The 121,349-nt window shown below is 42.2% G+C and overlaps 2 protein-coding genes and 3 long non-coding RNA genes across 9 annotated transcripts; 3 read left to right on the forward strand and 2 right to left on the reverse strand.

Annotated features, from left to right (window-relative positions):
• Positions 1 to 374: 374 nt before the first annotated feature.
• Positions 375 to 78,315, reverse strand: C5 (complement C5). The gene is made up of 41 exons (XM_034495334.2): positions 78,167 to 78,315; positions 74,356 to 74,548; positions 67,749 to 67,911; positions 65,064 to 65,134; positions 64,447 to 64,538; positions 62,521 to 62,603; positions 59,065 to 59,155; positions 58,588 to 58,702; positions 58,045 to 58,171; positions 56,673 to 56,788; positions 56,386 to 56,571; positions 54,958 to 55,161; positions 53,251 to 53,460; positions 52,980 to 53,129; positions 51,597 to 51,729; positions 49,401 to 49,472; positions 47,929 to 48,126; positions 46,384 to 46,474; positions 44,568 to 44,641; positions 43,830 to 43,969; positions 40,259 to 40,486; positions 38,891 to 38,951; positions 35,991 to 36,080; positions 34,555 to 34,767; positions 34,054 to 34,129; positions 30,731 to 30,890; positions 29,096 to 29,191; positions 27,125 to 27,296; positions 23,790 to 23,995; positions 19,501 to 19,653; positions 16,200 to 16,262; positions 14,995 to 15,076; positions 13,937 to 13,985; positions 8,895 to 8,997; positions 8,497 to 8,571; positions 8,288 to 8,393; positions 7,116 to 7,199; positions 6,391 to 6,480; positions 3,243 to 3,326; positions 1,728 to 1,866; positions 375 to 753 (listed from the first exon to the last, which is right to left on the reverse strand). Exons 1-41 carry the CDS (start codon positions 78,244 to 78,246, stop codon positions 615 to 617), a joined length of 5,058 nt encoding a protein of 1,685 aa, XP_034351225.1. The 5' UTR covers positions 78,247 to 78,315; the 3' UTR covers positions 375 to 614.
• Positions 37,100 to 56,568, forward strand: LOC143441280 (uncharacterized). Of its 4 annotated transcripts, XR_013108540.1 has the most exons (4): positions 37,210 to 37,455; positions 43,808 to 43,992; positions 52,235 to 53,746; positions 55,247 to 56,568. It is a non-coding gene; the product is annotated as an uncharacterized LOC143441280 (long non-coding RNA). The 4 variants fall into 4 exon arrangements; XR_013108538.1 differs by lacking the exon at positions 55,247 to 56,568 and having other exon boundaries at positions 37,162 to 37,455; positions 52,235 to 55,154; XR_013108539.1 differs by lacking the exons at positions 37,210 to 37,455; positions 55,247 to 56,568 and adding an exon at positions 40,375 to 40,512 and having other exon boundaries at positions 52,235 to 55,154.
• On the forward strand, positions 58,727 to 67,735 carry LOC117703603 (uncharacterized). The gene is made up of 3 exons (XR_004606181.2): positions 58,727 to 59,246; positions 65,978 to 66,311; positions 66,895 to 67,735. It is a non-coding gene; the product is annotated as an uncharacterized LOC117703603 (long non-coding RNA).
• A 1,664-nt stretch (positions 78,316 to 79,979) lies between the features above and the next one.
• On the forward strand, positions 79,980 to 84,950 carry LOC143441281 (uncharacterized). The gene is made up of 2 exons (XR_013108542.1): positions 79,980 to 80,106; positions 80,994 to 84,950. It is a non-coding gene; the product is annotated as an uncharacterized LOC143441281 (long non-coding RNA).
• A 13,308-nt stretch (positions 84,951 to 98,258) lies between these two features.
• LOC117704326 (complement C5-like) lies at positions 98,259 to 117,407 on the reverse strand. Of its 2 annotated transcripts, none has more exons than XM_034496433.2 (10): positions 117,254 to 117,407; positions 114,259 to 114,451; positions 110,380 to 110,542; positions 105,554 to 105,624; positions 105,142 to 105,233; positions 102,648 to 102,730; positions 102,341 to 102,403; positions 101,950 to 102,009; positions 101,414 to 101,602; positions 98,259 to 98,825 (listed from the first exon to the last, which is right to left on the reverse strand). In XM_034496433.2, the coding sequence occupies exons 1-10, from the start codon at positions 117,340 to 117,342 to the stop codon at positions 98,818 to 98,820; spliced, it is 1,011 nt and encodes a 336-aa protein (XP_034352324.2). In that variant the 5' UTR covers positions 117,343 to 117,407; the 3' UTR covers positions 98,259 to 98,817. The 2 variants fall into 2 exon arrangements, with proteins under 2 accessions (XP_034352324.2, XP_034352323.2); XM_034496432.2 differs by having other exon boundaries at positions 114,259 to 114,454.
• Positions 117,408 to 121,349: the final 3,942 nt, after the last annotated feature.

Raw genomic sequence — 121,349 nt, forward strand, 5'->3', positions numbered from 1 at the left:
GGACAGGAGAGGGAGAGGCAGCTGGAGAGCAGAAGGCTTTCCTGTCAGGGGCACAGAGAAAGGAGGAGAGGGAAGCAACTCCCCGGCCTGCTCAGGAGGCCAGGGCACTGGGGGTGACCTTCCAAGGTCAAGGTTCTATACTGACACATCCCTCTCAGCCCTCAGGTGTGCCTGAAGCTGTGCCAGCATAAAATAACACCATTTCCAATATAGTTAAGTGCAAAGTCAAGCTTTTATGGCCTTTTCTGTCCTTGGTATTTTTCTTTCAAGCAAGGCCATGTTTTTTTTTTGTTTGTTTGTTTTTTGTTTTAATAAGGTGCTACATTTCAGTGGGTCTCTTCTTCCGGCCCCAACAAACACCCCTGACTGCTACCTTTTACAGACTTGTTCCAGTTTATTGGTGCTGATGTCCAATAGCCTTGGGGGACCTGTCTTCATCTCCCCACAAGGCTATAGCATTTCACAAAGTTGTAATTCTTCGCTTGTGTTTTACTATAAAGAAAGTGTATCAGATTCTAGGATAGGTTTCCAACCAAGTGAGCCTGGCTCCTAGGAGAAGGAGAAATGCCACAGACAGCAGTACTCGGGAAGGCTAGCTATGCAGTAGAACTTCCTCAGGCATTTTCACAGCCGTTTAAAAAGATGTCTTCAGCAAACTGGTCCAAATTAGCTACAAATGCTTGGCAGGATGCACACGTTGTATCTGTGGGCCAATATTCAATCCAGGTAGAGGAATCCAGAGGGTATATATACCTAGCAAGACAAAATGGAAACAGTGTTGGTATTGGTAATGGTGCAGAAGTGTTCCATACTTAATGATAATGTGTGTGTGTGTGTGTGTGTGTGTGTGTGTGTGTGTGTGTGTGTATGTGTGTGCGTGCGCACGCACACACACACACACAGAAGCCAGAGGTCAACCTTGGGTGCTTTTTCTCATGCACTATCGACAATTTTATTTTATTTTTCTTTGAGACAAAGCCTCTTACTGGCCTAGAACTTGCCAGCAGGTGAGGCCGCCTGACGTGCAAGCCCCAGGGATCCACCTGTCTGTCTCTCCAGTGCTGAGATTACAAGTATGCACCACTAATCCTGTTTGTTTGTTTTTAAAGACTAATTATTTATTATTTGTTTAATGTGTGTGGCTCTTTTGTCTGCCCGTATGTTTGTGTACCACACAGGATGCCTGGTGCCTGTGGAGCCCAGAAGAGAGCATACAATCCCCTGGAATTGGAGTTCCAGGTTATTGTAAGGCACCATATGGGCACTGGGATTTGAACCTGGAGCCTCTGGAAGAACAGCCTGTGCTTTCAATCACAAAACCATTTTCCAGACCCACGTGCCTGCTTTTGTTTTTTGCTTTGCTGTAGGTTCTGGTCAGTGACATCAGTTCTTCACGCATGCAGAACAAGCACTTTACTGACGAAGCTGTCATCTCAGCTCACGAGGCCAGCTCTTTACAGATAATAAGGTGCATATTTAAACATATTTACAATTAGAACTTTTTGCATATGAAGGAGCAGGCTGGCAGCCAGAGGATATGGACATGTATTCTCAATTCCCCATCAGGCTCTTGGGTGGTTGATCCCTCAGTCAAGGCTTTAGGTACAGTGATGGTGGCCAACAATACTCCTAATGATTTATTTATTGGTTGAAATTAAGGTACCAGTGGAGCGCAAATGTGTTAAAGGACAGTCAACCCAGAGAGGAGATCAACGCTGGTGACTTACTTGAAACTGAAATTGTGTTTGATCTGCAGAGCCTCTTTACCCATGATTAAATACTGCTTCCCTTTCAACAGGTTGGCGTTGGTACAGCTCATCTTTTTAATGAAGGTGACCTCAGAGTCTCTCTCAGCAGCGGCTTCCCCTGAGACACAAACAAGGCAGCTTATCAGAGTCACATTAGTCTTAGTCATGACCTCTCTCGAGCTGCTCTGATCCTCAGAGAGGTGAATATTGCTTGAAGATGTTCTAGTCCTGTGGTTGACTGAGACTCGGGAGCCAGACTGTCTGGGTTAAAGCCCAGCAGTGCTGGTTCCCACTGTGTGGCTCTGGGCACTGATTTACACTCCCTGAGGTAAGGCCTTGGCCTGTCATCTGAACACTGACTCGGTGTTAAAGCAGAACTTCTAGGGAGGCTGAATGGGCTATACCACAGGAAAAGTGCCGAGAGCAAAGTAAGAGCCAGGGCCACTGTTCAATGACGGTGCATTGCCCATCTCTATGTGTTACGTACCTAATTAACGAAGTCTTTGTAGCTGGCAGTTGTCAGCTTTCTAGAAAGGCACATGGTGCGAAGGGATCGCAAACTTAAGGGAAGATACCTTTGGGATTCCTAAGAGGCTCAGAAATAGTCATGACTTGATACTTCTGCCCAGAATGCAGTCTTCCCCATGAAGCCTGTTGGGTTTCACATGTGTTTAAGCCTACCTTCATGTCTCAGAGTATCAGCTAAGCCCTCCTTGTTCACTTCCATTGTAATAGTAACAGAGACTGAATCTGGGGTCTTCAACAGGTTAGGTAAGCATTCTAGCACTGAGATCTATCCACCCCTGACTCCTTTTATACCTTTATATATCAATCTAATGTCCCCCTCTCTCCCCTCCCTTCTCCTTTCCCCCTCTGGCTCTCTCCAAGAACAAAGTGTTTTCTGACTTGAAATTCTGACTTGAAAGAAGATGGATATCAATAAAAACGCATTATGATTCAGACTTACAATCCCATCTATTGGAGAATTCATAGTCACTGAAATGAGAGATTGGTTGTTTGAAAGATATCAATGGGGCAATAAGCTTAAGTTATTTAATAAATCACTTACTCCATTTTAAATGTGTTTTAAGGGCCAGCAAGATGGCTCATCAGGGGAAGGTACTTGGTTCCTCCAAGCAGAATGACCTGAGCTCAATGCCCAGGTGCCGAATGGCAGAAGGAGAAAGCCAACTTCTGCAAGTTGCCCTCTGACCTCCCCCATGCATACCATAGATAATTGCATATGCACACACGAATAAATGTGATTTAAAAGGTTACTTTAAGTAACTTAAAGCGAAATGCTGAAAGCGAAAGGTGGTTATGGCTTTTGCTAACATGCAGAGCATTGGATGAAGTCTGTGATAAGAGGATTCAATGAGAGATGGAGGCTTCACGAAGGTGAGACCTCTGCTCCTGTAGTCATCTCCTTTGTGTCTGATACAACGCCTGGTTCATAGGGTGCACTAAGTGTTGAAGAGAAGGAGAAGCTCTCACCTGTTTTGTAAATATCCAGAAGAGTCGCAGTGTACTTGACAAAAATGTTTTCTTCAGTGGCTGATGTGATCTTGACCTTATAAGCTGGTGAAAACAAACCAGGATGAAACAAACACAACCAATGCCACCCCCAGTAGAAGCGGGGCTTGCCATCGGGTGAGGAACGAGCATGGCAGCTGTCAAGGGTGCCCTGAAGTAGCTCTCATTCATTCCTCAGCCAAATCGATAGATTAAAAAAAATGATGACAAATTCAAAGGAAAGAAATAAAAGAATCCAAAGTCCGTTCTGACATCAGTAATTGTACTGAGAAGATGCTGTAGAGAGCAATGATACCAACACCAGGACCAGGGTCACTTAAGTTATTTAATAAATATCTTCCTGTTCCTTATGTACCTCATGGCCTTGAGCAAACATTTAATGTCCTTGATGTGATTAGATACATTGACCAAGGCAACTCAGCAGAAAGAACAGCCTATGGCTTCAGAGAGTTAGGGCTCATGACACAGCTCAAGATGGCAGAACTGCTGACAGCTTATATCTTGACCCTCCAGGTGGAGGCAGACAGAGCAAGGAGGTGGGGGGAGGGGAGGGGAGGGAGAGAGAGAGACAGAGAGAGAGAGAGAGAGAGAGAGAGAGAGAGAGAGAGAGAGAGAGAGAATGAGAATAGCTTGGACTTTTGAGATCCCCAGTGACATATCTCCATCTCAAACAGGTCTACCAACAGCGGATCAAGTATTTGAGCCTATGGAGTCTGGTCTCATTCAAGATCACACAAGGACTTAACTCTCTCAGGACCTTGAGACAGCCCACCGCTGCACATGGAAACGTAGATCTGAGCTCCGGACAATGAGAAGTAAGAAGAGCCTCAAGCACAGAGAGCAACTCTACAGACAGCCACAAAATCAGTCAGTTGTCTTCTGTGCTTTCAGAAGAAATCTAAAGTAGTGACCTTGTTTCTCCTCCCCTGCTCTGCTGCCTCTGCTCTCCCCACTGTAAGAACACTCGGCTGAAATCTTAACACTCTGTGGCTTCTCTCTCCCTGTCTCTCTCTGTCTATCTCTTTATTTATTTTTAAATTATGTGTATTTTAAATTTAAAATTTTTTATTTTATCTAAAACTTTTAAATTATTTTAAATTATATTTTTAAATTATCTGTGTGTCTGTGCTGGGTTTGTGTTAGGGTCTAGGTAAAATATTAAGACCTAGATGGGGTGTGTGTGTGTGTGTGAAGAGATGGCTCAGCAGTTAAGAGCACTGACTGCTCTTCCCAGAGGTCCTGAGTTCAATTCCCAGCAACCACATGGTGGCTCACAACCATCTGTAATGGGATCTGATGCCCTCTTCTGGTGTGTCTGACAGCTACAGTGTACTCATATAAATAAAATAAACAAATCTTTTTTAAAAAGAGACCTAGATGGAATGTTAAGGCCTAGGTTACCTGGCTGGCCTGCTGTTTCCGGCTGTTACTGCTATTATAAAGAAACTTTCTCATATGCTGTTTCTGTTGTTATGAGGAGACTTTCTCACGACAAAGTTAATTATACATCCTGTTATGTTCCATGTCCTCTAAAACCAATCACGATAGAAGTCAGTAAAACTGCTTTGCAGAGTTACCCACAATAAGCCTGGATCTGAACCAACCATATAGTAGCACTCCCTGCATCTGTGTGCAGGCTTTTATGGTATTTGCTTGTTTGTTTGTTTGTTTGTTTGTTTGTTTTGTTTTTCAAGACAGGATTTCTCTGTGTAGCCCTGGCTGTCTTGGAACTCACTCTGTACACCAGGCTAGCCTCGAACTCAGAAATCCGCCTGCCTCTGCCTCCCAAGTGCTGGGATTAAAGGCGTGTGCCACCACTGCCCGGCAGTATTTGCTTTTATAACCTTCTCCTGGGATGGACCCCAACATAGGAGAGACTCCTGCATTTATTTAGAATAAGACTTCTATACTGAGTAGGGGTCAAGTCAAGTTTAAGTTCTCAAGACTTCCCTAGAAACTGAGATCCTACTTGGCAGAAAGAGACACGTATGTGGGTGACAGACATCCTGATTGACAAGTTAAGAAAGCAGTGTTAGACTAGTCCCATCCTGGTGGACCAGACATGAATCTTAAACAAGGCAAGACCCCTGACACAGCTGAATACCCCAACCAATGGGAGCAGGATATGTGTACAACAAAGACCTGTTCCTAAGGAAGTTCCTATCCCTAAATAGTGATTGGTGGGATAACTTGGCACAGATGTTTGTAGAGTTAAGGCTTAAAAAGCCATCTAGGAGCTTGACTTAAGGTCATGGTTCAGCTCCTGAGCCTGGAACATGGCCCTGATCAATCAGTCAGTCTTGGAATGTGGTGGTCAATAATCCATCCTTATTTGACTGAGATTGGTGTTTGTGTGCTTTGTGCAGTGATTCTCAGACTCCAATAGTTTGTGCACACGAAGGGAATGCACATGGAGGCCAGAGGCTGGATCTGTGGAGATGGAATTACAGGCAGTTGTGAGCTGCTTGACATGGGTGCTGGGAACTGAACTCTGTAGGGACGATCTCTTGTGTACTATGTGGAAACATCACTTGTCAATAAAAATCTGATGGCTTAGAGCAAAAGGCAGGAGGTAGAAGTTGGGAGTTCCTGTAGAGAGATTGGAACTCTGGGAGATAGTCAGAGGTGGGTGATTTATCCCAGGCGCTGAGGAAATTGGACTAATGAAATGGAGGAGAGGTTAACTAGTCATGTAGAAGACAGGCTAGTTTAAATAGGTTACAGAAGTTACCAGCTAGTCAGGGAATGAGCCAAAGCTTATGGTCTAGGCATTTATTCACAAATAAATAAACCTCCAAGTTGTTATTCGGGAACTAAGGTGTTCGTGGAAAACCAGAGGTTAGAAAACTGAGCTCCTATAGAAGAACATTACACATGAGTAACCACTGAGCCATCCCTTAAGTCCCAATTTCTGTGGTTTTTCAAAAGCTTTCTTGGAATAAGTGTAGTACCTTTATTCAAACAAGGGACCCGAAGGAACGTGATACTCACATAGTGCCACAGACGTGATACTCACATAGTGCCACAGTGTACAGTGTCTCATCTCTCTAACTGAACATGCACTGATGACATCGTATTTAAAAGGGCTCTGGTGAACATCTACACTCACCATATGCAATCTCTGGTTTACAGGCTGTTTCTTTCCTGGTGTCTGCAGAGATGTCCAGGTCCAGTTCTGCCTGCAGTTGCCCACAGTCAGCTAGATCATGTGGAGAAGGGTGAGAGTTAGCTTAGTCTACTGATGCAGGCATTCTCTGTGGGAGTGAGCCCCAAGACAATCTGGGATCATTCATACAAACGTCATACTCTTAAGACCTGTCCCTTTTCTTCTCTTAGATGAAATGAAACATTGTAAAACAAAAGTGAAACCAGCTGACCAAAGTCTTGAACATGGACTTATGATTACGTTTGTTCCACAGCCAGCACTTCAGAAATGCATAGCCTTCCCTTAAAGGAAGGGAGTGGGGAGTAACTTTCCGTTTTCGGAGTCTAATGGAACATAAAATGATTCCCCAGAATTAAAAGAGAGAGGAAAAGACTTGGTGGCCAAGCCCCGCCTCTGTTCTCTTTGGCTATTGTTCTTTGCCAAAAAAAAAAAAAAAAAAAAAAAAAAGTAGAAAAAAGTAAAAAGGAAGCACATTGTGTCCCCTGAACCCCCCACAAACGTGTCTGAGTGGTCTTCCACGGTTCTTGAACAGTGTCCCGGGTGTTTGGGAGCTGTAAGGAATTGTTACTTTTCGGTCAGCTTCAATTATGCATCGACTTGAGAGAAAGGACTGTTTGACCAAACAGAAGACCTTCAGACAGGCAAAGGCAGACTGATCAGGCGCTTACCTTCCACACATTTGCAAGCAGCTCCTTCGCAGACTCTCTGAAGCCTGGTGTCAGAAGTGCTATAAAACATGGTGCACTGCTTATCTGTGAGGATGCAGATATGGTTACAGGAAGTGGCTGAGTTGAAACACAGTATTTATTGGCCATTGAGTCTCTTACAAGGGGCCTCAGAGATGGTCAATCTCTGTTTTTTAAAAGGGCTCCAGGCCCAAAGAGGTTAAATTATGAATTAAGTTTCTAAAGAAGACCCCCCTCCCCCACACACATACTTTGTTATTTTGCTCTGTGCTCAAAATTTTACTGTTCCATAGTCATTTCTTAGAATGAAAGTATTTTATGCTCCAAAGAATGAGAATAATTAAAGTATATCACTCCAGGGTCTTAGAAGGAATTGCAATTATTCAGGCTTGATGAGCTCTCTCTCTCTCTCTGGCATACACACGTGAAAGACATGTGTGATAGATACACACACACACACACGTATGTATGTATGTATGTATGTATGTATGTATGTATGTATATGAAGAGGGATTAGCTGTGTTTTATGTGATTTCAGAGGATAAAACTAGGGTCAGCATTTGCTGCATTTAAGGATTTTCTAACAAGCAGAACTGCCCAGAGTGGATAGAAAGCTGTGTGTGATCCCTCACCATCTCAGAAGGAGCTGAACTGAGTTTACATGTAGATGCTACACTACATAACAGGGTCATGAACATGAACACATTTCAGGGCTGGTGGAAATGTCATAAAACCATGTAATTTCAGTGCATGCTGGCAACTGTTGATTTGTGCCAACTGTGAGAATACAGAAAGGGTGGGTCTTTCTGGGAGGATGAAAAAAATAGGAACAGTTAATCAGGCTCCTCTAGAGAGGAGAGAGTCAAGGGACACAGGCAGTGACTACCACAAAGGAACTTGAGACAAAGCATTTTAACGTTGAGGGTGACATAGTCCGGTTATGTAAAAAGGAAGAAGCTCAAATGTGAACTGACTGGCTCCATTACAAAGTTGCTTGAACACAGAGCTTAAAAATGAGTGTATAGGTTGGCCTTTCTGAATTACGCACTAAGAAATGCAGTCTGTAAGACCATTGGCTTCCTTGCATTTCTAAGTTATAGGAAGATGGCAGCAGGGTCTTCTGGGGAACTGTAGAGTAGATCGGAGCCAGTTACCTGGTCTGTGATACTCATACACCGTGAAGGTAGCAGGATTCAGAAACCCAACTCGGAAAAGTTCAAATATCCGGAACCGGACACAAAGGAAATCTCTGGAGGGAATCTGTTTGACAAAGCCAAGGTTTTAAGGGAGGTGTGGGGAAGAGGTATTCGCAATGCTTCGGCCTGTGTAGACACAGTGCAAGGTGCCAGGAGGTGGAGCTTACCGAATTCAGTTGCAGAATAACATGGCCATCTTTGATCTGGTAATCAGTTAGGAGTTGATCCACTCCTTCCACAAGCTGAGGAAGAAAGGGGAGGGAAGTTTGAATTTACTTTTCAAATCTTTGTGTTTAATTACACTTCCTTGTTGACAGAATATTAAGTCACACCATAGCCCACTACTCTGAGCGGAAGGACGATTCCTTTCTGGCCGGAGCGCGTCACTGCACATGCTCCTGCTTCATTTTCATGAATCAAATTACAGTTACATATTTGTTTTAGAAAGAATATTTTGGGTGGTTGTATGACAGTGAGATAGTGAAGTAAAAGACTAGAAGTTTGCCCATAAAACAACATAGGAAAGAAACCCAAGCAGTCACAACATCTCAAAGAGAGCACTTGCAGCACGTAAGTCTTCTTGGTTTGCTCCGATTCCTGTAGGCAGCGATATATCCATTACTGCATGGGAGGACCCGGAGGCTGACTCCTCCTTGCTGGGCTTGTAGCTAAAATAAATCAGAGACTGATTAATAATCCAGAGGTGATTAAATAAATAATAAGATTCTTTAAGAAAAGGCCCTGTTACTTAGCAGCCTTTCTTTACATATATATATATATATATATATATATATATATATATATATATATATATTTTTTTTTTTTTTTTTTGAGACAAGGTCTCATTATGTAGCCATTGGCTGTCCTGAAGCTACCTACCTATGTAGACCAGGCTGGCCTCCAACTCACCGAGCTCTCCCTGCCTCTGCCTCCCTAAGTGCTGGGATTAAAGGCGTGCGCCACTACACCTATTATCGGCTTTTAGCATTTACATTTGGTTCTCTGTATTTAGGCATATGGGTCAGATCCTGAGAGCTTTCGAGCTGCAGAAGATCTTGGCGCTTTCTATCCTAATGCTTTCCTTGCGGGGCAATCCCAGCACACTGCCCATCTGGAGCAGAGAAATCATCCGCTCCACGACAACAGATGAAGAAACTGGAGCCAGAGTTCGGCACTCAGTCGGGGTTATACAGTTGGTTCATGAAGAGCAGTGTATGAATCCAGGTTTCTTGAGTTTTATTCTAGGTTTTTTTGTTTTGTTTTGTTTTGTTTTTTTGTTTGTTTGGTTTTTTTTTTTTTTTGGTGGGTTTTTGAGATAGGGTTTCTCTGTGTAGCCCTGGCTGTCTTGGAGCTCACTCTGTACACCAGGCTAGCTTCGAACTCAGAAATCCGCCTGCCTCTGTCCCCCAAGTGCTGAGATTAAAGGCGTGCGCCACCACTGCCCGGCCTTATTCTAGTTTTTCTAACAGACTACTTCCAAGGCAAAATATTAGTTGTATATCAGAAAGAGACAAGAAACCCTAACACTAGCCCTAATCCCAGGAATAGATCAGAACAAAACACATCACCACCATGTCAGCAGTTCCTTCCTGCATATGTCAGATTGTGCTTGGTTATATTTTGTCTTTCCTTTACTCTTGTCTGTTTTTTAAGTTCTTGGGCATGGGTACCCCATAGGAAAAAAAATATAAGGCTCTAAAGACCTTTGTCTAGGAATTTGGCTAGTTTGAGGTTAAGAAGAAGCAAAGTGGGTAAAATAGAAATTCATATTCACTCATGTTCTCTCCACCCCCACCCCTGCCCAGGAAGAGGATCAGTCAATCTGGGTCATGTACAGTCTCACTGTGCAATTTCCACAAATCATTTTCTTATTTTTGAGAAGTATGAACAAGTGTTTTAAACCATCTGTATGACTCTTGGGCTTGGGGGGCAAATGTTCAGTGCTACCAGCAGGCTGAGCCAGAGAACTGAGGAGAAAGGGGACTGGGGTGGAGGAGGGAGAGAGCCAGTGACACAAGGTGATCCTGGGTCCCAGCCTCACTGCAGGAGAGCAGGATGAAGAGGTAGTTCACAATTGATTTAGCCCTAAGGAACCATCTTGGGAAGCCGGTGATTAGGGAGCAGAAGTGTGAAGATGTATCTTTTCCTCAGCCTCCCCATGCAGAGCACATAAAACAGCGCTTGTTAGGAATTTTAAAAGTCTCATTTACCACAATAAGTAAAGTCACTAAAAAAATCCCTGATTCATAAAAATCTAACTCCATCCCTACCAAAGGAGCCATTTAGAAGGGATGTCTCAGCATTCCCTTAACTGGGAAGAGGGAAGCAGGGGTTTCTGGCTCACAGATGCAAATACTACTTCTGCAGGATGCAAGAGGACTTGAGGGTGGAGAGTATCTGTGAAAAGGTCAGTGGAGCTTGATGACTGGTTGCCATGGGGACTGTTTCAATCATGGAACAGAAATCCTTCCTTCAAGAAGCCCTTTGCCTGCTGCCAAATTCAGCAATCTTCCCCAGAGGCATTTTGTTGTAGAAATGAAATCCTTCCAGCCCCCTCTGCTTTTCTTGAGTCTAACAAGAGGTTGAAAAGAAAGAGAGAAAGAAAGAAAGAAAGAAAGAAAGAAAGAAAGAAAGAAAGAAAGAAAAGAAAGGAAAGAAAAGAAAGAAAAAGAAAGAAAGAAAGCAAGCAAGCTACACGAAAGAGACCTCTGAACATGGGGCTGTTCTGGCAATTTTTTAATCAGGAGAGAATATTTGAAGGCAAAGAATGTCTTTAATGAATAAGGGCTGCTTAGTTACTTTGGAATCTACCCAACCTAACTCCAGTGTTACAGAGCCAAAAGCAACTTCTACCTGCCTTTTTTGTCCCTAATCCATAAAATAATAAATAGATAAATAAATAAATAAATAAATAATAAAGCAAAACCCCAAAACCAAGGCAAACCCCAAAAGACATGCCACATAGTCTCCTTTCTTGTGTTGTGGCATTAGGTGTCTTGTCAAGAATGTCACAGGAATGACTTTTGAAAGCACCTTTTTGTTTACAACAGGGTTGGGGACAATCAAAACTGGCAGAAACTCAGAAGTCAGACAGTCCAACATGCTTTATAGGAAAGGTCCGGAGAACGAATTGCTCTGCTCTGCTGAGGATTATTTGAGTGGTTTCCCCCACTGGGGGCTACCCTCAAGTGTACCACCCCTTATCCCAGAGTGCTTCTCCAGCCAGCCCCAGATGTCTTCTTGTCAGGTCTTGTGTACTGATTCTAGCTTTCCCCAGATGCTTGTTCAGACTACATTGTGACTCATGTTATAGGTTTCTTTTTTTAAAAATTGGATATTATATTTACATTTCAGATTTTATCCCCTTACCTCATCCGCATTCCTCCCATGACCCATGAACCTCCTATCCCATCCTCCCTTCTCCTGCTTCTATGAGGATGTGCCCCCACCTACCCCCATTTCAAAGAGAGCCATGGCATTCCCTGTCTCTGGCACCTGAGAGGAGGAATGGCAGTTAGCTAGAAGAAAGCTGCTGGGAGGTGACCTTGGGGAAGGGACATTGGGGTGAGAAAGGTTTGAGAAGAAACAAAAGGTAAAACTGCCAAGGGCAGAAGTAAAGAAGCTGGAAAGAAGAAAGGGAAGGAGGAAGTTAGGAGAGAAGGAAGGAGGAAGGCTGGGAGGGAGGAGGGGGAAGGGAAGGAAGGAGGAAGGAAAGAAGTTAAGAAGGAATAGGGAGGGGGAGGAAGAAGAAAGGGAGGGTGGAAGGAGGTTAAGAAGGAGGGAGGGAGAGAGGGTGGGAGGGAGGAAGAAGGCATTAAGGAGGGAAGGAGGGCTTCCTGCCAGGCAATGAAGCCTAGGTGGTAGCAAAAGGCAGACAAGTGAGAGAGGCTGGGGCCAGAGACATGGCTGAGAATATTTCTTGGGACTAATAGTCTTACAGTACAAGGACTGAGAGAGGTGGATTAGATACTGAATGGAATGGGCACCAGAGGCCTTGCCTCTGCCTCTAATGGAGACTGTGGCAGGTCACATCACCTCCTCGGCTGTCAGCTCTTTTATTTCTAAAACAAAGGAATTCCTACATCATCATCAAAGTCCCTCCACTTAGAATCTAGTACGAGTTTTGTACCAATTTCAAGGTCCACATTAGGCATTTTGGCACCATATATGATTATGGGTATGTAAACCAACGAACTATGATTTGGGTTTTGCCTGTTACTGATAATATGAAGACTCGGGGAGACAGGACATGGCAGGTGGCTCTGGAAGGCAATGGAAACATGAAACATGTGTTCTAGCCCTGGCTTCGCTGCCAACAGTTTACTCACTAAGCCCAGAAGAGTGTGTGTTTTAAAACCAGGGCACACTTTACAGACACACTAGGAAGGAGGCCATGGCAAGCAGACTTACTGACTCCCAAGATGCTCACATCCTACCTAATCTCTTGACCTGTGATGATGCTGTGCAGGGCTTTATACATGTGACTTGATTCAGGATTGATGTGTGTGTTGCTCTGTGTGTGTGTGCACTTTGTGTGTCTGTGGTGTGTGTGTGTGGTATGCATGTATATGTGTGCTTTGTGTGTGTGTATGATGTGCAGTGTGTGTGTGTGTGTCTGTGGTGTATGCTCTGTGTATGTGTGAGTGTATGTGTGTGTGTATGCACTCCCGTGTGTGTGTGTGTGTGTGTGTGTGTGTGTGTGTGTGTGTGTGTGTGTGTGTTGTGTGTTATTTGGAGGCATTCACTGGACTCACAAGACACTTTATAAAGGGAAAATGAAGGAGAGCAGAGATGGCGTAAGGATGACAAGGATCTAATTCAGAGTGAGCCAAGATGCCGCCTAGCAGCAGTAGGCAACTAACAGAGTAACCAGTTTAGGGGTTTGCATTTAGCCAGCAGATAGTTTGACATCAACAGTTCAATGCTAGCAGCATCAGGTGGGGCCTGAGCTTTGGGTGTTTCTGTGATTTCTGACCTGAGTGTGCAACCTGAGCTGAGAGCAGTCCGCTGTTAAGGACCACGGTTTTGCTGGTGAATGAGATATTTTCCCCCCTGAGGACATGATCCTTGTGTGAGAAACCTTCTTTATTTTTTTTCCTAATGATTATATCAGATATCTACCATTCTGAAAGATCATCAAAGGTTATTATACTACTTGAATCAGAAGAAGACAAAAACAAAAAACAAACAAACAAACAACAGGAAAGATGACTTAGGAGCAACACTGGAACTGCCTTCTAGAGTAAGCAGCTATTTAAGAATTCCTGCTGTATTCTACACTTAAAGACAAACAACTGGCCAGGTGGTGGTGGCACACAACTTTAATCCCAGCACTCAGGAGGCAGAGGCAGGTGGATATCTGAGTTCGAGGCCAGCCTGGTCTAGAGTGAGTTCCAGGACAACCAGGGCTACACAGAGAAACCCTGTCTTTAAAAAAACCAACAAAACAAAACAAAACAACACCCCCCCAAACCAACCACCGCCACCACCAACAAAAATGAACAATTGGATACTCTTGGATATGTCCAAAGGCTCAAATTGAAGGTACTGCAGCAAAAGCAAGACCTCAGAACCTCCACCTACTCCATGTTCTGGAACTGGGCTCACCTGGCACACGCTACTATGCGCTTCTGTCCAGAGTCACCGTATCTGGATGCTGGCAGACAGAGAAACACACAAACTCATTACAAGGTAGGAAGTAAATCAATCTTTCTTTCTTTCTTTCTTTCTTTCTTTCTTTCTTTCTTTCTTTCTTTCTTTCTAGTTGTTTTAGAGCATGCTCTGATAGAATTGTTAATGAGAAAGTCTCTAAACACACTTAAACATGATTTGTGATCTGAAAGTTGGCATTTGTGGACATTTTAAAGCTACAGACCATGGCAGGATGTCTCCATTGCTGGAGGAGTGCTCTTCTCTCAAATATCTCACCCCCTGAGGAGGTAAGGAAGTGTGGGCAATGTTTTTGAGGAATCTGCAAAGAGGATGGAGGAGAGAGTTGCATCTGCTAGTATAGACGTTTCCCAAAGGAGCAGGCCGGAGTTACTGATGAGGAAGGTATCAGGGGGCATTGGAGCAGAGGTCAGAGGAGGAGGGCAGGAGTGTGCAGGTGAACTCGGCTTTGGACATGGAAGTGCAACCGATTAGCGGAAGCATGGGAAGGCTGTATGCTTAAGGAAAGGTGGGGAGAGCACATTTTAAAAACAACCATAAGTACTAGAGAAACAGCGAGGACAAAGTGAGTGGGAGATGAATGAGGTTATAAAGAAACCTGGGGGAGAAGGAGCTTTCTTGAAATAGAATCCTTACACAATGTAAGAGCAAGCCAAAGTAAAAGCAACCCTGAGCCGGACAACCTGTTACATTCTGTGCAACCTGCTACATTCTTTAAAAGCACCAATTACAAAATAGCAGTACCAAATGCATTCAGTTTAGCTGCTTCATCATTTGATATTCGTTTGTAATGGTAATTTAAATGGTATGTAAAAGCATTACATCTATTGTAATAAAATGGCTGTAATGTTTACTTGGATGCTAGCCTACTTAATAACTAGATGAAACTTTGTGGGGTTTTTTTTTTTTTTTCACCAAATTTCCTAATTAGGGATACTCTCTACTTGACATTTTTAATGTGTAGCTAAAACACTGTACACGTTAAGCTGTCTTACCGTCAACATCTTGGGTATCAATTTTCAAGTAAAAGTTGCAAAATTCCTCAGTGACACTAGTTTTGTGAACCACAGTTTTTACCTGTGTGGGGACACAGAAACAAGAAGAGTCCATGTAAAATGGGAAAATGGAAAGGCCGTGGATAGGACTCTGGCTGAGACGGGAGGGCCGGGGGCTTTGGTGCCTAGCACAAACAGCGTATGTGTGTGGGTCAGTGACTCCACATTTCAAACAAACACAAAGAACCACAAAAACCCAAATGATGACTCTTGGCCAAGCACAGGCTAGCTCCTCAGGCTATAACACCCTACTCCACAGGTTAGCTCCCTGAGCTAACACACCTCACACCTCACTATGCAGGCTAGCTCCCCAGGCCTGCAGAGTCACTTCTTACTCTAGTCTCAGCTAGCCTACGAAGAGCTGACACCTCTACACACTTTCAAGGCAAAGAAGTCCCTGTAAACGTTTGGATGAGCAGGGTACCATCAGAAATAGATACCCTGACAGCAGCCAGAATGGAGGAAAACCAGACAAGCCACGTTCCTCCGAGCCAGCTCATAGATGAGAAAGGTGGAAACATAACCAGAAGCGTCAACGTGATTTCTGCTCAGAGTGTGTAACTCTAAGCTGTGTGGACACACAAAGAACATAGAACATCAACCCCCAAAGACACCGAGTAAGTAAATGAGACAATTATGTGATAAACCATACAACACACGTGCCATGTGCCTCATAAATGCACACACACATCCGTAAAATTTACAGATCTCATACTGTGTAACAATGTCTATATTTTCTAAAATGCTTTATGTGTATATACATCTTTGTTAGGCAACTTTTTCATTGTGCAAACATCATAGAATATAGTTATACAAACTACAATAGTATGGCCTCACTAGCTGTTGTAGTTTTCCGTGACTGTAACATAGGTAGCTATTTGTTGGCAGAAATGTCACAGTGCCGGGTGTGATATAAGCAAAATATAAAAATTCCCACAAATTATGGAAGGTATGCATACAAGGACCACCAGTTATTATCTAAAATAAACTATGAGAAATCTTAAGACATCAAAAAATTAGACAAATGAATCCTACTTTAGTCATGGTGATCCAAGACATAGTTCTGTGACTTTGAATACAGCAAAGTATTTTTTTTTCATGTTACTTAGACACACAGCTTTCCTCGACACCAGTCAAATACTCACATGTACTGTGGCCAAGCCACTGCTGTAGCCTGTGGTGACGATGAGGTCGTCATTGAGGGGTACCTGGAGGGATGGATAGAGAAACCATGCTTTCATTCTTCATTTGATAGAGCGAAGAAAAGAGTTGGGGTGGCAGGGGCCTGCCAGCCTCCTCTCTTGGTTCTTGTGAAATTAAATGGCTGACATTGAAGATCTGCACACAGCAGGCTTTAAGAGATGCCATGACCTCCTACCCCTGCTTTAACTAGATGTTCATTAATTTTACAGACACACACACACACACACACACACATATTCATTGTGAGACTAGATATTTATTTCCCTTTCAAAGTGAAAAAATTTCTTTTGGAGTCTAGTGCAAGACTCAGCATCTCATGTGTCAGTGGAGACTCTTTTCACAAGCGCTGAGATGCAACATGCAAGGCTCTGAAGTGGCCACAGTGTGTGCCTGGTCCTCTGCTATCTCCTGTTTGCACCTTCTTCCATTTTATTTTATTTTATTTTATTTTATTTTATTTTATTTTATTTTATCTTAGTATGTGAGTGCACCATAACTCTCCCCAGGCACACCAGAAGAGGGCATCGGATCCCATTACAAATGGTTATGAGCCATCATGTGGTTGCTGGGAATTGAACTCAGAAAGAACAGTCAGTGCTCTTAATCACTGAGCCATCTCTCCAGGCCTCTCTCCCACTTCTTGATGGTACATCTTCCCTGATTCTGACTGGCTTGTGCTTACTTAAACCCCACCCAGATGCCCCACCCCAAGCCCCTGGAACTCTACCCCAAGCCTCTGGCCACCCCACTTAATTCTACTGAAATCTGTGTTTGCTGTTCTTCTTCCCCCTGCCTGAGAGAAAAGTGAAGACACAGATTCAGCTAAACAGCCGTCCTCCCTAGAGGTGCTCCACCACCCACATGTTCAGTAGTTCAGGGACATTGCAGAAGGGATGACTTTGATCAAGGCTGACTCAGTCCCCATTCCCTCCACACTTGCTTTGTCCACTTCTCTTTGCCTGGCACATTGGTGCAAAGGGGCTAGGTGCACACTCAAGTTAGCCAGTCATTCCTTCAAATTTTATTAAACCCAGGGAAACAGATCACCTTCCCTATTCTCCCTGACAGGACACAGCAGCGTTTACACGGGGAATGAGTGCTTCCAGAAGCCTAATGAGAAAAGCTTGAAGTGAGTCTAGGAAATGCTGTGCATTGTACCCCATCTCTGCCCCCCTCCATCTCACAGTCACTGTGCTTAGAAACAAACATTAGAGACCAGACTGCATTTCGACTAGAGTGCCCATGTCTATTATTTAACTACCTAACACATTGCTTCATGTGGCACATTTTAGGAAAAGCCTTGGCAGTGAATTCCAAGCTAGACAACAGCAGTCCAGGTTTCACATGAAAGCGTCTACATGGAGGTTGTGCTATTTTAAGATGGCAAAATGCCCCTCACATCATTATTCCTGAAGAGAGAAGTAATTCCGCCTACTCGAAGGAGGATGTGATAGCTCCTTTAATTGCCAGCATGACATCACTCGTATCACCCAGAAAGAGCATCTCAGTGAGAGACTACATTGGCCTATATTGGGTTGGCCAATGTCTGTAGAGCAGAGCCTTAATTAGGTTAATTAATACAGGAAGACCCGCCCACTGTAGGCAGCACCATTCTGTGGATGCTGGCCTGAGAAAACTAGAGCAAGCGTACCATTCCCACACTCGCTGGACTGTGGACACGAGTAGCTGCTTAGAGCTCCAGCCTCCTTGATTTCCACCCCCCAAACCTCCGCAATGATGGGCAGTATCCCAGAACTGTGAGTTAAACCTCTTTTCTCATATGTTGTTTTTGTTGGGTATTTTATCACAGCACCGGACACGAAAATAGAATGTAGCCCTACTATGCTGCTCAGACTTAGAGCTTCCCATTAGAGCTTAGATTCATAAGATATGTCTCTGGTGATTTCTAAATGTTCCCTTGGACATGAGACATATTCCCAACTAGAGGCCACAGCATGCCACAGAGAGAGAGAGAGAGAGAGAGAGAGAGAGAGAGAGAGAGAGAGAGAGAGAGAGAGAGAGAGAGAGAATATGACTGGTACAGATTGGAAAAGCCATGCCCTAGACTTGAGAGATGGCTCAGTGGTCAAGAGCACTGGCTGCTCTTCCAGAGGACATGGGTTCAATTCCCAGGACCCACGTGGCAGCTCATAACTGCCTGTAACTCCAGTTTCAGAGGGTCTGATATCTTCACACAACTATACATGCAGACAAAGCACCATTTGCACATTAAATAATAACAAATAAATTATTTAAAAGAAAAGGCCATGCTTGATGTCTAGAGCCCTGTTGTCAGAACTGATTTATTTCAAAAGAAGTTAGAAATCAGATCTGTACTTAAAATGTTGGATCATTAGTCATTGGCATAGATTTTTGTCTATGGCCATGTCCTTACTATTGTTATAATATTATTATATTATTATTTTGCTACGAGCCACTGGTTTATGATTTTGGCTTAAGTTTTATTTCTCATATCTACTTTGACAAGCATGGATCTGTAGGGCACGCGGTCAGTGAGGACTATTCCCATTTGCTTATATAGTAAATGCACTAAATTCACACACAATAACTAGAAAAGTGTGCATTAGATTGTTGGCTGTAGACTGTCAGTAACAACAACAACAATAATATAGAATATATTTTGCCTAATGTATCTTTTTCTTTGGGAAACCTTCATAACCCATTAGAGTTTTCCCTTTAAAAAATAACCTAGCTTTGGAAAAAGACATGGAGCAAGGAGTCTAGAGATCCGGAACTAGCTGCAGTCCACGCTAGCTGCAGTCTGAGTGCCAGACCAAGGGTGAAAGGGACCAGCAGCGGGTGCCTGAACATGTGCTTCATGTCTCTGCAGTGGTACTTTTGTGTGTGCTGTTACGTATGATGATAGTTCTTTACCTGGCTACCCTACCCCTTTCTTATTCTTCCAGATATAGCCTATACACATGGACATAGCAACCCCTCCCCTACACAGAACATGTCAGCCAGGATCAGGAGGCCCCCTCTGCACCTCCACAGAGGGGTTTCAGAACTCTTGGTTATTTAGATGAGTGTCCCTCCGGAGTTCTTTGTAATTTACTCTTGAATCACCAGTGATGACGATCTAATAGGATCCCTGATTGGGAGTCAGGAGGGACTTAACACTTGTTTAAACAGTGAATAAAGGCCCACGTACTGTAACGATGGCAGGGATGACTTAAACAGTCTCATCTGTTAGCAAAATATTATGAAAATGTCTTCACTTACCTCCACTGGCCTCCCGAGGAAATTCTTCTCTGTCACCTTATACTGGTAGAAATCACCCTTGTGTTTGTAGGAGACATTGATATCCATATCCAAGTGAAGTTGTTTAACCAGGAGTGAATATTCTGTCAGGCCCTCGATGGCATTAGTCGTATCCTAGCAATAATTCACAAGGCACGAAAGCACATTTGGTTTATGTATTCATGCTCACTTACAAATAGACCCATCCTCCCTTTGAGAATGGGATTCTGATACAATGACTTGAACTTGAAATGCTTTTACCTCAGCCTCCCAAACGCTTATGTGCACCCAGCTCTGTAACCATCTCTTCCTGGGAGATGGTAGGCAGCACTGTCTGGAGATGAAACCCTAGCTGACCAGGTGAAGCAGATTGAGGGGCAATTGGGGAGGGATAAGGAAGGTCACTCTCCTTCACAGGAAGGACATTGTTTTTAGCAGGAACAGGAAGAAAGTATGACCTCAGGTCTGGGTTCACTATGTACTCAGTACACATATCCCCAGGAGAGTCACTCTGAAAATTGCCTCTGATTTTGTTAGATTATCTCTTTCTCACACTGTCGTTTCATCTTAATCACCCCACAGCGAGGCTCAAAACTATCTCTTCCTGATAGTTTTAATGTTCATTTCCTGCCCCTCAATTTAGAATACTGTCATTTACAGTTCCTTGAGAGCACACAGGTGCCCACAGCTTCCTTGGTGTGTGCGGTAGTTGACTGTGTCCTTCAAAGTTCACGTGTTGGAAACTTAATGTCCAATGTGGCAATGTTGGGGGGTGGATGGTATCTAACAGGAGGAGTGAGGGTCCTAGTGGCACCCTCACAAGTAGGTAAATGTCATCATCGTTATAAAAGAATGAATCTGTCCCTCCTCTCTCCTCTTCCTTCCCCTCTCTCTCCTTTCTCTCTGTTCTTCTTTCTCCTCTTTCTTCTTCTCCTTATCCTTCCTGGGATGACACAGCAAAGATGGTTTTGTCAGTTATGGCCCCTCAATCTTGGTCTCTCCACCCTTGAGAAACATGAGCTAATACATTTCTATTAATTATAAATTACTCAGCGGGAACATGGAGGTGGATATTCATGTGTCTCCACCAGTCAAAGGTAGTTGATATATCTAGGTTGGGTATTGGGTTACACTTCTGATTATATGGGCATCTTGTAATTGAGCATTACCAAACTTATAAAGCCTTTGATTAACATTTAAAAAATTGCATAAAAGCAAAAGGGAGAAGGGAGCATGGGATAGGGGTTTTCTAGGGAGGAGAAATGGGGAAAAGGGATGGCATCTGAAATGTAAATAAAACATCCAATAAAAAAAGAAAATGAAAAAAAACTTTAAAAAATGAGTTAAAACCTACTCCAACACTTATCATCTGTCATGTTCAGTGCATCTGGTCTTATTTTGAGGCCTTTGATCTATTTGGAGTTGAGTTTTGTGTAGTGTGATAAGTATGGCTCTATCTGTATTCTTCTGTATGAGGACATTAAATTTTACCATTATCATTTGTTTAAGATACCATGTTTCTCTCCCTTGTGTATTTCTTACTTAATAAAAAAATCAGGTATCTATTTGGATATAAAAAAATTACTCAGCTGTGTTATTTCACTACAACCATGACTGAGACCGTGTCCATTATATTGAGTAAGAACACATGGTTGCTCTTCAAACAGTATCTGAGAAAGGAATACTTGAACAAGCTGTATCATTCTGGATCTTCCTCATCCTCTTCTATAATATGAGTAACTGTGACTAGATATTAAATGTCTGGACAATCCCGTGTCTACAGCGGCAATGCTGATCAGCGAGCACATGTAAGCCTGGCTGTCTCCACATTAAGATTCATTACACAATCACTAAATTAATCTAGAGAAACCCCTGTACTTCTGACACAGACACACACTCATTATCTAAACATCTAGAGGGCACAGACGCCAACATCAGAGCTCCACTTGAAATACAGATGCACAGTCATGAACCACTTCAAGACAGAACATGCTCTGAAAATGGATTGCTGGGCAGTTTCACAATTGTGTAAGCATCACTGAGTGTGTTCACACAAACCTGGGTAGTACAAGTCAATCACCAACAAGAGACACAGTGACCGTGGTGCCTGAGTGTGTCGCTTGTGAAACATGCATGTATTAATGTGGTTCCCTTTTAGAAGCAGAGTGAATGTATTCCCAATAAGGACAAGTTATGGTGTAGGGATGGGGATGCATTTGGAAGTAGAACATGTCCTTAGTAGCTGAGAGCTCCTGTGTTCAATCCAAAGAAACCCCAAATAAGCACACAAGCTCGTAATGTAGTTGACTGTCATTCTTAACCAAGCATCTGTATGTAGTTTTAGGTGTCACATGTGTATGGGATTGGTAGGGCAGTAAGTTTGCTCACATCAGCACCAGTACAAACATGTAATGTGTTATATACATCATCAAGATAGCCACAGGCAGTACATTGAGCTCCATAGAGACAGCGCCGGGGCAAGCGAGAGCCGGACGGGCGCTGGGCGACTCTGTGCCTCTTGGAGGAAAACCAACTAAACATGGGCAAAGGAGATCCTAAGAAGCCGAGAGGCAAAATGTCCTCACATGCATTCTTTGTGCAAACCTGCCAGGAGGAGCACAAGAAGAAGCAACGGATGCTTCTGTCAACTTCTCAGAGTTCTCCAAGAAGTGCTCAGAGAGGTGGAAGACCATGTCTGCTAAAGAAAAGGGGAAATTTGAAGATATTGCAAAGGCTGACAAGGCTCGGTATAAAAGAGAAATGAAAACCTACATCCCTCCCAAAGAGGAGATCAAAAAGTTCAAGGACCCCAATGTACCCAAGAGGCTTCCTTAGGCCTTCTTCCTGTTCTGTTCTGAGTACTGCCCAAAAATCAAAGGCGAGCATCCTGGCTCATCCATGGGTGATGTTGCAAAGAAGCTAGGAGAGATGTGAAACAACACCGCCGCAGATGACAAGGAGCCCTGAGAGAAGAAGGCTGCCGAGCTGAAGGAGAAGTGTGAGAAGGATATCGCTGCCTACAGAGGTGAAGGAAAACCTGATGCAGCAAAAAGGGGGATGGTCAAGGCTGAAAAGAGCAAGAAAAAGAAGGAAGAGGAAAATAAGGAGGAGGATAAAGAGGATGAGGAAGAGGAGGAAGAGGAGGAAGACAAAGATGATGAAGAAGAAGATGATGAATAAGTTGGTTCTAGCGCAGTTTTTTTTCTTGTCTATAAAGCGTTTACCCCCCCTGTACACAACTCACTCCTTTTAAAGAAAAATTGAAATGTAAGGCTGTGTAAGATTTGTTTTTAAACTGTACAGTGTCTTTTTTTGTATAGTTAACACACTACCGAATGTGTCTTTAGATAGCCCTGTCCTGGTGGTATTTTCAATAGCCACTAACCTTGCCTGGTACAGTCTGGGGGTTGTAAATTGGCATGGAAATTTAAAGCAGGTTTTTGTTGGTGCACAGCACAAATTAGTTATATATGGGGACAGTAGTTTGGTTTTTGTTTTTCTTTTCTTTTGGTTTTATTTTTGGTCCCCCCCCCCCATCTTCAGTTGTCTCTGATGCAGCTTATACAAAGATAATTGTTGTTCTGTTAACTGAATACCACTCTGTAATTACAAAAAAAATTGCAGCTGTTTTGTTGACATTCTGAATGCTTCTAAGTAAATACAATTTTTTTTTATTTAAAAAAAAAAAAAGATAGCCACAGATCTAGCAGTCAGCAATAGGAAGTTTTTAGCTCTGTTATAATTTTATGAGTTATCATATTTGTGGTCACTGTTACGTAATGCATGACTGTGCATTATCCAACTGCATAACAGTGGTCACAACATAAAATGTATTTGATAGGTAGATAACTATAGTGTTTGTCATGCAGGAGAGGAATCATCAGTATCTTTGTTTCCATGGCAGCCACTACTCACTAAACAGGATGTGATGCAATCACTGATAACCTACCAGCCTTCCATGGTCTTTAAAGACAGTGAAAGACGCACACTGGGTATAGACTCAGGAGACGCGGGTGCTGACGCAGATCCTTGAATAAGCCTCCTTAGGCCCATGCCCTCTTCTGAATAATGAAGTTACCAATGCAGATAACCTCCAGGGTCCTATGATTCTAGACTTGATTTGTATCTACGGCAGCTCATTTGTTAGAAAGAATCATGGAGGCCAGAAAGAGTGTGAAAGGTGTAATGTGGGAAACAAGAACATGGATCAGGCTAAGAACATGCTAAGGACACACTAAAGACACGCCAAGGACACACTAAGGACATGTTACCTGGGTGGAATAAAAGCCGCCTCCATATCTCTGCTCTTCAGATAGCCACTTGATGATTGGGTTGACATAATTCATTTCCTTCAGGTTCAGGCTGGTGAGCAAAGCATAGGCTGTGGTTTCTACCATACCTGCCGTGCCACTGTTGGGCACAGAGCTGTCTGGATGCTGGGGAGTGTCTCTCCAGTAACGGTAAATGGGCGGATCACCTGAGGTCAACACAGGACATTCCTCAGTACAAGTAAAGGCGAGAACTCAGTGCAATCCTAGCACATTGTGACTGCTCTCTCTCTTCCATAAGGTTCTCTTCTTTGTAAGAACTTTATCAAGGTAGCCAAGAAAAGTCAAGAACCCATAATACAGTGCCCTTCATCCCCATTGTAGAAGAATGGCCACAAATGCCAGGGAGTACATCCAGTCTCACAGTGGAGCGGCAAGCCTGATCAGCTGGGACTTAGCAGACCAGCTATCTGGGTCTATCCTCTGTCCTCTCCTATTAACTGATTTGATCAATTCGGGAAATTCATCAGTTCTGTGGAACTCAGTCTCTTCGTACTGTACATAGATAACATTCACTTCCATTTGGTGAAAGTCGCAAGAGATACGCAGGGGAAAGGATTTATAGGCCAGCAAACACCATCTGCAGATGAAGGATTATCATTATTCACATCGGTAGAACAAACTTGACATAATATCTTTTTCCTTGGAGGAAAAAATATCATAGCCTAGAGTGTGTGAGGTGACACCCAAATCGTCAGTATGCCTTCTCTTTTCCGGACAGAAAACACCCACATTTTCCTATGTGTAGCGGCTCCTATGTGTAGCATCTCCCATAACATAGATCCTAACTTACCTTTGCTTCTTCTCCAGTGACATGAAGGAATCACTGCAAAGCTTTCTTGGAATACTTTTTTTTAATAGTAAGGTAAGATTTTTTTGGAAGGTTAATCTAATTTTGGGGTGTCTTTTTACAATTAAGCGTTGCATGATTTACATGACTCTGAACAAAATATTTTTTTTATCCTGCTCATACTCAGATTTACCATACTTAAAATGAAAGGTTTATTTAGGTTTTAAATATTATTTGAATTATTCAGTTCCTCCCTAGCTTTTAAAGTGTATGATTTTATAATGCAGCTTACAATTCCCCAAGACATTTTTGTGCTATTTCCAAAGCATCAAAGAAGTGGTTTCGAGGTGTTAAAACTTAGACATGTTTAAAATGATAACAAAGGTGACATTTTGTAGACAGTCATAAACCTCACATAAAACTTGTTTAATGTTTAAAAAACTCAGACTGGGACAAGGCTCAGAACTGCCAGCCATGCCGATGGCTACTACTGCCTCCTAGTGACACATAAGTCAGGCCACACACTCCTTGGCTCAGTGGCTTAAGTTAGAACCTGCTGTGCCTGAGACAGGCAGCCCTGCCCTGGAGGACACGGTTTGGGAAGTGGGGCAGCACAGGCCAATCCCAGCTGCAGTTCATCTGCTTGCATGGACACGGCTGTCGCTCATGCTGGTTTGTTCTCACTGAACCGGTGTTGGATAGAAAGAGCTTGGGTCATAAGGATAGATAAGTGGATGCTTTTCTGGGGGTATAGGTTAGTTACTCTAGTTCAGTCCTCTCTTCTGTCTCCTCAATGTGTCTACTTGTCTTCCCATCATGAAGGCTTCACCAGATGCTGGGCTGTGTGCTCAGACTCCCAGAGCCACTGGTTAAAAGGGATCTCTTTCCTTTGCCTGTTTCTGGTACTCCATTGTAACAACAGAACATGTGCTAAGACAGGTGCTTTAACCATTGCACAACTGTTTGCATAACCCTGGAGACCCTGTACTGACCCCTAATGTCCTTCCTCCCCTGCCTTCCATCACTCTCTCACCTCTCCTTCCTGGCTCTTACTTCCTGCTCTTCTTCTCACTGCTCGGTACACCACTGGCCTCCGTGCTGCTACTGAAGCACCAAGAATGCAAAGGCCACAGGACATTTGCACATGCTATTTCTCTACCAGAAATGGTCTTCTCTATAGCCTTGGGCCTTGCTTCCTCCGCATTCATATTTACATTCAAATACAGTTATATGCTGCACAATGATATTTTGGCCAATGTCATACCACATGTGATGTTATTTACCCCATGACTATAGTACTTAGATTCATGTCAGTATACTCTGTGATGGAATGGGAAACCATTTCTCTGAATACACTGAGTGACTCTCTGCTCTCTACCATGTTCTTGTGACTTACTGTTGGGAACAACCTTGCTTATACATTAATGCCTAAATCAGCCATAGGCCTAAGTCAGCCATACATGCTTACTGACAGTAAGTCTTGGCCTTTGTGGGAAATTACTAACCCTAGAACAGATAGCTATAGATCTTGTAGACAGGTAGCCCTGGTGGGAAAGTATTAGCCTAGATCAGAACAAATGAATGATAGATCTTATGGACAGGTACATGGTGACCTGTTCCTCCCTGCTTCTTCTGGAAACTCTTCACCCAGCCAATATCCTGTTCCTGAGAACACCTGTACTTTCCAGAAACAAAGAAGACCCTATGTCATCCCCCTCCCCATATCCTGCTTCTATGTGTATATAATCCCCCCCCCCAGGAAAAATTAAAATTTGACAGCTTGATCAGACTTCCAGACAGGCTGTGGTTCTTTGTGTGCCTTTGTCCCCCATTCTCTCTTTCAGGTGGTCCCCCCATCCCAGTTCACCGCCCCGCAGACTGGGGCAACTTACACTTAGTTGCATGATTTAAACTTTATTGTATGTGTATGTAAGTGGGTGCACTTGTGTATGACATGCTTGTGGAAGTCAGGGGACCACTTGCAGGAGCCCATTCTCCCCTCCCACCAGTCTTGGTGATTGAACTCAGGTTGTCAGGCTGGGCAGCAGCAAGCCCCTTTACGTACTGAGCCATCTTGTTGGCCCTGAATGTTTTGTTTCTTTTTGTTTTGTCTTGTCTGAAACTCTCGATCCCCCTGCCTCAGTTTCTCAAATGCTGGGATTACAGGAGTGCACTACCACATCCATCCAACTTAGATTTACTCAGCTCTGGTTGTATTTGTTGATTTGTCCCTTGAGTGTGGAACAGTGCCCAGACTCAGGAAGAATCCATCGGATGCTTAATACCTCTGTGTTGAATGAATGAATAAGCATTTCCTGAGTGAATAATGACTTGAGTAACAAGATTCATCACCCTGTGGCGTGATGGATAGTTCCATGTGGGCAAGGATGGCATCTTCCTCTGCTTTCATTGCAACCCACTTCCCAGGAGTGCAGACCCCCGGTGCTCAGTCAGCGCCTGCTGAGCACCTGTGTGCAGCAAGCCCTACCTTTAACCAAAGCTTCCCTCTTCAGGGCTGATACAATTGAACGAAACTTCGGGTGGGTTCTGTCTCCTAGGGAAAGAGCATAGGCTACAATGGCCAATGTGAAGGTGCTCTTGGATGGCAGGGTGTTTTCCAGGAGGAAGGAGTCAGCTTTATCTAGTGCTGTGCTGATTTTCTGGAAGCAAGAGCAGAAGATAATTACCTTTCCTTTCCCAACATCAGCCTGTAAACTGATGAGAGCAACTCTAAGGTTGCTGGCATATGGCTGGGTGGGGGAGTAGGGGAGGTGGGGAGGTGGGAGCGGGGAAGTGGGGGGGGTATGAAGGTGTTGGAGACCTTTGAATACAATCAACAAAGCAAATCTTTTAGAGAGAAGGTGTAAAAACTATCAGAAGAAACCACGGGGGTGTCCAGTTTGGCCTATGCATTGTCATTGAGTTCCCATTTCTATTGAGAAGTCCCTTGAATTTTGGATTCATCACTGGCCCAGTCCCTGGGGAGAAGCACCAGGACAGACAGGATTTTCTTCCTGTGTCAGCAGAGCTGAGACAGTTTTGTGCTCAAAGGGATTATAAACAAACAGAACAGAACCAGAACTGCTGGAGCTCTCTAGCCCTGGAAATGGCCTAGGAAGAGCTCCTGTCATGTCCTGAGGTTGCCAGAGAGCTACTGTGGATGAGGGGCCAGTAAAAACCTGCTAGCATCCTGCCTGGTTCCTCTCCCAGATCAACCTGTGTGTCCTATGGGCATGAGTGTCAACCAGCATCTACCTGCTGGGACCTGGTTCCTGCTGATTACTTCCTTGTAAGTGTGAACACCGGTGCTTACGGATCGACCCAAACAGAATGCCTTTGTTTTTGTGGCTCTCACTCAGCAGATCTCACTGGGAACTGAAGTTTCAGCTCAGTTGTGTAGCCTAATTTACAGGACATGTCTGGTTGACTTTGTCTTTGCAGGCAGGCGTCCTTAACCTCAATGCAGGTCTCTAGCTCTTTCCGAAAATGGCTGTTGTCTATGATAACCTTCAGAAGCTTTTACAGCCTTGTTCTTTACAACATGGACTCCCACGGGACCTGGAGCTTCCTGATAGGCTATTCTAGTTGCCCATCGAGTCTCAGAGATCCTCCCGTCTCTGTCTTCCAAGGGCTTGGCATATAGGTGTGGTGAGGATCTAAGCTCAGATCCTCATGCCTAAAGGCAAGCACTTTACTGATCTTCCATCTTCCACCTCTGGAAGCTTCTATGATGGTGGAAGAAGGCAGATTTCTCTTAACTTCCCCAGCTTCCAAGCAAACAAAAGAGTATGGACCCCCAAAAGTAAAACTAATTGGATGTCAGAAAGTCTCTGCACTGCTGAAGGCAGCGGCAAGGTTTAACAGAGACAAGATCAAAGATGAGAGTGGGAACCCAGGGGCTGGAGAGACAGCTAAGCATGCTAGAGAACTGGCTGCCCTTGCTGCGGGAGACCTGAGTTCGAGTTGGGTTCCTAGCATTAATAGGTGGCTCACAGCTACCTACAACTCCAGTTCCAGGGGACCTGGTGCCCTCTTCTGGCCTCTAAGGTGGACAAGCACATGTGTATACACACACACACACACACACACACACACACACACACACACACACACGCACAAAGATAGAATTTAAAATTTAAAGAGAGGGGAGCTAGACACACTGAATCATTCTCCCATCACAGTTCCAGGTAACTATCCCAGCTCTACAATTCAGTGATCAGTAACAATGAGCCACTGGGGGTCTCCTACTTACAGTGTCAGCTCTGTCAACTCATCATGAGTCTACAGGTTAGACTATGTGCTAGAATCTATCCCAGATAGGAAACCCTTTGATTCTGGTCTTAAGGTTATTTCCAGTAATGTGCAAAGCAGTTGGAAATGAGGTGTACTCTGGTGAGCCCTACACGCCCCAAGTTTGTGATGGGCTAAGCCAGGCTAGGGAAAGCAAGCTAGTACTTACCATCAGGGGGCATATGTCCATAGCCTTTCTAATTCCAATCACAGAAAAGGCTGTAAGATACAAAGTGTTCTCTTGGGCTTCAACAGGCAAAGTACCCTAGAACAAATGGAGTTTTAAAAGAAGTAAATGATCTTGTTCAAACTCTTTGGGGGCTGTCTCCGTGTCTCTACATCATGCATTGCAGCCGGATGCTTACTGTGGCCCAAGAACCCTGGGGTTCTGTCATGCCTGTCTTAGTCCGACTCCCCATCTTCACCTGTCAGCTCCATCTCAAGATTCTTCCCCACATTCAAACTTCCTTCTCCTTCAAGATCCTATTAAAATGCCGCATCTGCTCTGAGGCTCCACCTAGGCCTTTCAGGGTGATGCAAGGCCAGGCTTACAAGACTTCCAGCGGAACTGTTCTACCTCTCCAGACTTACCTTATGCACTCACAGTCTACTACTCTTGGCCGTAGTTCTTTGAATAATAAATTTCACTCCCTCCTTTCTCCTTTCTCCTTTCTCCTTTCTCCTTTCTCCTTTCTCCTTTCTCCTTTCTCCTTTCTCCCTTCACTTTTCTTTTTCCATTTCTCCCCTCTCCGCCACTCTGGAACTAAACTTCCCAGGCATAACAGATATATGGAAAGTGTTCCACGTTACTAGTAATCAGAGAAACTCAAACTAGAAGCACAAGGAGTCACCAACACATGCTTTTGCCATGGGTATGGCAGAAAGATAAAATGTGAATGCTGCCACGGGTGTGGAGGAAAGAGGACTGCACCAGTTGCTGAGAAATTAGCACAGCCACTATAGAACATGGTACTGAGGTCTCCAAAAAGTTAAAAACAAAACTACTGGTATACCAGCTCTACTCCAGAAGGGTATATACCCAGGGAGGGAACACACATTTCAGTCTACTGCAGCACTGTTCATAATCGCAAGATCTGGGACACACATACACCACACACATTTTAAAACAGGTTTTATGTCATAAGCAAGAGCTGTTTTGGTTAAAAGGACAAATGAGTTAACTTTGAAGAAAGATTCAGAAAGGCGGTTGACTCAGGGGCCTGTTTCTGCCCCTCCTACATTTCCTAGGTATCACATGTGCAACAATGTAGACTTGATCCCCTGCTGTCATTGAAGGGCTTTCCTTTCACTAACAAGTATAACATACTTGAAAAGCCTTTATGTCTGATTTATATTCTAATTGTCATCCTGGAAAGAGAGTCTCAACAATGCATTGTTTAGATCAGATTGGACCTTGGGCATCTTTGTGGGTAATTGTTGTCGAGAAGATAAGCCCCCTGTGGGCAGCATCATTCCCTAGGTTGGGGTGCTGGACTATAGGAGAGTGGTTACAGTGAGCTGAGCACCTCAGAGCAGGCATTCATCCTCTCTTCATGGTCTGACTAGCTTGGTTCCTGTTGCCATGACTACCTGGGTACAATGGACTGTAGCCTGCACCTGTGAGCTGAGGTAAGCCCTTCCTCACCGAACTTGCTATTGTCAGGGCATTTTATCACAGTGACACAGTGAAGCTAGGACAGACAATTGTATACTCCCCCCTTCCTTAACCTTCTATAATAAGATGGGAATAAAATGAGAGGCTTTAAATCAAACTAATGTTAATTTATATATCGGATTTCCTCACCTGTAATTTTATTGGCAGGTATTGGGAATTTTCCTTGAAAGATCCGTTTTGCAGCTGACACTTCTCAATCAACCATAATATAGAGTTACAAATTGAGTTTTCGTCCTGTTTCACATACTTTGCTACCTGTCCAAGCACTCTCAGGGCAAAAGCTGTCAGCCTTCAAGACAAAACCACACAAAGTTTATATAACCGAGTCTCTCCCGGCTTTCCAGTGACAGAGTAGTTTATTTGAAGACTTTATTCAGACATACAATTCTAGAGTAAGTGATCATTTTTTACAAGGTGACAAGGGAAGATTTGAAAAATCTTCAAAACATTTAGTCAACAAATATAAACAGCACACCTTTGCTTAGCTTGTGACACTGTCAGCTAGCACTCAAGCTGAAAATGGATTTCTGGTTAAAAAGAAGCCATGTTACATACAGTTAAAGGTTACAGGGGGAAGGGGGAAGCAAACAATCTTGAGTCAAAGTACTGATCCATAAAAGCAAAATGCACAAGAGGGAAATCGCTGGCATCTGAGACCCGGCTGCTTTCCACAACCTCTCTTCCTGTTAAGCTCTGCTGTGGACTCAGAACCCCCACCTGACAAGAAGTGTTACTAATCTCACCTACTTAAACAGAAAGTGACTCCTGCCCACCAACAGCCACACCAAACTAACACAAGGACAGAATTCGTGACCTCTCTAGTTGCCCAAGACCCCACTCTTGGAAGCCCTCTCATGTCCTTTGGGTTTTTTTGACTGTCCTTTCTCCTGATTTAAAAACTTTGCTTTAGCCAGGTGCGGTGGTGCATGCCTTTAATCCAGTACATAAGGCAGAGGCAGGCAGATCTCTTGTGAGTTCAAGGCCAGCCTGGTCTACAAAGCGAGTTTCAGGACAACCAGAGTGGAGTGGTTATATAGAGATACCCCGTCTTGAAAAAAAAAAATGGTTTTAACTTGTATTTTAAAAATGCACCTTAAAGAAAAAGTTTCAGGAGCAAGACTTTTCAAAAATCTCAAAGCACAAAAGAATAATTAAACAACAACAACAAGAAGAAAACTCTCTCCTCCCTGAGTCCCCTTCCATCTCTCAACAGGCATCTACTGCTTCCAAGAGCCAGCCAGCAAATGCAAACTGCTCATCCATGGCGGCTGCATTGTTAGCTAGCACACAAACTAGCGTGCTTCCAAATGGCAAGTGGACGTCTAGAAGCTTCTTGTCCACCTATCAGTTCCACTGTATTGAAATATCAAGCCGGGCGGTGGTGGCGCACGCCTTTAGTCCCAGCCCTTGGGAGGCAGAGGCAGGTGGATTTGTGAGTTTGAGGCCAGCCTGGTCTACAGGGTGAGTTCCAGGACAGCCAGGACTAACAGAGAAACCCTGTCTCAAAAACAAACAAACAAACAAAAATATCAGTATAATATTTACATTTTCCTGTCCTTGGGGCTTTTCTCACTAATATCTTTTTTATTATTTACTTTAATAATATTTTTTTTTTTTTTTTACTGTTTTTGTGTTTTACTTTGAGGCAGGGTCTTGCTGTGTAGTCCTGGGTGCCCTGTGAGCTGAGGCTGGGCACAAATCTAAAGGGAAGGGTATCAAAAACCAGCTGATGATTCTGACTTAATGAAAGACAGAGGGTTCAGTGAGGGACCGGAAAGTATGTCTGAGAAAAGAAGTAATGGCTTTGGGTTGCATCGTATCTGGTGCTGTTTGTATCCAGACACTCAAAAATGTGAATCTGCGGCCAGAAGAGAAGTCAGGTCTCGAGTTGTTCATTAGAGACATTGGTCAGAGAGCCATTTACTTAGAAGTGATGGAGGTCCTGGGCAAAGATAAGATTGTTCAAGAGAGATTACAAGAAAGGATGACATTTTCAAAAACATCTAAAATTTACTACTGTACCTTGCTGGGAATGGTGGTACATATGCACAATACTAACACTCTGGAGCCAGAGGCAGGAGGATTGCTGCAATTCAGGCTCGATCTAAATAGTAAGTTTCAGACCAGCCAGGGTTACATAAAAACACTCTGCCAAAACATTCTAAATTTTTCAGACTGTAAGCGTATTTTATGCAATAGGGCCCATGAAGTACTGGGCACACATCAAGTCCTGTTTTATCTCTCCCTCTTTGTTGGACATGGCTTTGTGTTGCAGCCCAGCTTTGAACTTACACTCCTCTTCCCTCTTCCTCTCAGGTGCTGGGATTGTAAGATTGCAACACTGTGCCCAGCTATTGGTCTCATTTTTGTTTGTTAAAACTAAGTATCTTCCAAAAGGAGAAATTAAAAACCCAATAAAATAAAGTAAGTACAATTAAGAATCCCGTTAAAGCAAGAGAACATGTTCTGAAAACAGGCTGCTGTGTACACACTTGACTCCTTCAGACTGTCTTTTCCTTAAATTATAAGGATTACAGAAACTATCGCTTGCTGAATGAGGTTTATGAAGATACGAGGTCCTAGGAACTCATGAAGCTGCCCACACACTGCAAGCATCCTGTAGGGACACAGAGAGAGGAAGGAGGAAGCGCTGGGTGCAGTGGGGTGTGGTTTTATACAGAACAAGACAGCAGAGACCATCTTAAGAAGGTAATTTTCAGTAAGCCCTTGAAGGAAATAAGGCATCCAGTTTTGCCTGGGAGGAGCATGGCAGATAGAGGGAGGAGTCAGTGCAGAGGCCCTGAGTGGGGAGCACGTACTATCCCGTGAGTTAGAGGAGCAATGAGGGACCAAAGGGCTCCAGTGGAGCATAGAGCAAGGTGCACAGTGAGGGAGAAATAAGGAAATGTTGGTTCTCGCCCTAGATGGAAAGACAAGCATCTGAATGGCTCTGAGCCCTGAGGCCACTGGGGCTTCTGTGCTCGGTGTCAGTGTGGGAGATCAAGTCTGGAGTCAGAAGAATGAGAACAGAGAAAGCTGGCTCAAACCAGGGTAATGTGCAGAAGCTGGGGAAAGGCAGTCAAGTCCAGAATCTACCTGAAGGTGCATCCACACCCCTTGCCTAAAACAGATGTGGTTGTGTGTGTGTGTGTGTGTGTGTGTGTGTGTGTGTGTGTGTGTGTGTAAGAGAGAGGGGGGAGGTGTGTGGAAGGACTGGGGTGTCAGAACAAATGAAAGAGCTTCTCTATGAAAGTCATTCACTCATTCAGTCAATCATTTAGTGTGTGCATATATGACAAGAGAACAATTTGTGGAAGTCAGTTCTCTCCTTATACCATGTGGGTGTTGGTGATGGAATTCAGGCTGCTCGGCTTGGCAGCAGGGGCCTTTGCCCACTGGGCATCTCCAGGAATGGATCAACTACTGTATGAAAATAGAAGTCCGTTACTCACCAGGTACTAGCGTCTGCCCCCTTCCACATGCTGTAGGAGTAGTCAGCGTTTCTGTAGGACAAGACACTCACCATCCCTGAGAGGAACCAGAACAAAGGAAGACAGTCCATCACTTCACGGGCATGCTGGATCAGCCACGGGCTGGTGAACCCTTGGTGGTGTGAGCAGCAAGCATGGGCTCTGTGGCCAACACTGGACTTCTCACAGGAACTGTGTGAATTACTTGAGTTGGGAATCAAATAGAACATTCTGCCCCCATTCAGAGAGATGGAAGAGCTCCGTAGAGTCTGCCCTTGTTTCTCATCCAAGCATCTTATTAAGTTAAGCCAAAATGCCTCAGAAAGAGAACATGCCATGGTTTTTTTCTTGCTAAAATTCTTTTATAAGTAATTATATATATGTGTACATATATATATGTACATATATTTCTTAACATATTATATTCAATAAGATATTTGCTTAAAATTCTGAAAATGATGTATAAAATAGTATTTTTTTTACCTTCTTTTATTTTTTTCTGCAGGCTCTGTTTTCTACTTAATGTGTCAGGATGAAAAACATTCCAATGGTTTCCTGCTTCCAGGTAGTGGAAGACGTAGAACACAGGGACTATGCTCATGAGCTCTGCCTCAGCGCTGCCCCTGGGGAGGTGGGTCAGGATGTCAATGCCTTCTTTACTCAGAACCGTGGACAAGAATTCCCCTATAAGCAGTCCTGAAACAAAAAGAGACCCAAGTGGACACAACCACTCGCTATCCGCTCCCAACGGTGTATTCTGAAGCAGAAATGACCAATGTCTCTTCCCTTTTTAAATATAAGCAGTTTACCTGTGTCCCAGGATTCAGGAGAGAAAGCTGAATTTGGTTAGGAACATAAAGTCTGGGTGGTAGGTAAGGTAATGTGGTAGACAGATGGCGGCATGATTAGGTGCTGACATCATAACCCATACTGACCAATCCTCAGGTGAAGCAGGTCAAAAGAGCCCGAACGGAGAGGGCACTAAGCCCTCAATCTATAGAGCTATTCTGTGCAACCTTGGGCGAGCCAATTTCTTAAAGGTCTAACATCAAGATCGCACGTGATCAAAAAGGCCCTGACTAGTTCTGACACTCTGTGATTCTGACATTGGATCCAAGATGAAATGCAGCCAGGACATTCTGTCCTGTTGGTGATGTGTTACCTCTTGGCAAGGGCTGAAGCCCCTGGGTAATCCCTTCATCTGCTGCAACCTAATCCACACAGGTGGTGGTGTTAGAAGGCATGCTTTTCTGGGGGTGTGGGGGAGCCATTTACCCTATGACATTTTACTCTTCTACCTTTAGTGGTGTGAGGGTGACCCACCAAGACAGCAGCTGTAAAACCAGGGAACAACCATCACCAGGCACTCCGGAGGCCGCACAGTCTTTAGTGGAGGCAGGACTGGCTGCCGAGACCATGGGAAGTTAAGTGTGAAGCAGCTGCACCCCATTCTAGAGAAGTCACTGGGCTAACAACTGGTACCCTATCCTCACAGGATAATTTCCAAGTACATTAAGGGAAAGGAGTTAGAAAAGTAATCAAGTGTTTGAAGACAAGGGAAATGGAAGGCAGAGTTCTGTCAGAAGCCAACCTATGTGTGGAGATGGAGAAAAATAGTAATCAAGAATATGTTTGATTTTGGTTTGAAGTGCAAAGTGAAAAAGGAATGCAGTTTATTTTTCTATCTGTTTTTGAGACAGGCTTACTTAGACTGACTTCATCTCACTATGTAGTCCTGGACAACCTTCAATTTCTGATCTCCCTGCTTTTCCTGCTTGCATCTCCCATGGCTGGGATTACTGGCGGGCACCACTGTACCCAGGGCTGGGATTACCAGTGGGCACCACTGTATCAAGCCCTTCATGCATGCGAGGCTGCCACTCTACCAACTGGCCCGTAAATTGGATTTGTTAATTTACCTTTTACACTCAAAATCCTTTGGACGTTGGTTTTGGGGACCAAATCTAATGGTATCCTGTATGGGAATTCCTTTCGTCTGTTAACAATACCTGTAATAATAACAATAATAACAATAACAATAATAACAACAACAACAATAATACAAAGGTTAGATTTGCCCAGAGTTCTTTTTTAATTTAATTTAATTATTTTACTTATTCAGTTTACATTCTGCTCACTGTCCCCTCCCAGTCACCCCCTCCCCAATCTTTCCCCCATTCCCCTCTCCCTTCCTCTTCTGAGTGAATGGGAGCCCCCTGGGTATTCCCTAACTCTGACATTCCCAGAATTCTTAACAGAAAAAAACTATTTTTAGACTATATGTCTACTAACAAATAATTTTCACAATAAAGCACATTAATGCCATTAAAGTCTTAAAAATAGAAAAATAGTCAAGGATTTTTAACCAAACCCTAAGCTTGTAAAATTTCCTTAAACAAAACACTAAATTTGGCGTAAGATTCCTGGTCTTTATAAGGCATGAGAGAAATGACTTATACATCAATGTTATCCACTAGGAAGAGGTAGCATGCCCCAAATCACTGACATGTAATCTCTGGGTTGTCTGACCATCAGCCCCATCGGGAAGCATGACCAAACAGTCTTCCTATCCCCCCTCTCCCCAGTCTGACTTAAGCAGTCTTCTGTATGCATACAGCTCCACAGCTTCAGAATGCTGGTGTCAGAGAATTTTAGATTACAGCCGCTCCCTATTTTATGTCATAACTAGTACTATTTTAGTGGTTAACACAGACACTCAGAACCATTCCAAGTGCTAAGAGAAACTGACTGTGAATGCTAGTGGTGGGCCATGTGTATGAACCCCCGACTCCTAGGCTCAGGGAACATCCTGGAAGATGGAGCATAAAGAATATAAGACGGGGAAGAACTCTGTGAACTATCTTCTGGCTGTGATGTGACTGCTGTGTTCATGAGCCCACAGCAGCTGTGCTTATGTGCTCAGGGTCAAGCCTCAAAAGGTCCTGCAGGGATGAGGGAGGGGGCCCTGAGGTCAGTTATGTAACAGTTTCCTCTAAGATTGAAACATTCCATCCTGCAGGAAGCTCCTTAAACAGAAAGGTAAACAACTCAAAAGTAGCTCCAGGAAGTTCCAGGAAGACCAGATTCATTGAGTCCCTCCCTCCCAGGCTAAGTGAGAAAAACTTCAGCCTTTCAGACAAGTCAAGCTGCAAAGACCAGCTGCCTGGGAGAAGCAGAAACCAGCCAGGCTTCCTGGAAGAGGTTTAGATCAGCTGAAGTAACGGGAAATCACACCCTCCAGCTTGCTGAGCTGCCTACAGGCTGTGCAGTGTGCTCCAGGCTCCCAGCTTTTGTGAACAGCCACTTACACTGAGGTGACCTTTGGTGATGCATCTGTCTGTGAATCATGCCTGCTTCTGTAAGTAACCTGTCACCCATATTCTGGTAAGTAAACCCTGTATAACTCCTTGGTTCACCAAGTTGAACTTTGATGGTATTCTGACTTTGGTCTGTCGGGGGTTCCCTATGGTGGATGAGGATATGTGTGCTGAGTCGTCCCAGGGAAAGTATTGTCACACAACAGACTCTGTCCCTCCCTGAGGAAGCTATTGGCAATGGATAGCTATCAAAGAAGGGAGAGTCAGCTTTACTTAGGGGGGTAGACACTGGTAAGTTGCTGATACCCTGGTGGGTGATCTCATATCCATGAATATATGAGCGATACTAATTGGACCCAGTGGGCTAATTTTAAAAAAAAAAAAAACATAATGAAGTAAATAAATAAAAATATTTGAAAGAGGACATGAAATTGGGAAGGAAATAAGCTAGAAGTTGGGGTGGGTAGTGAAGATTAGCTATGATCAAGATTGTATTCGTGTATGAAACATTTAAAGAATAAATAAAAACATTGTTAAAATATCCTACTACCCCCAAAACATGATACTATTTGTCACTGTACTGACTGAGTCCCTGGTAAGAGGAAGATGCTATACATAAGTTCTGAGATCCCATGGATGAGCTGTGTGGTTTTGGCAAAGATACAAGAACATTCCTCAAGCAGCATCTTCGTTATTTAACCCTGAAGAGACTGTAAAAATGAGTCAGTGAAGGTGTTTAGGAAGTTTGAACTGAGGATGACAGGGCCTGGAGTTTAAGGAGCCTGGCTATTGCATGTGCTGCAAAGCAGGGCACAGAGTTTCTGTGTTGCATTTACTCCTTAGTTACAGATAGGTAACAATGTTTCCCAAGGATTTTTTTGAGGGTAAAAATAAAGCAGACAAAGAAGCTGAGCACAGTGATCTTGTAACAATTTAACAAGGGCTGTAGTAGTCTGGCTGGCTGGCTGAAAACAGTTAGCCCAGCCCATTCTAACGTTCAGAAACAGCCCGTTCTTAGCCCAGGATTCAGTTTCCAATGTGTGAACAGCTCTTGCTTTGAGAAAAGCAAGAGAAAAGCTCTTGAGAAGATTCACAGCGTATCAACTGAAGAGACAGAGCAGTCGAAAGGACTTTCTGAGTGACTATTTCTGTGGTGTCTATAACGGTGCCTTTTAGTTCCAGAATAACTGGTTTTCAGGTGTTCTTTAGACAGAGCCTTTTATAATTAAACACCCTGTCACTGTTGTTCTGAGTAGACTCTATTGAGTGCTGGAGATGAGTTGTATTGCAATGTGTTCCCATTGTAATGCCCACTCAGTATTGTTAATGCTTGGCCTCACTCACACAGATCCCAGCAGCAGCAAGGGCAGAGCTTTAAGAAACGGACATCGCTGACTCTATACACTGAGCATTCTGAAAAGTGGCGTTTTGTTACATTAAAGTTACATTTTAATTCTGTGGCTGGAAGTTGACACATAAAAGTTGAAATCATTTTTTCCTACCATAAATTCCCTTAGGGTCCAGAGTCACACCAGCGTAGCTCTCCCTTTTGACTCCTTCTGGCTAAAGAGAAACCAGAAAACATTCTGTTAAGGTCATGATTACATTTATAAGACATGAATTTCCTTGGATTAAGTTTCTCCAGTCCACTTTGCCAGTTAAAAAATAAAAAATAAAAAAAAAAAAAACCCCTACATCTCTGAAAAGGCAAATTTGATACAAATACTTCAGTGGATACATGCAATGAGAAGATTCTGGCTATTTGAATATTGATCAGAGTGAATGCTTAAATAGCTGTTCTTATAGGTCAGGTTATTGGTCTGAATGCTTTGTATGTATTAACTCATTCAGCTTTCACAAACCTCTGGGAGATAGGTGCTACAATAACAGAGGAGGAAACCAACGAGGAGATCAGTAATTTATCCCATGAAATGCTGCCAGGAAGCTCAGAGCCAGGACTGAAAGCGTAGAAACCTGCTTCATTTCCTAGTGTGAATCAGACATATGGAGGAATGGGCACGGCACAAAAGAATCGGCCCAGATTTGGCACAGATTTTCTTTTCAATAGGGACTCAGTAAATGGCTCATGGTGGCTTCAAACTTGCCTCAGCCTCCTGAGTAGTTGGGGTTACAGACATAAGTCACTGTGCTGGCTGAGTACGCCTTTGCTGAAGCTAATGGCATAACCCCAAACAACCCAGAGAATGGAGGCTTCGGACGACCTAAGAGGTCACTAACTGGCCGAACTAGCTGTGGAATACTTGGCAGGAACAATATTTCATGTTAAATTAGAAAACCATAATTGTGGGATTTTAATGTCAGGAGAACACTCAGAAAATGGTGGGGCCAACAATAATTAATGTGTTTGTTTTTTTCCCCCTTTGGCCTGCTTATTACCTACTTATAAAGTGGGAAATCCACAAGGCGAGGTCTTTAAATGTCTGTTACTTCATTATCTTCAGTATTTAGCCTGACATCTTGCACATAGATTTCAAGATAAACTTTCTGATAGGGTGGCAGGGGTGACCCAGAAGGTGCCTATCAAATAGCAAAACTTGGGAATCTTGAAGTTTGGGCTTTATTGGTGATTTTCTTTTCCTTTGTGGCTTTTGGTATTTTTATTTTCTGCAGTAATCAGATATCACTTTTCTATTTAATAATCTTATGCATAATTTCAGATTAATGTATAAATTGCAAGAAAGCACCACACATGTGTGCGAGCTTCCTTGGGCTTCCTCAAAGGTTACCATGTTCTGTTTATGCAGTCCATTTCTCTTCCTTGCTCCTGGCCCCAAACATAATTATTGGCCCAAATTGTTGATAGCATTTTCCCCAGAAACAAATTTTTAAAAGAACCATATTTTTCTTACCACTACCCGTAATGTCTTTACTAAGATTTCTCTCCCAAATGAAGTCTCTAGTGAGAAGTTTATGGAGTGAAGGCCAATTTCCAGAGGAAGCAGGTCGAAGGTCACCAAGTGACTGGAGGAGCCCTCTATTCTCTGGCGCACACATCTGGAGGACCTGGAGGTCTGATGGCTAGCAGCTGAGCCTCCTGAAGTGCAGATCCCCTCCACAGCAGACATTTTAACACAGAACTGAAATATAACAGGAGAAGAACTGTGTAAGAACAGCTCATCATTTGAGCCACATTTGATGAAAGAAGAATGTATGTGTGTATATGTGTATGTATGTCTGTCTGTATGTATGTGTATATGTGTGTATGTGTATATGTATGTATGTGTATATGTGTGTATGTGTGTATGTATGTATGTGTATATGTGTATATGTATGTATGTGTATATGTGTGTATGTGTGTATGTATGTATGTGTATATGTGTGTGTATGTATGTATGTGTATATGTGTGTATGTATTTATGTATGTGTGTATGTATGTACATTCACCCCGAATTATGCAGGTATGGACACAAACTCTCCCCTGGTTCTTAGCAATGTCAAAGTAACCCCTCTGGTTCTAAAGCCTGGTAGAAGGCTCATTTCAGATATCCTACAGGTACATATAAACTGATGTGGGTCATAGCGATGTCACAGAGTATCTGAAAACTCTGCACTACCTTAGAATGGTCATACCTTCCTCAGGGTGCTGCCCACTGGATTATGTCACAGCTGCCAGCATTCTTTGTTCGTGCTACTATGATGTGGTTGATTGTTCTCTCTCCGTTCTGCATTTTGGGTAACAGGAGCCTTGGGTTTAGCTGTTTGGTGTCTAACCTGTGCCTTTCTTTACCTCAGCCTTTGACTTATAATAAATGGTAGAGTGATAAATGATTGGAAACTCTGTATGTGGCTCATTCAAAGGCTTACCTAATGTATACTCAACCGAAGTCCCTAATTTTATTAACTCCCCACTTGTGCCCCGTTCTATTATAAAACTAGAGAGATGTAGATTTAAACTTGGGGGTCCTCCTCATTTGAACTGTGTTATGAAAACAGATTGTGTGAGCTCTCTCATCTTCTGGTAACTATTCATTGATTTCTGGCTCAAAGAGTGAATATATTTTCATCTTCAGTTGGATGAAATGATACAGTCAAGAGCTATGCTCAAAGAATAACATCTATAAAATCCAGAATGGAGCCGATAAAGCACAGGATATGCAGACATTCAATAGCTAGTCTAGAGAGAGTTTCCCCAAATGTAAAATGCCTTCTGCCCACTGGCCAAATTTTGGGATCAATGCCAATCATGATGGATATAGAAGGAGATGCAGGAGACAATGAACCAAGGATCCCCCAGTGCTGTGGATGTGGAACAAGGGAAGGAAGACACAGAATAGTCACTTGATAGCATTCAACAGAAGTTCATTATAAAAACCTATAACAGCTGGGCATGGTGTCATAGGCTTTGATGCCAGCACTTAAGAGGCTGGCCCAGAAAGACTGTAACTTTGAGACTAGTCTGGGCTGTACAGGAAGTTCCAGGCTAACCTCAGCTGTGTGGTGAGAGCCTGTCTCGAACAATAACAAAACAACCAAACTAAACCCCAAAGCCCTAATCCAAGCAATAATAACCACAGTAAGTCTTTGAAGTAAGCTGAAATTAGGAAAGAACTTCTGAAACCGATGGAGCAATATGGAGAAAAAGCCAAAACTTAGTTCACGGACTTCCATGAACATCAACACAGACCCCAGCTGTGGTTAGGATCACAGACCCACACATGTCCCTTGGAGGCTGCATGGACCCGAACATCAACATGGCTTCAGATGGCAGCACAGACTGTTGACATCTGCTTGGCCTTTAGTGGTAACATGGGCTACAGACATAGTCATAGTAGGACCCCAGACCTGGACATGGCCCTCGGTAGCAGAATGGACTTGGATGTCACCATGGTCTCAGGTAGCAGACCAGACCAAGACATCCATGGGGCCTTCAGTGGTAACTTGGGCCAGGGATGTAAACATGGCTCTCAGCTACTGTAGGACCGTGGGCACCGGACAGTGGACCACAGATAGCAAAGTGGCTTCCAGGGGCAGCACGGACCATAGAGGCCTTTGGAGGAAGTCCAGTAGCAAAAATGAACGGTTCTTCATCTTAGATATCTTGTCATTGTTTAGAGCCATGGTGCTTGGTCATGTGCCTGTGCAGCATACTTGGGGACTGAGTCTGAATGTAAGCTCCAGGCTGCTGTCATCCTTCCTCAGCAACGACATGTCCCTCCCACTCTGTTCCACCTCAGGCTTCTCTCACATCTGTCAACACCCGCCTCATCCCTAGTTCCGCCTCTCCATGACTCACTGCACTCCTCTCTCTTTCCTCCTCTCCATTGAGTATCTGTCCACCGTAGTGGCACTGGAAATGGTAACGCATCCCCCTGTTTCTTCTACAGTCACCTTAGCAACGGGTTCCGAGAAAACGCCTTTCTTGTTTGCCACAGTCTGCTCAGGTAGCTTCCATTTAATCTATAAAGCCTGCCTTCTCCAAAAAAAAAAGGGTTATGTTGCTAGTTAGATCCCACTATACACATTTAAATGATGTATCAGTCTCAGTTCAACGACTGATGTAATTTTTAAATATTTAAAAGTGTTTAAAAAGTTGCAGATTGGCATCTTTAAAAAACTTAAAATGAAACATTCTGGAAGCTAATTTGAAAGTGTACTAATGGAAAACACAGTTTCTTTGAAATGTATGCATGTGTGTGTGTGTATGTATGTATGTATGTATGTATGTATGTATGTATACAAAACTTGGTGAAGAATCACTGAAATACTCAGTCCTAAGAATAAAATTAGAAATTTAAAAATATAGTTAGATTTGTGAACTGGGTTGGGTTCCTGCCTAACATCTTGTGACTGTGATAAAACCTGTCAGCCTATTATATAATTAGCTGTAGGGTGCTCTACAAAGAAAAGACAAATGGTGAGGTTCCCTTGGTAGGAGTTCATCACTGTCCAGACCATGGGGTGGGGGAAGTTGATGAGGGTTGATGTAGTTTTAGGTAGTATGGCTAAACGATGACTCGTGAGTGCTAGCTTGTATAGAGAGGAGAGTAAAAGCGTCAACAGACTGGAGGATGATGGGAAGGGTTGAGCCCATCAGTGGGTTGGGGGTTTCTTTGTTCAGACTTGCTGTGGGGGTATTAACAATGGTGAGTTAGGAAAATGGGAAGGAGGCTGTGGCTGAGAGTGGAGAGTGGGAGTCCGAGGACTGAGCAAGTGGAGCACACGAGCGTCCCTCTTCCTCTGAACATTCACAGCAACATCTTTACCTATAGCATGTTGTCCTTCAGACTGACATCACATGATCCTTAGCCTGTTCCTTTCTCCTGTCTGTTCCCCTTCATGTACCAAAGTGTACTGCCAAGACAACACGCAATGGTGCATGCATGAGCACATGTGCTCGTGTGTGTGTGTGTGTGTGTGTGTGTGTGGTTATTCTGCTGACATTTCTCTCTTTATTCTAGTATACCACAAAGCACTACTCACTATTGTCCCAGAGGTCATATAATTGTAAACGGTTCCTTTCAATTGGATCTGTTCCCCTCGTACAACAGAATACGGTATGTTCATCTCCAGGAAGACATCTTTGAACACCTTTGCCTTGATTACATCAGCAACACATATGCCTTCAGCCCAAAGGGAAAGCAAGGTAGGATCATGTTAGAGAATTCTTGTCACATTTTGTTGGTACCAATATGTCACATTGGCTTTCTTAAAAAAAAAATATTTAATTTGCTTGCCAAATATCTAATTCTATTTAAAACATGAGAATGCTTATTAACTCGAATACTAAATCTTTAAAGATATTTATTGTTGGCTCCATTTAATGAGTATAAAATTTTGATTGTGAAACCAAGATTTCGTAAACAACAAAAATATTAAACAAATGAAAGTAATCTAGTAGTTATTTATAAAGTATCTGCGTTAGTCACTTCTTGGGAATGTCAGCCCAAGGGAGAAAACAGAGTTGTTTCTGTCTCTCCTCAAGCTCCACTCACTGTCAAAAGTGAAAGAAAGTATGAATTTCATTGCAGCTATATAGTTGAAACTATATAGCAGAAGAAACTCAGTAGCTTCAAAGATGTAGGCACATTGGAGTCTTATGAAAAGGAAAAATTAAAACTTTGCCTCATATCCTGGGTGAATTAAATGTACAGTAACAAAGAACTACATCTTGCCGGATCAAATCCTGCTCAAGTGAGCATGTGACTTACGGTTTCTTACCATTGTCTGAAATGCCAATGCCTTGAATTTCCCAGGTTGTTAGTGAGTCAGGCAGTGCGACCTGAAGCTGGTTTCTGGAAGTTCAGACATTGATATTTGTGATGGTTAATATCACCAACCTGACAGGATCTAGACCACTCACAAGACAAACCATTAGCTGTACCCATGGAGGGTTTTCTTGGTTAGGTTTAGCCTCTGGATATGCCTGGAAACTATTTTCTTGATTGGATCAACTGAGGAGAAAAGATTCTCCTTAAATGTGGGCAGTACCATTCCCTAGACTTGGGTTCTTGCATAAAGAGGAGAGGCTACCTCAACAGGAGCATTTGTTATATTGGCTTCCTAATTGTTGATGTCTCAAGCTCCTGCTACCAAGACTTCCCGACAGGAATCGCCTAAATCTTAGAACTGTGAGCCACAGAACTGTGAGCCACAACAAACCCATCCTCCCTTAAGTTGCTTTTACCAGGTATTTCATCACAGAAACAGGAAGAGAAAAAAAAAACAATATTCAACTACAGTGAAACATTAGAGTTGCTAGTAAGGAAAAAAGCCTATCCAGACAAATATATTTAACATCTGCCTACCCATCTCAGGTTTGCAGACATTGTACCTGTGGCGTGAACATTGAAGGTGAAAAGGATACCTTTGAACTGTTGCCCTGTCAGAGCATAGAACATGAAGAAAGATACATTCCCTATTGTTATGTGTCAAAGTATGGGAGTAAAATAGTGAATTGTAACATTGCTTGTAACAAATCAGTATAACTAGAACCTTCTGGCTGTGGCTGAGCCTGTGTGTTTATTGTAGCTATGGCTTACTGATTCTTTATCAGGAATAATATTAATAATGCATCAAGTACACAGTGTTTGTAAGCTGTGGCCCTGCCATCCACTGGTTTCCTGTCTAGTGGAAGAAAGTTATAAAAATGAGTTGCATGTTAGTGTAACCACTGTATGATGATAGCATTGAAAGAGTCTCTTTAACCCATTTGAATCTGTGTCTCTGCAAGCAGGATTCTAAGCAGGTCCTGGATATGAAATAGCTATCTGAAGTCAGGTTTTGCTTTGGAGGTATTGACTTTTTTTTTTTTTTTTTTTTTTTTTTTTTTTTTTTTTTTTTTTTTTTTTTTTTTTAATGAAGAAGACAGGTAAGGAGATGGGCCACTGTAATACCACGTGATTCCTGCAACAGAGGTGATCAATCCAGCCATGTTCTGGTGCACAACAGCACTGGGATGTTTTACTAAAAGTGCTGAACTAGAAGCAATGTTGGATGGAGTGCTCAATGATGTGGAAAAAGGATTTCCAGTGGGAAGGGCAAGGAGGCACACAGGGAGAGCACTGTGGGCTCATCACTAGTGTGGAGCTGGCCTGAGAATGATGAGGTGGGGCTCTGTGTTTTCAGCATTGCTTCTGATACCTGATACAGGGAGACTTCCCATTAAAATTACAACCCTAACCGAGAGTTTAACAAAATACAACTCTGTTTTTGTTTTACCTGTTTGATTTATATACGGATACCTTTTGGCTGAAACTAGTTGTCCAATATGCTGTTTAGCACATAGCTGTGTGCAGAAAATGCATATTAAAGATACATTAAATAGAGTAATAGCCTTCTTCATTAATAATCAATGTTGCCCTGGACTCAACACTCACACAAAAGCACACTAAGCAAAATTAAAACACAAAACAGAATTTACCCCAATGGTGGCATTATCTTAACTATAGGAGAAATAGTAATGTCCAGATTTTTGGCAATAATACCTATTTTTGGTAACTTTCCACATGCTTTTCCAGAGAAACATCACAGATACCTTTTGGGAACACGATGAACTTCCCATAGCCAGCTCTCTGGAAAGTAGCTTCGGATGTCTGCCTTCATCACTGGTAACAGGGTCTTTATGTCTAAGAAAACATATTTAGTTATGGAAAACAATATTAGTTCTGCTTGCGGGTGAATTTTTAAGTAAAACCATTCATCTATGACCTGCATGTCTTCCAAAAGGGTCAGCAAGGCATTGGTTGATGGTTTTAAAACTGAGCTTTAGACCTTAGCGTGCTCCTGTACTGATGAAACAGCAAAGGAATACCTGGATATTTGTTTCCTGTTGAATGTTTTGTCTTTCTGAGATTTTACAAAACATCAGTGAGTCTATAAAATTATTTATAATTTTGTGATTTTGACAGTTGGGTTTATATCAGAAAACATGGAAGTTTTCTGTGATTTCTGGCTTGTTAATTTCTATTTCCATTCATTAAGGTGGATGAATCTCTGTTCCATCCAGGATGTACTAACAGGGACGGTGAATTTACCACTGAGTCTCAGAAACCTAAAAACTAGATACACTGTGGGAAACATTAGCAGCATGGGGCTACATCCCTGAGGAAAGCAAGCTGGCTCTGACCTGCCTCAACTCCCAGCCAGGGCCATTTATAAGCCAAGGCAGGCAGGGAGCCACACCCAGCCCTGAAGGCTGATGGCTGCACAGATCAGACTGTGGGGAGGCCATGCTATCTACAATGGGGAATAGACTCAGAAGGGAAGAAGGACCATCGAGGGTGGGTACCATGTAGCTAAAGTCAACTGGAAGATGCCAGTTGAAAAACTGGGCAGTGAAAAAAATATGTACTAAATTATTCATCAGAATTACACTTGGAGAAGCAAAAACTGGGAAGCAACTTAGTGTACATGGTTATGGCAAAATGATCCCTAATAGCATGGGTTTTTAAAACTGCAATACCATTTATGTCTGTAGAAAGTATCCATTGAGATAGACAACACTTAAGATACACCGCTCAAGAAAACGAAGTAGAAAAGGGGAGATACCATTTTGCTTTTGCTTCTTTTCCTAAAAATATGCATGAATGAAGGTCCTAAAAGCGTTGAACACATAGAAAGTTTTATAGATTCTAAAAATCACATTGTTGGCTGAAACTGAAATAAGCCTTCCAGTCACAAGTAAACTTAACATTTTGCTCAATTTAGAAGTCTTTTGCAGTATTTGGTCAGTGTAAACTCAAACTTCATTTTTCAATGGCTGTAATGTAACAGAGCCATAGAACTGTAGAGTTCAAACATATAACATGGTTATCCAAGCAAAGGTTCCTGTTTGAGGCTCACAGGATAAACCATCACTCAAGGTTTGGCTTCAGAGTTACACCAGATCTGGATCCAAACTTGACTGGGCACTGTTACCATTCCAAATCCCCAAGAATAACGGAAATATCTGGTTACAAATGAGATCTCTTTTCCTCTTCTAGTTTTTAACTGAAGCACCAAAGCTACCTTTCTTAGGAGCATTAATTTACACAGAATCTCCCACATCAGATAGAATTCTGGTAGGAAAACTCGTACTTACGGATCCTTCCCAACTGTACAGGTTTATGGTTGCTTTCTTTTCGGATCTTGTTCGCAATAGTACAACACTCGTTGAAGGCCCTGATGCAGTGTGGGCCTATGGTAACCCGGGCAACTCGCTGCTCACAGGTCTCGTAGTTGTTTTCTCGGGCTCCATCATAACAGCATTTCTTTGGCACACGGTGTTTGTATTTAGCAGCTGAAATGGTGGCAACGTGAGAACCTTTATCATGCGCATCTGGGGCATCTCAGATTTAGAACTTTCAAGGGATATTTGGTCCCTAGCATCAGATAACCCCCTCACTTGGCGGCCCCAGCGGGCCAACTGAGCAGCCTTTCCCTGGAATTTCTCCAAAAGCAGGGATAATGTGTCCTTAGCAGGTAGTCCGTTCCAACTCACGCTGAATGGTTGAAGGGCCCCCAGCAGCTAAGCAAAATACTAACTTTCAAAAGACTTCAACCCCTTTTGAGTAAAATAAATTCATAAAGTAATATTCAGGATACTTTGACATATTTGAAGATGGCTTTAGCTATTATACAATAACCGGATATCCTACTTTTTCTAATATTTTTCTGACATGGTTTATAGACTTTCAGTAAGGGTATCATCCTGTTTTCTAGGTACTAGTAACAGCAACAAAATCGATGAACAACTTGTCTAGATGACCCTTCTTAGTTCATATTCTTTACATGTTAACATGAGAATAAATAGTAAGTAAAATTAAAATTTATTACAAAAAGATGATTAACTATCTTATTACCATTTAAATAATTTCCATTAGCTGTATTTTATAAAGAATAATCTAAGTCAGAGGTTCTCAACTTTCCAAATGCTGTGACCCTTTTAATACAGTTTGCTGTGGTGGCCCCCCAACCATAGTTATTTTGGTTGCTACTCCATAGCTCTGATTCTGCTATTGTTATGAATTATAATGTAATATCTGTGTTTTCCAATGGTAGTCAGTGTGAAAGGATTATTTGACCCCCAAAGGGGTCTTGACCCACAGGTTGAGAAAGCTGATCTAAGTGCTGTTAACTGTTACATATATAAAAGAAATAGGTTTCTTGTTAATCATGGACTTTGCCAGAACAAAGTCAAAGAACATGATTTAAATCATTAGGTCTGTAGAAACACTTGTGATGAACAACAGTCATTACTTCTTAGGTTTTAGAGATAGAAACGCTTTCTTTTTACTCCAAGAAGGGAACTGAACCCAGGGCCTGTGTGTTCTGGGTGAGCTCTTCACTGAACTGTATCTCAGGCGGAATGATACAAACAGAAAAGGCAAGATTGTGGCCAGTGAAATCCCAGCTTTGTTTGGACTAAATTTCCTGAAAGGGGTGACCTAGACTTCCACACATCTCTGATTTTACCTATTCTTCTGGAACTGGGGGGAGGCGCTACAGTGTTTCGTTTCTACAGCTTTCGATATGATCACAATGTCTTAGGGTCACATGGAACCTCGCGCCTACCTTGTTCCTCTATTTTCTGCTGTAGGAGCTGCAGGTCTCTCTTCGGCCTGAGAATTTCTTTACATGATTCCTCTGTTTAGAAAAAAGACAGAGTCTTAGAACATAGGGCAAGGGACATAAAAATCTGAAAAAAAAAAAAAAAAAAAAAAAAGAAAGAAAGAAAGAAAGAAAGAAAGAAAGAAAGAAAGAAAGAAAAGAAAGAAGTTTCATGAAAAGTAAGTGTTTGAAACAACCCCAGTGTGGGTTTGACAAGCCCGCGCTGAGGCTGATTTGGATTCAGCTTTGCTGCAGGGTCTGCGCTAGCTTCTCTGCACACATGCCGTGGTTGTTTAGCTTGGGATTTTGTGGGACTCCTGACAGAACAAGAGGGGGGTGTCTCTGACTCTTTCGCCTGCTCTTGGGATCCTTTTTCTCCTACTGGGTTACCTCATGTGATATGACTAGCCTTGCTATGAGGGTTTGCGGCTCGTCTCATTGCATTTTCTTATGTCGTGTTCAGTCAATATCATCAGGAGGCCTGCTTTTTTCTGAAGGAAAATGGAGGAGGAGTGGATCCGGGGGAGAGAGGAGGCAGTGGGAATCTAGGAGAGGTGGAGGGAGGGGAAGCTGCAGTTGGGATGTATTGTAGGAGAGAAGAATAAATAAAAAGAAAAAAACCGGATTAGGTTCCATGTGTCACACCTTTGAATGTGACGCCTGGTTGGTTTTATGATCTTGGTTTTGAGTATGGCTGCTTTTTGGGTTCACTGATTACAATGAGAGCTACCTACACATTTAGAGGGAGCAAAATTTTTGTTGAGTTACCTTTTGCTTTTCTAATTTTGTCAAACATTTATTTACGTGTGTGTGTGTGTGTGTGTGTGTGTGTACTCACATCCAAGTGTACATGTACATATGGTGGCCAGAGGGCAACTTGCAGCAGATGCTTCTCCTTCTACAATGTGGGCTGCAAAGGTCGTTAGGTTTTACAAATACCTGTGCCCACTCTGTCACTCTGTCACCTCCCTGGCCTCTATTTCTCTTATCTGTTCTTTGAGTTACAGTATTATAAATATGAGGATGGTTATCATGATATCAAGTAGAATTGTGAACATTTTAAAACAACAGAAAGAAGGCCATTGCCATGTGACATCTGCTCTGAAGCAGCTCAGGGCACCAGAGGTGAGACAAGACATAAATGTGTAAGGATGTGTGATAATGTGACTTACTGGTTACAATGAACCATAGGATTTTAGTACTCAGAGGTAAACTGGATTGTCCAACCTACGGGTCTTTATGCCTGCACTAGAAGCAAATCTAGTTTCTATAAAATCTTCCACGATAATGGCAGAGCCATGATTAATTCTGTATAGAGACCATACCTCATAGAAGAGGTACATTTTTTTGAGACAGTGGCCTCTGTGTTTTCCAGGCTGGCCTCAAACTCAATCCTCGTGCCTCAGCCTCCTAGAGTGGTTGGGGTTTGCAGATGTGCACCACTGTACCTGCATTGGAGGCAATTCTTATTCTAGCTTGCACAGGCTTATAAGGGGAACCCAGTATCCATGGACAGAGGTCCAGAGGTATAAAATAACATAGCACCACCCAAGAACAAGGAAGGGCATTGTGAAAAATGGCCAGGAAGAAGACCATGGAAGGTGTTGAGTACTACTCTAAAGACATATCTTATCTTGAGAGCCAACAGAAAACCTTAAAAAAATTTTGTGTGTGGACAGTGTGTGTACATGCTAGTATGTGTGAAGTTGCATGTGACAGCCAAAGGTGCCAGGTGTTCAATTACTCTCCACTTTATTTGATATCTATGGATGTTTTGCCTTCATGTGTCTACGTGAACTGTGTGCATGCATGGTGCCTGTTGAAGCCAGAAGCAGACATCAGATCCCATAGAACCAAGGCTGTGAGCCATGTGGATGCTGGGAATTGAACCTAGTTCTCTGGAAACGCAACAGGTGCTCTTATCCATCTCTCCATCTCTCCAGCCCCTCCCTCCACCTTACTTGGTCTCACTTACATGGTCTCACTGAACCTGGAGCTCTCTGGCTGGCTCTAGGGATCTGCTTGTCTCCTCCTTACTGTATGTGTGTGCACAATGAAACGTCTTAAGGAGATTTAGAGAGCCATTGACAGTCTTTGGAAGTGGGATAGGAATGAGGCCTGGGAGGTGCACGACAGTAATGAAAATGCTGAATGCCTTACCGTGGTATTGGGAGTCGTCTGCATTTGCATTGGTGAGGAAGGTGAGCCCAGCTAAATGGAATACATCTGCACTGTCACGGCCGCCGCCTGCCCCACAGCCCAGGTCACTCTTATCATCTAAAGCTTGAAACACCTGTCCAAAAAGGAGAAGCACTGAGTTTATTCCTCCAAAGGACTAAAGGAATTAGTCGTCACAGCGTGTCAACAAAATTGTGAAATACATGGGCATTCATACATCTAATGCCCAAAGACCACCCTTCCTAACCTCATTTCTTCATATGTGTGTATATGCACACACCTTTCTATTTAAAATCAGCCAAGAATGAAACCTTAAGCAAATAGCATTGATGAGGAGAATCTTAGAAATTGTCCCAGAGTATATACTATACAGAGTACATGATTATATATGTTATATATAATATGATGCATACATATACTATATAACATATATGTATGTATAAATGTGATAAAAGATAAAGGAATGAGCTAACAGACAACATTAATTTTCATTTTATGGAAAAGCTCTAGATTCTACATGGGAAGGCACTGTAAGTGGTTTATTTTGGCTTTAATTTTGACTCAAAAAATATCCTTCTCTAAATGTTTTTAACTTCATGGTTTCTTCTGTCTCTCCAAAGAAACTCAAGCCTGGAAATAACAGCTGACTGTCTTGGAAATAGATGGGAACATATGGACTCTGGCCATTTCCAAATTCTTTTTTTTCTAAATTCAGACTCCAGTGATAATTCAAACAAACGCAGTGATTTCCTCTCCGGGTTCCTTGTGCTACTTTTGTAACTCCCACCACCCCTGACCCAGATCCTCCGTCTCCCTCTGCAGCTCCCGTAGTTCCGTCTGCTTATGATGCATGTGTCTACACTTGGAAGAGCCAAAAATGACGGCTGACCTGTGCTTTAGGGACAGAAGAAACTCTCTATTCAATGTACTGTAGAAAAGGCAGCCAGGGTCCCTGTGGTGGTTTGTATATGTTCAGCCTGGGGACTGGCACTGTTAAGAGGTATGGCCTTGTTGGAGTAGGCGTATCACTGTGGGCGTGGGCTTTAAGACCCTCCTCCTAGCTGCCTGGAAGCCAGTATTCTGTTAGCAGCCTTCAGATGAAGACGTAGAACTCTCAGCTCCTCCTGCATCATGCCTGCCTGGATGCTGCCATGCTCCCACTTTGATGATACTGGACTGAACCTCTGAACCTGTAAGCCAGCCCCAACTAAATGTTGTCCTTATAAGAGTTGCCTTGGTCATGGTGTCTGTTCACAGCTATAAAACCCTAAGACAGCCCCCTTACTTCCTCCCTCACATCCTGCTCCAGCAGCCATACTTGGTGAAGCTACCCCACCCCATGGTCACCATGAAAATGCACTTAACTCTTTGCATGGCCCTTTTGGCTTTTCCCCGGACTCCATACACAGCTCTGTCCACCGCGGATAGTGCCACCCACGAGTCTGCTTCAGTCACCATGTCAAGGGACACAGTTTGGCCTGGAGAATACACGTCTTCATCTGGAGACAGGTGGACCTACAAGGTCATTCAAAAAAGGAAAGATCGCTTGTGTGCAACAAAACCAATCCAAGGCCATTGCTTTGGCTCACCTCCTCCAGCCACGAGACAATTGCACTGTGCGATAGACCTGTCTCACCTGGAGCTGGTTGCCACACTTCTCCTCAATGTTTATCCAGACTGCGTCAGCCACTAGTTCTGCTCTCTGCTCCCCTGTGACTATGTAATAGACCAGGAGTCTCGCTGAAGGAACCATGTTCTGTGTCACTGGAATGTTTATATTTTGATAAGATGAATAGAGAAGTTTCTCTTTTGTGCCGTACTGTACAATTTTGCCTTTGGATAAAATCTGGAATCAAACAGCAGCAACAACAGTCAGCAAAACGGAAATGGAGCCTGTTTGCTGGGGCACCATTTGGAACTGGAGCACCAATTACATTGAAAAGGGGGAAATTAGCCTATGTTTCTACTGTGTGCGGGGTGCTACTCATTTACTAAAATTCTTGAATTTTCCCAACATGCCAGCAAGACAGGCATATTTATCTTCACCAAAGAAACTGATACTCAGGCAGGTACAGCTCTTGGCACAAACTGGGGAGGGCCAGAATTCAAGTCCAGAGTCCACATACGAGCAGGTATGCAGCAACAGCAGCTGCAGCTGCCAGTCATCCTAACACTCAGGAAACAGGAGCAGGATCCCCAGGGGCAAGCTGGGTAGCAAGATTAGCTGATCACTAGGTTCTGGATTCACGGAGGGACACTGCCCCAATAAATAAAGGAGAATGGCCAAAGAAGGCACTGGTGTTAGCTTCAGGCTTCCACATGTGTAGGCACATACATATGTACCTATGTACATGCTCTCATGTACACGTGAACTCACACACCAGCATGCATAACACACACATACAAAGAAAGAAGGACACCGAGGCTCAGGAGCTATCTATAAGTGTCATTCTGATTTTAATCCAAAACCACATAATAGAAAATTAAGACAACTATATTTCAAACTAAACCTTTTTGAAATCTTAAGCTTACCAAAATGTCCACTGAATTGTTAACTTAAAAAAAAATTCAACAGATGAGTAAGTAGATCATAGTAGATTATCCTCAGCTGGAGATTAGCTTTAAAGTCCTGGATTAGATTCTAAATGGGGCGCTTAGAGCTAAAAAGAAATAACATGAAACCAGAATGTCTTCAAGGTCCTTTGATTCGTCCCTAGATAGCAGGACTGAGTTCAGTGTCAGTGGCCTAGAAACAGCTCCCCTAATTCTTTAATAGTTTAATGGTTTTATGGTTCTTGTGTTTCACTGTCTCCTAAACAACTTTGAAAAAGTCACCGCCTATTTGCCCAGGGGCACTAGAATAATTCATTCCACCTCCTTGGCAACTGTTAGGCACTTTTTGAATTCTCCCAGCATGCTTAGCTGATGAATCTCTTGGGCTAGAAACAGAATGATATTTCATTCTTACCAGCCACGGGGTCCCCTGTTATGTCATTGAAATATACACAATTGAATTAGGTGTTGATAAGTAACCGTTGGCTGTGAGATAGACTGAGATGACACATGGGATGGACTGGCTTGGGTGGAATCATTGGATGGGAAACCAGGAGTCCCCAGTTCAAGTCACAGCCTTCCCTTTCTCATCTCCGAGGAGGTGTTGTCTTGTAACCTCTCATTCCCCCTGAAATCAGCAGGACTCATGCCTGCCCCAGTAGTTTGAGAACGCTGTAGACAATGTGCTTGAACGTGCTTGGAAATGAATGCAAAAGGATGATGTGTCCCTATGTAAAGGGACAGTGTCCTGGGTGGGGGAAGGGTAGGGATCTCTCATGGCTGTACTTACCAAGTAATTATAGTGTGTTATTTTGTCAATATACGGACTCTTGGGGGTAACGATAATATTCAGATATTCTCCCACAAGCATGGGCTTGTAGTTTTCAGTCCAAGCGATGTAAATGTAACTTTGGCTGAGAGATGAGTACGCAACTGCTTCATACTCTTTGCTGGCTTGATTTTCTTCAGGAAGCTCTGGGGCATCAGTTTTGACCTGGAAAGGAAAATTTCAAAAGCCCATGTGGCCTGTGTGTCATGGTTTCTGTAAAACATATCTTTTAAATCTTTTGTCTCTTCAGATTCCTAAATTTCACAATGCTGGCTGCTAAAGAGAAGATACACCCCGTCAGTCACTCCAGTGTTTATATAGATAGAGTGTGACGTAACCCTGGAAACTGTATGGGAAATACTGAGGGCTGGGGGAGGGGTTGCTCTGTGGAGAAGCCCGAGGAAGCTAAGAGAAGGATGTTCCAAGGAATATGGGCGCCTGAGGTCCTGAGGCACTGGAGACTTCTAGGGGATGAGATGATTCTGCGGTAGGAGAAGAGACCGGAAGGCGGCCATAACTGCTCAGGACTGAAGCCTAGGAGTTAGAGATGTACAGCATAGTGGCCGTCTGACCCAGTTTCCATGGGAAGGCGTGACACAGAATTGCTTTCAGGCAGTGGGAGGGGCCCTAGCTCATGCCCTGGAGTTTAGATATGTATTGATTCCCATGTAACTGCCATCAGTACTAATTCCAGATCCACTGTCTAGTTAAGGGAGGTCAGAAGCTCCCCCTTTGTAACTACAGAACAGCAAATGGTCTCAGTTCATTGCACTGATGAAATGCGTCTTTTATAAGGCCCTTAGCACAGTGTTCTTAATAAGGGCTCTGTAGACACCAGTGAGTGTAAGCCCCAGCCAGTGACCTGGGTTATCCTCATAAGGACTCAGAAAGCACCAGTGTGAGCCAGCCTCAGCCAGTGACCCGTGTTACCAGCTCACTGGGATTTTATTTGGAAACTTAAACACATTTTCTGGGAGAGAAGATGAACTGTTAAAGAGAGTAGCTGTAGCTTGTCTATCAGGAAAAAGAGGGTGAGGCTTTCACATCTGACTCCGGAAAAGATAAAATACACGAGTGTAGGAAGAGGCTGTTTCTCCCACTGATCTGTTTTGCTACTCTGACATGCCTGCATTCTGATATCATCTTTTTGGTATAAAAGGAAATAGTTAATTTTCAATCTTACCCCCCTCCCAAATTTTGGCAGTTTTTCCCCCCTCACTACATTAGCAGATTGTCTAAGATACTCATTTCATTTTGGGTGCAAAACTATGGAATTATTCTCAGGAGTTGAGGATAAAATCAGCCATCTCTGTCTGGACACCAGCCAAAACACACAACCAAAAGCTCACACTGTTTTTAAGGAAATACAGCAAGAAGATTTTAGCTCACCTCAAAGGTCAGCGCCGTCACTTCTGATGGGAGGTTCACCACAAACGAAGCTACTCCGTCAGAGTCGTGTGTGATGCTCCTCTTCGGTTCCAAGTCAGACGTCTCTTGATTCACATCCACTGTCTGTGCCATCAGAGTTACTGGGATCCCTCCCACCAACTGCTCCAGTGAATCCTTAACCTGGACCTGTTTGCCAGAACAGTTCAGATGCGGTAAGTCATCGTGTCTCAAATCAGACCAATCTGAAATGGCTTTCTCTCTTCTCTGCCTCCTACTGCCTTACCTACCTTGATGGAAAATGGAATCTCAGGCTTCAAGAAAAGAGGGGTAGCGACCAAATTCAGTGTGTAGGGAGAGAGGACATATTTGATGCCAGGGATTTCTGCCTCTTCCGAAAATCCACCTACAAGGGCAGCAAGCACTGAGTTACTGTTTCTGGAAAGATGGTGATGGTCTGTAGGATGTCCGGTCTCTGTGCTTATTCATCCCCTTGACCTGTGTTCATTCATTGGTCAACTGAGGGAAAGTAGAGACAAGAATAGGGAGCTTCCAAAACGACTGTAGAAAGATGGTCTCCAGAAGTCAGGCTACAGCACAAGACTCGGGGATGAGAAAGAGGACACCACCCTTCAGCAGCTCCAGGTTTAAGGTCAGTTGAATGTGTTCAAAGGATCAAAGGGAGAGGCAGAAAACCTGGAGGCTGCGCCTCAACGGGTATCCAAGTTAGATCACTGGGACCTAGAAACAACTGGAGAAGAATCAGCTCGATCCAGAGAAAAGTCCAGATGGACTTCTTAAAGAGTGCAATAGTAAGGCTGGAGAGATGGCTCAGCGGTTAAGAGCACTGACTCTTCTTCAGGGGTCCTGAGTTCAATTCCCAGCAACCACATGGTGGCTCACAACCATCTGTGATGGGATCTGATGCCCTTTTCTGGTGTGTCTGAAGACAGTTGCAGTGTGCTCATAAATAAGATAAATTAAGGACAATATTTCCACTGCATCCCCATTTCCCCATGCACTCAGACAGACAGTCTACTATCCTGGAAGACAGGTCTTCACTCTCTGCCCCTCTCCTTCTGGCTCCCTGTGGCAGGAACCCTGCTCTGCTCCACCCTCTCCCACCTGCCTCCATCTTTTCTCCAAGACTGGTTGTCTTTTTTTTTTCTCAGAGCTGAGGACAGAACCCAGGGCCTTACGCTGGCTAGGCAAGAGCTCTACCACTGAGCTAAATCCCCAGCCCCCAAGACTGGTCGTCTTTATGACACTGCTTTGGCTACTCTACAACCCTTTAGAAGCCTGCCATCTTTTACAGGTTAACAGCATTGAGCTCTGTGCTTAGAGCACACACAGGATTTTTGAAACAGGTTCCCTGTTATGCACGTGCGTGCATACACACACACAAACACACACACACACACACACACACACATGTAAGCACACAGTACACAACCACATACACACAGAGAGATACACATACACACGTAAACACACAGTACACACACACACACATATACACATATATACACAACACACACACACGTAAACACACATACACAAGCACTTACACATACAGAGATACACGTACACACATATAAACACACAGTACACAAGCACAGACACACACAGAGATACACACACACACACACACACACAACTTACCTGAAGATTCTATGACTGTTGCAGCAATATAAAGGTACTTGTTGTTTAAATCTTCTAGACTGTCATAGGACAGTTCTTTAGTTGCTGTTTCAGAGTCAAAAGAGATCCGAGCAACTCCGTTGACCAGCTTTTTGAAAGGAGCAAACGGAAGGAGTGAAGTTAGAGAACTTTGCATGCATGTGTGTAAGTTGTGTTTGTTGTATGCGTATATATGTGTGCATTTTTGCATGTGTGTGAACACACAGGCATGGGTGGGTGTATGTTAAGGCCCAAGGCTGACATCGAGTATCAAGCTGGATTGCTCTGACACCTTGCTTGTTGAGGCAGGGTCTCTTGATCAAGCCCAGAGACTTCCGGTATGTCTCATTTCTCTAGCTAGCTTGCTTTGGGGTTTGGGAGGGGGAATTTATCTGAAGGGCAATAGATGCCAACTGGGATCTTTAAGCTGCACTATCCACAGGGGTCCAGGATGTGATATTGCTCTGGAGGGTTTGCAAGTGACTCTTGCTCGTCACGTGACCGAGGTCCGAGCAAACATCTTACCGTCACGACTTGCATGGCTTTATGCATCATCTGCTTCTCATCCTCTTTTATGTCCTCTCTCAGTCCAAAAAAGACATACACTTCAGCATCAGGGACCACTTTATTATAAAAATATCTGCCGAACAATATCAGAAAGTCGTTTTCCTAACACTGTTAACAATAGGTGACGCAGATAAGATCTAACAGTTTAAGTTAGATAAGGCACATGATATGTTGCCTGCCCTCCCTCTATGGCCTTAGAAGGCCATAGTAAGAAAAATATGACTTTTAATCCCAGCATCGAGTTCAAGGTCAGCCTGGTTGATGTAGTCACTGCTAGGCCAGGAGGGTGCTACATAGTGAGAACATATGTAAAGAAAAAAAAAGGCAGCATAAGGCTTCCTGACCATCCCCAAAGTCAGGGAACACAACTAGTCACAGGTTGACCTTAAACTCCCAGAACCTGCCATAACTAGCCTGAGGAAGCCAGGCCCTTACCTTGCTTTCACGGTGATTTCAAAGTTCTTGAAGTTCTTATAGCCAATGAAGTTACTTTCTGGTTCTATTGAAACAGAGAATCGTGGCAAGACTGGAAACAGAAATGAAGACACAGTGTTACCGTTCAACTAGAGTGGTCTCTGAAGCCCAGCAGGCTGCTACACTTTCTAGTTGGATAAGAGGTAACATTATCATCATCTCCATCCCCCATCCCCATCATCATCATCATCAACAACAACAACAACAACAATGATATCTTTGATAAGCTTTCCCTCTCTCCACATCAGAGTGAATCCAGGCTTGATGTACCCAAATCACTTCTTTATATTTTGTTTATAGTGATTATAATGGACAATAGATTATTTTCTCCAATAGAATAGAGGTTCCTTAAAAACAGAATAAGGACTTCTCTCTCTCTCCCCCTCCCTCCCTCCTTCCCTCCCTTCCTCTTTCCCTCCCTCTCTCACTGTCTATCTGTGTTTATCTCTTCCTTTTATCCTTCTTGTAAGCCTTACATATTTATTCAATGAGTTTAATAAATTGAAAATAGGAAAGAAAATGTGGGTTTATTTATCATCTCTCATTAGTCGATAAAATCTATCCAGTATTAAAGTGCTGTCATAGTCTCTGGTGCTAGCATGTCTGTGGAGAGTTGACTTGATCGCTAATTGATATAGGAGCTCGTTATGGGAGGCACCATTCCCTAGGCAGGTAGTCTTGGGCTGTGGAGGAATCTAGCTAAACATGAGCCTGTAAGGAGGCCAGCAAGGAGTGTCCTTCCACAGTAGGTGGTGGTGCACACCTTTATCCCCAGTTGATTAGAGGGCCTTGTTTTTCTTGTGTCCTCCATCCCCTCTAGTTTTACACTCTTTCTGCTTCCTTTTCTGCAGGGTTCCCTAAGCTCTGAGTGGAGGGATTGGATGGAGTCATCTCTTACAGAGCTGTGTATTCCAAGGTGTCTCTCTCTCTCTCTCTCTCTCTCTCTCTCTCTCTCTCTCTCTCTCTCTCTCTCTTTCTCTCTCTCTCCATCTGTGAGTCTCTATTATTTCTTCCCATCTACTGCAGGAGGAACTACTGGCTTGTTTATGTCAACTTGATACAAGCTATAGTCACCTGAGAGGAGGGACACTCAATTGAGAAAATGCCTCCATAAGATCGGGTTGTAGGCAAGGTTATAGAGCTTTTTTCAATTAGTGATCAATGGGAAGGACTCAGCCCATTGTGGGTGGTGCCACCCCTAGATTCTATAAGAAAGCAGGCTGAGCAAGCCATGGTGAGCAAGCCATGGTGAGCAAGCCAGTAAGCAGCACCCCTCCATGGCCTCTGCATCAGCTCCTGCCTCCAGGTTCCTGCCCTGTTTGAGTTCCTGTCCTGACTTCCTCCAGTGATAAACTGTAATGTGGATGTGTATACTGAATAAATCCTTTCCTTTCCACATTGCTTTGACCACATGGTGTGTCACCATAGCCACAGTAACCCTAGAACAGTAGTTTATTATCACATAAGTCAGACTACAGCAGATAATCTCAGACTACACTGAGTGCTGAGATGCTACCTAGGAAGCAAATCCACAGAGAGACTCTCCAAGTAAGTGAACGTCAGACTGAGACAGGAGACATGAGCAGAATCGGCTGGGCCAGGGGGGAAATGGGGAAACAGCACATGCGATATTTCCAAAGCTGTGGAAAGGGGGGCCAGCTCAAGCTAAGGATGTAGAGGTCATTTAAAGAGGAATAAAGAGAGAGTTGGTAGGTACTATCAGCGTGAACATTATGATGACTTTCATCCTGAGATTATTCAACTGATACTAAGCAAGACAGCTCAGAAACATCGAGTAGTATTTGGGATAAGCCTAGTGAGATGAATGGATTGGGGGTAAAGGCAGAGAATAAGAAATAGGCAGGATCTGCATGCCAACAGAAAGCAGCAAACACGGGAGGCAATGTACTCAGTTAGAACAAGGCGCCGGGAGCTTCATCTTCAAGGCTGAGCTTCACGAGGGCAGACTTGGTCACCATTTCTTGCTGTTTGCTAACTGTGCATCTATCTGCCCTTCTTATGAATCTCCTGAGGCTTTAAGCAGAGCCACTCAGTCTGATAACACAGCACAAAGCCCCAAGAGTAAGCTACTACAAGAAATGGGGAAATTCAGGAACTTATAGTCACTTTATAGTTATAGTTACTTATAGTTACTTTATAGAAATATGACTGATCTCAAAACAGGAATACGTCCAAGTTCTAAGTGAACCTTACCAGGCTCTATCTAATTATTTGTTTGTCTTGGGACTATAATTCTAGGAAGGACTTTAACAAGCCAAGCTCCTCAGGGGATCACATTTCTTCCAGCTCATGAAGGGCATAGTCCAGGCAGATTGGTTGGCTTCTTCAAGACTGACAGGGCAAGCTAGAACTAAGCACTAGCTATTCAAACAATGACTACGTACAGTCTGTCTCCCCCACCATCTTCTGGTACTTCCAGCCATATCAAAAGTATTGCAGGGGTAAGTACAGCGGGTCAGGAATTTGAAAGGAGGTGTGTAGCAGCAGGGGAGGAGGAACTGAGAGTAGCCACTAGAAAGTCCCAGATGCCAGGGACCTAAAAGCTTCCCAGGACCCAACAGGGAGAATATTAGCAGAAATACCCAACAAAGGGGAGATAGAACCCTGTAGAGATCATATCCAGTGTATAGGCATGGCCCCCAGTTGAGGGATGGGGCCACTCACCCACCTCAAAAATTTTAACCCAGAATTGCTCCTGTCTAAAGGAAATACAGGGACAAAGAGTGGAGCAGAGACTGAAGGAAAGGCCATCCAGAGACTGCCCCACTTGGGGATCCATCCCATATACAGATACCACACCCAGACACTATTGCTGATGCCAAGAAGCACTTGCTGACAGGAGCCTGGTACAGCTCTCCCCTGAGAGGCTCTGCCAGAGTCTGTCCAATACAGATGCAGATGTATGACGCAGCCAAACGTCGGACTGAGTGTGGGGACCATAATGGAGAAGTTAGGACAAGGACTGAAGGAGCTGAAGGGGTTTGCAACCATAGGAAGAACAGCAATATCAACCAACCAGATCCCCTAAATCTCCCAGGGACTAAACCACCAAACAAAGTGTACACATTGGGGGCGGGAGGGAGACACATGGCTACAGCTGCATATGTAGCAGAAGATTGCCTTATCCTGCATCAATGGGAGAAGAGGCCCTTGGTCCTGTGGAGGTTCGATGTCCCAGTATAGGGGAATACTAGGGTCCTGAGGCAGGAATGGGTGGGCAGGTGGGGGAGCACCCTCATAGAGGCAGGAGGAGGAGGGAGGGAATAGGGGGTTTGAGGAGGGGAAACTGGGAAGGGGGATAACATTTGAAATGTAAATAAATAAAATAACTAAATTTTTTAAAGGGTACTGTAAAATCCCTCTTAGTTATAATAATATAATGATATTAGAGATTACCATATTCTTTAATTTCAAAGTATGCAGTTCCAGTTGTTGTAAAATCCTCCTTATATTTAGCTTTGATTGTCCATACACCATACCTGTGGAGGCAAAATATGTAAAAGTGTAGATGCCATTAAATATTTCTAATTTTGCCATAGGCAATTTAACTAATTCCTATTTAAAGATTTTAGAATATATATATAGACACGTAACTATTTCATGGGAGATTCTAAAACAATAAGCAGAAATAGTTGGATATTTTTCTTTTGATAATAAAAATTATTTAATTAGATTTTTGCATATTATATTACTTTTCCAGGTATTTTATCTTAATATAATCATTGTGTTTGATTAAAAGGCTAATGATAACTTCAGAATTTACTTAATTCTTGAGTTTAAGGATGCTAACATGATATTACAATCTGTACTGTATCAGAAAATCCATAGTGGTGTCTCTAGAAACATGTAATGCACAGGTCATGCTTATATGTATGACAAAGTTTACACCTTACATATATAGAATGATGATTGGAGACGAGGTATGGTTTATTTAAAAAGGGAATGCCTTACTTAGTTAAAAAAAATCCATTCCAAAATATTTACTGAGCACTAAACAATAAAAATAACAATAATGAATGACATGGAAGAGTCACAGTCTTCAGAGTTAACAGTTCATGTGTGTCCTCGTGTTTCTGTATAGGAGCAGGTTTGAAGAGACCAAGTTGCTTGGCCTCGTTTGTGAAGTGAGAACATGCTGTCGCCGGCTGTACTGCGTATATTGCAGTTATCCTCAGCAATAATTAAAGAATCTCTGTCAAGTATCTCATCCCATGACTGCTGAGATGCAACAAGCAGTCCAGGCGAGGGGCTGCCCTCTGCGAGTTTCTTGTCAACAGGAAACTACACAGGCAAGAGCCTGGCAGCGAGGCATCCTGTTTGTAATCCCGGCAGAGGCTGAGACAGGAGTATTTTGAGGTCGGTTTGTCGTGAAGAATGAATTCCAGGCCACTCTGAGCTAGAGTGAGACGCTGCCTCAAAGCCAAGCAAACAGTAAAACTCAAAAGAAACAAGAAAATAAATAAATAAAGACACTGAGGCAAGCATCTTAAAGAAAATACGAAGGGGCGGGGGAGGGGACAGAGCACACCCAGAGACAGTGCTGGTCAAGGCAAACTGTTGCCCTGAAGATGAGGTGAAACTCAGCATGGAAGATAGGGCGAAGCATGCTTTAAACGAGGTGACAAGTGCAAAGGTACTGGGGTGGGACAGTGCCAGTCAATAGAGTCTCATAGTCATGCATAATGAGGTAATGACAATAATGGCAAGAAGCTCAATTCTGCACTATAGAGTACATAATATTTTCAAGAAAGTACACAATTTAAAAATTATCCAGTTTACTGAAACTCCCCAGTTTCAATACCTATACTTTAGAAGGGGAAATGACCATAGAGTGGCTGGTTGAGGTTCTGTAGCAGCTGTTTGCAGATGCTCGTGTCTAATACATGCTACGTTACTCTCCCTTAGAAGCAGGACATCTCCATCTCTGCACTGCTGTTCCCAGTCCTCTACGTTACATTGTAGCTGTATTCAAATATACAGACACATGGTAGCTACATAGGTATCACACTGAAACTGTGTGCATGTGTGTTTCAGACAGAGCTCTGTTTCCCAGGCTGCTGATGAAGCCCTGGGCTTCTCTAGGCTCAGTCTCCTGAGTATCTGGGATGGTGGTAGGCTCTGCTGGATTCCAACACTGAGAACAAGTGTCTTTCCCTACCAGGAAGCAGCCTCACTAAAGGTTCCTCACATTCGCATCTGTGGCGCTCTGCTAACACTAGGTGGCTCCACGTGATTGTCTTAGGTCCTTAGCAGCCAAAAGTTCCAGATGTGCGTTTTAGAGGAAATTTGTTTAATAACAAACTTTTTTTTTTTTGTACTTACTTGGGATTAGATGGAATCTTGAAGTCAGGAAAAGATATAATCCCCGTATAATCATTTTCTTCTATGATGTCAACTTCTGTTCCTTCAGGATCCTTTGAATAGAAACAGATGTCTATACCTTAGTTCACTTTCTGTTACCATAAAAGAATATCCGAGATGAATAATTTACAAGCGATGGAGATTTGTCGTTATTGTATGTGCACAAATGTTTTCCCTGTGTGTGCATCGGTGCACCACTGTGTGTCTGGTGTCTGAGGAGGTGATGCACCTTCCTGTGGGTGTTAGGAATTGAACCTGGGTCCTTTGCAAGAACAAGAGCTCTTGATCAATGAGCCAATTCTCTGGCCCTGTTGATTACTTCTTGATGGGCATGCTTTTCAAAAGTAAGTAGACCAAGGATGGGTTTTGATGGTTTAGATCAGCATCCCCGCCCCCCTTGTTAGTTTAGCTTGTATGAGTGTCCTCTGTGTCTGTCATAGAGACGTAAATCGATAATGCTTCATCCATATTAAGTATTTAGTGACAATCAGATGATTTAGTAGCGTGAGGATGGGATCATGGAGGGAGATTCCTCAATAAACAAGTTCAAGTATTATTTACAGAAAGAAAATACTTACTATGAAAGTTAAGACAGTCTCCCGTTTGGCTGGCTTCAAGTCGTCACTCAGAGAGTAGACTCTAATCTTTACTGTAAAATTATGTGTGACATCATCAGAAACTGTCAGACAGGGTTTTATCTTTCCTTTATTTATTTACTGTATCTTTTCACTTAGGGTTTCATTTAATTAGTTAGCCTGGCCTTGAACTCATTGTGAAGCCCGAACCGGCTTTGAACTCATAATCCTCCTGCCTCAGCCTCTCACACAGCTGGGATTACAGGTTTATGCCACCAGGCCCAGTAGATTTTTGTTTTTAATTTCACAGTCCTTAATGAGATAACTCTCATTTGAAAGGCTGTATTCACAATCCAAAAATGAAAATGTATATATATTTTAAAGGCCTCTGGGGTTCATTTAAGGGGCTACTTGTATTGAATTTAACAGACAGTTCAATGTATTAAATAGATTGCAACTCCAAGAAGCCTTTGGGAACACATGGTTGGTGTAGAATAACTTGTGTCTGTAACTGTTTACCAAGTAGCTCCATATGGTTAGATGGGAGTATGAGTGGAAATTGACAGTTTGATTCAAACACTGTGTATTTTTCTTCTTACAAAATCCAACAGGGCTAAAACACTATGACCAAAAGCAACTTGGGGTGGGGTTGAGGGGAGGATTTGTTTCAGCTCACAACTATCAGGTGAAGGGAGTCAGGGAAGAAACTTAAGGCAGGAGCCTGGAAGCAAGGACTGAAACAGAGGCCATGGAGGAACACTGCTTACTGGCTTGTTCTTTCTGGCTTGCTTAGCCTGCTTTTATAAATTCAGGCCCGTTCACCCAGGGGTGACCCCCACCATCATGGACAGGACCTACCTACATCAATAATTTGTACAACTCCATGAAGCATTTAGTATTTTCTCTTTTTTTTTCAGATAAAGAAGATGGACTTTGAAAGGCTAATTCACAGGCTACCACACAGTCAATAAAAGCTGATGCTTGGATCTCACACACCCCCACACACCCCCGGCTAAAATGGCTCCAGAGTCCTCTTTTTAACTACTTTATTTCGCTGCCATCAAAGCAAAAATATTTGTAAGAAATTCTCTTGTTATCTAGAGTAAGTGAAGACACCAGATTTTCTTATCAGTCAACTCAAGATGGGAAAACATGAGGCCATTCCCAAAGGAAGCCTTAACAACCAAGAAAGGTCCTGGGGTCTGAGATCTAGACTACATACTTGCCCTACCAGATTGATGACTCTAAGTGGTGAGTAGTGTGGATGGTACCCGTGCTTAATTTTATGTATAGCTAGGCTGAAAAGAAGAAAAGAGACTACAGCTTTTCCTTTTTTATTATTATTATTTTTTTAAATCATCATTTTTTTCCACCTTAAAAAAGGAAACTGTATCTGGGGAAATGGGTTGTGTGCTATGTGACTGCAGTACCTTCAGAGGCCAGAAGAGGGCGATGGATCCTCTGGGGCCAGACTTAAGAAATCGTGAGCCATATGTAGATGCTGGGAATCAAACCTGGGTTTATTAATGGCAGTACTCTTAAGCTGCTGAGCCATCTCTCTAGTGCCCCATGTCATCTTTCGCCAGTCAAGAGTTCATACTATTCTGGTAATGACATCCTCATCCTCTCCAGGCTTTTCCTGCCTGAGCCAATCATATAGCAGGTGCTGTACTCATGTCACCGCTGAAGTCATCTACTACCGCCAAAGTTACCACATTGCCTGGTGCTTCACAGTGGCGCACTCGGATCCCGCCTCCCTTTCTCTGCCCTTCCCTAACAGCAGTTATTAATGGAATCTTATCGCTTCTTCCTTTCATATACACATCTCTTGAAGATCATCCTGGGTGTGCTTTACAGTCAGTGCTGGCAAGAAGGAGAGATGAAGGAACTGATATTGCATACACGTGAACATGAGGAGAAGCATCCATACTCCGCTGTGTATATTAGGACTTTCCTCAACCACAGGGTTTAGCTGGCTACTCCCCCTCCCCTCTGTAACAGAAGAATCATGACTATGGCACTGTTTTAACAGACACTCTCATTGATAAATAACCTTTGAATATTAGTATCCACACAGTCTCATGATCTTGCCTGTCTCTTCTGAAACATCTAGTTTCCCTGGGTTGGATGGGGTTTTTCCCCCATTTTTTATGAACATGGCTCTATAATACATATTTTTATTTTGTCAAAATTTTATTTGCAATAAAATCTATTTGTTAATGAGTAAGTTCTAACAGCATTGTACAATGTTTAGAAAGTATCCCCCCTCCCCAAACAGGGTTTCTTTGTGTAGACTTGATTGTCCTAAAATTAGCTCTATAGACGAGGCTGGCTTTGAACTCAGAGAGATGAACCTGCCTCTGCCTCCCCAGTGCTGGGATTAAATAGGTGTGTGCCACCACCGATCAGCAAGGAGGCTTTTTTACCCACTTAGAAATAACTGATAATGCAGTAAATGTACTTATTGATTTTTCACTTTATTTGGAAATTTCTCTAGAAATAAGAAACCAAAATGCTATTTGAAAATATAAAAGTCATTAGGACCTAAGGACTATGTTTGATTAGGGGTGGGGACAGGGAGAAACCTTTCTCTACTAAATTCCATGTGTCTCAAAGGTCTAAAAATACAGTGTCAGTTTTATCATACACACACACACACACACACACACAAAATGATTTATACTCTACCTGACTGGTCTGGAGTGTAAACAGGTTTGTCTGTATGGATGAAGAGAAATCCATTGTCGTAGGTTATGGGTATTTTCTTCGATTTTGAAAAGTGTATTGACACGACTTCCAGATACACGTGAGAGATTGGGTTTTCCTCTCTGGAAACTTGTTTGGGCTGTAGCTGTAAAAATAGTAACAGAAGAGCATGCCACAAACTCATCAGAACCAAAACACGATACTGCACGTTACATCACTTAGAAAGTGGTACAGGCATCACTGGAGCCTAGCCATCAGACCTTCAAGGTCACTGTGGGCTACGTAGTGAAACCAAGCCTCCAAACCAACCAATCTAACTGACAAACAGAAGCGACAAAACGGCACAAGAGCTGAAAGAGCAAATTAGTTTTGCCTAAGGCCCTTCATTGTCTAATGTCATGATGAAAATTTACCTTTAAGCCATTTAAGTCTTTTGTTTATGATAGGAACTCTGAAGGATGGATGACTGGGAAGATAACTCAGTTGGTAAAGTTCTTATCTTACAAGCATGAGGTCCAGAGTTCAAGGCCCCAAACCCATTTTAAAAAAAAAAAAAAAAAAAAAAAAAAAATCTGTGTGTTTTGGGTCAGCACTTGTAATCCCAGAACTTGGGAGGCAGATTCCTAGAGCTTGCTGTCTGGCCAGCCTAGTCTACCTGGTGAGGTCCAGGCCAGTGAGAGTGAGTGCCATAAAAAAACAAGGCTGATAGCAGCTGAGGAGCCATAGCTGGAGTTGTCGTCTGCCATGGTCACCTGCACACATGCACGCACACATGCACACCCACACTCACATACACACGCATGCACACACAAACACATGCACACATGCACACCCCCTATACCCATGCATGCATACATGCCTGTGTGTGCGCACAAACACACACACACTCAAGCACATGCACACACACATGGGGTGATTATAGTCAAAAAGAAAAAAACAAAAAGAGACAACAAACAATGCCAGGATGACCCAGCAGATCTGCAGCCGAGCCAGATAGAAATCTGTAGTCTAAATGCCATGCCATATCCCACCGAGTGCTAGGGTCTCTTCTTTGGGATTGGTGGAAACAGAGCTAGGTGTTTCTGGAGGCAAATCTTTCTCCTGTGTGGCCCACTCTAGAATCCAGGGTGAGTATCGGGACAGTTCTGGTTATGGCAGACTACCTGTAGATACGGTGTTGAAATGTCTGAACCACAGACTACAGTGAGACTCAATAGCTTGGCAGAACAGGGATGAGTGTGGCAAGTGCTTACAGCTGCTGGAGGGTACGCCATCGGAAGGCTCACCAGTAGCCCTTTCTAGCACCAGAGACCTCAAGACTCCTCTCACTATTGCTTTCCTGCCTGGCCTAAAAACACACCTTCTGGCTCTGGGACACATGACACAAGGGTCAACCCAGGAAACCAGACACCACAAAGGTTCAGCTCTCATAAGAAGAGACCAAGCCAAACAGTCACAAAAGGAAAACCAGAATAACGCAGAGTTAGTGGCCCCTGTGTTGAAGTGTGTGACCACCCTTGTACACGTAATGACCACATAAAGACAGTCTGAACCTGAACACACACACACACACACACACACACACACACACACATGATGACCACATAAAGACAGTTTGTGCCTAAACACACACACACACACACACACACACACACACACACACACACACACGATGACCACAGGAAGATGGTCTGTACCTGAACACACACATGGCTTTATCGAGATAGTCTATACTTGTACAGAGACAAGTGACCACAAAGGGGCAGATGCTATTTGATACCTAAATGTGATGCTGTAGACAACTCCCTACTGCGTTACTGTCCCAGGGTGCTCAGGAGCTTCCCATGCCTCTTTCTGGTGACCTGTTTTAGGTTGTGTGGTTCCATTTTTAACCCTTTCTGTTTTCATTCCACCTTTAACTGGAGCTGCTTCACTCCTCTCTTCTTTATTGATCCCCATTTACTTTTCTCCCCATCTTTCCTTTGTTTTAATGCCAACAGCTCATTTGACTTAACTTAAAGCTACTTTAACTAATATCCCTTCCCATTCTTATGCTTATAGCCAACACCTAACTCATGCTGTACTATCCTGATCTTTCTGCATCCTAAAAGTATTGGAGTTGAAAGGGTGATTGTTTTTAACACAGTAAGAGCACTCTTACTGTATTTTCTTAACAGGCTTGATTATCAGTTGTGGGTGCTTCTGCAATTATAATTCTACTCTCAGAGTAGCAACAGAGACTGTGTCTGGTCCCCTGAGCATGTGGGCTGAAGGTGTAGCCACTGGGCTATATTCCCAGCCTAGAGTTGGAGGAATGACAACTCAGCCCTACTACAACTTATTCCCCCATGAAGGGGGAAATATTTTAACTAAAAAAAAAATCACAGGTGATTTAAAAAAATATAACCAGTGACCTAATCCCAGTTGCTCAAGTCCATAGCAAAAACAAAAGAAACATAAAATCACAACATGACTCTTCCTCAAATTATCCAGCCACAGAAATGGGTCCCAAGGAATGTGAATTAGATGAAGACTCAAAGAGTTTAAAAAAATAACAATTATAAAAATGTTTAATGAACTAAAAAAGTACATTAATAAATTCCTGAATAAATTAAAAGAGAATACAAAAATATGAATTGAAATAAGGAAGCCAATAGAAAATATGAGAGAGGAATTCAGTAAAAGAAAGTTAAAAAAATCAAATTGAAATTTTAAAAATGAAAATCTCAATAAGATGAACTTAAAAATTCAAGGTGAACCCTTTCCAATAGAGTGTATCAAGTGGAAGGTTTGGATTTAAGGCAATACAGATAACTTAGCACAGACAGATAATGAATATAATAAAATAATAACATGAACAGAACATACACCACTTTGGGACACCATGAAAAACAACTAAGTTAATATTTGTGGGCACAGAAGACTTCAAGCTAAAGGCCTAGACAACATAGTCAACAAAATCAGAATGGAACAACTTCCAAATCGAGGGAAAGAGATGGGCTTTCAGGCACAGGTGACGTTTAATATTCCAAATACCCCAGCTCAGAAAAGCACCTCTCCACATCATATTGTAGTCAAAACACCAAGTGCACAGAAAAAAGGGAAGGATCGAAAGGTCAGAAACACAGAACCATTTATAAAAATAAAATACACAGAATAACAGCAAAATTCTCAGCAGAAACTCCTAGTGCCGAGAGAGCTTGGGGTGGTGTATTTTTAGCTATGAAAGACAACTGCCAAACCAGATTACGATATCGAGCAAAGGTATCCCTCATAACTAAAGTATAAAGAGAACCTTCCAACAGTAAACACTGGCTAAAGGAGCTTATGACTACACATCAAATCCTAGATGCCACTTGAAAGGATCCTTCACCATGAAGAGAAAGATACCACATTAAGCCACAGGAAAGAGAAAGGCACACTATGACAGTATTTCTCAGATGAGGACCACAGAGCAGTGCAGCAGATTGGGCTTAAACATGGAACTTCTCTGTTTGTTGACTGCAAGAAACACACCTTACTGGCAAAGACAAACAGCCTTAGAGTGGAAGGATCGAAAAGGAATTCCAAGCAGATGGATTAGCAGGTGTAGCTACCATGACACCTGAAAAAAATAAACTTAAAAACTAGCCAAAAAGATAAGAAGGTTACTTGATATTAGTTAAGGCAACAATCTATTAGGAAGACATTGCAATCCTAGACATATATGCACTGAACATGAACACATAAAACAAACACCCCTGGATGAAAGGCACAGACAGGCACGAACACAGTAATAGTGATTGTCTTCAGTATTATAGCCTTACCAGAGCCTCCCCCCGGCCCCCAGTCAACCAGGAAACACCAGTTTTAAATGGTATTTTATGTCAAATGGACTTAACAAAGCATCCATGGAATATTTTACTCAAGCACTGAAGAAAACATATTTTTTTCTTAGTCAGCCAGAGAACTTTATCTGAAACACAGCACTTTTAGGACAGGAAGCACATCTAGCTAAATAAAAAGGTTGAAATGATTTCTTTTATTCTATCCAAAGACAGTAGACTCAAACAAGTCGATAGCAGGAGAAATTATAGGAAACACATAATCATGGAGATTGAACAACATGTCATTGAATAATGAACAAGTCATTGAAGACCAGGAGAGAAATTGAAACACTCCAAGAACCAAATAGAAATGAAAACATAAAATAACATGAAGGATACAATGGGGGTGGTTCTGAGAAAGAATTTTATAGTTATAAAGGCCTACATTTAAAAAACACCAGAGATAACAAATAACGATGCACTTAACAAGCCAAACCTCAGATAAGTAGGTGGAAAGAAATGAATAATATGAATGAAGTGGTTCTCTGAAGAGATGAGCCTGTGCTGAAGCAATTGCTAAGTGGGAAAGAGCGGGTAGTGCTTTTGCAAGAGGACCCGATGGGCTCCTGCACCCATTCAGGTGGCTCACAGCCATCTGTAACTCTTGCCCCCGGGGGATCTGACACTTCTGACCTCCATGGGCACCAACATTCATGCCACAAACACACCCACTCCCAAAGACACAGTCATGCAACTGAAATTAAAGTTAATGAAAAACAAGATTCATAACCTCTTAGCTATACTAGATGAGGTAGGTAGAGGATAGATGGATTACATACATATAGATAGAAGATAGGTTATGTACATATAGATAGGTAGGTGATATATAGATGATAAATAGATGATGGGTAGATTATAGATAGATAGATAGATAGATAGATAGATAGATAGATAGATAGATAGATGGATGGACTGATAGATGGTGGATAGATGATTGATGAATAGATGATTGATCAATGATGGACAGTATCATCTATCTATAGATGATGGATAGATGATAGGTAAACTAAAACTAGATAAAATGCAGATATTACAACAGATACTTACAAATTTTAGAGACTCATTAGAATAAACTTTGAACCTGTATTACAATAAATCCAAAAAACAAATTGACCCCAACAATTCAGGAAACAACAATACCCAGAACTAACAAACACAACTGGAAAAAGTTAAATTTTTTTCTGTAGGACAAAACAAAACAAAGTGCTTTATATACCAAGAGAAATTTTTTACTATTTGTTTGATGGACATTTAATATCTAGAATAAAGAATTTCCAAAACTAAGTACTAAAGTAAAACAAAAATACTCCAGACAACCTAAGTGACAAACTGGCTAGTGAAATGAGCACGCAGCTCGTAAACAATGGAGGACAGGTGACTCATGAACCTATGGAATCTGTTCAACACCCTCGGCCATCTGGAGATGCCAATGGGATTGAGAGTCCACTCACTCCAGTAAGATCGGCTATCATCCAAACCACAGCAAAAGTGATCAATGCTGGTGACTGTGCATGGAAATAATATTTATTATATATTATATTATATTATATTATATTATATTATATTATATTATATTATATTATATATTGCCAGGGGGACATGAGGTGCAGTCCCTAGGAAAGGCAGTGTTTTAGGTCCTGAAAACAGATCTATGAGGGGATAACCAGGTACAGCGCTTGGGTGTGCACCAGGAGGGGTACATGGCACAGAGACGTTTCCATATCATCTTTGCACTGTGTCAGTCACAGGACCTAAGCTTCAGAGCCCGTCTGCTTGTCCATCAACAGATGAGCGGATGCAGGAACTGCAGTATGTACAACAGTGGAGTTTTAGCCACAAAGGATAAAACTGCTGAGAAATGGGTACAGCTAGAAGTTTTCAGAGTAAGTGAAATAAGCCAGACTCAGAAACAAAGAGTGCATGTTTGCATGCTTTCTGTCACTGGGGGTCCTAGATTGTACATATATACACACTCTCTTACACACACATGCACACTCACACAGACACACAACACACTCTCACACACATGTGCACACATACTGACACATATACAGGTAAACATTCACACTGACATAAGTAGAAGGAAAACCAAGCTAGCAGGAGGAGGAAAAAAGGAAGGGAGGTAGAGGAGAGGGTGAGGGAGTTTGCCACGGTTAAAGCACATGACATACTTAAAAGAATTTATTTATATGAACCCATCCGTATCCACAGGGAACACGCTCAAAAAAAAAAAAAAAAAAAAAGAGTTGAAATCAGAACTAAAATGTCTCAATGAAAAGTTATTTGATCAGCTTTTTTTTCATGTTTTCAATGACAGTTGTCGACTACAGTTGTTGACTACCACAGCATGGGGAACTATATGTACAATGTAGAAGTTTCACAAATATTCACCAAGCATCCATCAGTACACCACAGATCATATGCACACTCAACTCCTATTTTTCCATTTCTGATTTTCACTTTAAAAGGATTTTCAGCTCATTTCCAGATGTTTTCATAGAGAATATTTTATTTTTAAGGAAGTGAGCATGGGACACGTTATAAAATAAAATATAATTTTTCTGTTCAGGGCCTTCTGTGTCATTCATCACTAATGACTTTTAGCCATCTTGTAACCTCACAGTTGTGTGACAGTGCTAACGAATATAATTTTATCAATGCTCAAACTTTGTGTAAGTTATACCAAAAATATATTTTTTAAAAAATGAGGAATAAATACATACCGTTAACAGTGCTGAGTTTTGGAATTTATTTTCTGGGGACAAATTAACATAGCCTGAAGAGTAGGTCACTTGTTTGTCAGGATAGCTTTTAATTGAGATTGTTGCATCAAATGCTTCAGTGTAGCCATGGGCTTGAATTACGACATTTTCGGATGATCCGACCCGGAAGACTTTGGGTGCTGAAATGACGTAGCTGTCAAAACAGGAAATGAGAAGGCTCACTACCTATACTTGAAGGCTTTCTTACAGCCTGATATTTTCCTTTCACTCAAGATTAATTTAAAAAAAAAAGTTTAAGCCAGGCGGTCGTGGAGCCTGCCTTTAGCTCCAGCATGAGGCTAGAGGCTACAGAGTGAGTTTCAGGACAGTCAGAGCTACACAGAGAAATCCTGTATCAAAAAAAAAAATTAAAATAATATTTTGAAAGTCAAAATGTATCAGCTGGAAAATGCAAGTTTGCCGGGAAGGAACAGGGTGTAATTAAATCGAAGCAACAGCCAGGAGGTTGGTTTATATTTAGAAAGACAGTAATAGAACCTCCCCGGGATGTGCACCCAAGGAGGATTTAACGGTACTGACTAAGACACGAAACTTGGTCATTTTTATTTCTAAGCCAAGGAGATTTTAGCACAGGCACAAAGCATTGAACGATGCACTTGCCCTCTGTGAGTGGGACAGCCTCAGTAAAGTCACTAGACTGAGACATGAGTCACAAGTCAGTTAATAGGAGGGAGTCTGAGAAACATCTTATACTCCCAGGTAACCACAGACAAAGATAGAATGCAAGAGCACCGTGGGAATCTGTAAATGAAGTAGTAACGGAGGTTCTCCGAGGGCTGAATAACGATGACGACTGATACCATACAACAGTAATGCTGACAGGAGCAGCAGACTCGGGGTGAAGTCAGATGCTGGAGAATCCGTCAGCACCTTACCAAGAATTCTTAACTTCTACGAGAAGTGAATGATGTAGACTGCAGAACTACTCTCATTTCACACACAATCGGAGGCTAATTTGCTCAAGCTCACTTGACTTATAAATGAGACGGGACGTTGCATCCAGGTCTATTTCAGCTGCTCTGTATCGCTGAGGGCAGCAGTTCAAGTGTTGGTCAACCATACATTGTTCTCTTAATTGTTTTCCCATGCAACTGATACAACATTGGAACTTCCTCTGTGTAAGCTTTTGAAACGTGGGTTTTAAAGAGGGTTTTGTCAAACTCAGAAGTGTGCACGATACTATTAGCAACAAGAGCGTCTAGTTTGAATAGCGATAGCTGCTTATGTAAGGACATAGGAAAATAAATGTATTGCCCCAATAATTAAGTGTCTCAGTAAACTCAGGGACCACCACCACCTGCCACCCAAGAATTATTGCAAGCTGCTACCAACATCAGGGCATTTTTTAAGCCTTAAAAATCACTAGATCTTTAGTAATGAAGGTATTAGTTTCTTAAGGATTAAGATCTTTATATAATCTGGACTGAACTTGAATGGTCTGTTTCTAGAATTAAGACAGCTGTCTTAATCTGAATCAAGAGTTTTGACATTCTTCCAGTCTCTACACACACACACACACACACACACACACACACACACACACACACACAATCTTTTAAGCTGGTTGCAAGCTATCGAGAGGGCTCAGAAGGTAGAGGGTTGTCACCAACTGATGGGCTGAGTTTGATCACAGGAGCCCACATGGTGGAAGGAGAGACTTGACTCTTTGGTGTTCTCTGAGCTCCACATGTCTGCGGTGTAACGTGCATGCCTACACTTCTCCCACCACACACACATAAATACATAAGTGTTTTAAAACACTGGCTGGAGAACTTCCCTCTATATAGCCTGGTCCATATGGATGCAGCAGCCTGTACATAGGAAGAAATTTCACATCTTGCATGTTTTTTCACACTCTCAGAAGCTCAGGCCCTTGAGCTTGCCCAGACAGGGATAGTGCTTGGGTTGTTTCTATTTTTCTGCAGACATTTGCACAGCACCCCCCATTTCCTCTGGGATCTATTTGCATATGACCTTTGTAAGAGATCCTTTCCTGGATTTGCTTTAAACAGTGGCCCCTTGGCTTCTGTACTCTGTTTTTCTTCATAGTATTAAAGCTACCTGTCCTTACTTATTCATTCTTTCATTGGATCATTCATTCATTCATTTATTCACTCATTCTCTGCTTCTTCATCTAAAATACAAGCTCTTCTTCCACCTGGAGAACCTATTACAAGGAAGTTGTTTGGGGGCATCATCTTTCTTGAACTGAAAAATGTCTCAAGGCTCAGTAAAGCGCATCTGACAAGTTGTGTCTATGGGTTGTTTTCAGGGAGAGTTAATTAACTAGGGGCTGTCATCCACATATCTTGAATTCAGATAATGACAACATCCCATAGAACAAGGGATCATATGCAAAGGGGGGGGGGGGGTTGGAGAGTGGCCTCTTGAGTGCAAGCATCCTCTTTCTACTTCTGAGCTGCTCTAACAGGAACTGCCCTGTCTGTCATACCCTTCCAGTAAGCGATGGCTAAAGCCTCTGAAATCTTTGTGAAACAGATTCTGCTTTTAAATTGCTTATGTCCAGGATTTTGTCTCAGTGGTAAGAAAGCTAGCTAGAATGAGGTGCAAAAAATTTGTTAAATCACCAAGCAATTAACCACTGTGCTGTTAATGTTGTACTCTCATGTTTTCAGAGGAAGTGAGGAGACACTGTCACATAAGGGCCAATGCGGAAGACCAGGAAGAGTTCACTCAGGACACAAAGCACAAGGACCCGGCTTCTGGTGTTTAAACTTCTTGGTCTTCCTGAGCTTGGCTGTCAAAAAGGAATAAATAAAGGACGCTAAGGGGTGACTGTGGCTTTGCAATAAAATCTCAGAGTAGACATGTGTGGCTTGCTTATGGCATCCGTTTAGGTTGTCCTTACGGTTGCCTCTCTACAGATGCGTTTCTGTTGAAGTTGAGGAGGAAATGAAGAGGTAAACAGAAGACCTCAGTAAAAATCCTCTCTATCAGGCTGACCTTTGGCCAGTCACTTTTCCAGTCTGGGCTTGTCATCATATGTGGACTGAGTAGTCTCAGCATATTAGCAAACACCTGTAGTACCAACTAGCTAGGGGACTGACCCTGGAGATTTTAAGAGGGCATGTGATTCCAGACCAGCCTAGGCAACACAGCAAAACCTCATCTTTAGATAGATAGATAGATAGATAGATAGATAGATAGATAGATAGATAGATAGATAGAGTTCAGTGAGATAATGTTCAGTTAACTTCCAATACTATTTGTACACATGACAATTACCGTTTTAAAAGGACAATGTTTTGGTAACAATGAAGTTATATGACAAATTGGGTCACAAATATACAAGTAATTACAACCGTAGTTTTTGAAATTTGATCCCTTAGATGGGAATGCTTCACTATGAAGTAATCTGATTTTTCATTAACTAAATTTATGGTCATTAAAGATTTGAATTAAAAGACTGCCATATTCAAGTTACCCTGGCTTAACTCACCTAGACCCAGAAAGTGCAAACTGAGCACCAAAACGGATGGTCTTGTTTTTAACGTTCTGCTGAATAGGAAAATGAATAGCCTACAGGTGGACGTCCCACAGAAACAGTCGCACTGTTAGCCCCTCAGCAAATCAGTTCACTTTCACAGCTTTCTCGTGTGGGGCCAAGGCTGTCCATTTACTATTTCAGAATGGGGCAGTTATTTTTCAAATTAGCACAACCTGCTGAACCTCCTTTTCAGTCACCGCAACTAAGGTGCCCGGGAAAATTAAGATGGCTCATTTTACTTACGTTTGTTCCTGTCCCCAAGTCTTGTCCAGGAAAATTAAAAGGCAAAGTACTCCCCAAAGGCCCATGGCTGGAAGCGGCATAAACCCATGGGCATGACCTTCCTGTAGCCACTTTCCTTTTAAATAAACTGAGTTTGAAGAATTTGGGTAAATTAGTTCTCTGGTTAATTATTAATGTCAGAGAAAAGATCTTTAAGTGAGAAAGGTAAACTCACAAATGGGTAACAGAGGATGTTTTAATGAACATAAAATATGTTTTCACGTCCTATCATGTCCAGTAATAAACACAGGGGTGTTTAACATTAACTTAAACCTGAGGACTTGTTTTTATGGGTAAAAGGACTCTAACGTGGGTGCTTGCCCCTGTAAGGAAAGGCTCAGTGCTGTGAGCCAGGGGTTGCTTTGGCTCTGGCTTTCTTCTGTCACCTTCAAGGTGGTTCATGCCACCTTCAAACTTGCTTCTGGTAGGTTCCATTTGTTCCTGAGATGGATGGAAGACTCCCTTGGATTTCATTTTAAATGGGTGGTTTTAGAATGAATGAGTCTGACTTAGAGAAATGAGAGTGGCATCCTCGGTACGGTCAGAGGGTGGCTTGGTCTGCAGAGGGGTCCATGCCAGACTAGAGAAGAAACAGGGCATTGGCTGGTGGATGGAAACCCTGCAGAGGTGCTCAAGTCATTCCCTAACCAGACACTTGGTGCTTAAGAGGGGATGTGTGTCTGTCTATAAATTCACATGTCACAATTCCAAAATTCACACACATTCAGTAATAGAATATTTTATTTGAAGTTTTTCTGCTTTTTAGTGAGGATTTCAATAGCTTAGTACAAAAACTCAATATGAACAAAAATAGTATTTCCCATGACGGTTTGTTTGTTTGTTTTAAAACAATTTTGGTGTTCAGAGACAGAGTTTCTCTACACAGCCCTGGCTGTCCTGGAATTTACTGTATAGACCAGGCTGGTCTCAAACTCATAGAGATCTGCCTGCCTCTGCCTCCCAAGTGCTGGAATTAGAAGCATGCACAACCAGACCTCACAACAGTTGATCTTCACAATTCATTTATAATTAAGTAAAATTCATCAAAAGAAAATGATTAGATCTTTAATTAAATTTAATTTTATGTTTTATGCTCATTAGAAAATTTTATTTAAGTCTTCCTTTGGTTAGTGTTCATTCGTACATTAGTATATAATATGTGTTGTATTTTAAGGTAACAAAAGAAACGTCCCGGGCTGGAAGTGCATTCCATTGGTAGAGTGTCTGCTTAGCATGCTCAGCCCTGGGGGGATCCCTAGCCTTGCATGAATATCAGGTATGATAGTGTGCACCTGTGAGCACAGCATTCAGGAGGTAGAGGCAGGAGGATCAGAAGTTATAGGCCATCCTCCCTCGTCAATATAGTGGGTCTGAGACCAGGCTAGGCAATGTGAGACCCTGACTATAACAATGACAATAATAATAATAATAATAATAATAATAATAATAATAATAATAATAATAATAACAGCAATAGTAAACAAAGAGATGTCTAAACATAGTCCTAGATGTCAGAATTTGTGGTCACACTGCAATGACATCCTTTACTTTAAATTAATAAGGTTTTATTTACCAACACTTTAATCCTAAGTTTATGAAAAGAAAAGGGAGCAGCAAGAAAAGTTATATACACTGTTTCACTAGTGGTATCCCTTTATACATATCACTGAAATGGAAAAAAAAATCATCTTCCACTCTTATTTGACTATCTAGCTCATTTATTTCCAAAGGAAACCTGTCAAATGATTAAGCTGGGTTGCAAAAGATGGGCCAAGTTAAAGCAAACAGGACTTTTGTGGTCATTTTCGGGAAACAAAACTCAAGAGAGCAAAGGAACGCCCGGATAACATACTTCAAGTCCAAGGAAATGCGAGCCTTTCATGCCCCAAGGGCAAATATTAGTAAGTGGTATTTTCAAACTACTCTTAGAGAAAATGTTTAACAAATGACCGTTCTCAACAATTCAACTGCTTGACTCAAACTGCTTAAACTTAGCTGTCTTTAAATATAGTTCAAAGACGGGTGCCCATTGGATTTTAATATGTGACCTTTGCACTAGTATTTGATGTTGCGTGTGGAAGAGGAGAGTGGGTGGTTGACTTTTATTTTGTACAAATACTGCAGATGGATGCTCTGCTGGAAACCCCGGGGGGTCATTGAACCTCCGGAGACTGTCACCTAAGCTTCTGCTCTAAGGTGGAGACCAGATGGCTTCCCCTGGCTAGTTTCACCTCAACTTGGAGAAAGGGAACTTCAGTTGAGAAGTGTTACCACTAGACTGCTCTGTAGGCAAACCTGTGGGCATTTCCTTGATAGTTAATTGAGGTGGGAGGGCCCGGCTATGTGCAGTGTCACCCCTGGGCCAATGGTACTGTGAGCGCTATCAGAAAGCAGGTTGAGCAAGCCATGAAAAGCAAGCACTCCTCCATAGTCTCTGCACCGGCTCCTGCCCTGACTTCCCTCAGTGATGGACCAAGACATGAAACTGTAAGCTGAAACAAACCCTTTCCTCGCCAACTTGTTTTTGGTCATGGTGCTTGTCACAGCAATAGCAACCCCAGGTCAGACAACCTGGTCCTCAGAGCCCCTCACACTCTGGATTCTTCTTGGTTCCCCTGTATTCATAGTCCCTTTCTCCATTGCTTATTAAGTGGCTGTGATGTGAAAGGTCTCCTGGAGGGTAAGGATTTTGTGTGAACACTCTTTAAGTAGTGATTTCACGGTTATTTAGCCAAAAGAAAAAGTCTCGAAATCAGCTATTAACACGAAACACAATCTTCCTTTCCAGCAATGAAAAGGGACCTTACTCTATGAGTTTCAAAGCCAAATAACTTTCAGTCGGCCATTCTGCTGACCTTGGATGCCTGCTGCCTGGCTAGCATGGGAGAGCTGGCATGGCCTGTACCCGTCCCACAGAGTTCGTGCTGCTCAGTCCGAGGACCAAAGAAAGAAACGAATACCCACTCTAAATGGAGACTTGACAATATTGTAAGTTTTCTTTAACAGTGACAGGGTTGGCATGGGGCCTTATCCCTCAGCCTGATTTGGTCTCAAATCCAGTCCCATGCCTCAATACTTTTATCCTTAACTGATTTGTACCCAAAGATATGTCTTCAGAAATACAGGAAATACATGAATTCCCTCCACAAGCACTGAAGATCCCAGCACAATCACAGTCATGAGCGCTTACCCCAAACAACAGTATACAAGGGGACCTGGTAGCACAAACTATTTCCAATTGGGGACCCTTAAAGCAAAGTACCTCTTCTTACTCCGTGGCCTTGGTGAAGGGTATGTGTATATTTAAATTGGATCAAAAGACATTTAGCTTTGGAAAATGTTCACCAAAATAAAATTTCATGGGGAGATTCAGTGTACACTGAATGAAGTCACTCTGGGTGAACAAGGTTGGGGCAGCCCTGCTATCTGCCAATTCCCCCTCATGTGCATACCAGGGTCCCACTGAGAAGGCTGCATGGGAACTCTGGGACCCCTGGCGCATGGCATTTAAGCCATTTCTGTAAACCACTAAGCAATTTCTTTCAAGTGTTCCTATTTACTCCATTCCTATTACCCAAGCAAACACAGGATGAGTCTCCGTTCAGACTGAGACGAACTCATCTGCTATAGTTTTGGTCTAAAAACTACCCACAGGGCCAGTTAGTAACCCTTCTTCCAGATGGTCCTGGTTAAACTAAGTGGGTCACAGAACAAACCCAATGTCATGATTCTGGTAAGGATGAACTGGTAGGGACAAGAGAGGGAAGTGAGGCAGCGAGAGAAGAGTAATCAGAATACAGTGTATACATGCATGATGTTGTCAAATAACAAAATTAATAATGAATAAAAGGAAATACCTTGTAGGACTAAGAAAACTAGAATATTGTGTTCCTCAGAGTGGTGCTTCTGTGAGGCCAGGGGACCATTGCTCACTGGACTGCTATTTTGTGAGACATGGTTTTCCTACACAGTAACAGAAGCAGCTCCTTAGAACTAGATTATTCTAAATTGAGGCATGAGAATCATGTTATGTTCCAGGCCATTCTGGAACTTTTGACTCTCTTCCCTTAGCTTCCCCAGTGCTGGGATTGCAGACATGTGATACCATGTGTGCCTGTCATGAAACCCTTACAATGATGGGCTTAGCGGGAAATCTCCAGTTGTTTGGGTTATGCTCTTAAATAAGACCACATTTCTTCATTTCTTCTCTGTCATGAGTGGCCTGGTTCTTCTCCATGTCTGTTTTCCATCATGATAGCCTACCTCCTTTCCACACCTTAGCCTGAAAGCAACGCGTCTGCCTCAAAGATCCCTCAAACTGTGAGCCCAGGCAACCCTTTTCTGTTTATGAATTGGTTGTGCCAGTGACTTGTTGTAGTAATGGATGCCAAACCACCAATTTCCTTTCTCCTTGTGCACAAGATATGCCGTTTATAGCAGATTAAAACATCTCTTCCAGAAACAAACAGAAAAGTTCCGTCTCCCAGATGACTTGAGCTGTCAATACCAACCCCCAACACCTTTTGTTCCTTCACAATCTACACCACTATCCACACCCAAGATGTCAGTAGCCCAGCATCTTATCCAGAGTTTAGCACATAGCAAAATAACAGAGAAAAGATGCTTTCTAAGCAGACACCTTCTGAAAACCTTCACACACTTTCTAAAGAGATGGGCATGGGAATGTTCCTTAGAACATTATTTGTAATTTTAAGAATAAGGTTGCAACCTCAGAATAGAATGATAAGAAGTCACTAGAACATCACGAAATGGGATGCAGTGTTGAATAGGCCATGTTTTGAAATGACACAAAAACCACAATAACGTTTCTGTTAGTTTAAGAGCACACAAAGCAAATGTCACTGCCTTCAACACCACATGGTAATTCAGGAATGATAAAGAAAACTACTTTCTGAAGTCCAGATCCAGCAGGATCTGAGGAGGAAATGTGGAGTTGGCAGGATGAAGACACACAGACATCTTAGTGATGGAGCAAGCCCCAATTCTCATATTTTATTGATTTTTTTTAATCCCAGTCAAAACAAAAGTCCATGTAGAAAAAAATCACCTTGTAGTCACAAGATACATATTTTCAATCACATGTGGGCATCTAAGGAACTTTGTTAAAAGTATAATGAGAGAATTAGAGCTTGCTACATCTATAAGACATCTGTGTGTCTTCATGTCATGGACTGGACATTTCTTCCTCGAACCCCTGACCTGCTGGAGCCGGACTCCTGCAGCTGTTGCTCATGGTACTGGAAGTCACTGGAGTCATGGGTGAGGATGAAACACGGAGCTGGGAAGACTTGGAAAATAAGTCCCTGAGGGAACCATGTGTTAATGACAGCAGTTGACATGGTCCTCATAAGAAACAAGGGTCTCAAGTGGAAAAAAAGAAAATGGTGCTGCCCGCTCTCCCTCTGTCTCCCACGGGCTTACTAACTCACCTGGGGTTTCCTCCAGTGCTTTTGACTTTCTAATGACTCATGCCCCACCCATTAACCTCGTTGGTTGCACGGATACACTTTTTTCCTCACAGTCTCACTTATTGCTTAATATTAGTTCTTTCATCTAATTGTATGACTTGTTACTTGTCCATTGGCTTGATGTAGTGGCCAGCCTTGGAGATATCCCTTCCTGGACCCTACCTCACAAGTATCTGTAGATTTGTGCAGTCCCTCCCAAGGTACCAGGCTTGGGGCCATTTGACTATGACAAAAGTTAAGGTGCGTGCCTTGTCCCCTTAGTTCTAATTACATTGCTTCTCCTGCGCTGTCCAGTCATGAGCTGCCTGTTCTGGGAAGAGCCAGACGCAATGTCATGAGGACACACAAGAGTCCCAGGTAGGCTCCTCAGATAGCTCAGCTGATAAAGCAATATCCAAAAAAGCCACAGGACTGGAGGATTTTCCTCCAAACTAACCTTCGAATACCTTAAGGTGAGATGTGATTGTCTCCCTTTAAGGCAATAAGAAGTGATTCATTCCACCAAAGATATGAAAAGACATTATTTTTGCAATCTTCATTTTTTTTTTTGCAAGAATGTCTTTAATAAAACTAGTGTTCATTCTGGAAAATTAGGAGTTGTATGGACTTTGGGTATCTGCAGCAAGTTTCTTTGTAAGAACTGGACCATGCGTCCTATAAATTACCAGTGTTGATCTTTGACCTCTGCCATTCTTCCAGTTCTGGCTCATCTACTATTAAGGAAAGACTGAAGGTTCAGAAATGTACTAGCAATTGCCATTTGTATATACTAGGCACGGGGGTGGCACTATTAGAAGGTGTGGCCTTGTTGGAGTAGGTGTGTCACTGTGGGCATGGGCTTTAAGATACTTGTCCTAGATGCCTGGAAGCCAATTTTCTCCTGTTTGCCTTCTGAACAAGATATAGAACTCTCAGCTCTTCCTACATCATGCCTGGACTCTGCCATGCTCCCTCCTTGAAGATAATTGACTGAACCCTTGAACCTGTAAGCCAGCCCCAATTAAATGTTGTCCTTATAAGAGTTGTCTTGGTCATGGTGTCTATTCACAGCAGTAAAACCCTAACCAAGACAGCAATGAAGGCGGAGAAGACAAGAAGGGATTCATGTCAGGCATACTGTGAACTACATGGCTTATAAAAAACATAAAACATAATTCATATTTATAATTGTTTTTAAATGTGTGCTGAAAATGTAAATCTTTTTACCAATAGTTTTCATTTCTCTTAGTAAATAAATATGTAATGTTCTTCATGTATATTGCATTGGGTCTATATTTTATCATGATAGGATGTGAACATTTCTCTAACTTTCTTTAAACATTCTCTAAACATTTAGACATTTCAACACGTGTTGAAATAAAATTTTGTCCAATCATAAAGCAAAAATACCAAATCTATGATATATCAAATATATTGTGTATTCAGATTTTTATCTATTTAATTCAGACATTTCCACTTTGTTACAATAACCCTAAATGAGAGACTGGTTCTTCATTTAACACTTCCCATTGCTTATAAATGCGAATTGGTTTCACAATCATCTGCGAGCTCACGCAATAGCCTGTCACATGTTAATCCAGATATATAAGCTATTCACAGACATTCACTTATATGGTGTACAAGGACACAGTTCGCATATAAGAGACATGAGATAAATGAGATGATACCTACAGTTAAGGCTGCAGAACTTGGGAATTTAGGTTTCAGATAACTTGCCCATCACTGTGTGTAGAGGTTCTGTCAGGATAGCTTTCAATAGCCATGATCACAACAAACAGTTCTGTGTTTCTGGGAGCCTGAGTCACTACATTTGTGCAGTGTCACAGAATGCCTTAGGGACAGAGGTGACTACCTGTTCAAACAGGAAAATTACACAATAGTTTAACCAAATATGATTTTAATATTGTTTGACTCAGAATCAACACAAATTATTGTTTCTTAAACAATGGTATGTTTTTTTTTTTTATTTCTCAGACTTCTGCTAGCTGTAGTGAAGGTATGCTAGCTTACAGAAGGCATACTAGGGATGAGATTTCCAAGCAAACAAGGGACTGTGATTGGCTACACACTGGGAATGTTTAATAGGGTTCCCTAGAAGTTCAAATCATGATCACATTTCTGCCTTTCCAAGACTCCATTCTGAAACAAAATTCCAACCAGGAAGTTACTCTTCCAGTGCCACTCTTCTGGCGACAGGGTTGGTAAAGGAGTGAGAAACGGTAATAGCCTAGGAAAACCACAAGGCATTTAGAATACAAATTCTGGTCACACAAACACACAGCAGCATCCCTGGATGTTAGAGAAGGAAGAAATTCACCTGCCAGGCCCAGAAGTCAAATTTAATATCATGCATTCCTCATCCAGTTCTGGGCTCTGAAAAACTACAACCATATAGTTTTGAAAGGCACATGGAAGCTTACATTTCCTCCTGCCCTCAGTTTATGCTAAAATCTTTCTGGCCGGTGTGGAATGAGCTATCAGCAACACAACCTTTCTTCAGGCTGCCATCTTGTGTGAGCTCATCTTGAATTTGGTTGAATTTGTCTTCTAGTTAATGATTAGTGACAACTAGTGGGGAAGACCAAGAAGGGAAGACACAGTGTTCACACTACAGCCTTTTGCCCTCCACAGTTAATTCTGGAATCCCAAGCAGAGAAGCTTGATTTTGATGTGTGAAATGAAAAGAAGACACCCACATACTAGTCTCCAGAAACGGTTTCAAAGCTGGTGCAACTAAGACACATCAGAGGCCACTCGAGGCTGCTGTGACTCCTATAGCCAGGCCCTCTTTCCTGGCGAATGTACTCAGCCTGCAGACATGGCTGGAGTCGCCTGTGTATACTCTCCTCCATGTATTTCAACTCAGCCATGGAAATACACTTGAAATTACATCTTCTCTCTGGGTTTGTTGCCCTACTGTTACTTGAGTTATTCTGAGGATGTCTGGCTCACTTCCTTGCCACTAAGGCACCTGTGGCACCTTAATGCCCCAGACAAGCCTGTGAGAGTTCTGTGAGGGTAGGCCTTAGTTTATTATGGCATCATTGCTCAGCCTCTCCTGCTGTATGTGTTTTGCTAATTCCTAAAGACTTCCTCTTGAGAATGGATCCCTGCTTTAGGCTTCACTTCTAAAGAAGCAACCGAAACTTAAAGAATTTGTTATAGAATATCCCAGGTCTGGAGAAGATGGTGTGGCTGCTCTGGAGATGATCTGGTTCTAACAGATGAGGCCTGCACTAATCTTTCTTATAGCAGATCTGAGATCTACCATGGACTAGAAATAAGACATATGGGTCAGGAAGCCATGGGGGTATCCCATTTTTGTGCAAGGAGACCATGAAGGTATCCCATCTTAGGGTCTCCTAGCTCGACTTAGCTGCATATATGGCCTCTACTCAAGTTCAAGTTTCTAGATGCATTAATAGTGTGGGTGGTAGTCAGAGTGACTGCTCTCATAGGGACATCTTGTCCTGTTTGTTTTTCTACCTAACTCAAGTTCCAGGAGAATAAGCACAGGTCTAACATACATAATGGAGAATGAAACTGGAATCATAGTGCCTAAAAGTCACTGGACACTCAGAGGATTGCTGCCAGATGATTGAGTCAAAGGATACACTGAAAGGCAGACTTGAGGCAAGCGGACTGTAGCCTGGAATTCTGTGCTTAGGAGTCTGGCCTTTCTTCTGTACATATCGAGAAATGGAGCCAGACCTTGACCCTTGCTGCCTCAATCCTGGAGATGCTATCTCTTTAGGACCAACTTATCTTCATTAATTCATCAAAAGGCCAACCAGCCAGGGCATGCTGTGCAAGTGACTACAGAAATGGTCCTCTAAGGCAGGATGCAAGTATGTTACATCAAAACTGACCCACAACTACAACTTTTAAGGGTGCTTAGCTGTGGCAGCATTAGGTTTTCAGTGTGTGGAGGAGGGGTTCTCGTAACACAAAGCAGAAGAATGGAATTGCCTGAGTTAATGACCATTCTGATGCAAGCAACATCTTGGACATTTGTGCATATCTGACCTGGGACAGGGGAACGATAATTAAACCACTGTTTGAGTTGTGAACCAAATAAAACAGGATATTGCTGACCCAGACACAGGAAAATTCCTAACCAACAGTTAGGAATGTAGGAAAGGATCTCCATGACAGCTGGAAGAGTAGGTGACTCTGGCATCAGTCTACTCCAGACAGATTTCCGACCTGGCTGTACTGTCACCTCTGGTGAGAATGTTGGTAGCCCTGCTTCAGCGTAGGGCCAGTTGCTTTAGTAACTGAGGCCATGTAAGCTCCGTTGCACAGGCACATGGGCCACAGATCAGCCCTTCTCCAGCAGGTCTCAGACTCCCAGCCACAGAAAGACAATTTATGCTCAAGAACTTAAATTGTCACACACACACACACACACACACACACACACACACAAGACAACAAAGTGACAGAGGTAAGGAGCCTGACAAACACTATGGTTTAAAGTTCATCTTGTTACCAGAACCTGTGTAACTTAAACCCCAAGCTTTGAAATTTCCAAATACAGCAGTTTTCAGAATCTGTTTTCCCAGTGTTAGACAGGAGGAAGTCAGAATTACGGGTGGGGTTAGGTGGATGTGGTTGGCCACAGCATAATACTGTTACAGTACCGGCCTTGAATGCACTAGGCAAGCGCTCAACCAAAGAACCTTGTTCCGGTTTTTATTTTTGTTTTCAGACAGTCTTACTGGTATGATACTGTTTAGGGATGCATAAACAGAATCACTACCATCTATCTGGGAGAGTCAGGAGGAACCTTGCCATCTGATACCAGGAGTATCAGCATCTCCTCTTGAGGATTTTAGTCTCATTGATAAAAGAATTTAAAAACAGACTCCAGTGGAAGCTTGACAACAATTTGTTACAGTTAAAACAAAATAAAACATAGCGGGCAAACTGTAAATTCCACAGCTGTCTAGAGGAGAGAGAGAAAAAACCGCCATGCTGTTTCTAATAAGCAGATGGCAGGCAGGCTGTGGTGGGGAGTGGGTTTGTGTAAGGAAGCCCAGAGTGCCAGGAAAAAGCACACTTGGGATCTGTCTGGCATCCACAAGAAAAGATAGAAGAAAAAAAAAAGAATAATTAAGTGTTTCTGAGGTGAGGGTCAGGCAGTAATTCTGGGAAGGAAAGAACATTATTTTAAAGTGGATCCCTTTCCCTATGAATATCCATTTATCCAAAGCCTTGACCTAGACAGTTGGATTAACTCTTACGAGAAGAGACATGACTCTCTCTACCTAGGGATAAAGTCTATTCTTTACCGTAACAGCAAGCTCCTCATATCAGCCTTGAACTTGTGATCCCCCACCTCAGTCTTCTAAGAGGTTAGGATTACAGGGATACACTGCTATGCCCAGCACCATAAGACTGTTGTTTTTTTTTTTTTAATTTTACCTTATGTATGTGAGTATCCTGTGTTTCCTACATATCTGTAAGCACAGTGCTCACAAGGGTAAGAGGACTGTGGGATCCCCTGGAATTGAAGTTGTGAGCTGCCATGTGGGTACTAGGAACCAAACCAAAGTCCTCTACGAGAGCAGCAGGTGCTCTTAGCCACTAAGCCATTTCTCCACTCCCCACGGGACTATTTCAAAAGACATTTAAAAAAAAAATCAATGTAGCATTAATTATACAAGGTAATAGATTTCACTGAGATTTTCAATATATAATTTGATTATATCTTCTCCTGTGGGACCCCATCAGGAGCTGAAAAAAAGAGAGGAAATTGTGGGGCGCTGAGCTATGAGAGAGAGCCAGGGGCCCAGGAGCAAAGCTGAATACCTTCCTCCCAGGGGGTCTCTGGGGTTCAAAAGCTCGTTCAACCAGATGCCTGGCTGTCTCTCCTAGCTCAGCACCCCACAATCTCCATGACCTCTCTTGTCAGAATTTCCTTTCCTGTAGGGCACCATTTTCTTCCCAGACTATTTCCTTTTTATCTTTATGTCTTTTTTAATATTCCTGAGTCTGTTGGTTTGAAGAAAAATGGACCCTATCAGATTGTATATTTGAATGCTTGATTCCAAGTTGGTGGAACTCTTTGGGAAGGATTAGGAAGTGTGACCTTGTTGGAAGAGGCATGTCATTGGGGGTGGGCCTTGAGGTTTCAAAAACCCACACCCTTCCCAGTTAGCTCTTTTTCTGTCTCTGGCTTGTGCTTATAGATAAGATATGAGCCCTCAGCTACTGCTCCAGTGCCAGGCCTACTTCTGACTGCCACGCTTCTTGTGTTGGTCAAGGACTCTAACCTTTTGGACCTGTGATCTCCAGATTAAACACTTCCTTTTATATGTAGCCTTGGTCATGGTGTTTATAATGGCAATAGAAAAGTAACTAAGACACTGGACTCAAAAATATTACAGAAAACCTACTTTTGTTTTTCTGAGACTTGCTTATTTCATTTAACATGTTGATAACCAGTTTTGTCCATTTTTCTGCAAAATAATATAATTTTGTTGTGTTTTTTTTTCAAGATTTGTCTTTAACTGTGTGTCTGTGTGTCTGTGTGTCTGTGTGTCTGCATGTAACTATGTGCATATGTGGGAATCTAGAATCTCAGAATCCAGAGAGGACCCAGAACCCCTGAAGCTGGAGTTACAGGTGGTTGTGAGCTTCTATGTAGGTTCTGGGAACCAAACTTGGATCCTCTGCAGAAGCAGTATCTACTCTTAACCACTGAGATACCTCTCCAGCCCCGATTCTATTTTTCTTTACGACTGAATAAAACTCCATTTTACCGATATACTGCATTTTCTTATATTTTTGCTTGTGAGCTTAGCCTTTAATGGCTGAGCCATTGCTCCAGCCCATACCACAGTTTCTTTATCCTTCATCCAGTGCTGGGCTCTTAGGCTGATCCCTTAAATCAACTGTTGTAAATATTGCTGCAATCAATTTGGGTTTGCCATTATCTCTATCGTATGTTGATTTGAATTTTGGGGGTTTGTATGCAGGATTGGTATGGATGATATGGCAGTTCTATTTTTTTTTTTTTTTTTTGATTTTTAAGAAACTTTGATACTGATTTCCTCCCCCGCCCCCGTAGCCTCATCAGAATTTTTCATGATGATGGCCACTCTCACTCATGAAATGGAACCTCTATCTAATTTTGATTTGTGCTTCCCTGATAGTTAAAGATGGCAGCTATGTAGCCATTTCTTCCAGATTGAATCATGCTGGAATGAGTGGCCAACTCATAAGACTCAATGCCTAAAGAAACTCATGAGGTTCAGGAAGTTCATGAAACCAGGCTCAGAAAGTCCCAGAAGTTACCAGGCTCACTGGATCCATACTGGAGTTTTTGTAAGCAATATATCTTTGCTAGAGGATAAGAGACCGATAGTGAAGCTGCCTGGAGATTTGGCCAGAAATTCCAAGGATGCAGCTTTCCTGATTCTTTACTCACATTAGGATGGATCTTTATCAATTCAGTTGCCCCAGAGTCACTCCATGCTCTTTATAACCCAATGAACTTTGCAGTTTGTCAAGCTAGATTTGGGTAGAATTGTTTCTTTGATCTGTCACGGATATTAAATCTGGGTGAGTAGATGTTTGTTCATGACTCTTCAGGAAGTCACACAATGGTGATGAACATGTTTTCAAGTACTTCTTGTTATTTGTACTTCTTTTGAAAGCTGTATTTGGCTGGGTTGTGGGGGTGCACTCCTTTAATCCAGCACTCAGGAGAAAGAGGCAGTCGGATCTTTGAACTCGAGGCCAGACTGGACTACAGAGTGAGTTCCAGGACAGCCAGGGCTACACAGAGAAACCCTGTCTCGAAAACCCAAAACCATACTATTACCACTACCACTACTACTACTAAAAATAATAATAATAATAATAACACAGCGGTATCCAACTCATTTACTCCTTTATTGGTTGAATTGTTTGGCATTTCATTTTTTAGCTCTTTATACATTCTGACTATTAAATCCTTTTGAGATTAATGGATGGCAAGGATTTTCTCTTTTCCATACGCTGTGTCTTCAGTCTGCTGTTTACATTCCTGTACAACTTTTCTTGTGGTGCATGTATATATGTGTGATGTATATATGCATAGTGTGGTCTATACATGGAGTGTGAGTGTGCACATGCTTATGAACACACATGGGGTGGACAGAGTAGGATGTTAGCTGCCTTCTACTGTGTTCTGCCTTGAGGCAGAGGCTCTCACTGAACTGGAAGCTGTTGAGATAATCTTCTTGGGCCCTGTATAAAGGTCGTCTTTGTATTACCCAAACGTTGACTTCTGTACCAGCAAAGTGCTGAATACTGACTGGACTTTGGTATTGTTATTTTTCTGAATCATGACCGTGTTTTCTAAACATTCTTCTCCATCACCTTCTGATTGGCTTTAAAAGGCTTGATGGCCTATAGCTCAGGCAGGAAATGAAAGGCGGGACTTCCTGCAGAGACAGGAACTCAGAGAGAATCAGGCTGGTGTCATTTGCCAGAGGAAGTTGGACCGAATTCAAGGTAACAGGCCACATTGCAAAGATAGATTTGTATAAACTGGTTATTATGTTATACAAGATATTTGGAGACAAGCCTAAGCTGTAAGGCCTAAGCATTCATAAGTCTCTGTGTCATTATTGGGAGGCTTGATATTTCATTATTAAAGGAAGCTGGATATTTCCACGAGGCTGGCTGGCCAGTGGGATCTGCCACACCTCCTAATGCTGGCATTACAGGCATGTGTAACACACCTGGGTTTAAAAAATAAACTCCTCCCCATCAAAAGACCCCCAAAACCAAAAACTAAAACCTCGAGTGCTAGAGATTTAGACCTAGGTCCTTTACAAAGCCAGTCTTTTGCCCCTGGAGTTGTCTCCCAAACCTGCTGTGCAGCCTTTTCTTTTCTTGCGAGTCCGTTTGTCAACACTTGCTCTTGTTTTCTATTCAGAAAGTCCCTGCCTCTGTCTAGATCTTACAGTGTTTCCCCTTTATTTTTCACTGGAGTTTCAAACGTTCAAGTCTGACTTGATTTCTGTACCAGGTGAGAGTTGGATCTAGTTTCACTCTTCTCCATGGCAGACTGCTTTCCCCAGAGCGTTTGTCAAAGAGGCTGTTTTCTCCTACACATCAGTTGGAGCCTCTGTTTAGAACCAGATGGCTGCAGCTTCATGTGTTCGTTTCTATGTCTTCTATTTTATTGATCTATATATCTGGTTATGTGCCAGTGTCGTGCTATTTGTGTTGCTGTGGCTCTGTACTATAACTACAAATAAAGCCTTACGGTTTGTGCAAAATAAATATAAGCTCCATTTAGTGGGTTAAACGTGTCTAAGTCTCTCCTTTCGCCCCGTCACTTCCTGCTTCACTTTGGATGCAGTAAATGCATGGATGTCAGATAAAGTGGCTGCCTTTAATTTGGAGACAAAGACTGATAAGAAAGGGGGAGACTGGGTGCCGTAGACATGGGGAAGAGGGTGAGATTATATGAAATAGCACCCAGTTTTCAAGGAGAGCGCTATCTCTTAAAGCAGAGAAGAGGAGAGGGGAAGGCATGGGGCCAATGGGGTAGGCAAAATGACTGGGGAATTCAGGTTGGATAATTTGAGCTTCTTAATAAAAAGTATTACCTGCCACTGAGGGTCACCAAGAGAGTGTGACTCTAGGAGACTTACCGTGGTCAAGTAAAGTATACTAGGGACTGTGCAGGATAACAGTAGGGTCCTATTCTTTTCTGATGGATCACTACAGCCCCTGGTGCAGATATGTGTGTGTTATGCTTTATGCCACCCACTATGTAAAGTATCCACTCCTTTGTTTCCAACTAATACATAGAGAATTTGAGAAAACACAAATTAAAATTGTGGTATTTTATTGCTGCTATAGTCCAGAAATTGGAATAGATTGAGAAATTGGAAAAGTTATTTAAAATATATGAATTCAGCTTATTATGCAACAAACATCAGGTAACTACTTCTTTAGATAGTTTATCAGGGTCTTCCTTATTAGAGAGGCATATTGATGCTACCTATCTTACTGAGACACTTAAAGCAGCAGATATTTAGATACACGTGCATTGACAGGCTAGCCTTTTACATATGATAGCTGCCCTTATGCTTTGGGATTATTTATGTGTGAAATCATACCTACCACCATTAGGAAGCAAAAGCATTTTAGAACATCAGATTTTATCTTAATGGTATTTTAGTAGGAACCTTCCCAATCTGTTGTCTACAATGCATTGCCTCATTCCAAATAGCATTTTTATTCTTTATTGGATATTTTATTTACATTTCAGCTGCCATCCCGTTTCCCTCTTTCCCCTTTCTAGAAAACTCCTATCCCATCCCCCCTTCTCCTTTTTGCTTTTATACTATTTTTTTAATGTTAATCAAAGGCTTTATAAGTTTAGTAATGCTCAATAACAAGATGCCCATATAATCAGAAGTGTAACCCAATACCCAACCTAGACATACCAACTATCTTTGACTGGTGGAGACACTCGAACATCTGCCTCCATGACCACCCCCCTCTTGTCACCTAGCTCCTCCTCTCCTTCTCCTCTTCCTTTTCTTCTCCTCTTCCTCTCCTCCTCCTCCTCCTCTCCTTATTCCTCCTCTTCCTCTCCTTACTCCTCCCACCTTAGTTTCTCCTACATATCACCCTTCCTGTTAAAATAAAACCTTTCTCTTAAAATACAATTAGAGCATAACTATACCAATTTGGGTCAGTAAGGTACAAGATAGACCTAATACACAGTCCATCATTTTGTTGACTAACAACCTCTGTCATCCCTCCTAACTAAAAGACTTAGTTCTGAACCTGGCTTTTTCCCTTGGCTTTAGAATAAATGTCAGCTGAAAACCATCCTGTCAAATCTTTTCTAGCAAAGTAAATAGCCAGGATTGGCTATGAGACTATACGTCCTCAACCCCGTCAGAAATCCAGAATGACTGAGTTAACTGAAATTATGGGAAGCACAAAGCATGAAATGCACAAAGCATTTTAAGTTCTAAAACTTAGCCAATTTATAGAGAACACCTGGACAGTCCCTATACTACAACATGTTGGAACATCCGATCTTCAGCCTTCTGGCCCAGGATCATCTGACAGACCTTAGTGATGAAGAATTATTAAATGCTGATTACTCTGTCTAGGCAGATATAATCAGTTGACTATTCCACAAGTGTGTCCTTTTCTGGACAGTGATTTGTCTGTAGATGAAAAGAGGCAATTCTTGACTAGTGGCTGTCTCACCACAACTGGAGTAACTCCAAAGATGCTCAATTTCTTCTTAGAATCCAAGACAGGAAGCTGTCAGGAGCAGACAGGTCTCTAATCAAAATGAACATTAATACAGAAATGTTTCTCACGTCAATTCTGTGGAATTCTGACATTTTGAAAACCAACTATCCATGTAAGACAATCTGGACTGTTGTCTGTTAACTCCTCTCAGCTATTTCTAAATAAAATATAGAAAACACCCTAACAATAAACTCAGAGCTATGAATTTGCTATAGGCCCTTAACTCACAGGCTAACCATCTCAAATCAGTTAGAAAAGTTAAAGAAAGACTGGGTCTAAGCCTTGTATTTCTAAATGTGTTATATAGGCACAATGTCTATGAGAGTAAAAATATTATTCTCACTCTTAATATCAATAAGAAACTCATACCAATGAAAACCTTAAATTTGAAATCAAAGTAAATTTTGTACCATTTAAGAAATTATAACTTCATCATAACAATTATACATATTTCTACCAATAGGTTATGACTATGAAATAAATCCTAGCTAATCCTCCCTGTTCCAACAAAACCACTACTTTTCCGTAGAAAGACAGCCCAATATTAACCACCTCAGTCCCCAAGCCCAGGGAATAGGGGCACTGACTCTTCATTGACTTCTTTAAGCTGATTATGAGCGTTGAGATATTAGAAGAGGGGCAGGGGAAGAGTAAATTGACAAGCCTCTGACGATGTGTCTTCACTGCATCCAGCTGGAATTCCAGGACATCAGAGGTTTGAGCAGGTCTTCTCAGCTCGCTTGATGAGTAGATACACCGAGGCTGTGTAGTCTGCAATATACAATTCTCAAAACAAATTTTAGTATCAAGATAATTTTTTGTTTGAATTCTGGAATCTAGCCTTCTGGCGGCCTGCCTCTGTCATGTCTAATCCATATAATTGTGGGAGTTTTTACGAGGGTGTGCTCTCACCATCCTCCCATTCCAGCCTCCCTGTTCTTGAATTCCCCAACAGTAGGGAATCCAAACTTCCAGGCACGAAGGCCATCCACTTCCACTGATGCCTAACCCCTTACCCCATCCCCCCCTCCTCCAATTACTATGAGGGTGGGCTCCCACCATCCTCCCATTCCCGCCTCCCTGCTCTTGAAATTCCCCAGCATGAGGGAATCCAAATTTTCAGGTACCAAGGCCATCCACTTTCACTGATGCCTGACAAGGCGACCCTCAACTACCTATACAGGTGGAGCCATGAGTCCCTCCCTTTGTGTTCTCGGGCTGGAGATTTTAGAATGGCTACTCCAGCTTGTTTCTTAGGACCATTAGCTTGAAAATTTTTTTTCCAGCCTTTTACTCTAAGGTAGAGTCTGTCTTTGTTACTGAGGTGGGTTTCCTGTATGCAGCAAAATTCTGGGTCCTGTTTATGTATCCAGTCCGTTAGCCTATGTCTTTTAATTGGGGAATTTAGTCCATTGATGTTAAGAGATATTAAGGAACAGTGATTGTTGCTTCCTGTTATTTTTGTTATTACAGGTGAAATTATCTTTGTGTGGCTATCTTCTTTTGGATTTGTTGGAAGAGGATTACTTTCTTGCTCTAGTTTCTAGGGTATAATTTCCCTCCTTATATTGGAGCTTTCCTGCTATTATCCTTTGTAATGCTAGGTTTGTGGAAAGATATTGTGTAAATTTGGTTTTGTTGAGGAATATCTTGGTTTCTCCACCAATGGTAATTGAGAGTTTTGCTGGGCATAGTAGCGTGGGCTGGCATTTGTGATCTCTTAGGGTCTATATGACATCTGTCCAGCATCTTCTAGCTTTTATAGTATCTGGTGAGAAGTCTGGTGTAATTCTGATAGGTCTGCCTTCATATGTTACTTGGCCTTTTTCCCTTACTGCATTTAATATTCTTTCTTTGTTTTGTCGCACTTGGTGTTTTGATTATTATGTGACTGGAGGTATTTCTTTTCTGGTCTAGTCTATTTGGCATTCTGAAGGCTTCTTGTATGTTTATGGGCATCTCGTTTTTTTAGATTAGGGAAGTTTTCTTCTATAATTTTGTTGAAGATATTTATTGGCCCTTTAAGTTGGGAATCTTCACTCTCATCTATACCTATTATCCTAAAGTTTGGTCTTCTCATTGTGTCCTGGATTTCCTGGATGTTTTGCATTGAGAACTTTTTGCATTTTGCGTTTTCTTTGACAGTTGTGTCAATATCTTCTATGGTATCTTCTGCACCTGAGATTCTCTCTTCTATCTCTTGTATTCTGTTGGTGATGCTTGTGTCTATGACTCTTGGTTTCTTTCCTTGGTTTTCTATCTCCGGGGTAGTCTCCCTTTGTGATTTCTTTATTGTTTCTACTTCCATTTTTATGTCCTGGATGGTTTTGTTCAATTCCTTTACCAGTTTGGTTGTGTTCTCTTGTAATTCTTTAAGGGATTTTTGTGTTTCCTCTTTAAGGGCTGCTTCCTGTTTACCTGTGTTCTTTGAAAATTCTTTGAGAGTGTTATTTATGTCCTTAAAGTCCTCTATCATTGTGGGAAAAGCACGAGGGGAGTCCGGTGGTGGGGACAAAGTCACAAGGGCCAGTGGTGGGGGTCTTGGGCGGGCTTTCCATACCTCAGTGGAGGGTCCCACATTCATGCAGCCGCTGCGGGCCGCCTGGCGGCTGCATTGGGAAAGTTCAGGGTTCCAAAGGCTGGGAACCTGGCTGCAGGCCCAGGAGACACTTGGAGTCCAGGAGTTTTCCAAAGCTTTTATTGTTCATGGCTTGGTAAATGGATGTAGATGGTTCACGTTCCCCCACAAAAGCCAGGGGAGCTTGGCTTTTAAAGGGAGGGGGAAGACGGGAGGGAATAACTTAATTAGTTATGCCCCCCTTTAGATAACTTATTAAAATTGTAATCTCTGGAGGTGGAGACCCGTCAATCATGTCCTCCACCTGGATCACTGTCCTGGCAGCCTAGCCAAATTAGGGAGCTCCACATTCAATGAGAGATCCTGTCTCAAAAAAAAAAAAAAAAAATGGAGTGGGGATTGATTGAGGAATAAACTCAACATGGACCTCTTGCTTCCACATGTGTGTACACCTCCGTGTAAATATGTGCACTCACCGACATGAATACATACATATGCCACATATAGAGATATACATGCATACCTATGCATGCAAACACACGAAGTAATTAGCAAAAACAAATTCTTTGCTGGGCTATTACTCGACGCCAGTGAAAAGTTGCGTTGACATCCATTAAAATTTGAAACACCAAATAAATACAAGGTTAGATTTATGCCTCACCCACAGAAGCCAATAAAATAATATTCATTCAATACCATATTCATTTTTTCATTAAATGCATTTATTCACTTTACATCACAGTATCAGCCCTCCCTCTCCTCCCAGTACGCCCTCATGCAGATCTTCCCCCCATTCCACCCTCCCCTTCTACTTTGCAAAGCAGGAGCCCCACTCTGGGTGTCACCCCCACACACTCAAGTCCCTGCAGGACTAGGTGCATCCTCTCCCACTGAGGCCAGACAAGGCAGACCTTTTAGGGGAACAAGATCCACAGGCATGCAGGTGACAGATTCAGGGACAGCTTCTCCAGTTAGATGTTGGGGGACCCACATAAAGACCAAGCTGCTCCTGTTACATATGTGCAGGGGGGTTAGTCCAGTCAGTCCTTGGTTTTTGTTTGGTGATTCAGGCTCTGGGAACCCCCAAGGGCCCAGGTTAGTTGACTCTGTTGGTCTTCCCATGGAATCCCTGTTCTCTTTAGGTCACTCAATCCTTCTTCCAACTCTTCCATGAGACTCCTCCAGCGCCATCTCATGTTTGGCTGTGGGTCTCTGCATCTCTTTCTGTTGGCTGCTGGGTGGAGCCTCTCAAAGAACAATTATTTGTCTGCAATCATAACAGAGTATCATTAATAGTGTCGGATTGGGACAGTTATTCGTTGGCCATACCCTCCGTCTCTGCTCTATCTTTGTCCCTGTACTTCTTGTAGACAGGACACATTTTGGGTTGAAGGTTTTCTGGGTGGGTTACTGTCTTTATCCCTCCACTGGGAGTCCTGCCTGGCTAGAGGAAGTGGCCACTTCAGGATCCATAATCCTCCCTGCTAGGAGTCTTGGCTAGAGTTGCCCCCATATGCCCCCTGGTTAGTGTCATACTCTTAACTATGCTCATGGGTTGTCATTTAAGAGCGTCTGAGATATGTCCCGATGCCTTGTTTCCTGGAATCACCTTGAAGCTCTTGAAGCCTATTGGATGACAGGAAGAGGTTACCATGAATCTAGAGTTTGTTCCAAATAGTCCCTAAAAATAGTTGATCCTTAGGTGATATTTAGTGTCATCTGAGTAACCAGGTAAATCATCTAGTGAGTATCTATTATTTCCAATTTTATGTGATAGTTTCACCTGGTTTGCTTGTATCAATATTGGTATCATTAAGGGTTATACCCACTCACCTGGGTTAGCCATTTGGGGTGATGTTTCTCAGCCTTTCAAAACTCCTCTTAAAGAAACCTAAGAATTATACTTTGAATGTGTGTATGTGTCTACAGCCTGAGCCTTACAGGTATTAATTACAATTCAGTTACCTGAAAAATTACCAAAACCTTTTTTATTACAGTTCATTTTTGCTCTGTTCCATCCATCTAACAAACACACAGTAGGTCAGAGCAGAATAGGTTAGATATACCACCTGCTTCATCAATTTCCAACCCCAGTCCCCTCACCTGTGCTCCTGAGAGCACACTTAACAAGATAGGCTATATGGAAAGTCCGGAAACTACTAAATATTACCCATACTTCAAAGGCCTATATGCATGCCTCCATTCTTGCTTTAAAGATTTATTTTATTTTAAGCATCCCTATGTTGAGATGTCTGTGTGTGGGTATGTGCATATGAGTAGGTGCTCTCAGTGGCTGGAAGAGGGTTTGGTCTTATGGTGTCATAGGCAGTTGTGAGCCAGAGGATCAAGGGTTTTGCTGTGAGACTATGTCTCCTGGTAATGTCAGAAGCTGTATCACACAGTCTCACCAACATGACTGCCCAAATGTGAGCTGAACTCGGACACAGCAGTAGACACGCTACAGTGGAGGGGTAAAGACCACGAGGCCTCAACTCTACACAAAGAGCTATAGGTCACTAAGGAATGCTGTGGCAGGAGCAACAGTCTTCCTCAGGGCAGAACACAAGAATGGGCTATCCAATGCCAAATGATCAGCCCTGAAAACATACATACAAGTATACAGACTAAGCATGTTATATTTAGGAATATAGATGCATCTGCATATATATACATACATGGATGTATTAACAATGAAAAGAGAACAAAGGGATATACGAGCAGTTTGGGAGAGAGCAGAGGAAAGGGGATATGATGTGATTATACTATACATTATATTATATGTTGGGCCCCATTTTGGCTCTGGTTTGGGCCTTGTAGACAAACCTGAGCCTGGCTCGAGTTTGAGATCTGTCTTAGTCACTTCCGTACCAGAGTGACTCAACAGGACCTCTTTGGCCCTGCCTCTGCTCAGCTGTTGCTAATGTAGAGCTTTGCCATTGGTCCTGCTAGTCACCCCATCCCTCTGTCACCCTTCCCCGCCCCCCTATGTCATCTCACCCCACCCTATGCTCGAAGTCTATATAAACAAGAAGTTGTTACATTAAAGTTGAGTTTCTGCCTAGACAAAACTCCCGGCCGGCTGTGTTTCTTTAGGCTGTCCACACTCATTATCCAGCTCAGCCCCGGAGAGACCTAGCAGGACTGGGACCTCTCTCTCCTCTTGAATGGACCTGCCAGCTTTAAGGAGCCAACAATTATATATTCCATAACATTATTAAACAATATATTACTAATAATATATACATATGTAATATATAATATAGATATAATACGTATACACATTACAAATTATATACATATCTACATAAACAATTTATAACATATACACATATAGAACGTATACATGATATATAAGAAATAATTTAAAAATCAAGAGTAAAGTCAGAAATGTATCATTCCCCTTGTTTGTTTTCTTAAAGATAGTATATAAATGGGAGTCCTATAAGTTTTGAGAATATTAAGAACGTCTTTTAATTCTGAAACATCTAGTAAGGCTGACACGGAGAAAAGATTTCAGCTTTTAGTGACTTGTGACAGAATCATCGCACTTTGTCATCCAGAGGCCAGTCAGAGACACTTACTCTCAGGCTCTTGTCTGAGACTCCGAGAGTCTGAGACCACTCTTCCAAGTCTGCATAGTGAGCTGCCTATGGTTTCATGGGGCCTTGGCTCTGGACTAGTGTTCTCTGCTGGGTGCTATAGTATTTCCAGTTACCAAGAAAAACAACAGACCTTTCTTCTGGACATTACACGTTACTTGCCTTCCAACTCTTAGTTGCAGCAAGGACATGAAAACCGCTTCTCTTAGAAATTACCCATATTTGGCAAGGTTGTGATAGAAGATGTCATACTTACGGTTCATTGCCAAGTGGACATGCTTAAAGGTGTCTAGGATCTGCTGTGCCACGGTACAGCAGTGAGTGAAGGCCTTGACACAGACCGGGCCTATCTTCACACGGGCAGCCCTCTGCTCACAGGTCTCATGTTTATGTCTGGCACCATCGTAACAGCATTTCCTTATCATTATATGTTTGTATTTAGAAGCTGAAATGGTGGCAACACATGTGTCCTTGTCACCAATATGCATGACACCTCAGGCTTGAGAATCTTACGGCTATTTTCTCTGCCATCAAAGACTCCCTCCCCAAGTGTACTTGTGGAAAACAAGTATTTTAGATACGTTTTGGCATGAAAGTAATTTCAGGTTAGGGATATGGCCAATAAAATCCTGAATTTACTTCCATGAATGTTTCTGAGGCATGAACTAATCTTTTACATCTGCCTTTTCCCACCTGCTGCATTTTAATTGGGGAAACCCCACGTCTTATTTTCCCAGGTCCTTGAATGCTATAATCTCAGTGGTTTATGGCTTCATTGAGCTTGTACAGTACCTTCTTCTTCTATTTTCTGTTTCAGACAATCTGATGTCCAGTGACACATGTCATGTACTTCTGTGAGGGAGAGAGTGAATGGGGGAGGAGCGTTCAGGGTTATAGTATTGCCATATTGCTTAAAAACTGATCTTGTCCCCGCAGGGTCAACTCTCAACACTCTGATCAACTTGGAGTTGATCATCTGTTTATGTATCTACTTAACTCATCCGTAATTATTTATTTTTCCTAAAACCATAAGCCTAGAAATGTCTCAGGAAGCCAGGTGCCCCTGAGGACTGTATCACATCTATTATGAAGAAGATGGATCTACAAAGGCTGGCTGGCTTCCTCGGGGCTAGCAGGCAAGCTGACCGCAGACTCCTGAACAGCCACCTAAGCGTCAGAGTACCTTGCTTTTCCACCACGGGTTGCAGATCAATTGTGGGCATGACAGTTATTCTGTAAGCTTTATCTGTGAGGGAGAGAAGGGAGTGGAGAAGATATCAAATCTTTCTAAAACAGTCCCACGACAGTATTTTATTTTACATTGTGGTGACCCTCTACCAACCTGTAACAACCGTTAACTGTCCAGCCCTGTCCCCAGCCAGCACTTCCCATCACCCAGCACCACCTCCCCTGGGCAGCCACATTACTGAAAAGGGTTCCTGGGTGGGGGACCTAACTCTGTATAATAAGTAGGAGTGGCCAAGGGTTACCATGTTCCTTAACTTCAAAGTATGTAGTTCCAGTTGTTGAAGCATCTTCTTTATATTTAGCCTTTATTGTCCATCTACCATGTCTGTGAAAGCCAAATGTTTGAAATCACAGAGAGTACCAGAGTCAACCTAATGGTTTCTATTTGAGGAGGTAAGAATATATGTACATGATTGCACACGCATCTGTGTGCAGGCACGCGTGCGCGCGCACACAAACACACACACACCCTAAGTAAGAGTTCAGAGGAAAGATTTTTAAACAATAAGTAGACATAACTGAACATTTCAAAGATAACGGGATTGTTTAATGGCTAGTTTTTCCATATTGTATTATTTTCCTACATATTTTATTTTAATGTAGCAATTCTGTTTTGAGAGCTAATGACAGTTTCAGAATTTACTTAATCCAATCACAATATAGTAAAACATTGATAATAATGTCTCCAGAAAGATGGCATGCCGGTGATGAAATTCACACCTCATATGAACAAAATTCTATCTGGAAACCAAGTACGGCTTGTTTAAGGAGTAAAGTCAACTGGCCAGCAACATCCATTCAGAACTATTCAGGGAGCGCTTCGCTGAGATCAGAAACACACAAGACAGGAGAACCACAGACTTCAGAGCGGACAGTCCACGCCAAGAGTTTCACACAGTTTTCCCTAGCACATTTGATTCAGACAAGTTACTGCATGTCATTTGGGAGAGGAAAAGAACACAATCCACCATGCAGATAGATGATGTGATCAGTGGAGGTGAACATCAGGGGTGCCACAACAATCATCAGCAGTTCAACAAGAATCTAACCAAATCCTATGATGCTGAGTTACTGAGATAAAACGAACAATACAGACAAGGGCCTTGCCCTTAGGGAGTTTATAGTCTAGTGTTGGTGGGGGAGGAGCAAAGTGCAGTAAGGGGGGGGGGAGAGACAGAGAGACAGAGAGACAGAGAGAGACAGAGAGACAGAGAGAGATATTCAGAGAGAGAGAGAGAGAGAGAGAGAGAGAGAGAGAGAGAGAGTAAAGGGGACATTACGTCACATCCAGGGATGGTATTTGTGCAAAGTATTGTTTCCCCATTTCTTGAAGAAGAGAACTTTTCTTTCTTGAAGAAGAGACAGTGTAAGAGATGGTGCATTTTGTGCAAAGAGGACAACAGATGCCAAGCTGCTGAGGCAGGAGAGTGTAGCCATGGTGAGTTCCAATAATCTGCTATGGGACAACTGGCATAGGAGAAATCTAGGAAATAACAATAGTAATTATGGGCTGGAGAGATGGCTCAGTGTTTAAGAGCACTGACTTCTCGTCCAGAGGTCCTGAGTTCAATTCCCAGCAACCACATGGTGGCTCACAACCATCTGTAATGGGATCTGATGCCCTCTTCTGATGTGTCTGAAGACAATGACAGTGTACTCACATACATAAAATAAATAAGTCTTTTAAAAAAAGAACAGTAATTATATAACAAACTTAATTGAGCACTAGAGAATCTGTGGTAGCTAAAGAAATTGTACAATTTTAAATCGTCCCAACTTCAGTTCACGTGTTTAGGAAAAATGTTTTTGGAATGAACTGAATACAAAGTCCCCTGGAGAAGACAGAGGGAAAGTGACTGCAAAGCAGCTCTGCTGTAAGTTAAGTCTATGTTGTGCACTTCTTGTTGTCCTTGCCGTAGACATCCGGCTCTGTGTTCCTTGAGATTGTGTGCACTTGATTTCTGTTTGGGATCTCGCTCTCTTATAGTGGTTTACAACCCTGGTACATGTAAATATGTATTCCATCAGCTCCTGTAACATGGTCTTAAATCCTTGCATATGTGTCCAAAAAGCACAAATTTCCTACACACAGACACACACACACACACACACACACACACACACACACAGAGAGAGAGAGAGAGAGAGAGAGAGAGAGAGAGAGAGAGAGAGATATTTTTATTAAGCCAAATCTCTGTGCCATCTAGGCAAAAGTGCCCTTCTGCTAGGCTATAACCAAGCCCTCACGGCCTATAGATGGATGCTCTGTTAGGTTCCTTTAGAGGCAGCTCTTGATAATTTTGTTGAAAAATCAAAAAGGATTTCTTAAAGATTCTTTTCTAAACTTTTGTTGCTCTCTCTATAAAAATAATGGCTGGGGAGATTTGGTAACTTTTTCTGTATGTATGCATGGATGCATGCATGTATGTATGTATATTCTTTATTATAGACATAAGGTTTTGCTATGCTTCCCAGACTGGCTGGTAAAGCCTACATTCAAGTGATCCTCTTCCTTTAGTATCCTGGGTAGACTTTGGTATGTTGGAGCTGTGCTGTAGTATCTGGGATTCATTTTTGTTTTGTCAAGAGTTGACTTAACTTCTACAATACTTTGGAAGATTTCACATGTCCATGTCTTTGCTGTCTTTTGTCAGCAGTAGGTGGCTCCACTGAATTACCTCTGCCTGCCAACAGAAGTTCTGGGTGTGTTTGTCAGAAAATAACATTTTTACATACTTAGGATTAGAAGGAATCGCGAAGTCAGGAAAAGAGGCAATCCCAGTGTGATTGTGTCCCTCTATTATGTCAACTTCGGATCCTTCAGGGTCCTGTGGGGAAACAAAACAACACCAAGAAAATCCACCCCTGCCTTAGTTAATTTTTTTGTTGTTATCAAAGAATATCTGGTGCCAGGAATGTTTTAAAGAATAGAGATTTATTTTTGGCCCACAATTCTGGAAGCTAGAGTTGAAAGAAGCCCACACTGGCAGGAGAGCCATGCTGCTTCCAGAGAGACAGGAGGTCAAGCAAGCATTTATGAAGAGTTGGTTCTTGCAGAAGGCCCTCCAAGGGAGAGCCCTCCCATGAGCACAGCCCTTCTCAGTCCCTACCTCTGTTAGGAAGTGACCGACACAAAGTAAATACTTACTATGAAGGTTAAGACTGTTTCTCTGGTGACAGGCACTAAGTCATCATCCACTGAGTAGACAGCAATCTTTACTGCAAGAATAAGTGATATCATCAAAAACCTTGTTAAACAAGGACTAATCTAATTTTTGAAGCAAACACCTTCAGGGTGAAAATGATCTAAAATACACTGGATGGCATTCTTGAGGATGAATAAAATTATATATATATATATATATATATATATATATATATATATATACATATATATATATATATCATCTTTAATGAGATAAATCTCATTAAAAGCTATATAATCTATAGATGAAAACATATTTACAAGAAAACGGTTGGTAAACATATACATTACTAAAGATTCTTTCATTCTAAAGCAAATCCTTATGAGCTACTTCTACTGAATAAGATAGTTTACTTTGTGAAAATATTTATCTAAAACTTGCTGAGAACAAGTATATAGTAGAAAATTACTTACATCTGTAATTAGGCCACCATTTATCAGGAATTTTATAATATCAAAAGACTAAGATCCACTGTGGGTTATATGAAAACATCCAATACTACCTTGCCTTGGGGCTGAAGAGTTTACTGAGAAATTGGGAGTTTGGTTCAGATAGCATACACCCTCCCAATTATGAAAATTAGCAAGCCTCCAAATTAGCTCTTCCTACAAAATTACTGTGATCATGTGATTGCATTATATTTGTGCACTAAATCCTATGATTGTTCTCTCTTCTTTAAAAGAACTGCTAGTTTCCTTGACCATGCTAGGCAAGCATTCTGTCACAGAAACACATCAGTAAACCTTTGTTTGCTTGCTAAGTAGCCCAGGTTAGCCTGTGATTCACAACCCTCCTATTTCTGCCTCACATGTTCTAGGATTATAGCCACACCCCAATACCCTACCATACCTTCTATTTTTTAAAATTTTGTATGTGTATCACAGCTTATTTATTTTTAATTTGCTTATTTATTTTTTAATTTGCTTATTTATTTTTATACTTTAAAAATAGATTCACAGAAAAATAAACAGTGGGACACTGGCATATTTTTATCTTGGACACTGCAGTTTTTAATCTCTACACGTTTGAATTTGAGTCCTTAACATATCTTCTTTGTTTTTGTTTATTGTTGTGTTCAATATTTCCTTAACATTTTGATTTTTTGAGAGTTACAAGCATGCCTCATTTCTACCCCTTTCTATTATTATATTTCTGTGCACACATTACTATGCCTCTCCTATGCACGAGTGTTTAGAGCTGACTACTAGGGATTGGATTAGCTACCGGGGGCACATCCTAGGATAAAGCTGACTCTCCCGATCTCATCAGGCATGTAGTTCTTCAGCTAGGGTTGAGGCCTTCTAAAATTCCCCTCATCTATGTGGGTATATCAACTCAACTACTCAGAGATTACATGACCATGGGATGCCCAGTCCCAAATGGTACATCTAAAGCACAAGCCCCTACCTATGATTCAGGGCACATTGTGGGCCAGAAGGCAGAAGCCTCTGAAATCTCTGTAGTGTGATTGCCTAAACTACAAAACTACATGGTGGAACTTCTAACTCAGCTCTTTGGGGACACAGTGACACAATTTTATTCTTCAAGGGTTTTCAAACCATTTCACAGCCAAGTCTTGATACACACACACACACACACACACACACACACACACACACAAATAGAAATAGTACCATAAAATCAATGCCATCCCCACTATTTGCCAGTACTGAGTAAGCACTACAAAGAAGTCCCATTAAAACTTATTTTTACCAAGGTAACAAGGTAAAATTTATGATCAGTAAGTCCCCCTCATCTTGCTCTCTCCTTCCTTCCATGTTGTCTACCTCAAATTTGCCCTTCTGACTGGGGACAAACCCACCTTCCCTGTCCAGATATCGAGAAAGAACTGTTAAGCAGGATGTGGCAAAAGCTAAGATCACAGGTCCTGAAGTTTCAAACTGTGGTCTCTTCTCATTGCCGACTTCCTCTGTTCAGGGTCAGCTTGACCTTTAAGTTTTAGCTAATTAGTGAAACAGGAACACTGCCTCAACGAGGGTACTCACAGATACAAAGAAACAGTTTCCCGTGACTCAGCACAAAGGAAGTAACAAATGTGTACATTATCATTATTTCAATGACTATTATTTGCATAGTTTCTAACCTAGCTTTTAGTTAACTTAGAATATTAATCTTAATGTATCAGAGGCAATATCAATAAAATCAGTATGTTGAAGTGAAAGAAAATTTTGAAATAGGCCCAAACTAATAAAATAGCTGGGCCCTGTGATTCCTTTTCCTAACCTAAATAGTTAAAAATGCTTGTCAGCAGGTTTGGGCCCAGTTAATTAGCCACAGAAAATGTGAAGTTACAAGACAAAGGCCTATTAAATCACCCAAAGAAACTGACTGACCATAAAAGATAAAAAGTATACAAGGACATCCTTAGAAAAACAAAGATATGTCCAAATGAGTAATGGGCCATCTGGTGTTCCTCCAAACCCTTTCCCCCTCCCCTTGAGGTCTTCTCAAGGTCCAAAAAAACTGCAATTTAAGTTTAACTAGATACTATGCTAACTTAGACCAGTACAGTCTACTGATGTAAAACAACCAATCACGTGTACCCACGTAAAAATCTCCCAATTCCCCCACCCCTTGCCTATAAAAGTCCTAATCCTTTGAGCCTCCGGGTCAGTCCCTCTATCCCCTATGTGAGATATAGAGATATAGACTGGCCCAGAGCTCTGCTATTACACTGCCTCATGTGTTTACAGCAAGCTGGTCTCTCATGAGTTTTTTGGGTGGGCGCCGTCCTGATACTTGAGTGAAAATCCCCCTCTGAGTTTTTTTCAGAAGATATGACTTATTAAAATGCCTTGTGTGCCAGACAGTAAAATCAGAGTAGTGAAACCAGTCAGGTATGGCTGTCTTCTAACATTGTGTAGGAGAGAGGAAATACAATTGCATGAATTTCCAGGCCCGTGGGGTACTACAGAGGACACCGCCTTTTGAGAGAACAAGAGAGGACTGAGGCTGTCATGCCTCAGTGATGGAGCATTTGTCTGGGATGTAGGAGGCCCTGGGTTTTTATCCCCTGCACTGACAAGGTAAACAGAGACAGAAAGTGTTTGAAGATGTGAGGGATGGGGTGGGGGTGGCAGGACAAGCTATAATCATAGGATCCTGGAGGGATCTGTCTATAAGGTGACACCAGCAGGAGGTAACTGAGGCAAAGGAAGAGTTAAGGATGCTCTATGCAGAGGTGACAGCACATTGCACCACTTCCATGTGGATGAGAAAATGGCAAGAAAAGCAATGGAGCTGAGGTCAGTTTGGCTTGAGTCCACAGTTGTAGGGAGAGGCGGGCATAGTAGATAAAGACTTAAGTCTTTATTCAAAGATGCTTAAGTGAATAATTCTTCACATATCTTCACATTACATACATTGATAAGATAAAGGACTTTAGAATAGTCCTATGGGCATAGGTTACTGTCTCATATACCAAATCGTCTTGTTGGGGTCATAGTAGTGGTTCTGGCTAAGGTGGTGGCAACATCCTCACCCTGTCTAGGTCTTTGCTTGCCCAGCCAGTATAACCGATCCTCTTGCTGAATGGTGTGGTGGCTTCATACAGTCCCAGTCTACCTCACTACTGACCTCATTGGCACCTACCAAAATTAGGAGATATCTACTATGGACAAGGTTAAGAAACAGAACAAGCTGGGCGGTGGTGGCGCACGCCTTTAATCCCAACACTTGGGAGGCAGAGGCAGGCGGATTTCTGAGTTCAAGGACAGCCTGGTCTACAGAGTGAGTTCCAGGACAGCCTGGGCTATACAGAGAAACCCTGTCTCGAAAAAACAAAAAACAAAAAAAAAAGAGAAAAGAAACAGAACAAAGCAAAACAGAGTGGTCCTGCTTGCTGTTGTTGGTCCTTGCCCCAGGGTACCATCAATGCAACATCCCACCTTCCTGGTGTAAAGCCATCTCTAACTGTGGATTCGAAGTTAGCGATGACAGGTGGTGGGGAGAAAAACAGAATATTTTATTAACAGTGATGACATTTGTTTATGTCTTATTTTCAGTTCTTTGGACGGAAGCATAGGTTTTCCTCGGTCATGGAGTTCATGGCTTCTGCCAGTTCCCTCTAACAGTAACACTGAAACTCTGAAACCATGCTTGGCAGACCTTTCTTTAGGTGGATAAACAGAAAAATCGGCAGCCAGATATTTCTACTGTGTACTTTAATCCCTGTAAAACACTGAATCTTTTTCTTTTGGATTTCTTTTTCTAACTTGACTGGCTGCCAAATCCAAGATTTCTAAAAAAAAATTTATTTATTTTATTTATATGAATACACTGTAGCTGTCTTCAGACACACCAGAAGAGGGCATCAGATTCCATTACAGATGGTTGTGAGCCACCATGAACTACATGGTGGCTGGGAGTTGAACTCAGGACCTTTGGAGGAGCAGTCAATGCCCTTAAATTCTAAGCCATCTATCTCTCCAGCCTCCAAGAATGTTTTATAAACAAGATTTTAAGATAAATCATTTGCCAGTACCAAAATTGTATTTGCAATTATGTCTTCTGAATCTTCGATGAACAATCTCTTTAACAGGGCAGATAAAATGATCATTGATTGTGTGATTTATTTAGCAGTTCCTCTATAAATTAAAAATGAAAATGTCATTTGAAAGTATAAATATCATTAGGATTTGAGCTTCTCTTAAGTAGAAATCGTCTCCATTTAATTCCAGATGTTAAAAGTTGCACACATTTGTGTCAAATTTCCCCCCACCCCTGAAAGAAGCACCATATACCCTACCAGGCTGTTGTGGAGTGTACACAGGCTTGTCAGTGTGAACGAAGAGAGAGCTGTTGTCATAGATGATTGGCATTATTTCTAATTTGGAAAAATGCTTTGACACAACTTCCAAATACACATTTGAAAATGAGTTTTGTCCTTCAAACAACTGTTTGGCCTGAATCTGTAAGACAAGAACAAAATTCACCAATGAGAACGTGTGACTGTAAAGTTGTAAAGTATGTTGACTTAAATATTAATAATAATTATTATTATTATTATCATCATCATTATCTCATTAAGACCAAGACTGAGCTTCAGTATTGCACTGTTTTTTTTAAGAGGTTCACTTGGCTAGAGAGATGGCTGAGCAGTTAGAAGCACTGGTTGATCTTTCAGAAGACAAAAGGTTCAGTTCCCAGCACATCCATGGTAAGAGAAACCACCTCTGACTCCAGTTTCAAGTGATCCTATCTATGCCCTCTTCTGGCCTCATTGGGTACTGCACACAATGGTACCCAAAACTACATGCAGGCAAAATATCTGTACACTTGAAATTAAAAAATAAGAATGAACCAAGTGTACTGGTGCACACCTTTGATTTAAACCCTTGGAAGGCAGAAGCAGGTGGATCTCTGTGCGTTTGAAGCCAGCCTGGTCTACAGAGTGAGTTCCAGGACAACTGGGGCTACATATTGGCTTCTGGACGAATTGTTTTCTCCAATCTGCCTGTAATATCCTGGCTAATAGCTTGGACACATAACATTACTCCACTTCTGCAATCACAGTACAGATACATGCACTCCAGTCTGCGTACATGATTACATCACCACCTTTATATTCAGTGATACGGGGACTGAATATATTAACATAGATAATTAAAGGAAAGAAAGGTATTTCTATGATAATTTAGGGTTTGGAAACATGGGGTAAAGTTAATTACTGAAATCAACTGCTATGAGATTATTACAAAAATTTGAAAACAGTAAAAATCTACAGATTTTTCTGTAGTGGGATGTATTATAAAAACCAACTACAGCTTCTCACACGGTTGTTGGCTTGGTGTTTCTGTGGGACTCCTAACATTCGGAGTGGGGTGTATCTCTGACTCTTTCATCTGCTCTTGGGACCCTTTTCCTCCTACTGGGTTGCCTCTCACAGCCGTGATATCTGAGGGCTTGTACTTAGTCTTACTGTATTTTGTTAGACCACGTTCCTAGGAAGCCTGCTCTTTTCTGAAGGGAACCAAAGGTGGGGGTGGGGGTGGACCTGGAGGAGAGAGAGGTGGGAAGGAACAGGAGGAATGGAGGGAGGAAAAATGGCAGACATGTCCTGTGGCTGTGCTGTCCAATATGGGAGCCAGTTGTCACATGGCTACTCTAGCACTCACAACATGGCTAGTGTCGGGGAGGAACTGAAGTGTTACATCAGGGGAATTTAATTGATTTTAATCTAAAGGCAAATGTGGCTGGTGGCTGCCATGCTTCATAATAGAGTGGCTGGAGAAAGCAATCGGGGGAAACAAACTTTATATTTTTATAGATGTAGTAATTGAGAAAGCTTTTTACATTCACTCTCCAGAGCGTTAAGGGAACAATTCCTATGTCTGGTTAGAATTTATTTCAAGCAATGTTTCTCAATTATGAGTTATAGTATATATTACACACACACATACACACACACATAGAAACATATATATCATTTTCAAAGATTAAAAGATATGAACAATTCACAGCATTGACATTTTGTTATTTACAATGAAATGAAAAAGTCATTTTCAACTTGAAATATTATGTATTTCATATATATACTTACGTTAAGTAGAAATCTACTCCTATGATTTTTAGATATTTAAAAACTAAAATACGGACTAGCAGCATAGCTCAGTGGTTAGGCGTGCTTAGTGTTCGTGTGTAGAACCTGGGGTTTTCTTTCCCAGCCTCCACATCAGGTAGCTTGCAGTCACCTGCAGCTACAGTTCCCAGGGAATCTGACTGGCCTTTCTAGCATCTGAGGACTAGCGTGTACGTGGTACACATAAACTCATGCAGGCACACATGCAAACGTACAAATAAAGAAAAAAATTTAACTTAAAGATTTTAAAGATCAAAATAAAACCATAAAAACTTTAAAATATTAGAAAACGTGTACACCACTAGCTTTAGGGCCTTTATAACATTGTTGGTTTTGCTGTTTGTATGAATGTCTCACTGTAGAGACACGTCAGTTTCTATAGAGCAACAGAGCCCCTTCTAAAGCTGACATTCTCTCATTTTCATGGTTTTCTGTTATCACAATGTTTAATAAGATGGGATGCAGATGTTTTTCCAAACAAATGTATTGAAATGACTCTTCATGGCTCTGGGATTTAAACCCAGAGCCTCGGGCGTGCCAGGCAACCACTGACCACTGAACTATAGCCCTGCCTGGAAATGCCAGGCAACCGCTGACCACTGAACTATAGCCCTGCCTGGAAATGTGGTCATAGAAGAAAAGGTCGTTAGCTTAAGCTTGTTATTTCTCTCGCTGATTGTCAAGGAGAGCTGTTCTCCGCAGCATCATTTCACCGGGGGCTGCAGCTGTAGCTCAGTGCCAGAGGTCTGGCCTAACATGAGACCCTGGTCCCATGCACAGTGCTCCATTATCACTGGAAAGAGGAAGGAAGCCATGTATTGTTTAAAGAAAAAAAGAAAACAATAATTTTATTCATCTGGGGCACTATGCATTTAACCATAGACTACTGAAGCTTGAACAAATGTTAAAAGCATGCATGTTTATGTTTCTCTGCTGTTTCCATATTAATATAATTTTATTTTATCTATCTACTTATTTATTTATTTATTTTGGTTTTTCAAGACAAGGTTTCTCTGTGTAGCCCCTGGCTGTCCTGGAACTCACTCTGTAGACCAGGCTGGCCTCGAACTCAGAAATCCGCCTGTCTCTGCCTCCCAAGTGCTGGGATTAAAGGCGTGCGCCACCACCGCCCGGCACAATTTTATTTTCTAATAAAAATTGTTAACATTTGGATGTGTTGCTTAAAAAGCAAACAAAATTCTGTTTAGAATATTGCTTAACTCAGGGTCTGCAGAGATGGCTCAGTGGCTAAGAGCACTTGCTGTTCTTGCAGAGGCCCTGGGGTTCTGCTCTGAGCTCCTGCATCGGGTAGCTCACAATCTCCAGTTCCAGGGGATCTGACACTTTCTGGCCTTCTTGGGCACCTGATCACACATGGTGCACATAAACTCATGGAGGCACATCTACATAGATAGATAGATAGATAGATAGATAGATAGATAGATGATAGATAGATAGATGATAGATAGATGATAGATAGATAGATAGATAGATAGATGATAGATAGATGATAGATAGATAGATAGATAGATAGATGATAGATAGATAGATAGATAGATAGATGATAGATAGATAGATGGATGGATAGATAGATAGATAGATAGATGATAGATGGATAGATGGATGGATAGATAGATAGATAGATCTTTTTAAAAATGAATTTGGGGGCAGGGGCTGAAGAAATAGCTCAGGGGTTAAGAGTGCTGGCTGTTCTTCCAAAGGACCCAGGTTCAATTCCCAGCATCTACATGGCAGCTCACAACTGTCTATAACTCCAGTTCCAGGAGATCTGACAACTTTAAACAAACATGCATGCAGGCAAAACACCAATGCACATAAAATAAAATAAATAAATCATTTAGCAAATATATAAAAAAGGAATTTTGATAAACTCATTGTTATGTGTTAGTGATAATCATGTAATAATTACACAGTGGTAGACTGATACAAATGATCAGATCTCTATGCTTTCATTATTCAAAACTATACATATTTTACCAAAAAAAATTTTATATTTATAACTTCAAAAGAAAGACAAAGACTTACTGTTAAGATTGCAGAGTTTTGGAAATTATTTTCTGGTGATAAATTAACAGTGCCCGAAGTGTAATGAACATTTTCATCAGGATAACTTTTTACAGAGATGGTTGTGTCAAATGCCTCAGTGTGGCCGTGGGCTTCAACTGTAATATTTTCAGGAGCTCCAACTCGGAAGACGATTGGGGTTGAAATACTGTACCTGCTGAAACAGAAAAAGGCTCAGTAGCTTTGGCAACTGTGGTGGTTTCAATAAGCTTGACCCACAGGGAGTGGCACTATCAGGAGGTGTGGCCTTGTTGGAGTGGCAAGTGAGCTTCTTCCTAGCTGCCTGAGGATACCAGTATTCTCCTGTCTACCTTTGGAACAAGATGTAGACCTCTCAGCTCCTTCTCTAGCACCATGTCTGTATGGATGCTACCATGTTTCCTGACATGATGATAATGGGCTGAACCTCTGAATATGTAAGCCAGCCCCCAATTAAATACCATCCTTTTAAGAGTTGCCTTGGTCATGGTGTTTGTTCACAGCAATGAAACCTTAGGACAGGGACACATTCTTGTACCCCTGGTTCATGGTCATCTCACTATAGATGTATTTTCTAATAGTCATGATTAGAAAACTATACTCGTTTTGTGATCTATGACAAATTCAGCATAGTTTCCTAGAAGAAATAACTTGAAACTAAGTCCCGAAAAACAGAGCAGGGAATTTGGTTTGCAGTTAAGTTAGTAATAGTGGGTCACTGGCCTACTTTACCTCAGAGGACTAAATAAGGTCATAAAGCATAAACATTTCATATGCTGATGTAAAAAATAAAAACAAACAAAAACAAGGTTGACTAGAACACGTAAGTGGGGTCACTGTTCTCCAATGAAGAAAAATATCAAATGGGCACTGGTCATTGAGGACCAGCTCTGTCTTCTTATGGCTGAGTGAGGTTACGTCTCATGCCTGTTCTGTCACCTTTTTCTGTGGTGAACTAAATAAGAACATGTCTATAAAACATTAGCATGCTACTACTCAAGAAAGAATGACACTCACTAAAGTAGTTGAAAGAAAGAGATCTTAGACATGTGTTTCATCAGTGGGTAAAGGTAAATCTGCAATACAGATGAGCCAGAGGACTACCTACAAACTGAAGGACAGAGTCCTGAGCGTGACATAATCTGCAATAGCTCAACATGTGACCAGAGCTTTCCATGGCCCAGGCTCTGATAGGAATTTATAGAACTCTTTCATTCCCTACACAAAGTCAGGGATGTCCCAGGCACGGCTATTATTCCCATGCTACATGTGATCAAAAGTAATTTGATCAAGGCCAAACGGTTGATAAGTAACAGAGGCAGGATTTTACCAGTTTCTATGTTTATAATTAGGGTCAGGGTTACAAGTCTACATCCCCTCCTCAGTTTTGTTTTGCATAAAATTTTTACAAAAAACAAAAAACAAAAATCTAATTTGAGGCAAGCTTTGAAACACAGTTTTGTTGTTTTTTTTTAATATTTTTAAATTTATTTATTTATTTATTTTATATGAGTACACTGCAGCTAGCTGTCTTCAGACACACCAGAAGAGGGTATCGGATCTCATTACAGATGGTTGTGAGCCACCATGTGGTTGCTGGGAATTGAACTCAGGACCCCTGGAAGAGCAGCCAGTGCTCTCAACCACTGAGCCATCTCTCCAGCCCTGTTGTTTTGTTGTTGTGAGTTTCTCTGCCTAGTAGATCAGGCTGGCCTTGAATGCAAGATATCCTCCAGCCTCTGCCTCCAGGGTCCTAGGATCAAAGGCATGTGCCACACACCCATCCATGCCTGGTTTTGAAGTACAAATTTTAAATTGTATGGTTTTCTTAATTATCTCATTAAGTAGGAACTTATAAAAACAACAACAATAAAAAAAAAATCACAAGAGCATCTAATTTGAATAGTAAAACATGGAGACTACACAGAAGAGATGTTTTAACCCCAGAGGACTCAGACACTGAGTCATTTAAATGCCCCAACAGATAGGGATGCAGTCATCACCTAATCTGAGAATTATTGCAGGCAACTGCCAATATTATAATATTTTTAAGTTATGCTGTTATATTTCAATTTATAACTTAAATGATAAAAGCTCGAGGAAAGCTCTTCTGCCGGTCACCCCCTCACTGCGAGCCACGTAGGAAGTGCTCAATGGACAGTTATTGAACCAAACAATTTATCCGTGAAGGGATTGATTCCCACGTTGTTCATGATCGGCTTTGTCACTGTTTCTGGAAAAGTGAGGAGCTGCCTTCCAGTAAAGGCCCACTCGACGCTGTAGAAAGAATTCAGAATATTTTTCCGCGGGAACCATGGGAGCCCGGGTTCTGACCCGAGTTCCCTCGATACTGCTCGTTTGTTTGTTTGTTTGTTGGTTGGTTGGTTGGTTGGTTGGTTTTTGAAGAAAGAAAAAGGACATGAAGTTAGACGGGGGAGGATCTAGGAGGAATTATAGGAAAGAGAAAAGATTATGATTAAAACTTTTTTAAAATTTTTTTTGAAATGTAAATTTAAGTAAAAAAAAAAAAAAAAAAAAAAAGAGCCGATCCCAAAGTAACTGTGGCTTAACTGTAACAAACAAACAAACAAACAAAACCCACAAAGAAACCAAGAACCAAACATAAATGAACAAAACAAAACAACAAAGTGTGTGTGTGTGTGTGTGTGTGTGCTCACACGCGTGTACGCGCACGGGCGTGTAGTCTTTGGTTACGTTTTTGTTGCCTAGGACTTTGAGTAATGGCTCTGTTCTTTACAGGCAGCAGTGGGCCAACAGCTGCATGGGTTAGCCACTCAGGGACTCTTAACTCAGCAGGACTGTCTCATTCAGATGCGCTCGCACACGGGGTGTCTCAGAGGAGCCCAGAGGAGCTAAAACGGCCAGAGCCAGATTCGCTCAATCTGAGGATAGAACGCACTTATCAGTCATCTCAGCTCGCATACACGGTACAACAAAGATGCTTTGCTTCACTTACGTTTGTTCCTGACCCCAGCTTGGCTCAAGGAAGATCAAAACCAGAAGTGTTCCCCAAAAGCCCATGGCTTGAGACGGTATCAAAACCATATAGGTCACCTCTTTGAAGTTACTTTGAAGTGAACATGAAATTTGGGGATTGACTAGGTCATGTTAATTATTAACACAAAGAAAAGGGATCACTACATAAGTCAGAACAGAAACAACCTTTCAAGCCCAGGAACACAGGCAGAAGGTATTGTGTAGGAATTTGCATCGGAACACTTATTTTAATTAATGCAAAATAAGGACTCAACCATGGGAGCCTGGCCCTGAGAAGACAGGCTCAGGGCTCCAAGGCAGGAATCTCATTGCCTTTTGCTTTCTGCTTTCTCCCCGGGTCATTTGCTCTGATGCTCTCCCATTGTTCAGCACACCCTTCCTGTGACAAATACCTGAAACAATTTAACGGTTGAGATGTAAGGCCTGACAGGAAAGAAGGAACTCCTTCCCTGTTCCTGGGAACTCACGGCCACCCAAGTAACTGCAAAGACACCAAACTTGATGCAACTGCAAGAGGTATATTTCAAATCAACGCGTTGAGGTCGCACTTCCAGCCTGTCGTACGCAGAGGCAAGCAATGAAGTACGACCCCTTCCGGAAAGAGGAAGGGCTTTTTATAGGGAAAAAGCCACAGCCGAGGAGGGATGAGGGGGGAGTCATGATTAAGTATCTATAGAAAGTACCTGTCTAGTGTTCAGTTCCTGTGACAGGTTCAACAAATGGTCAGGGGGAATATCTTTTTGTTCTCTTAAGACCCTATTCAATGCCGGTGGTGGCGCACGCCTTTAATCCCAGCCACACATAGTGAGCCACACAAAACAGTGGGCAGCCTGCATTGCAGCACCCGCCTCATAACTGACAGGAGAGCCGATGACAGTCAAGGCGCAGACACAAGATACCTTTCAAAGGCATAGTGTGTCTGGTCATCTTCCTCTATAAATAAGCCCATCTCTTAAATCCTTACCACCTTCCAGTTGTTCTGATGAAGCCCCATCTATAGCTGGTCTTTGCTACTTTGTAGATTCTTCTTCTTCCCACCCTTTATTTTCTCAACCCTGGTTTCACCCACTAACACTATACAGGAGAGATACAAAGAGAGGGGAGAGAACAATTAGAAAAAATCACTGAATCTAACTTCTTTCCTTTTGTTTCTTCTTTGACCATGGCTACTAACAAACTGCAACCAAACTCCTTAAATGACCAACACCACCCACATATCTCTAGGGGCCCTCCCATTTATGTACCTTCTGAAAAATTCCCAGAATTCCCAATGTCACACAATCACAGAAACTCTCTGCAGCTGGCAAAACCATGCCTCTGCTAGAGCACGAGGCAAATCATGGCTGCTGTGGACAGTCTGAAGCAGCTCCATATCTCACATTGGAATGAAAACGAAAACACATTCTTATATTTTTTTTCTGTGTTTTTAAAGAAACCAGAATTCCAAAATTGTTGCTAGACCCATCAGCTGGCAAAGAAGCCTTTAACATGTAAGTGTTTGGGGATGCTGCAGCTTCAAGCCTTATGTTTTAGTTTGGGCTTTACTGTTATGAATAGACACCATGACCAAGGCAACTCTTATAAAGGCAAACATTTAACTGGGCTGCCTTACAGGTTCTGAGGTTCAGCTCATTATCATCATGGCGGGAACCGTGGTGGCATCCAGGCAGATGTGGAGCTGGAGGAGCCAAAAGTTCTATACCTTGATCCAAAGGCAGACAAGAGAAGACCGATTTCCAGGCAACTAGGGAGGAGAGTCTCAAAGCCTAGCCCTAGAGTGACAAGACTACACCTCTTTCAACAAGGTTACACCTCCTAATAGTGCCACTTCCCATAGGCCAAGCCACCCATATTCAAACCACCACACCTTAATAATATCTGATGGGTTCTATTTGCTTCTGATAGTGATAGAAACCTACGTATATTTATTTTCATGCTGACAGGGAACAACCGATATCTTCTATGGAGGGACAAGGAATGCTTCCTCAATCTGCCAGCCCAGAGAAGGGGTAATGCACTGACCATGTCACATTGAGAATGCTGGCATTACTAAGTAACCCAAAAGTTTAGAATTTATCAGGGAATGCACACTCCCACACCCACACACTGAGAATCGGCATTCATTCAGACACAATGTGCTTCGTTTAAAACATGTATACCTTTCAGTGGCTTGTCACAGCTTTCACTAAAAACTGAAGACTAAGATTCCTGTCACAGCTGACTGACTGAGTCATTTATATGTAAATAAAATCACAGGCAAATGTATTGGGAAATAAATGTATGTGTAAATAAGATTTTACCTTTAAGATTTCTAATTAAATTTATTTTCATAATGTTTTGTATTCAGGAGAATGTGTTTTAGTTATATATTTCTTTATTATCACTCTTTCTGTCTCCCTATATGTTTACTATTTGTAAGAAAACAAATGTCTCCAAACATATTTGTATAAACTGCTATTGCTTGTCAATGCTGTGTCGGCACTATTTAATTTGCATTCCTAACATATTCCTTAAGAATTAATACATGCGAATAATGTGTTTCAATTATTTTCACGTCCCCTATTCTCTCTCTCTCTCTCTCTCTCTCTCTCTCTCTCTCTCTCTCTCTCTCTAGTATATATATATATATATATATATATATATATATATATATATATTATATATATTATATATAATACTGGGTCTAATTTGTGCTGTCTATATATGCATGGATGTGGGATCATCCACTGAAGCCTGGTCAACTTATCAGGGGCCACAGGAGTTAAAAAGCTGAAGATTCTTCCCTAGCGGCCCCTCATCTACAGCTTACCAACATGCTTATACTTGTTAGAGGGATAAAAGAGGACAAAGCAGAATCTGATGTGCAAATTTCTCTGAAGGCGTCTCTTACATGTGTCCCAGAAGTGATGTAAATTGACCAATTTTTGTCTTAACCGCCCAGTGCATTATCTCAGAAGGACATCTGTAAAATGGTTCAGCTGGATTGTGAAAGATGAATCTAATTTAAACAGAGAGCTTTTGCCATCATTTGGGCAAAAGTCAAACCATGTAAGTAAAAACCACAACGTTAGGCTTCCTTCACAGGTGTCTGTGATGCTGTCAGCCACAGAAGGATAGTTTACGCCGCTTGTTTTGTGCCCTTGTTTGTGCATAGACTCACATTATCACATGGAGTGAAGCAAATACAATAACAAACACTGGGAGCCAGAACAACTCCTCAGGTCAAATTTCATGCTGTTCCCAGGACTTGTGTAACTTCGTACACAAACCTTTAGCATTCCCAAATATTGCAACTTTCAAAGTTCTTTCTTTCAACTTGTGACAGAAGAAAAATAGCTCAAGTAAAGGTAATGTTTCTGGACAGCAGCACTCCTGCAGGGTAGGGGTAATGATTGATTGGTTGGGTTTTGCTATGGACAATTGTCCCGGGCACTGCAGACTGCTGGGCAAACCTGGCCTCCACCCACTAGATGGCAGTACAATCTTTGGAGCAATTAAATCACCTATATTGTCAAAGGTTCCTGCGGGAGAGGGGAGGGCAAAGAGGCCCCTTGAGGCGCATGCCTCTAGTTCCAGCACTTGGGAGGCAGAGGCCAGCCTGGTCTACAGAGTGAGTTCCAGGACAGCCAGGTCTATACAGAGAAACCCTGTCTCGAAAAACAAAATAAAACAAACGAACAAAAAAAAAGGCCCCTTGTTGAAAATCTCTGGGTTGGTGTGTGCATAGCTTAGAATTTATAGAGAATGAAGCCTGTGTCCCTATTAAATATACAGAATCCAGCAGGCTCTTCATGGGAGCTGTTTGAAGTTTCTATCGAAACTGGTCACCACCACATACATCCTTTGCTGGTACATCAGTGGTTCTCAACCTGAAGGTCATGACCTCTTTGGACATTGAAAGTCACAGGGGTCTCCTAAGACCATCAGAGAACAAATATTTACATTACAATTCATAACAGATGTGAAATTATAGTTATGAAGTAGCAACAAAAATAATTTTATGTTTAGGGGTTACTACATGAGAAACTGCATTAAAGGGCTGACGCATTGAGAAC

Source organism: Arvicanthis niloticus, chromosome 2 (genome assembly GCF_011762505.2).
Source record: "Arvicanthis niloticus isolate mArvNil1 chromosome 2, mArvNil1.pat.X, whole genome shotgun sequence".
Taxonomy (NCBI): domain Eukaryota; kingdom Metazoa; phylum Chordata; class Mammalia; order Rodentia; family Muridae; genus Arvicanthis; species Arvicanthis niloticus.

Bases quoted from the DNA above. Each gene is read 5' to 3' on its own strand.
- C5 (XM_034495334.2), bottom strand. From the start codon at position 78,246: ATGCCGCTTCCAGCCATGGGCCTTTGGGGAGTACTTTGCCTTTTAATT. The intron at 46,475-47,928 runs GTAAGTACGAGT...ATGTTTTCTTAG, and splicing joins TGTACAGTTGGGAAGGATCC to ACATAAAGACCCTGTTACCA. The intron at 34,768-35,990 runs GTAAATTAACAA...TTTTTGTTTCAG, and splicing joins AAGGATTTTGAGTGTAAAAG to GACTGCTTATAGGGGAATTC.
- LOC117704326 (XM_034496432.2), bottom strand. From the start codon at position 117,342: ATGGTTTTGATACCGTCTCAAGCCATGGGCTTTTGGGGAACACTTCTG. The intron at 114,455-117,253 runs GTAAGTGAAGCA...TTTCTGTTTCAG, and splicing joins AGCTGGGGTCAGGAACAAAC to CAGGTACAGTATTTCAACCC. The intron at 102,404-102,647 runs GTAACCCTTGGC...TCTCCCTCACAG, and splicing joins CTTTGAAGTTAAGGAACATG to ATAAAGCTTACAGAATAACT.